This window comes from Rhinolophus sinicus, linkage group LG11 (assembly GCF_036562045.2).
Source record: "Rhinolophus sinicus isolate RSC01 linkage group LG11, ASM3656204v1, whole genome shotgun sequence".
In the NCBI taxonomy this organism is placed as follows: Eukaryota; Metazoa; Chordata; class Mammalia; order Chiroptera; family Rhinolophidae; genus Rhinolophus; species Rhinolophus sinicus.
The window spans coordinates 20,212,466-20,322,692 of NC_133760.1; the positions used below are offsets into that span (position 1 = coordinate 20,212,466).

At 48.6% G+C, this 110,227-nt stretch overlaps 1 protein-coding gene across 1 annotated transcript; it reads right to left on the bottom strand.

The window, feature by feature from the left end:
• Positions 1 to 44,024: 44,024 nt before the first annotated feature.
• Positions 44,025 to 106,078, bottom strand: CRISPLD2 (cysteine rich secretory protein LCCL domain containing 2). The gene is made up of 15 exons (XM_019747136.2): positions 105,938 to 106,078; positions 90,566 to 90,880; positions 84,938 to 85,056; positions 83,631 to 83,763; positions 83,063 to 83,178; positions 79,144 to 79,244; positions 73,738 to 73,881; positions 71,985 to 72,045; positions 69,090 to 69,156; positions 68,427 to 68,557; positions 66,671 to 66,714; positions 65,350 to 65,422; positions 62,846 to 62,921; positions 55,109 to 55,242; positions 44,025 to 46,529 (listed from the first exon to the last, which is right to left on the bottom strand). Exons 2-15 carry the CDS (start codon positions 90,803 to 90,805, stop codon positions 46,475 to 46,477), a joined length of 1,494 nt encoding a protein of 497 aa, XP_019602695.2. The 5' UTR covers positions 90,806 to 90,880; positions 105,938 to 106,078; the 3' UTR covers positions 44,025 to 46,474.
• Between the last annotated feature and the right edge of the window lie 4,149 nt (positions 106,079 to 110,227).

The following is a 110,227-nucleotide window of genomic DNA, read 5'->3' on the forward strand; positions in this document are numbered from 1 at the left end:
TTTGTGTGTTTGTTTTTCTCTGTCAAACTAAATAGCGTGAGGGTACTGATATAGGCAAAGTGAACCTGGCTTAGGACATATTCATGAGCATAGGAAAGGGTTTTACACTTCTATCCTCAAAGGGTCCTGTCTATCATACCACCCAGCTTAAATTCCTCAGGGCGTCCTCCTCAGTGCCGTCAAAGAGTGCTGAGCTCTTTCGCTAGCTCTGCACCTTTTACGGGGAGCATATGCTATGCCAACACTGAGGCAGATACGTAAAACCCACTGGCCGAACACCCAGCATCCTTTGACTTTGATTCATCCAGAAAGTCACTGTTCACAAGTGGACTAGTGTCGGATGCTGTTGCACCCAAGACCTACATTTGTTTTGGATTCCTACCGGGTGTACAAGGACAGCTATCATCTCATGAATTCGCCCAACAATTCTAGCATTCCCACTTTCCTGAGGAGGACACAGGGTGAAACCAGGGAGGGGATTTGGTCACGGTCACTCAGCGGATGAGTGACAGTGCTGGGATTTGAAGCTGGGTCTTCTGATTTGAAATCGTTCCAATTTACTGTGGCAACACTCATGCTCTACTGTGATGTTGTGATAGAATAAGAAATATCTATTTGGTCTTCATCCTGGGTTCCTGGCTCCTCAAACTTATAACTTTCTGATAGGGGTGAGAAGAGCGTTTGTGGTTATTCCTAGCAAGCCCCTTCCAACCACAGCTGAGCTTACGCTAATGAAGTGACTTGGTGGGTCAACAGCTAGCTGCAGCATGGGGACTGATTGCCAGAGGAACCAACCACGTGACGAGAGGGTTGGAACTCGCAGTCCCATCTCCAGCCTCCAGGTGGAAGGGGAGAGGGGCTGGCACGGCCGGTGATTCCATCAATCATATCTATGTGATGAAACATCCATAACAACCTTAAATGAAGGAGTTCAGAGAGCTTCTGGGTTGGTGGACCTATCCACCAAGAGGTGACTGTTATGCGGGGTCTCGAGTTCCGCTCCCCGCACAAGAACGCAGGACATGGTGAGGCCAAAAAGGAACACCCATGGAGCCATAGGTAGGGGAGTCAGACCACTATATTCTTGCTGGCGGCTGGGTTGGAAACACAAAGGCAAACACCTGCCAGTTCCACTACGTGAGGTCTTCCTGCACTCCCGTCTCGCTGGTGGCCGGGTGAGACACAGGAAGCAGGATCAACACAATCTGCAACGTGCCATCCCCGCTTGCTAACCGCACTCGCTAGCTGCAATCCGCCGTCTGCCTCTCTGCCAACAAACCAACCCTTACTAACTGCAACCCGCGCTTGCTAGCTCAGCCACGGCAGTTATACCAGTGGCCAATGTCTAACTGGTTCAGCTGATGGCCAAATAGTCACAGCCGGTGGCCATCTACTACCCGAGCCAGCACCTTTCCATGTGAGGCCGAGAGCCTGGAAAATGCTCTCTGGGGCTCTGGCACTGCAGTGACACACCCCAAACTCCACAGGGACAGCCATTTCTACACTCAGCACCCTTCTAGACCTCACCCTATGCCCCTCTTCATTTGGCTGTTCATTTGTATCCTTTATAATAAATCAGTAAATGTAAGGCAAGGGTTTCCCTGAGTTTTGTCAGCCGTTATAGCAAACGATCAAACCTAGGAGAGGATTGTGGGAACCCTTGATTTATAGCCAAATCAGATAGAAGTGGGGGTAACCTAGGAACCCTCTACCTGTGACTGGTTTCTGAACTGGGAGTCATCTTGTGGGACTGTGGGGTCTGTTCACCTTGCCTACATAATAGACCCTTAACTCGTGTGGTCTGTGCTAAATCTGGGGAGTTAGGGTCAGATTGAATAAAATTCTAAGACACCCAGTTGTGTTCAGAATATTGCTTGGTATGGAAAACTCACATATTTGGTGTCTGACATGTTGTGAGTAAAACACAGATCTTAGTTGTATCTATTTTTATTTGTGCATTAATTCATTCAATGTTTAGAAAGTTCATTAAGTCAACTTTGTACTGGTGGCAAAGTGATGGACAAGAAAGGCTCACTCCCTACCCTACCTGAAAGTACTAAGAAGCGAAGCCCAGTCCCACCCCCCAAACCCACTCCCCCCCCACACCCAACTAGGATCACTGTGGAACTCAAAAACAGCAGAGATTCTGATTGAATTGGTGTGGAGTGGGCCCATCACACTGGTCATTTTTTAAATTTATTTTTAATTTAGGTACGAAGTAGGCTGAATAATGGCCCCCAAAGATGTCAGGTCTAATCCCAAGAACCTATCACTGTCACCTTATATGGCAAAGACTCTGCAGATGTGACTAAGGATCTTGAGATGAGAAAACCATCCTGGATTATGGGGGGGGGGGGACGGGGAGGGACGGGGAATCTAAATACAATCACACGTGTCCTTATAAGGGAGGCAGGAGATTTGACGCACACAGAGAGGGCAATGTGATCACAGAAGCAGAGATAGGAATGATGTGGCCACAAGCCAAGGCTGGACGGCAACCACCAGAAACTGGAAGAGAGAAGGAACGATTCTCCCCTAGGGCCCTCAGAGGGAGCGTGGCCTTGCTGACACCTTGTTTTCACACTCTGGCTTCCAGAACTGTGAGAGAAATAATCTTTGTTCCTTTAAACTACCAAGTTTATTGTAAATTATGATAGCAGTCACAGGAAATGAATTAAGGAATAACTTTCATACAGTTATACACTTAACTCTTAAGAGCACAGCTTAATGAACTGTTATATATGCATACACCCATAGGCCACTCAGATCAAGATAGAAATTCCCAGCATCCCAGGTTTCTACTCAATACCCTCCCCAGAGATAACCTGTCTCTGGACCTCTATCACGATAGACTAGTTTTGCCTGTCCTAGAACTTAATAGACATGGAATCATACAGTATGTACTCTTGTGTGAGGCTTCATTTCCTCAATGAATATGAACGAGATTCATGCATGCTGTCGGTTTTTTCTTTCTTTATTGCTGAGTATTATTCCACTGTGTGATTATATAGTGATTTGTTCGTCTATTGCTGAGTATTATTCCACTATGTGAATGTATCGTAATTTGTTCATCTATTCTCCTGTTGACGCACATCCGAGCTGTTCCCAGTTATCAGCTACTATCAATGAAGCTGATGGGAACATCGTCCTTAGGCACATACCTAGGAGTGGACTTGCTGGGTCTGGATTGGTAATTTTCTGTAGCTTCCCAGGTGAAATGTGTAATCAGGAGTGAGAAGCACTGGTCTAGGACAATGGTTCTTAGCTGGGGGCGATTTTGCTGCCCCAAGGGACATTTGGCAAGGTTCGGAGCTGTTTTTGGTTGTCACAACTCAGAGTGGGGCATGCTAACAGCATCTAATGGATTGAGGTCTGGATGCTGTAGAACATCCTGCAGTACAGAGGGCAGCCCCCACCCCTCTACACATACAACAAGGAGTTCTCCAGCCCCAATGGTCAAAAGGATTAAGGTTGAAAAACCTGGTTATATGACAGTAACTCACAACCACACTCATGAATAACCCACCTGCGCATAAGCTCAGCTCACAGAGTCCAGCTCCTGCTTGGAGGGGTGGGATGGGTTGATGGTGCTGAGAGACAGAGGTCTGGCCACTCTGGGTGAACCCTGGAGAAAGAGGACAGGCTGCCCTGCTGAGACTGTGGACAGGCTTTCTTGGAGCTGACCTCAGTTGCAGGCCTTTAGCTGAAGCTCTGAGGCAACCTCCTGCTCCTCCACAGGTACACTGTGTGGGTTTCTGACAGCATCTCCCTGCTCAGTAGTTCTCTCTTCCTGAGTCTGTTGGCTGCACGGACACAGAAAGCTCCCAGAGGATGGGAGGCATGTCTTATCCATCACTGCAGATGTTTGCTAAATGAATGGATAAATGGGCTTCAAAGCCAGTCTTCCTGTTTCAGGTATAGGGCGTGCTGAAATGAGATAGGCTTTGCGGCCCACAGGACACAGGAACAAAGTTCCAATGGGCAGGTTTTCAACAAGCTCCATCTGCTGGGGGGTGTTTCATGGCGAAGCACAGGCAATCTCAAGAGGTCCGCCTGTGGGGAGATTGGCTGACTGTTCACTACACCCACTTCCTCTTCCTCCTAGGCACACAGCTGGACTACATTTCCCAGTATCCCTTGCAGTCAGGTGTGGTCATGTGACCGAATTCTGGCCAATGGAATCTGGGTGGAAGTCATGCACTTCTCTTAAAAACCTCCCACACTTGCTTCTCCCTGCTGTCCCTACCCACCAATGGGAAGCAAAGGGCTCCTGGCAGATGGCAGAGCCACAGACAGGAGGAAACTGGTCCCTAAATTACCCCTTGGAAAAGCCATCCATTTAACACCTGCTTTGCACTATTAAGTGGAAAACAAACTTCAGTATCGTTAAGTCGCTGACATGTGGAGATTTGCTTGTTACAGCAGCTAGCATGCCCTTGACTAGTACAACATGTTTCTGTAAACAGGGGAATCGGGTTTCAATTCCACTCCAGGTAAGAAGTGATTTCTCCCCCCAAAAAGGACTTAAAATACAGAATGAGGAAGAGGATGCTGAGTTTGCAGAAAAAGCACAGCTGCCAAAGAGACCACTGAAAAACGTAACTGTGGCATTGGCAGGCATTTCTCAACCAGCGCAGTGGGGTTGTCGAAATTTACACACAGTGACTCAGACGTGCAGAAATGACTGAATCATTCTATGCTATCATTTTTTAAAAATGTATATTTAATTTATTAAATTACACATACATATTTAAAATCACATTTCTTTAGAAATATGGCTGATTTCTACTTGCATGTTTCACAAAATCATTCTATTCAAACTGTTCTCTGGCTTTCACATCAGGACTTTGTCACCCTTAAAACCACGTTGTGTCCTGTCACCTGCATTACATTATTTGAGAGGTGGAACTCTTTGAATCCAGATATTATTTTGATCACTCCCAGCTTGGCTGTTCTGTGACCCTCGATCAGGGTCACTTTGCTCTCTATGGTGGTGACCCCCCTCCTCTGCCATGAGCTTGCCAACCTACCCCCTCAGCCACCTTCCACATTCCCCACTAGGGCATGGGAACTTTGCAAACCCCAGAGGCCATACCCGAGCCATGGGAAGCAAGGGTGTTCTCTCAGCTGCCAGGTCCCTTTGCCTGTAGATCCCCTCCTGGTCCTTCCCTTTCTCTGCATCATAGTTGGGGCGGTCCCCAACAGCTGCGTTTCCCAGGTGCCTGGGTCAGCCCAGTGAAACCAATGGGAAGCATGGGGTGAGGGTGGGGAGCCAAGTACTCCTTCCTTCCCTTCTGGTTATGTCCGGCTATGTGGCTGCTTGTCTCCTCCTGGGTCCCCCTTCCTCTGGTGAGGTCTCTGTGTTCTAGCTTCCATCTCTGTCCCTTCTGTTCCAGAACTGGAGGAAGCTTTCTGTGGTAGCTGAACTCGAGGTTATTTCACAGCTCTGTTTTGCTTCTCAGCCATTCTGTCACTGGCATAACCCATTCCCTGCTTTCAGTCCCTCGTAGAAATGCTCAGAGGGCTATTTCCTGGTCTGGACCTCGATTGCTACGTGGGGCCCATAGTGAGGTTCTCTGCTGTGGGCCCCTCTTTCAAAGCCCACTCGGGGGAGTGGGGACAGGCCACCTGGGTCTCCATCTCTCTACCTGGAGGGCTGCAGCCAGGCTCTCGTCTCTCCCCTTACCCCTCTCCCCTGCTCTTACTCTCCACGTGTTGTTCTCCCTCAGCTGTATCTTGTATCTTCCCCTCTCTGATTCACGCCGAGGTCAGTCTCCATGTGCACTCTTTGGGAGAAAACACCCAGCTCTGGGAATTCCGGGAGCATTTACTCACACTTGAAAGCCTGGCTTTTAAGACCACTGTCTCACTAAAGACTTTTTAAAAAACCTCAAAAAAGTTACTTCCATGCTCGAAACAGTGTTTATCCCTTTGTATCTGTTCTCTTCCTCCCTCCACACTAAACTGCATTTCATGGCCTGGTTGTGATAGCAGAAAGGGTGCTGTTGGGGGGCACCCCAAAAGAAAATTACTGAGCTATTTCATAATATTCTTCTCCTCTAGAAGTAAAGCCCGTACCCTGCAAGGAATGGCATATTCATGAGAGCAAAACTTTTGCAGAAAAAGAAGGTACTGGTAATTGGGAAGGAAAATGGGGTTTCTGGGGTGAGAGGAAGACTCAAGACCCTGACCGCCCCTGTGGCACTGTTATACTGGCCCATGTCTTACTTTCTGAAAATGAAGGGGGAAAAAACATCTCTTTCCAAAAAGTTCAGTTGGCTCAATTCATCCGATCTGAAATGAAGAAGACAATAAAGAAGAAAAACATCTGATAAAAGTCTCTCGTTTAAAAGCTGTACTTTGAGGAAGTACCCAAGCTGTGACTAATAACTCGAGGGCGATTTGTGATAAATATTTGCAGTTTCAAGGAGAAACAGGCCACAGGCATGTGAAGGAGGGTCCAAGCAGCCGCCACCAGATCCCCTTCTGCTGGCTGGTGGGGGTTTATCTGCCGTCAGTAATGCCGGGGATTTGAGTTGCTGTCATCTGCCTCCGCTCCTTGGCTGTTTGTCTGAACAACAGACCATGCACATCTAAGGGCTGAGAATAAAGGCCGCTCCAGGATGGTTAAGGCATTCAGGATCTCTCTCCTCCCTGTGCTCAAGGTCTGAAGTCAGACCCAAACCAGGTGCCCGTGGGAGAAACCCAGGCCAACCAGCCCTCTTCTGTCTGGGTCTGCTCCGTGCCGCTTTGGCCTGTGCTCTGCTATCGCCTGGAAAGCATGGCTTGGTGGCATGCCACCTGAGAGGCTGGGCCCTCAAAGCTGTGTCCTCCAGTACAAAGGGGCAGGCAGTCACAGAGGGACTGTATCTATAGGCACAGCAAGGAAGGCTTAGAACCAAGCCCAGGACCCCTCCTGGCCGCAGTTTCTGTAGTCCTGTGCGGCCCCTGAACATTGAGGGCGCCACTCCTCACACATCCACCAGAGGGCACTGTCCAACGCCCTTCTGAAAACCTTCCATGGCTCCCACTGGCTCTTAGGATAAAGGCCAGAGTCATAAACCCAGCTTACAAGGTCAGGAATGAGCTGACCTTTCCAGCTACGTCTCACTCGCCATGCTCTCTGCTCCAGCAATGATGGCTCTCTCACAGTTCCTGGAAAAGACAGCACTTCCTGTGGTCACGGGGCTTTTGCAATCACTGTCCATTTCTCAGAAGGCTAATCCACTCATCATTCATTCACCTAGAGAACGCCAGGTCATCCTTTAGGTTTTATCTTAAACGTCAGTCCAGTCCCAAAGGGAGGCTTTCCAAACATCCCCATGAAGTCACATCACCCTGTTTGGCACCCTGTACTCCCCCTTTGCAGCACTTGCCATGGCTGTGATTAAGTCATTAACTCTGTCATGGCTTGTCCACTGCCTGTTTCCCCATCTTGAGCATCAGTGCTATCTGAGCCTACCTTGTTCACTGCCGACGCCCAGGTCCACACAAGGCTCGTTCGGCATTGGCAGCTACTAGAAGCCAGCCGTAGTAGTCAGTCACCAACTATTTCTGGATCTCACTCTCTGGGCACCTGGTAGGATTACACGTTCTGCCCCCTTCTGGTGGGGATGGGGCATTCCTTCCCCTGCATACAGCCAGTCGAGAGCTGTGAGCCACTGCCCAGGCTAGAGCATTTAATTGCCAATGGACACTCTCCGGCAGGGTGCTGGGCAATAGTGGAGATGGCAGCTGCTCCTGTAGATGGGGTTTCTGAGTGTCTATGAATTGGCTTACAAAGTTTACGTCACTGTCTCACAGGTGGCAGTCATGACATAGTTCACATGGCTTGTGCTGTGCAAACCTCCAAAGCGCCAGCATCAGCACTCGTAGCATGGGTGCAAATGGCTGAGAGGAAAATCAAATGGTTGAGCAGAGGGGTTGAAGGAGGGGACGAATCAGATGTGGGAGTCAAAGGGAGCCTAGGCTACTTTCTCTCTTTTTCCATCAAGACTAAGAAGCCCTTCCGTCCCAAACTCCTCCCCATTTTAACATCTCTGACGGCAGCACGCATCTTACGTGCCATGGACTCTCATAGTTGATGAAATATGGTCATTGTGAAGGGGGTTTAAGAATCTATGGCTTTAGTCACCTGTGCTCTTGGTGGCACAGAGAAAACAGAGGCCTCAATTACAATGAGTCCCGAAGGGATTTGGAAGAGCTGGTCTCTGCAAGTGAAGACATTTAGAATATTCTGTAACTTGTTTGTTTCATTCATGTCTTCTGTTTTTAATGTATGCCCAAGAGTGTTATACAATAAGAACCTCTGTGGAAAGAACACTCTTTTGGTAACTGTCAAATAAAACGAAATGACAAGCCAACACCATGTCGTAGGGGTGATGGATTTGTGCTTTGATTCTCAGTGGTACAGGCTGACCAAGCACACGGCAATGGGGACAGACTACACTTGAGGATATACAGTAGTTCCCCTGTATCGAGGGTGCTGTCTGAATGCCAAAAGTGCAATAGCTCCATTTCTCGGGTGAGGAAATCAGGCTTCAGAAGATTCTTGAAAGTGCCCCAGGCCACTGTATTAGTGAAAAGCACAGTGGGGTTGGAATGTCCCCCAGTCCTCGCTCTTAACCCCCATCCCACACCCTCTTTGGATTCATGGATTCCCCACCTCCCCCAGGCTCTTCCCAAGTGGGGCTGCTCCTGGCAGCTGACGTTGTACAATGCTATTCTGGGGGGTGCTTTAGTGACAACTTACCGACTTGCCCCTAGCACTCTAACAGTCAGTTAGCTTTCAGGGTGAAGGCTGCTGTGAGCAGGGCTTATCCTGAAGCAGCTTGTCCTGGGGACAACCTGGGGACGTGGTCACCGTGTATTGGCCACCTGGTAGTGAAGAAAGTGGGTCAGGCCCACCGAGGCTGAGAACCCAGTCCTGCCACTGACAGCCTATGTGACCCTCCACCTGCTCCTCGTGCAGAACGATATCAAGCACACACGCGCACACGCACGCGGAGACACACACAGACACGCACACAGACACACGTGCGTGGACATTCCTCCCACCAGAACGGAGCTCGCAGTCAGTACTCAGTAAATATCGGATCAAATATCGGATCAAATATCAGTACTCAGTACATGAATAAATCATTAAATGAATAAGTCACTTAGTCACTAAATGCTGGAGGGAACCCCCCAAAACAGTGTCTTAGGTAAGAGCCCCTGAAAGCAGCCTGCAGGGGAGTATTCATGAGCATCACTATATGGCATTGTTCCTGGGGAGAGGGGACCTGGAATGGGGAGCACAGCAGGACGGGGTGAAGCTGGCAAGGGCGGGATTTCAGGCTCCATCCCAGCTTCAGCCTGATCCTGCGTTATCTGTAACACGCATGCGCACACATGATATGCACGTAAACGCTTTGGGAAGGAAAACCATCTTAACAAGTTTGTCCTGACTGTGGAAGGAGAAGGTAGAAGGAATTACCCGGCCGCCTCTGTTCATATCAGGCAGGAATCCTGGGAGCCTCAGTTTCTTCCATTATAAACGTGTGACCACCCAGCGGCCTCACCCGCTAGGCCTGCCATGAGCCTCAAGGGACGAGAGGGCACACACATCGTCAGCTGTTATCATCCATCCACGCCTGGCACCCGAGGCTGCCATGGTATGCAGCTTCTTTCTGGTTGGTTTGGGGGCCCGTCCACAGTGTTAAACTAACCACATCCCTTTCTGACCAAGATGAGGTGGAACTCAAGTACGACCGAGACAAAGTGCCAGCCTCTGGCCAAGCCCATCAGCTGCGCCCAGCTGTGCCGGTCCCACCCAGGATCTGCCCTGTAGTCTGGCCTCTTGTTAATGAGAGGTGAGGCAGGCTTCAGGCAGGAAATGCCTGACAGATGGCAGGTGGGCCAAAGGCAGCTAAAAATGGGCCGGAGCAGGGTGTCATTTAAACACTCCCGTAGGATGAAAAGCCAGAGCTGGCCCAGCCCAGGCCACAGCTGAGCAAGCATCAGGCAGGAAGCCTGCGCTGTGCTTTTGGGCTGGACAATGTCTTTTTAAGTGGAAATGTCAATGACTTTGAGAAGAAGACTCAGTCCTTGCACAGAAGCCAAGTTGTCCCCAGGCCAATAGCCTTGGGCTGTGCGTGAGCTGGCCCAAACTGGAGACTGTCTCCTACATGGGAGTAGGAGGTTGGGGGACCTTGAGGACCTCCAAATGGGACTGAAGAAACTTTGACCTCAGAGGAGGTGGGCTCTCCCTCCCTCCCTCCTTCTTTCCTTCCCTCCCTCCTTCCTCCCTTCTTTTCTTTCTTCCTTCCTTCTTTTCTTTCCCTCTCTCCTTCTCTTCCTGTTTTTTCTTTCTTTTGCCAAATATTTATTAAATGACTACTCTGTATGTCCCAGATGCTCTCCTAGGCACTGGGGATTCAGCAGTGAACAGAAAGAATGAAAAAAACCTGCCTTTGTAGAGCTTACATTTGAGTAGGGGAGATGGACAACAAACTAAGTAAGTTTCAAAAATGTGCAGAAGAGAACAAATAAGTAAGGAACGGGGGAGAGGCTGTAGAACTCATAGCGTAGGTCTCCAGGGAAGGAAGGTCTCACTGAGAAGGTGGCGAGGAAGTAAGATCACTGGGGAAGGGTATTCCAAGCAGAGGGCACAGCAGGTGCAAAGGGCCTGGGGTAGCACTGTGCCTGGTGTATTCATTGAGGAACATAAAGAAGACAAACTCACCCATTGCCATTCTCTGGACTGCTGCAGAAACCGCCTCTTTGTTCCACCTGCTTCCAGGTTCTCTCTCTCTGAACCAAGGCTACTCGATGCCAGATGGGTGCTGTGCTCCGTGCTGGGGGCTCGGGTGGGGAAACTGACACAGGGTGTGCCCTTATGGAGGTGACAGTCTAGTCCAGACATTGAAAATTGGTGGCTCATGGACTCACCTTGACCAAAATGCTTGTTTGGTTTAGCCAGCACTGAATATTTTGTCTTTTTCAAGTCAAGTTGTTGTCCTTTCAATCTTAGTTGTGGAGGGCTCAGCTCAGCTCCAGGTCCAGTTGCCGTTGCTAGTTGCAGGGGGCGCAGCCCACCATCCCTTGCGGGAGTTGAACCGGCAACCTTGTGGTTGAGAGGACATGCTCCAACCCACTGAGCCATCCAGGAGCTCAGCGGCAGCTCAGCTCAAGGTGCCGTGTTCAATCTTAGTGGCAGGGGGCAGAGCCCACCATCCCTTGCAGGATTCGAGGAGTTGAACCGGCAACCTTGTGGTTGAGAGCCCACTAGCCCATGTGGGAATCGAACCAGCAGCCTTTGGAGTTAGGAGCACGGAGCTCCAACCACCTGAGCCACCGGGCCAGCCCCTGAATATTTTGTTTTGATTGGAGACTTTTCATTTTGCTAGAATTTCAAACTCACAAAAAATTTGCAAGAATAGTACATGAAACTCCCATATATCCTTTATGTGAATTCACCAATTGTTTAGATTTGGCCCCATTCCTTCCATCATCCATGCTCTCTCTCTCCATGTAGATTTATATATGCAAGTGTCTTCTCTGCACCATGTGAGAGTGAGTCACAGCCATGAGACTTGTTTGGTGTGGTGGAAGCGACCTGAGTGTCCATGGGTGCATACATGGATAAAGAAAATGTGGTCTATCTAGACAATGGACTGTTATTCAGCTTTAAGAAGGGAGGAAGTAAAATACAAGAAAGAAAGAAGGAAATCCTGCCATTTGCAACATCACAGATGAACCTGGAGGATATTATGCTCAATGAAATAAGCCAGACCCAGAAGGACAAGTACTGTAGGATCCCTCTTCTACGATGAATCCCAGTCAAATGCATAGAAGCAGACAGTCGTCAAAGGACGCTCAGGTACTGCACAGCACAGAGCCTGCAGTTAATAATGGGTCATATGTACTTAATTTGCTAAGAGGATAAGTATTATGTTAGGTGTTCCGATCATAAACAAATAAAAGAAGGCAGGAGGAAATTTTTGGAGGTGATGGATATGCGGATGGCATAGATTGTGGTGATGGTTTCATGGGCTATGCTTATCTCCAAACTCATCAGGTTGCATACATGGAACTTGTACAGCTTTCTGAATGTCAACTGAGCCTCAATAAAGTGGTTTTAAAAATACCGTAGTGTGCAGGTCCTGAGAAGGAGGCTAGTCTCTCACATCTCCACAACGAGAAGATCAAACTCAGGAAAGTAACATCGACACAATCCTAGGCTCTACTCCATTCTAGTTCTAGTTCATAATCTAACCTCGTTTGTATGCAAATTTCATCACCTATCCCAGGAATGTGTTTTATAGCTGTATTTTCTTTTCCTGATCTAAAATCTGATCCAAGATCATGCATTCTGGATCCTATCTTTTTAGTCTCCTTTCATCGGAATAGCTACTTGACCTTTTTTTTTCTTCTTCTTCTTCTTCTTCCATGATGTTGACATTTTTGAGGTGTATGGGCCAGTTATTTTGTAGCCTTTCACTCCATTTGAGTGGGTCTCACAGTTAAACTGAGTTTCTGTGTTTGGGGTGGGAATAGCACAGCAGTGATGTTATGTCCTTCCATGTGCATCTTATCCAGAGGCACATGATGTGGGTTTGTTCCAATATGGATGATGTTAATGTTTTGTTTTGTTTTTTTAAATAAATGCAAAAGTTTATTAGCGCTAGGAAAAAAATGGATTCCTCAAAATCAATTCTTGTTAAGCTCCCTGTAACACAGTAAGTATACAGAAAATCTCTCTGATGAACAGAAAATCACTATGCTTTTGGTCCAAGATATGTTGGGGTTTTCCCTTCTTCTACAGATGACAGATGGATGTAGCTGCATCTATGAACAAGCATACTTGCCCCAAATGTGCAACATAAATACAGATGCAATGAGCAGAAGACTCACAACCAGTGCGACAACAGGCTCACCTTGAGCCCAGGTGAATCCCTTGTGTAGAATTGCCACGGGTCCCAGTGCTTGCCGAGGTTGTCATGCAGCCTGGGGCCCTTGTCCCACATTAGCAACTGTCCTCTTCCCCAGGGTGGGGAAGGCGCCTACTCTGCCCAAGTTGGTGCCACTGGGGGTTGGACCATGCGTGCTGGTGGGTGGCAGGGACTAGGAAGTCGCAGGTGCTGGTTTTGATCACTTGATAAGCCTGTTTTCTCCACTGAAAAGTTACTGTTTTCCCCCTTGTCAATAATAAATAATTTGTGGGGAAATACTATGAGACCATAAATATCCTGTTCCTCCAAAAATCATCACTCACTAGTTTTCAGCCTCCATTAATGATCTAACTCCATGATTCGTAACATAGTTGTTAGTTGGCAAATAGATTAGTTGGCAGATAGATAGTTGGCAAAGAGAAGCTTTCTTTCAAAGAGAGCTTTCTCTTCTCCCTCATTTATTTATTTACTTGTTCATTTATTTCTGTCAGCATGGTGTGGGTGTTTCATCCATGAAAGGATCATTCTAGCTGCTGTGGGGAGAGTGGATGGAGGTGGGTGGTGAGTGAATTAGTCAGTTATTGTTGTGTAACAAATCACCCCGACTCTTATTTGTAAACATGTATTATCTATTGTGGTCTCTGTGGACCAGGAATTTGGAGGTGGCTCAGTAGGGCAGTTCTGGTTTGGGGTTTCCTGGGGTCAAGATGCAGGCCTGAAAGCTTGGTTGCAGATAAAGGATCCACTCGCGAGGCTGCCACGCTGGTGCTGGCTGTTGGCGGGCAGCCTCTGTCCCACTCCACAGGCTGCCTGAGTGGCCGCATGTCACCTGGCAGCTGGCTTCCCCCAGAGCGCGTGAGAGCCAGGCTGAGGCTGTCCTTCCCAGGACCTGCCCGTAGAGGTGGTCCACCGTACTCTACAGGTTACAAGCAAGACGTAGTGAGCCCAGCCCACACTAAGAGGGAGAAGAAGTAGCCTCTGCTTTTTAAAGGGAGGAGATCAAAAAATATGCACGCATGGATGGATTCCTCGGAAAGTTAAACACAGAATCGCCTTATGACCCAGATATCCCCCTCCCAGGGATAAACCCGGAGAACTGAAGGCAGGGACTCAAACAAGCACTTGTACACGCCTGTTCATGGCAACACCTTCTAACCACAGCGAAAAGACAGAGCCAGCCCGAGTGTCCATCAAGCGATGAATGGATAACCCAAATGTGCTCTATCGATGCAACGGAATATTATTTGGTCATAAAAAGGAATGAAGCACTGACACACTCTACCACAGGGATGAACCCTGAAAATCTGTACTAACGGGAAAGTAGCCTAGACACAAAAGGTCACATATGATTGACTCCGTTTATATGAAATGCCCAGAATAGAAAAATCCATAGAGACAGAAAGTAGATTGGTGGTTGCCAGGGGCTGGGGGGTGATGGAAATAAGGAGTGACGTCTAATGGGAACAGGGTTTTACTTTGGGGTGATGGAAATGTTTGGGGTCTAGACAGAGGTGGTGGTTGTCCACCTCTGTGAAGGTACTGAATGTCACTCAACTGATGACTTCAAAATGGTTAATTTTATGTTATTAAATGATTTATGTCACCTTAATAAATCATTTAATAAAACAAAAACCACCACAGTGGGAAAGACTGAACTCCGAGAGACCAGTTAGAGCTGCCGTAGTTGATCAGAGGGGAAGGGATGCAGGCAGAAGGAAGAGGCTAGAGAGAACCTTAAGGTGTGCAGAGAGATTTCAGATGGGTGGCACCCCCTGAATGGTGGGGTCAGCGGGAGAGGAAAGGATAGAGACACCCCAGCTTCAGGATGTAAGGTGGGACTCATCAGAGTCTGGAGCACAAAGGCCCCCAGAAGTTTCTGGAAGAAGAGAGATAAGTTGTTTGTGTGTTGGGTTTGTGGTGCCAGGGGCCTCCTGGGGGATGCTCATGTGAACGTCTTCTAGCAAATGAGTCAGAGGGAGGGTATGTTAACATCTATCTGGAAAAACAAGCCATGTGTCCTGTCATCTGAAACCATCCCTCCCCACCACGTTCCAGGGGCTGCGCCCCTGTGTCAGAATGGCTGGCGCCTTAGCCTGGCCTGACCTCAGACTAGTGAATGTGTTTGTGGGGGATGCAGGGCCATGTGGGGTTGGGGGTTCTTGTGGGTAGTGGGGGGCTGTGCTCATGTCAAAGGCATGCCCCAGAATCTTCTGCACTTGCTCAAACTGAAGGGTAGCCTCCCTCAAGTTCGTTGGATTTGTCTCTGTCCATTTCTCATTGGGGGCTGGAATCTGGCCACTTGGGTGTTCGGCAGGGCCCATTTCTACTCCAGAAGATACCCAGGAGTTAGAGAGACCATTGGGGATCAGAGCAGATGACATTTTCATCGACACTGAGCTCCCGGGATGTTACTAGCCCAAGCAATATTCATTATTATGCGAACCCCTATTTAAGAAAGTGGGTGAGTGCACAAAGGTAACCACTGTGACCCATTTTGGGGTACATCACAGGGTTACAAACTTGGGCTCGGGTCAGATGGACTTGGAGTCATGGCTAGCTGTGCCACTCACTCGCACCAGCCCTCTCTGTGCCTCGACCTACCCTTCTGTAGAATGGGGCAATAGCGGTATCTGCCTGATAGTGCCGTGATAAGCCTGTGATGCACTGGGTACCGTGCACATGACAGCAGTGATTACCCAGGATCATCCTTACAATCGTGGAAGGTGCCTGGGGTGTTGGCCCCGCTTTGTCTAATCCCCCTTCCAACAACCGTCTGGGGTAACAACAAGTCTTCCCATTATATTAAGGGAAGAAAGAGAGGTTCAGTTCAGGCCTAATTAGGGATAGGTCACAGCTGCTTGATTTCAAAAATTCACGTGCTTTTCTTTAGTTCGTGAGCCTCTCACAACCTACGTACCTACCATTCAAAATACGTTTTAGAAAATTCCCTTCTTGAAATGGCGCCAGGGTTTGGGCACCTACAGAGCTAAGTCTCAGCTGTGAGCACAACCTGCCACACGAGCTCTGGGTGGAACCAGGGCAGCCACAGAATCAGGCTTCTCTGTTTGCTCCAGAACCTTCTCAGGGTCACGAGAAAGCCACGTATCAGGAAAGGGGACCAGGCAGAGCAGGCCCATGGGCACGTCGCATCACAGTAACTGAGGGGGACGTGAGTAGTCATCTTTGTGCCCAGGTGTGGGCAGGGAATGCGGGTGGGGCAGGCCACTCCCTGGGCCGGTAAGGGCAGTGGTCAGTGGGCACCAGGGCCCGGAGGCAGCTGTGCCCTACAGCGGGGCCCCAGGATGCAGAGGGGGAAGGGTGGACTTATACGAGTGGCAGCAGCCGTCAAACAAACCCCACATCCTCCAAGTCCAGCATGCGCAGGCCAGGAAGGGCCCACATCAGGAGCCCCAGGGGCTGCCGTATGGACAGCAGGTGAGGCTGGCTGATCTCACGAAGGGGCGGTGGGGAACCTTATCCTGCTGTTTGTAAACCTCCGAAAGCCAAACAACCAGTCCCTCTTGGAAGCCAGGCCTGGATTGACCGTGGACATCTGGAAAACATTACCCCATTTCCCAATCTCTGATGACTGCTCTCGGGGCTGTGGGAATGCTGCCCTGGGCTGACAGGGATGGGCCGAGCTTGTGGAGGGGCGGCCTTCTCTACAGGCCTAGCCAACAGGGCCCAGAGCACCTGAGGAATGTCACATTGGATGGCCAGATGGACCACTGAGAGGCAGAACTCACTTGGGTCTTGTTCGACGTAAGGCCACACATGGAGAGGAATGGGCGAGTGTTAGGGAACCTTCCGTATGGAGCACAGGGCCTCATCTTAGGCCTTCTCACCATACCCTGGGTTCAGTTCATTCCTAATACACGCCAAGCCCCTTTCCACTGTGGGGCCTTCCCTGCACTGCTGCCTTTGTCTGAAACACTCACCCAGCCCCCTTTCCTCCCCACGGCCCCCTCCCCCCTCTGATCTCATGGAAACATTCCCATCATCCTAAACTGGGTCTGAGCCACTGTGGGCTCTTGGAGCCCCCGATTAAATAATTCATCTCACTGTCTGTCTCCCCAGCTGTCAGCCCAGGGTGGGCGGGGGTGTCTGTCTGGCTCACGTCTGTGTCCATGCCATTTCACATGGTAGAAACGCAGCACAGAATATGTTGAGTAAATGGATGGACCACTGGAAAGTGGTGATCAAGGGAGTTTCTCAACTCCCAACTGTTTCTCCTGTTACAAATGTGTTAGAAACACATGGATGACAGAATTCCTAACTTTCCTGAGATGCATTTTTGATGTTTTGAAGGGAAAGGAAGTAGAAACCAGCAAAAGCTAGTTAGTTGAAGCAACTGTGACAGTGATAGTGGGACATTCTTCATAGCTCATCAGCCCGTCTTAAACCTTCATAGGTTTGCACCCTGGGGTAGGCATTACTGCCCATTGGGCTGAGCCAGGCTGGGCTGGGGGTTTGCTACCATCCTGCATCGTTCTAAAGAACTCTTTCCTCAGGTGAACGAATTTAAGCCGGGGCCTCAGGTTCCTCCTGGTGTTCTAGGAACGGTGGTACAGGATTCTGTCTACCTAGGTTTCCTTCAAGAAAGCAGGGGGCCGACAATTCAAACATGCATCCAAATGTTGATTCCTGGGCCGTGCTGATTTTGGAGGACTAGGTTGGGACCCCCGACAGGGAGAGACTTAGAGGAGCTCAGGATGATGGAATGGCCTGTGGCCTCTCTATGGGAGGGTCTCCAAATCTGGAGTCCTAGGGTGGGGAACCCCAATGAACTACCACACATTTAGATATCCCAGCCCCCACTTTGGTGACTTTGCCTGAATAAAGATAACTGGGGAGTGGGGTGGCCCTTATTAGCAGTTAGATAAACAGAATGGTTTGACTCATAAACCGCCTCTCAGAAAGCCAGGTCTGGAAACTTTGTGCAAGAAAAAAAAAAAAGTTGAAACAAACAAATATGAAAAAGAGGGGAAATGTTTTTAAAAGACTGGAACCAATTTGGGGGTTAAACCCAGTTGCCCACACAGATTCATTTCAGCTTCTCCAGCGTTATTCTATATGATTTATTTCCTGCTAAAGCATTTGACAACTATTGTGTAAATGGTTTCCATTTATTCTGGAAAGGCATCTTCTGCTCTGGGGAGGTCCGACTAAGACCCAACTAAATCAAAAACAACAACCGGGTTTGATTTGGAAAAACAAAATGTACAAGAAGACAGAAGAGTGAAATAAATGCTGATTCCAGAGGAATCTTCAAACACTACGGAATGAGTCACCCAGGGTACCTGGCCCTCTGAGAGACCTAGGTTTGAGTCCTGCTGTGTGTCCTTGGGCAAACTACTTAACCTTTCTGAGCCCCTGTTTCTTCATTTATGAAACGGTGACAGTAGTTGGACCACCTCACAGGGAGGTTGTGAGCATTAACTGAGATTGGGCCTGGCATATTGGAAACACTAAAAAAATGGTAGCAGTTAGTATTCTCATAAAACAGAAACATTTTGAAGCACAAAGGACATTGCCTCACTTTGCTTAATACATCATTTCATACTACAAGGGGGCTGATAACACCTGGATCTGAGTTTTGGACATGGAAGTGACCTATTAGAACACAAGTGAGGTATAAGAATGGATAAGGGATCTGTTTGTTCAAGGGCTCACAGTCCAGTAAAGTTATCTTTTCAATCTGAAAGAATCTTTTCATCTGAAAGAAAAGGGGACTGTCCTGTAGAAAAAAAAGTGGTTTACAAACCTCACAATCAAGTCATTATTTTATGGCCGTAACAGAATTTTTTTTTTTTTTAATTTAGCCAAGTCTGTGAAGCTAGTTGGAGAAAAAGAGAACTTTCCATGAGCTGATATTGAGGTAGGATGAAATTCAGCTGTTGGGGAAGGGGTTTCTGGAAAGCTCGTCAGTGTGAGAAAAGACCAAGTTTTCTTGCAGTGTGTGCCCGGGAATGGGACAGTTGGAAAAAGCTTTGGATTTTGCCATGAGCGGGGAGGGGGCCTCAGGAGGGCAGGGCTGCTTGCCACTTGCACATCTCCAGGTGGCTCACGGATGCCCTGTTCAGTGGAGCTGGGCTCCAGTGGTCACCATTTCTGTGGGATGTGATGCAGCTAGGGCCACCAGCCTGGCCTGAGAAGCCCACAGTGGCCCAAGTCTGCCAGCTTGGCCAAGGCCCCTGCAGGTCAGAGCACAGGGAAGGGTGGCTGCTGCCCTGGTAAGTTCATCAGCACATCTGGGTACCCCGTGGTAATAGGAAGAGAGAGGCCAGGGGCTGGAGGCCAAGAAAGCGATTTGAGGTCAGCATGGGCAGAGCCAAGTGAAGGCGAGAGGCAGCAAGTGCAGGCCAGGCCAGGAGGCCAATGTCAGCCCCTGGGCTCCAAACCAAGCCACGGCCAAGTAGGCAGGCCAGAGTCAGCACAGGGATGCTGACGGGCCTCGGCGAGCCTAGCAGTGGGCAGGGAGTTGCCTCTTAGCCCAGGGGTTCCCAGCAGTGACACAGGCTGCTTTCTGAGGACACAGACCGCTCACTCTTGGCTATGACCTTGGCTGCCTCCTGTTGGGGAAGGGCAGATGAAGGGTTAGAGCAGCTGGGATGACCTAAGTGTCGGGGGGAGGCACCCTGTGGCTCCAACTTCTTAGCTCTGATGTGTGCTCTGACTCAAGGCCAGACTTAGCACAGGCCTGGAGGGGCCTCAGGATAGGGACAACCCCCAAATTCCAAGAGCCTTCCCAGCAAGTCAGGGGCAGCTCAGAGGGGTGGCTTAGACCCCTACACGCCTCCCCTCCCTCCCCACACACACTATTCAATAGTTTTTCTGCCTGTGTTTTAGGTTGGGTCCTCCAGACACAGAGCCTGAGGCAAGGATTTGGTTGAAATAATTTATGGAGGAGGTGCTCTCAGGAAGCACAGGTAAGGACTTGTGGAAGGGAGGCGGGCAGGGGAAAGACAATAAAGGAGCAGTCCTGAGTGGGAGGCCTGCTGGGGACTCCAGGGGAGGACTTGGAGCATGCCTCAGAGTTGCCCCACATGGGGGGCAGGACCTGGCGCTTATACACCCACACTTGTCCTTCCTTGCTTGAGGACTGCTCCCGGCTGTTACTCCTCCATAGGGAGTAACACTACCCGTCTGCCTGGGACTAAGGGGTTTTCGGGGCTCTGGGACTTTCAATGCTAAAGCCAGGAACAAATGGACACAAGTTGGTCAACCTACTCTCTGGTCTTCCTGGGGGCCCCCAACACATGCTGAGCTTGCTCCTGTGGCCAGAGAATGCCTCAGTCAGGGCACTGCCAGTAAGAATATGTTGGCATGAACCACATGGGCAAGGGGCACCCAGCAGCATCTGTAACACCACACCAGCCACCCCCACAAACCTCCTACTGTCTCACCTCCCAGCATCCTTCCTGCTGCCTCCTCTTATTCAGCAGCCACGATGTCCCGCAAACACTCCTAGCCGGCACCTCTGACCTCAGGGCCTTTGTACTGGCTGTTCCCTTTGCCTGGAAATCTCTTCCCTAGACACGCCCATCGTAAAATGTAACCTTTGCGAGGGAAGTTTGTTGGGCATGATCAGTGGTGTTCCCAATGCATAGAACAGTCTCACACATAAAACACCCACTAAAGGAATGAATTGATCTAAAAACCACACCACCTAGAAATAATGGTCTCAAATCCACCTGGAGACGAGACCCCAGGCGTTTCCATCCATGGAGAGTGCTCCCTCCAAAGGAAACTGGAGAACTGTCCAATGTGGATACCTGCGAGAGAGCTGGGGTTTCTGACTCGTCTCTGGCAGCCGCCTCTGCTGCTTCGTGCCCTAGGAGCCTCCAGCAACCCCCGAAGCTGTCGTTAGAGGAGGCATGGCCTAAGACCAGGACTTGCAGACTTCACTTTACACATTAATCTCTGCACAACCCCATCAAATAAAACAAAAAATGTGGTTTTGCCTTCATTAAAGCAGGGTTGGGGAGGCTAGACCTACCTGTTCCAGTTTGCCTCATGGGGGGCCCAAAGGACAACCTAGGAATTTGGGGGCAGCTTAGCATGGGGATGGGTACAAAGCACTGAAGATCTCAGACCAGAGCTTCTCAAACAGCGACATGTGCACTCAGCAGCTGAGGGGCTTGTTAAACGCAGTTTGGTGCAGGAGGTTTGGACGGGGGCCAGAGTTTCTGCGTGTCTAACAAGTTCCTGGTAATGCCAATGATCTGTGGCCAGGGCTCTGAGCATGCACATTTGGGAAAGTCTCTCCTCTCTGCCTGAGTCAGGAAGAATTTGATAACTTTGTCTGCAGTTTCCACCGGCTCAGTATTGGTGAGGTGTGGAAGAGAGGCAGCAGAGGTCCTTGGGGTCACTGGCAGTGTGAGGAACGAGGCAACCTCTCAGATACATGGGTCTCTGTGTCTGAGTTGGGGTACTGTATATGCTGCTATGACAAAGAGGTTCCCCTAATATCCTGGCTTAAACAAGATAGACATTGATTTCTCTCATAGTCCAGACGGAGGTGACTACTAGTAAGACGGCTTTGCTAGCTTCAACACATGGCTTTTATCCCTGGATCCAAAGTAGTTGCTGCAGCTCCTGCCATCATGGTCTACATCCCACATAGTGGGAAGGAGAAAAAAGCAAAGGGAGTTCACGCCCATTTTTTTAAGAGCATAATCTGGCAGTGGCCAGACCACAGCCATGCGGTCATTTCAGGCTGCAAAGAAGGCTGGGAAATCAGCAGTCTTGTGCCCAATGAAATCTGAGGCATTCTGTCATGAAAGGAAGAAAGGGGGATGGATATTAGGTGGACAACTGCAGGAAGAGAACTTATTATAGTGACACTCTAACATTGAATTCATATGAATATTCCAACAATTTCATTAGACAGGGCTACGTGTTCCAACGATGCAGGTGTAAAATATGTGGTAGGTGGAATAATGGCCCCCACAGGTGGCCATGTTTCAAACCCTAGAATTTGTAAATATGTTACCCTACATGACAAAAGGGACTTTGCAGACGTGATTCAGTTAAGGACCCTGAGAGAGGGGAGATTATTCTGGATTATATGGATGGGCCCAATGTGCTTATAAGAGTTCTTATAAGAAGGAGGCAGGAGGGTCAGAGTCAGAGACGGAGATGTGATGACAGAAGCAGAGGTTGGAGTGATGTGCACTGAAGACAGAGGAAGGGGCCAAGAGCCAAGGAAAGCAGATGGCCTCTAGAACTTGGAAAAGGCAAGGAAACAGATTCTCCCCTGGAGCCTCCAGAAGGAACGCAGCCCTGTCAACACCTTGACTTGAGCCTGGAAGACTCATTTTGGAATTTTGGCCTCCATGACTGTAAGAGAATACACTTATGTTCTTTTAAACTGGTAAGTTTGTGACCATTGGCTGCCGCAGCCAGGGGAAACTAACACCCTGCGCTCCAGAATAAACACCCTGTTTAGCATAGCTGCGTCCTTCTCATTTGAAAGCATCTTCTCAATGCTCTGGGCTCCTTATTAGCCACACAGGTCCTGCTCTCAGTGGGGGTGGGGATGAGCCCTGACTCCCACCAGACCTTCTGTCATCTTAAACGACCCCTATTTGGAACCACCCTCCGCCAAGCATAGATTTGGCCTTTTCTACGTTCAGCTAATGACAGTAATATGTAACCCAGATAAATGCTGGGCCCCACGGGGCTCAGTCCTCAAATAAAGAGTCTTCGCCTCACAACTACCAAGAAATTTTGAATGGACATGGAAGTGGACCCAATCATCGGTCATTGCAATAGTGTGACACCCCCTCTTCTCTCTCCTGTTCTCTAACAGGATAGTCTCAGCTGTGTCAAAGCTGCTCGCTCTCACTAACACCCTCCAACCCCCAAAACCTGTCTCACTGTCCTGATGCCAGGTCCATCCCCTGATCCAGCAGCACCCAGCTCTGTCCACAGCAACTTTTCTCCTCCCAGAGGAATTCTCAATCCTCCCAGACTCTGAAAATGCACTTTTCTCTCATGCTGCCTCGAAGATTTCTGATGAATTTTACAAACCAGCCAACTTTTTACAAATAAGCCCTGGATTTATTTGGACTTATGTCAGGCACTCTGCTCAACACTTCCCAACATACGTGACCTTTTGTCTCCATGACCATCCTTCAGAATAGGGATGTAATATGCACCCCTGGGCCCTGTGTTAAGTAGGAAATGGGTGGAGAGGTTCAGTACTACCCCAAGGTCACCTTGCTGGGAAACAGAGTTGAGAGGGCTTCACCCAGGTCTGGCGCCCCAGTCTCTGGACTGCTCCATTGCCTGCATCTGGATGGTTGTAGGAACTGGCTGCAAAGAACGAAATCCACTTGACAGCCTGAACAGCTTGTCCATATTTGCCTTCCAGAAGGATGACCCTCAGGGTCTCCCTTTTCCTAATGGGTAAGAGAAATGGAGCTGGAGCTGGGGGTCTGAGGCTGGGCCAGAGGTTCCTCCCTCCCGGGAGGGCCACCCAGCGCTGGGCCAGGGCTGATGAATCAGCAAGTGCATGGCAAGAGCCTGGGGGACAGGCTCTTCTCAGCCAAAAGAAATGTGACCTCTCGCTCTGGCCAGGTCCAAAAATTTTGTTTAAATGGCATCCTTTCCAGGAGCTGTGCCGGTCACTGAAGGGCTGTGGACTGCACCACGTTTCACCCTCAGCCAGTGGGCCTCCTCCACCATCTTGGAAACCCCAGGAAGCTGAAGAGGAGGAGGCTGGCCTTGAGTCCTGTCCTCTGAGTCTCAGTTTCTCACCTACAAAATGGAATAATCGCCTCCAGGTGCCAGTGAGGACCAAATGAGATAACGGAAGAGAATGTATTTTGGAAACTGACTCACTCCATTAAACACTGTGGTCGAGAGCCTGCCAACAGCCAGGCTGGGCAAGCAGAAGGGATAGCAATGCCAGCCTGGCCCTCCAGGAGTTTTGGTGTGGTCAAAAAGCAAACAGGCCACTAGACCATTATAGCCCAGGAGCCCTGAAGTGCCTGGCCATTCTGGAAGGTTCTGGAGGGAGGGCAGGTGGGGAGCTACAGCTGGAAGGATGAGTGGGCAGTTAGCAGGCCAAGTCTAGAGAAGGAGCAATCTGGATATGGGAGCCAATGGAAATACTGACGCACCCCTGAGAGGGGATTCTGGGTTGGGGGTGCTTTATCTCATGGATATTCACAAACAGCCCCAGGGGGCTCCTAAACTACAAATGGGGATTCCAGGCCCTGGAGGGAGTGACTTGACCAAAGGCATGCAGCCAGGACCTGGTGGAACCTTCTGATGACAGCCTGTGCAAAGGCCCAGGGGTGCAAGGGAGCTAGAAGTGGCAGGGTTGGCAATGAGTCTGAATAGGCGGTCAGGGGTCAGCCTGTGGGACCTGAGGACCCCACTCCCCAACCCCTAGCCTGAAGCCATGTGAGGGTGATGGGAAGATGTGGGAAGGTCTGAGCTGGGGAGGAGGCAGAGGACGCAGAATCCTTCAGCCCCTCAGGAAGCCCATTCTTCCATCCATTCCCTAGGTGACTTCTACCAAGGAGGGAGAGTGACTTTCCCTTTGGTTGGGGCTGCTTCACCCCCGGGAACTCTGCCTGGGTCCTCTTCTTCTGGAACAACATTTGGAGCAGGGTGGGGACACTTCCTCCTGGAGATAAGGCCTGCAGGCCTCCCTGGCTGCTGCCTTCAAGGACAGCTGTGGATTCGGAGCCTGCTTCTCTGGGCACAGAAATGCTGGAATTTTTCTGACAATAAGTTAGCCCCAAGTTCCTGAAGATCCTAGGGGCTTAACCTATCTCAAAGTCTGTACGGCATTTACCAGCAATATTCAGCTGGAAAGTCTGCAGCCTTTAAAAAAAAAAAAAAAAAAAAAAAAAAGACTCCCCACAGTTTGATGGGCTGCTTTATTTTGCTGCGTTACAAAGGCCTGGCCTTGAACAAGCAGCCCTGCGATAGAGCCTCTAACGTGGAGATGGACTTGAACTCAGTTATGTTTTCTAATCAATTTTAGAAAAATGTATATATTCATAAGTCATCCCCCCCATTAACAATAAAAATAACATTTTATCTTATGGGAAAACGTCTTTTTTTTTTTAAGAGCTCTTTTGAGATCCAATTCACACACCACACAATTTACCTGTTGAAAGTACACAATTCAATAGCTTTTCTTGAGCATATTCAGAGTCATGCAGCCATTGATCCAAACCATTTCAGAACATTTCATCACCCCCCCAAAGAAACCCTGTACCTTAGTCATCAGCCAGTCTCCCCACCCTCTGCCCTGCCCCAGCAATCACTAATCTGCTTTCTGTCGTTATGGATTTACTATTCTGGATATTTCATATCCATGGAATCCTACACGATAAGATCTTGGTGACTGGCTTATTTCCCTCAGCATAGTATTCTCTAAAGGTTCACCAAGAAGCCTGCATTATTGGGTCCATAGGACCCTTCCTTGAATAACATGTAAATTGCTTCAGTTTCTACTTGGGCAAAACTGCTTGTAAGAAATGATTCCCGCTTCACCTGGGACCTTTTAGGACCTCCAGCTAGAGTTCTATGTAGGATGCATGATGGAGCACGCATTCAACTGGAAGGAAGAAGAGGGGCTGCTAGAAAGGGTGGGGAGGGGGGTGGGGGGAGAGTTTTACAACTTCAAGGTATAAATTCAGACCCCTCAATTTATATTTAAAAATTGATCCCCGGTGCTCTGCTGCCCCCTAGTGGTGGGCAATTCTGCACCACCTCCTTTGGGAGGCTCCCCTCATTGCTGACCCAAGCTAGGGGTATGATACTCCAGACCCCAAGGCCAGACTCCTCATACTTACTCTATCTTGGGAACTGGTCTGCTATCAGTCCATTGAACCTTACTTAGCAAGAGTAAGTTCTAGTCCTTGAGTCTCTTCTCCAGGGGAGATTTTCACTTAAATCCCAAAGCTCATCACTGAAGGACTGAAAGAGTTTGCCCTTGGCTTTAAGTTTTATGCACCAGAAAAGGAAGAGAGGGGTGTCCTTCAGAGAACCTTGGAGAGGAAGTGTCTCCTCTGACCTGGAATGTGGGAAACCTGGCTGAGGCCCTGCTTCCAGCCCTGGATGCCCTACCAGGAGGGGCGGGGTGTACAGTTTGCATCTGCCTTGTCAGACACTAACCTCTGACTCTGAGCATTTACCCTGGGCTAAGCCTCAGTGCTGTAGCTTCCTGTGTGTTTATACAGCCCTCCAGGGTCAGTTACCATTATCCTCGTCTTACAGATAAGGCGATTGGTTCAGACAGGCTAAGGGCTTGCTACCTTCACAACCAGTAAGCTGAAGTGACCGGGAGATAGCAAGAGGAGAGGCCGAGGACCAGTTGGCCCCAGGAACCTGGAACTCAGAAGAGGCAAGAGCTGAAGACGGGGGTGGGGTTACCGCACATCGATGCACTTAAAGCCAAGGATGGGGTGAGCTCTCCTCGGGAGTGGGGGTCCAGTGAGGAGGAAAGAGGCCCAGGGTCAGCTGTCAGAGGGGACAGGAAAGGAGCCAGGAGATGAGGCCAGGAGGGAGGGAGATGAGGGATGCAGATTGTACGTGTTGACAGGCAGACGCCAACGGGAAGTGTGTGGTCTCTAAGAAAAATCCATTTGATCAACTGCTTTACTGGCTGTAGAGCAAAGTAAATTTTGTCCATTTTGAAGAGGGGCCCAGAAACACAGCCCGAGGCTCCAACCCTGGGGTGGAATTGAACTCAGGTACTTTCCCTGGCCTTTAGTTTGAAGGCCAATTTGCAAGAGAATGTGTGTGTGTGTGTGTGTGTAATATGTAGTGGGGTGAATGGTGGTGGCCTGTAAAAAGATCTGGCCACTTCCAACCCCCGGAATCTGTGAATGTGGGTCTTTGCAGATGTAATTGTTAAGGATTTCCAGATAAGATCTTCCCGGGTGCTAAATTAGATGGGTGCTAAATTCAAGGACAGGTGTGCTTATAAGAGAAAGATGAGAAGACACAGACACAGAGGAGTGGCCATGTGACAATGGAGGTGGAGATTCGAGTGATGCGGCCACGAGCCAAGGAGCACGTGGGGCCACCAGGACCTGGGAGAGGCAGGAAGGATCCTCCCTGGAGCCTTCAGACTTTGGGAGATTATACCTACGTTGTTTTAAGCCACCCAGGTTGTAGTAATTTGTTGCAGCCCTAGGAAACTCATAGTTTACATATCAATATGTCTATCTACATAAAGATATCTGTACATATAAATGTAGTTACAAAATAGACATCCTCCTTGTGGACATATCCTATAAAATGAGAATATGCAATCTCAGTGTTTCTCAAAATGTAGTCAAAGGAACCTCTGCATCAAAGCTGTCTGGGGACCTTTTCAAAAATAAAGATCCATGAGCCTTCTCTCGGACCTATGGGATTTGACACTCTGGTGAGGCCCCCAAATGGGCATTTTAAAGTAGCTTTCCAGGTCATTCTGATGGACTTGGAGGTCTGGAACCCTGGTGGTCCCGGGACATGACCATGAGAATGACTTGAGAGCAGGTGGGAAAGACTCATCACAAGGCTGGCAGACTCTTCTGGCTGAGGGGAGGTCACTAGTGTGCCTTCCTTGAGACTCGTTTGTGCTGTGGGCCAGATGTTTGGGGTCACGGGGACCCAGCTCTGCCTCAAGCGCAGCTGCTCTGCGGAAGAGCCAGGAGCACACAAGGCCTGTTGTTGGGCTGACGTTTGTACTCGCATGCTTGGCTTTCCAGCCGTTTCCACAGCTGCTACGTATTGGGCTGCTCCAGGAATTCCGGGGCCCAGAAACGTGGCTGGGGCTGACATCCCAGGAACAGCTGGTGGGGTGGGCCACAGGGCCATCTGAAAGTTTCCAGGCCTCAAGGAACACTTATGTAACTGTTTCAGAAGGGAAGTTTGGAAGATGGATTTGCTCAGGGCCAAGGACAAATTGAGTATTTCACACATTGGGCTGGTGGCGGGGCTGGGGTGGCACTTCCAGGCCAGTCCCGGCAACATGGACCTTCTCTTATTCCTCCAGCCTCCCCAATTGCCCAAAGTGCTCCATGTTGTCAAGGCCAGAAGAGCAGAGGAGGGGAACATAAGCTCTACGAGGGCAGGGCCGTCTGTTTGCTTTGTCACCCACAGTGCTCAGACGAGGGCCTAACACATAGTAGGTGCTCAGTAGATGTTTGTTGAATGAATGTTTGCATGAACAGGGTTCCTGCCAGGAAGAAGGGTCTCTACAGAGCCAGGGGCTCAATGTGGGGCTCCCTGCACCAGCAGCATTAGCATCGCCTGGGAACTTCGCAGAAGTGCAGCTGCTCAGACAGTGTGGGGTGGGTGGTGAACTGTACCAACCCTTCAGGCTTCTGATGCCCCTCAAGTGCGAGGAGCTTTAGCCCTGGTTGTGTGTTAGAATCACCCTCAGAGTCCCGAGGACAAAACCAAAGCAAACCAAACCCGTACCTACTTCAGACTGATTAGAACCGAGTCCCTGCAGGTGGGCCGGTGGTTAGGTGTTCCTGGCAATTCTCTTGGGCGGCTGGGTGGAGAACCCCTGGTTTCGATAAAGGGGCACACTGGGCATGTGAAGTGACACGGGTTTGGGTTCAAATCCTGGACCTGCCTCTTAATAGCTGGGTGACTTTCGGCCAGTCACTTAAAGCCCTGTTTCTCAGTTTCTTCATCTGCAAACCAAGGATAGTAATAACACTACCTGCTTCATAGATGTGGTGGGAATTCATGTGTTCCTTTCTGTAAAGGGTTTATGACAGTGTTTGGGACACAGTGAATAATAAGTGAAAGCTGATGCTAGTGGTAGTAGTAATGTTGCTATTACTATTAGTATCATTCCTACCGTGGTTAACGTTACTACTCTGGTTATTACTACCACCAGCATTATTACTATTGTTACCATAATTACTACTGCAATTACTATTACTATATTACTACTGCTATTAATACTTTTTCGATTACTGCTATGATCACTATTGCTGCTATTATTATTATTATTAGTGCTATTATTTATTTATTTATTTTTGCAAGCAGGGTTTATTAGAGAGGGGGGGAGAGAGAGAGAAGCCTAGGCCCCTGGTAAGAGAACAGGCCTAACAGGCCTAGCTAAGGTCGGGGAGTGAGAGAGAGGGAGCGAAGGAGAGAGGGAGAGGGAGGGGGGGAGGGAGAGAGGGAGAGAGGGAGGGAGGGGGAGAGGGAGAGAGAGGGAGAGAAGCCTAGGTCCCCAGTATTAGTGATACATTCTCAGGGAAGAGAATGGGCCTAGCGGAAGTGGGGGAGAGGGAGAGAGTGGAGAAGAAAGAGAAATGGGGAGAGAAAGAGCAAAAGAGCAAGGACGAGAGTGCCAGAGCTATTAGTGCTACTATTAATGCTACTACCATTATTACTATGATTACTACACTACGAGTACTAGTACTATTATTATCACCATTAATACTGTCACCATTCTTACTGTGATTACTACTGCTATTACTATTATTACTTCTACCGTCGTTACTACTATTGTTAATGCTATTACCATGGTCACTGCTATTACTACTATATTGCTATTTCTACAATTTCTGTTAATATTGCTATTATTATTAGTTACTACTACCATTATTATTACCGTTACTACTATTTTGTCAAGGCAGAGAACTTTGTTTTCCAAGTTTCTTCAAGGAGGGACAATTACTTCTCATACCTCCTGACTGAATTCTGGGCTATTGGAGCAGGAACGCAACTAAAATCCTACACTTTGTAGAATCATGACCCCACAGGGGTCAGAGAGTTCCCCGCCTCAGATGCTACAGAACCTACTCAATCGCTGACTGAAGCCTTTTAGAAGTCACTGGATGGAAGCTGCAGAGGCCAGGCCACCACCCCGCCACTCCCCAACATTTGGGAGCAGCCCGGTTTATCTGCCCTGGAATGCAGCTGTGTTCCTCCCCAGAGGGTTCCAGAATGTCAGGGTTCCACGATGCCATGTCCAGGCTCTCAGGCTCACGTTTTAAAAGGATCTCAGCCAAACTTTTGTCCTTCCCAGGCAAACAGACAGGATTTATGATGGAGGTTTCTTCAAAGTAGTTCTCTCCCCAAATCCTATCTTCTAGGGGCCAGAAATGAAACAAAACAGAGTGTCTCTCCCAGCCTTTGAAGCCAGGGAACGGAACACCTCTTATTTTTTTAAAGGCCTAAGTGCTGAAGGAAAATGTCAACCACATCAAACTGTGGTTTGATTTGCACGTTTCTTTAGGAGAAAATATAATATGGAACTTTTAAAAAGAAATTTATAATGAACTTCTAGAATTCAAAACATAGTGCGCAAACCTGGACTTAATAAATGGAGCAAAAATCTCCTTCAGAGAGGCTTCCAATGGGGAGGGCTGAGCCTGGCTTGCAAATCCTAGTGGAAATGGGCGGCGGGGGTTAAACCAAAGGCCATTGAGTCCCAGTGCTGGGAATTCCCTCTCCCTGCTCTGACCAGCCAGAGTTACTCTCTGAAAAACATTGAAAAATTACCTCCATAAGAAACTCAGATTTGATCAAACATATTTGTTTTTCTAAGTGTAGTTTTCCCTAACTGTAGTATTAGTACATGGTCATTAATGAACAGTTGGGAAATGGAAAAACGTAGAAAGAGGAAAATCCCATGTTCAGAGAGAATTTCTTTTACCCTTTAGTGAATTTCCTTTCAGTCTTTTTTCTGTACATTTTAAAACACAGAGACTATCATACTGTAAATTACATTTTGCATTTTTTAACTTACTATGACAAAGATTTTTCTTTCTCCCTCTCTCCCTTATCTAGAGTTACCTGAACTGACAGACAACACCTGGTCCAGTTTCACTAAACCAGACACCTTGGAGGCGACTGTGACCCTGCCTTCTCCCTCTCCCCAAAGCCCGTGAACCCACAATACTGTCAATGGTGCCGCCTCAGTACCTCTCCATCCACTCACTTCTCTCCATGCCCATAGCCACCACCCTAAGCTGCTGACCTGCCCAGAGACAGAGGGAAGTGCTTTAGAAATAATTGGCTTCAGGCCTCTCACTGGGTTGGGCCGTGATGGCCTGGTTTCCAGCTTCCACTCTGGACCCCTCAATCCACTTTTCACACTGTTGCTGGAACACATGTTCAAAATGCAAGTCCTATCACATCACATGAAGACCAGATTCCTCCTCCAGGAAGCCTCCCTGACCACGCCCATGAATGCCCTACTTCATGCCACCACCTGCTGTTCTTGCAAGTGTTTGTGGGCCCACTACCTGCCCTATGCTGAATCATGGTGTCTCTGGGAACCCTCTACCCAGGACTCAACCGAGAGATGCACTCTGAAACCGCTTTTGTGGCTGTAATGAATGGAAAAGCTCTCACCGCACAACCATCAGGACCACGTTAGGGCTGCCTTATAATCCACACTGTGGAGCCATCACTGTTCTCTTAATCCTCGTCTTTTTGGTGGAATTTAGGATTTGCAATCACCCAGCACCATGCATATCTAGACACCCACAACATTTCGGCATCCACCGTCCTAATGTTGACGAGGGCAAGATTTTGTTGGCAAGGACACAGATCTAGTTCTTCATCTACAGAATTTTGGGGAAAATAGCTTAGGAAAAAGTGGAGATTAAAGACAGCATTTCCCTGAAAATCCTGTTGGGTTATCTGGACTCCTGGACTCCTGGGAGTGGGAGACCCAATTCTGAATGTCCTCTCCCCTTGCTCCCTGGAGTTTGGGGATGCAGTCGTCACATAACTATGCTCATCACGGCCTGCCATGATCAATGAGTGAGCCTCCTGGGGAAATTTGGAAAGACAGCTGCATGGTAAGCTGAGGCCACAGATGCAGCCCAAACAAAGAAACTGTTGGAATCGTCTAGGTGCCAGCCTCTACGCTCACTCTCCTGGACTGTATTTTAGGGTTAGGTCACTGAGCCCCTGGGGCCAATGCAGCAATGATACAGGAAGAGGTCATTGTGGGATGAACTGTGAAGAATCTGAGGTCACCCCGAGGTGGAACCCATGGCTGCTGATACCTCAGGGTTTTCCTACTACAAGCAGCGTCCTTTCCGTTAAAATAATAATTCTCTTATTAAGTGGCAGGTGGTGGGGTTTGTTCCTCCTGCTTTTGGCAAAGCAACAAGAGGAGAAACAAACCCACACAGTCTGGAAGGAAAGGAGTTGGCCAAATAATGAGATTTGGACCCAGTGCTTAGCAGCTGGGCCACGATTGGAAAGAATGACGAAATGTGGTAGCCTCGAAATGATGGTCATTCTGATCAGCATCACCACCGTCATTATAAAGTTTGTCCAGCACGGAGCCAATGCTTTGGGTGCCATTAGTACTTATATTTAGAGACAAGAATATCTAGGTTAAGACTGAAGATCCCAGGGTTCCTGAGCGGCAGAGCTGGGCCTGACCCACACTCAGGTTCCTTACCTGCATGCTGGCGCCTGCAATGCTCCCCTGCTCTCCGGACAGCCGGGCTGCTCCAGCAGGCAGAAGACTGAGAAGTGGATTATACTTGTGAAGTCTCAGTTTTCCCATCTATAAAATGGGCTCATACTACCTAACTCACAGATCTGTGGAAACCATTTTGTCCCTTTTCCTTTTCCTCTAGCTTTTCTCCTCTTCCTTTGAGCCTTGGTGTAAACTATTTCCACCTGGATGCCTTCCCACCTCCTACCTGGCCGCAGACCAGGTGGGTTCAGACCCGCCTCACCTTTCTAATTCCTATCCTGTGTCAGTGGGTTCCCTGAGGGCAGGGGTGGGTCTGTGTCTCATTGACCATTGAGCCACCAGGGTCAACTCCAGTGCCTGGTACACAGTAGGTGCTTTTGTCATCACTGGAGCTGAGAGGAGGAGGTGAGGATGTCCAGGACACCTATCTATGGCCTCTCAGACAATCCGAGTAATGGGCTGCCCACCTGAGTGTGATAATTGCCAGCAGCCACGGGGGAGATTGAGAAGGCTCAGGTGTTTCATTGTTGAGGAATGGTGGTAATCTGAAAGAGAGGGGCCAGGCTGCAGATTCAGTGCTACTTTTGTTTGTTATTATTTTTTGTAACTTTTTATTTTCATATAATTTCAAGCTTACAAAAAAAGTTGCAAGAATAATATAAGAAATTCTCGTGTAACTTTCACCATATTCATTCAACAGTCATTTACATTTTGCCCCATTTGCTTTATCATTCTTTCTCTATATAGGTTTTCAAATATATATTATATTCATATTACACATACTATATGTATGTAAATTGCAGGAATCAGTCCCTTTTACAAAACCCTTAGTATTTCAGCATTTATTTCCTGTGAAAAGCACTTTCTCTTATCTTAATTACGGTAAAATGATCTGAATCAAGAACGATTACAATTTACATCGTAGATTTTACTATAGTATAATATACTTCAATACTATTAGCTAACTCACTTTCCATACCAAGTTTTCTCAGTCATCCCAGTATGTGCTCCAGGGCTGTTTTTGTTTTCCTGGGTCCAGGATCAGTTGTGTGTATTTATCACGTTCCTTTCGTCTCCTCTAATTTGGAACATTTCCTCAGCCTTCTTTGTCTTTCTCAACTTGTTTTTGAAGAGTCTGCCTCTTGTTTTGATCCACAAGTCGGGAACTATGAAAGCCCTTCTGGGCTAAGTTTAGAGAATTACACGGTTTACGAGAAGGATGCCCCCACTTGTGATCACGTCCTGGCATGTGGCCCCAAAGCGTGACTGTGACCTACACTTGCTTTTGGAGGTTAGGGAATCCCTCTGAGGGTCGTGTAGCCTAGTGGTTAGGAGCATGCAGTCTGACCTGACTGCTCAGGCTCAAATCCTGGCTCTGTTCCTTCCATCCTGTGTGAACTTGGTTCAGTCACTTACTCTTTCTGTGCCTGTTTCCTCATCTTGAAATGGGAATAATAACAGTACCTACCTGATGGGGTTGTTATGAGGATTAATAAGTGAATTTTATAAACAGCTGAGAACAGTGCCTGGCGCATGCAAAACGGAGCATTTTTGGAGTACGGTGGCCGTCTGGTTTCAATCACACAATCTTAAAGATGCAGCTTGCGTCACACTGATTCTGGGCACAGTGGCTCAGTCACATGAAACATATTCTTGCTTCTCCCCACCTACCCCCCATTCCTTTCCCTTGGGCTCTCCCTTTACACACACACACACACACACACACACACACACACACACACGAGGAAACACAAGAGTTCATTTTCTCTGCTGGTTTCCGAAGCCCAGAATGCTAGCTAAGGGACTGTGCAACTGCCCTCTGAGACCCGACCCCAAAGGGATTGGTCACCATGCCTCAGACAACTCACCAGGAGAAATGATCCCCACTGACTTTCTTCTCTATGTTAGCCCCCATCATTGAACAAGGGGGGGGGCACAGTGAAAACTGGGAAGGGGGGAGTCGCAGAAATATAATCCTCTTCTTGCAGGGCTGAGAAAGTGGACTAGGACGCTGTCTGTTGCTCAGGCTCTCGGATTTCCTGCAGGAAATCACACTTCACTCCTTTCCATCCATGTGGGCCTGGGTTTACAACCACACACATCCTGACCTGCAACCCGGAGCTCCTGACACTGGGAAACAGGACCAGGCTTCCGCACGTGTGTTTCCAGGGTTAGTCTGGTCAATCTTCTGTTCATTCACTCAGTCGTTCATTCATCAAAGTGTTACTGGTACACGTACTCTTTGTTGCTCAGTTGTTTTTATCACAGTTCGCCTATTATTGTAATACTAGCGAACACATTTGCAGTTCTTTCTTTGTTATAGTATTAATCAGTTTTTAAAAAGCAGTCCAGGTGCTGTTTTAAGCACTTTACACACACTAGCTCATTGACTTCTCATAACCACTCTACGAGATAGGTACTATTATTGCCCCCCTTGTAAAGATAAGGAAAGGGAGGCACAGAGAGGTTAAGGCTCTTGCCTAAGATCACACAGCTAGAAGGGACCACACAGGCGCTCTAACCTGTGGGATCCTTGGGGATGATGTTGGGGAGGAAAAGGAATCCAGAGTGGGGCTGACAACAAAAGCTTAAGTACCTGGGGTATTACAGCCTTGGAAAGCAGAAGTGCAGAGATCTGTGAGACCATGAAGGGTTTATCAGAGAGGTCATGCTGTCTGGGAGTGAAGCCCCACGCAGGCACCTATCAGCCGAGTGACAAGTCTTTGAGACAGGTAGGTCTCCCACTAGAGCTTAGGGAGGGAACTCAATGACTCACTACACTCAGCAACTCAGGGTGGAGCTGGGCTACAGCACAGGTCTTCCGGTTCTTGCTTTGCACCTGGGTGCCGTATAAGCTGCGCTGTGTCCTCAGCATAGCTGCCCAGTTCACAAAGGGCAGCTGGGTCTATGGGAAGCCTGGGCCAGGATTTGTTTCGGCTTCTTGTCTGCATTACCTTGGCCAAGTGATTTAACTCAAGCTGCAGTTTCCTCATGTGACAAATGGGCACAATGATTGTTGTTATGTCATGGGGTTGTTGTGAAGAGAAGATACTTTGTTTTAGCAGACTCACCTCAATCAGGAGTAGCAAACGGGCGCTTCGTTTTGACCTTGCACATTGTGTGTTACCTTCCAGAAGTGAGCCGGGAGAGGCCCCAGGAAAGAACGGAGGGAAAGAGGATGGCAGTATGGTTTGAATTAAGCTGTTTATATGTGTCCTCATCTAGTCACAAACGCGTGCAGTGACGGAGAAGCGTGGTTCCAATTTTCCATTTGTGATCAGCCATCTCCTGGCTCTGGCAGCCTCCTCCGGAAGTGGGCATGTCATCCCAGTGGCCTTGGGAGCTGGGGAAGGTAGTTTTTGACCATCACGCCCCCTCCAACCTGCTCGGGCCACTAGGCCAGCCAGGGAAGGAAGAGAGTCCTTACCGACCCGGCCTGAGGCCTCTCTGGGACATTCAAACTGTCCTTGAACATTTGTGCCCACACACATGTGGCCTATGTGACAAGGCCGTCTTATTTTTTGGGGCAAAACCGATTAGCACATGTCCACACCCATCAGCACATACGTCCATCTCAATTGACCCATTTGGCTAGAGTGGGCCATCCAGGCCATCCCCAACAGGGAGGGTGGGGCGGTACCAGCAGATGGAAGGGCAGGCTGGGCTTTTGGTAATTTCTGTCTTGATTTTCAAAGTCCCACAGAATGCAAGGGCAAGCCAGAGCTGACTCGAGCTGGAAGGAGGCTTGACTATGAAGGCACTCCACAGCGATGGCAGATCTCGGAGTCAGCTCATGGTCAAGACAGGCTGGGGGACCTGGGCAAGGTGCTTAGCCTCACTGGGCCTCAGTTTCCCCATTTATAAATGGACATATGAGCACCAGCCTGGTGGACTGGTGGTGAGAATTAAATAAGAGGATGCATGTAAGGCACTGTGAATTTTCAAGCCTCAAAGTTGGGTATGCAAGAAAAGGTGCATCTTTATTTTTCTATAATGAATGTTGACCTTTAACTCTCGAGTCCTGTCACATCCCCCGTCGCTAATGAACTTGGCAGAATAAAACTGGTCATTCAGAAAAAAAGCATCCTGGTTTTTCTTGTTTCAAGTGTAAGCCCGTTAATTCAGTAGGTTCTCCATCACCCTCTCCCCTTGAGATGGCATTCCTTTAAAAATGGAAGTCAGACCCCATCTCTCCTCGGCTCAGAACCTTCCCATGGCTCCCCCACTCACTGGACTCAACACCTGAGTCCTTCCCGCAGCCTGATGGCGCCCCTGACCTGCCCACCAGCTCTCTGCCCTCGGGTCTCATCTCTCCCTCTGCTTCCTCTCCTTCCGCACAGAACTCCTGGATCCCTTGGGCCACTCACACTCCCTTTTCAGCACCTGCAAGCTTGCTGCTTCCTCCACCTGGAACTCTCTTCCCTCTGATACCCCCCCAGCTCCTCTCTCACCTCTGACTCCTCTATGTCAAGCATCACCTTCTCAGTGACCCGCACCTCACCTTCCCTGACACCTGATTTAAAATACCAACCCCCACCCCAGGACCTCCCTCCCTTTTCTGGTTTCTTTTTTTCAATAGCACTGCTTCCCATCTAATAATATGTGTAACTTGTTCGTTTGCTTACTGCCTGCCTCCCCACACAAATGTGAGCTTCACTTGGAAGCAGACATATTTGTGTCTTTTTTCAGTAGGTGCTCAATAAATGTCAGATGGATAAATGAATGGAGGATGGGTAAATGGAGAATGGGTGGATGGATGAATGATGCATGGATGGATGGCTTCAGTCTTGGGAATTCTGCAAGTTCTGGCAGGAAGTAGAAGAATAATTCCCTTCTACTCTTCAGTTTTCCAAAACGGATCTGGGGCTCCCTCCCTTTGTGACCACCTGACTTCACTATGACGAGAAGACACAGGCGGCCCTTCCCAGCACCCTGCACTCATTGAAACAGAAAAGGTACTTGTTACAAGAAACTGAATATCCCACAGAATCTCAGGGAGGGCTGGAGGACCAGGCGAGAAGTTTCTGCAGTTAGAAACAATGCCCAAAGTCACACCACAGAATGGTCTAGTGGGACCCACCTGTTGGGTGACTGAGCCCTGGGCAATGCCGTTTGTGCTGTGGAGCTCCCTGGGCTGGGACTCTGGACTCTCCTGTTAGTCTCACACCTAGGGTTGCCAGATAAAACTCAGGAGACCCAGGTCAATTTGAATTGTAGATAAACAATGAATAATGTTCTAGTTAAAGTATGTTCTACACAATGTTTTATTATTATTCTTTTATTTTGTCTAAATCTCGCATTCCTACTTGCTAACCCTGAAGCCCCCACTGTTCCTCTGAGAGAAGTCTCTAGACACCAGTTTCCTTGTATCAGGGGCTCCCAATTCAACATCATAGAAACATGTCACATGCATGCATTCTAGCTGCAAGGGAGTCTGGGAAAGTGAGTGTCAGGTACGCTAAGCTGTTCCAGTAAGAGGGGGACCCACCTCATGAAACTGAGGTGCCCCTCAGACCATTGACAGCATCTGGTTTTAGGCTCTGCTGTCCTATTGTCCAGAAAATCTGGGCAGGGTAAAGAATCAGACTCTTCCAAACTCTGCTATCTGTTCCGTGAAACTTGGTTTTTGAGATATGGGCATCCCTTCCCTCACCCTATTTTCTCTGCCAGATAGTTTTATGTCTATTTAGAAACAATTTCCACTAAAAGGAACGAGGGCTCCTTGGAGAAATGGCTGATTACAAGCCTGGGACAAGGAAAGTACAAGATGAGCCGGGAACATCTTGTTGTGCCAGAAAGTTGTGCCAAAACTGACGGGGCTGCGTCAAAAACACACAGAACACAGCTGGAAGGAGCTCTCACTATTCAAATCGGGGATGGAGTGAGCATCCAATGAAAAAATGATAGTAAAGCATTGTAATACACTGTAAGCAACAAGAATTAACGAACTCATAGCAATATGTGTGTAGATACATAGGTAGGTGCATATATATGTATAAATATAATATGTATATAATATAGAAGTCACATATAATACATAAAGTATATATAATATATATTTATAAAACATACAGTAGAATATGTGTATGTGTGAATACATAAATGAATAGGGGAGAAGAGAAGACTTTTCCTTATAGGACAGTAACTAAAAAATGTGGAGGCATAGTGGAATTAGAAAAGTCACCACTTGGCAGCCATGATAAAATCCTTGTTTAGGCAAGAATCATCAATAGATGCTAAAACTTGTGAGTGAAGATTTTATGGGGTGTGGGATATTTGCATAGTCTCCATATATCTCTCCATGAGATAATTATTGATTACAAGAAATATAGAAACTTCACAGTGGAGAAACCTGGCAGACACCACCTTAAGCCGTGGTGAAAATCGAAATCAACAGCAACAAGGCAAATAGACCTGTGCCTCTTTCTAGGGTGCGCTGAGAGGGACACGGCCTCACTTCTGTGAGGTTCCTGCCCAAAACGTGTAACCTGAATCTTATGATGAAGAAACACTGGACAAACTCAATTGCAGCGACATTCTACAAAATAGTTGATCGGTAATCTTTTCAAAATATCAACAGCATACAAGTAAGGAGTTTATCCAAATTCAAGGACACTAAAGAGACATGAAAAGTGAGTGCGATTCATGACCTGAGATTTTTCTTTTGCCCTAATAGACATTGCTAAGACAATCAGTGAAATCTGAATAAGGGATGCATATATCATTTAATGCATCCATGTTAATTTCCTGATTTAGATCATTATACCAAGTTATGCAAGAAATTGTCTCCTTCTTAGTAAGAGAATGGCCTTTAGAGCTAAAGGGGGTTTCAGTCCTGCAACTTCCTCTTAAATAATTTAGAAAAGAGAAAAGTGAAAGAAAACGATCCAGTAAAGGCAGGAAATGTAATGCCTGGGAATCTGAATGAAGGCTATACGGGAATTCTTTATACTATTCTTGCAACTTTCTGCAAGTCTAAAATTATGTCAAAACAAAACGTTAAAAAACAAACAAAAAGTCTGTTTAGAAACTCAAAAGCTAGCATTGACCCTTTGTTCTTACTGTTCCCTTCCCGGAGAAAGAGAGAAGCTAGAACAGCTGGGGTTGCTGCTGAGGATCCAGACCAGGATTTTAGAGGGAAAAAAACCTGGGGACACGCAACACGTTTGTTAAAATAACAGTATTAGTAGCTGTAACAACTACCACGTATATAGCATTTATTATGTGCTAGGCTTCCAAATGCTTTTCAGAAACTATATTTACTTGTTTGAGCCTCATAACAACCCTACCAAGAAGCTGCTATTATTACGCCCACTTTATATATGAGGAAACTGAGTCACAGAAAGGTTGAGTAACCTGTCCAAGGTCTCCAAGATCATAAGTGGTAGAGCTACGATTTGAACCCAGACCCACAGGCTCCAGGTTTCTCTCCTGTCCCTCAGAAGTGTCATGTGGGGAAGATTTCAAAGGTTCAAACCATCCATGAGGGACTGAAAAGGAAAAATAGGATAAGGTACAAAGGGGTTCTGGACCCAATTCCAATGTGGGGATGGGAGGAAGCTTGGTGATTCCTGCTCAAGAGAAAAGACAATCACCCATGATGGACTCCGTGATGACCCAGACATGGGAATTAGCTGGTAGACATCTGTGCAGACGTCATAAAAGAAAATATCTTCAAAATCAATGAGAAAGCGAGAAACTTTGCAGAGAATTAGAAAACTAGAAGAAGAACCAAATGGACATTCTAGAATTGAAAAATACAATTATCTGAAATAAAAGGACCAGTATCAGCTGTCGTATTGTTTTTGCCCTTCACCATTGTTCCTCTTCTTTTCCAGAACGCCTCTGACAGGCTGGTAGGGAAGCAGTCATATTTCAACCTGAGGACACATGCCGTGTGGAGGATAGCAGAGCAGGAAGTGGGAAAGAACCTGGTCACTGGGGACTTCCCAAGCACTGTCCCCTGGACCTCCTACCTTCTACTGTTTTTGGGTCGCTGTTGCATGCAGCCAAATACATTGCTAACTGACATTTTGACAAAATCAGATAGTACCTGAATTATATTGGACAAATATAATTGAATTAGCAAGTCCTTGAAAGAGATGTGTGCTTATTAAATGAGATAGCATATGCTTGGTGCCCAACCTGGCACATAGTAGGCACTTGGCACAGGTGAATTTTTTTGCCACCTTCCTGTGTCAGGTCGGGAGGGGACAGTGGGCCTAGAATGGTGACAGTGGGATGGAGAGGAAACATCCTTGGGACCACAGCCACGATTGGTGAAACAAGGTGAAAGCAGGTGAGCTGGGAGACTGCTTGCTGACAAGCCAGCCCACTCCTGTCCAGTGTGGTGGCAGCCAGGGCACACAGGGAGGCCTTCTGCCCACCTCGGAGCCAGGCCAGGCGCTGACAGAGGGAATTGGTTTAAGGGCCCGTCTCCCTGGTTCTTGGCTGAAGGCTGCTACCAGTTCAGCTGGCCAAGATGAAAGAGTAAAAGGAATGTCATGAGGTTTTCAAAACCTGTGCCTTCGGCACCAAATTTATTTTTCTAAGGGTCTAAAAGATTTTTTAAGCCCCAGTGGCAGTCTTGGACAGGTTTTGGCTTGGTGTGAAAAATTGGAAGGAAGGTGGATAAACGAACAAACAAAAATCAACCCAATAAAACAGAGCTGTTTCAGGACCACCTACGTAGCTGCAGGGGTTATTATTTTTTCTTTTTTAGAAGAAAGTTGCCATGGCTTGAGGACCCAGGCTTCAATAGCTCCGTGTCACCCCTTCCCTAGGGTCCTAGGCCCCTCTGGGAAGGGCTGATGAGGGAAAGCCTTACAGTCAATCTAGTCTAAGATTCTTCCATCTTCTGCTTGTATTCTTCCAGAGATGGGGAACTCACTCCCTCTTCACATTGACCATTTCATCTTTGGATAGTTCTTCGAGTTAGAATGTCCTTTATTGTGTTTGGTAGAAATCTGTCTTCCTGTGACATGCTCCCATTGGCATTAGTTTTACACTGCAAAACAATGAGAGTAACCATTTGTGGCAGCTGTGTGCACATACCAAGTGCTAAGCATGTCTCAAGTTTGACCTCATTTAGTCCGCATAACCACCCTGTGGAGTAGACACTGTTATTATCGCCCTTTTGTGGAGGAGGCCACTGGTGCTCAGAGAGGTTCAGTAACTAGCCCAGTGCCACACAGCTGGTAAAGAGCTGAGCTGGAATTCAAACTCAGGCATGCCTGAGTCCCGGCTCTTAACTCTTACATCATGCCGCCTCCTACAACAGCAAATCTTTTTGTATTTAAAGACAGCTCTCATGGCCTCCTGGTCTTCCCCTGGCCACGCCAAACCTTCCTGTTTTATCAACAATCGCTTGTGGTTGATCTGAGAATGGACATATGGCTCGTCTATGATGAAAGGGACTTAAAAACAGGCCCGCTGGGTGACAGCAGGAAAGATTGTCCTCCCTGATGCAAGCGAGAAAGAACACGGTGGGAAGAAGTTTCTTTCACTCCATCCTTCTTCCTGTCTCAAACTCAGTGTGTGGGGACAGCTTGTGACGTGGCGCCGTTGTGACCACAGAGGACAGGGGTGAGGTTTGGAGACATGTCCTGACGTCCCTGAGCTGATGCCCCTGAATCATCTCCCTCCTGGTTTCTTCCCTGAGATATCTGAATATCTTTAGAGTGATGATTTTCCCACTGGAACAAGCACCCAAATCCCCCAGATACCTGTTAACACACAGGTTGCCGGGCGACCCCAGGGGTTCTGAGTCCATGGGTCTGGGCTGGGGCCTGAGAATCTGCATTTCTAATAAGTCCTGGTGCCATTAGATGGGGGTTTCTGTTATCTGCAGCCCAAAAGCATTCCAACTGGTGCAAATAGTTCCTATTACCTGAGCCCTCCGCTGGAAAACGTTTTCTTATCTACAGCTCAGCTGACTTGATCGTCACACGCTGATGAGGTAGCTGTGATACATTTCTATTTGATAGATGAGCAGTCTGAGGCCCAAAGAGGCCAAGTGACTTGTCCGAGGGCCTGCAGCTGGTAGGAGGACTCCCAGGTCCCTGCCGTCTGTTCCTGTGTTTCCTTGAGTTGGAGCAACCTCTGTGAGTACGTCCCTGAGCTGTGTGGCCTCCCTACAGCATTTAACCTGAAGTTACACAAGTCTCGCAGATCTTTGCCTCATCTCAGACGAATTCTGCAAAAAGGAAGCACCAGCCCCTCTCCTCCGCACCCCCTCCTCCCGCAGCGGCCACAACTTTTACATGCTGGAGGCTTGGGGACAGGGAGCTAGGGCACAGGGTGGTGGCATCCTGGGCTATCAAAACATGGGAAGGCAGGCCAAGAAAGCTGCAGATTGGCTGCATATTCGAGGGAGGGGTGTTGGGAAGGGAGGCTCCCCCACGCTCTGGGGGAGCTGCCAAGGGTGCGGCCTTTCTATGGAGTTGACAATGCTTTTGTCAGAAACCAGTGTTTCCCACCTCAGCCATTACTCTCCAACCTCCGTGATTCTGGCAATCCATCTGCCCAATTGCTTACTTAATATTTTAAAATTACCATCTAAAAAGCCCGAGCCATATGTATTAGAGAGGAAAGCTATTGCACCATCAATGGAAAAGAGCAGCACTTGTCATACATAGGGGCACTGTGAACGCAGAGGCAGAAGCATGGATGGCGAGATGAAAAAGGCCAGCCAGGTGCCCGTGAAATCGCTTGGTCATGGCCGCACACAGATGGGCCACGTGGGCAAAGGGGAGGACAAAGATGAATCTCTGGAATCCCTGCTGAACTCTAAATAAACCAGCACAGCTGCACCTAGAACCAGCCTGCTCGTGGCAGGACGCTAGCAAGGACGCAGGGTATGGTGCATTGGGGCACATGGGGACATGTGACTGCACTCAGATGAAAAGAAGTCGATGCCTTTTCAAGAAGAGGATGACTGTTAGACACTGAATGGCGTCCCCCTTCTCTAAATTGTTATGTTGAAGCCCTAACCCTCAATGGGACTGTATTTGCAAATGGGGTCTTTGAGGAGGTAATGAAGTTTCAATGGGATCCTAAGGGTGGGGCTCTGATTCAGGAGGGCTGGTGTCCTTATAGGAAGAGACACTAGGGATGCATGCAGAGGAAGGGCACACACAGTGAGAAGGTGGCCGTCTATAGCCAAGGACAGAGGCCTCAGGAAAAACCCGCCCTGCTGGCACCTTGATCTTGGACTTCCAACCTCCAAAACTGGGAGAAATCAAATTCTGTGGTTTAAGACGCCGATTCTGTGGTATTTTGGTATGGCAGCCCAAGCAACGACAGTGACAGAATGAAGTTGAGCCTGTCGCTACTCACCACTCAGAGAATGATGCAAGGACCAGCAGTGTCAGCCACGGGGAGCTCCTGAGAAATGCAGAGTCTCAGGCCCCACCCACCCCAGACCTGCTGGACCTGCATTTTGACAAATGCTCCCCCGCCACACACACACACACACACACACACACACACACGTGATGACATGTGTGACATCGCATACTTTAAGTGACATCTCTTGCCATTTAGCAGGTGGAGGTTTCCTCAAGGCTCCGGAAATACTGCAGTAATTAGCATCTCTGGCCCATGTGCAACATTCCTTCCTGGTACAAGTGGTGTAAACAAAAGAGCTAACAGCCTGTAAGGAGATTTTAGATGGTTTATTTCACAGACTGTTCAGATTTGTCCATAAAAGATATGGCCCAGAAAAGTTTTAGAAATCAAACCAGTTTTATTGAAACAACAGCAATGTGGTCCCTGTTTATGCAAAGCACAATTTTTTTTTTTTTACAATAAACGTTTGTACATAGGAAGTAGTAAAATACATCATTTTTCATAGAAAAAAGCACACACATAAGCTGCGGGCTGAGTAAAGCCTACAGACAATATGAAATTTCAGAACACGATGGGACAAAAATCTAAAAGGCACCGAAACTTTTCATTTTGGGGGCAGGGGACCCAGAAACACGGTTGGTCTGATTTACCATCTCTTTGTGGGTTAAGTGCTGATGGTGCAATAGACACTGTTAAACACAAAATTAGAGGTGGTCCCTGATTACAAGGGCTGATCATTTGTAATCTTAGTTTCCATTTTCAGAAGAAAAATAGTTCCAGTTTGAAAATGTTCGTGAGGATTAAAAAGACACAAGATCTGGCTCTGGGTGAGAACTTTCTATGTTATTCGATGGGTCTGCCTAATGAGGCATTCAGGAACCCGGGAACTTAATTGAAAATGATGGAGTCGACTCTGAAAGTTTCAGATTCTGCCTCCAGCATGAGGCTTCAAAAGCAAACCCACTGAAATTCCCCTGGATGTCACTAATTCTAAACACCCAGCCTTGCAGGCTCGACATAACCACAGCCACAGCCACAAAGGGCTTGATGACAAGCAGAAGTCCAGTAGCACCAACACATAATATCCAGAAATTTCCTAGTACTCAGATCTTTGGTGGTAACCAGACACAGTATCTGACAGGCTGACCAAATGCTTTCACTCTGACATTTGAGGTGAACAGTCAGAACCGATGAATGACTACAAGCCCACAGTACACATAACAAAAACAGTCCCACGAATTTCAGCTCTGAGGAGCTCAGAGCTTTATTGCTTATACAAACTCTCTAAAGTGGGGACTGGAGAAGCTTTCTACTGTCAGTTTTTGCATTAATTAGCAATGCACTCAACAACACACCATTTTTTCTTTTTCTGCGGATGCTTTTGCCTTTGAAATATTTTGATGGAGAGTGAAATCAAATTTGAAACTGGCACTCACCAAAGTGTTCTATTGGCCAGGCTGGTGCTGGAGGGTGGAATTTTACCTTCCGTAAAGAAACGCTATTTACAAAAGTGGATTTGATTTCACTGTGGGTTTTGGTCTGGGCTTATGAAGAACGTTTATAAAGTGATGGAAGCCAGAGAGCACCACACTCCTCGGAGCCTCAGGAACATTTGGCAAGAGCTGTTCCACAAAAACAGGAAGAGAAATCCTTCTAGAGTGTTACCCTTTCTTGTTGTTATTACACCGCAGGATGGTTTCATAACCACAGACCGTTCCTCTCCCCGAAGCTGCTCACTTCGGCAAGGAAGGTACTAAGGAATCCATTCCCCCTACTCCTAAAAAATAGGTCATCGGATGGAAGCAGAATCTGCACGTTTGTCATTTTTTTAAAAGCAGCAACCAAACAGCCCTTCTTTGGCTGTCCTGAGACATCTCCGTGGAACCAATAGAGGCGAGGAGTTTAAAATAAAAAAGTGGGGCTTCAAACAGAATCGCTTGCAAAGGAAAGACCCCAGTGTGACACAGGACACGTAAACTAATCTGGGCAAGTGCGGGAGCCACAATGGGGAGGGGGTAAAAAAAAAGGATCCTGGTTCATTAGTCCTCAACGAGACCAAAAGTCACGGCAGCAAACAGATGGACCACGTGGGTGAAGGGAAAGACAAAGACAAGATAAATCTTTGGAGTTACTGCTGAACTCTAAATAAACCAGCACTGCTGTATATAGAACCAGCCTGCTCATGGCAGGACGCTAGCAAGGATGGGTGCCAGGATAGAGCCTGAGTCTTACTTCCCTGGCCCCCTGTTCCGGCCCATTTGTCTGACCAGCAAACATTAAACCCATTTTTCTCCACTGGTAGGGACGGACTGTGGTTTGTAATTTTTTAAATAGCTACCTTCTATCCCATTCCTGAAACTACCCACCGCGCGTGCTCAGTATGCCTCTTCCCACGCACCTGAACACCTCACCCTGTGAGCTCCAAAGCCGGCGCCCTCTCTGCAGGTTTGGAATCCTCTCTTCCCCCCCGCAAAAGTACACACAGGAAGGACTTTCTCAGGTGACTGTCTGTGCAGAGAGGGCAGCCAGATGGAGACCCCCAGGCCTCAGCAGGACCGGTCACCAGTTGTCCAGCCAGGCGCCCAAGGACACTGTTTCTCCAACGGTGCGGAAATGAGACAAAAGCATGAAGGATGGGACATTGAACACCACTCAAAGGAACTTTCCATATCCCCAGCCCACCCCCAAAGGATAAAATAAAAATAAAAAGCAAAACCCCGAAGCCTTCCAGAAGATCCCCCTTCTCCCCAGCACTGGAAGTTCACTGCCTGACAGCAAAGATCCGGAAGGCCTTTCCGTCTTGAGGAGTCCTCAAGCTGAAAAAGAAGGGAGAGGGAATGTTATCTACAGAAGGAGAACTTCCTAGAGGGACTCTGGCTGGAAAGGGAGAGGTGGGTGCCCCTCATGTCCCGGCGGTGGAAGAACCATGACTGAGGGATATTTCCCAACAGCTGCTGGAAAGAGAGTCTGCCCCAGCCAGGAACAGCTGGCAAATTCCATTCTCTTTGCAAATGGACCTGGGCCTGAATCTAGGTCAGGGTTGTTAAGTTATTTTCTTTTAGCTCTGGGACTTATTGGCCCCAGTCTGTCTGAATTGAACTCACCCTCCAAGACTTCTGCCTGGTTTTCACTACCACCTGTCAACCAAAATAGTAGCCATCTGGTTGACCGATTAATAGGAGTGATTAATATAACAATAATGCTTGTGCTGCTGTTATTAAAACGGCATTCCGACTGTGCTCAGATTTTGGGCTGAGCATCCGGCCAAGTACTGTGTATCCTCCCTTTTGCCTTCTTTCCCAGGTAGGTGTCATTAGTGTCCCTACCCTGTTTCCCTGAAAATAAGACCTAGCCGGACAATCAGCTCTAATGCATCTTTTGGAGCAAAAATTAATATAAGACCCAATATCATATCATATATCATATCATATCATATCATATCATATCATATCATATCATATCAGACCTGGTCTTATATTATAGTAAAATAAGACCGGGTCTTATATTAATTTTTGTTCCAAAAGACTCATTAGAGCTGATTGTCTGGCTAGGTCTTATTTTCGGGGAAACACTGTATTTTGCGAGTGAGGAAATAGAAGCAAGGAGAAATTAAGCAACTTACCCGAGGTCACACAGCTAATAAAAACTACTCTCTTAAGATAGGAATTAAATCCTTCAGCTAACCGAAAGCTTTTTTTAACAGCTTTACTGAAGTAGAACATGCCATGAAATTCACCCTTTTTAAATGTACAATTGAATAATTTTTAGTGAATTTATAGAGTTGTGCAATCATCTCCACAATCCAGTTTTAGATCATTATAGTCACCCCAAAAAGTTCTTTTGTGACCGTTTATAATCAATTTTCCCTCCCCGCAGGCCCTGGCAACTTCTGCCTCTATGGATTTGTCAATTCTGGACATTTCATATATGGAATCACACAATGTATGTGGCCTTTTGTGACTGGCTTCTTTCACTGAGCATGTTTTTAAGGTTCATCCATGTTGTAGCATAAATCAGTATTTCATTTCTTTTTATTGCAAAATAATATTCCATTATATGGGTATACCACGTTTTACTTAGCCATTCCTCAGTTGATGGACATCTACATTCTTTCCACCTTTGGCTATTATACATAAAGTTGCTATGAACATTTGTGTACAAGTGCTTGTGTAGACATATGTTTTCAGTTTTGGGGGGTGGATACCTAGGAGCAGAATTGCTGGGTTGTATGTTAATTGCAGGTTCAACTTTTAAAAAAAACTGTTTTCCACAGTGGCTGCACCATTTTATATTTCCATCAGCAATGCATGAGGGAGGGGTTCCAGTGTCTCCATGCCATTCATTGCCAACATTTGTTATTGTCTTGTTATAGCTATTAGTAGTGGCTTTCTAAACAGAGAGAGCTTTCTTGTCCCTTTTATTCAACTGCATAGTATTCTATTGTATTAAAGTATAATAATACAGACCACTGGGTCCTTTTTAATGGATATTTAGTTGTTTCTAATCCTTTGCTTTTGCAAACAATGCTACAGAGAACAACCTTGTCCCGGACTTTTTGCATATCTATGAAGAGTACCTGTAGCCGAGCTCCTGGAGTGGGGGGAACTGCAGCAACAAAGGATGTGTGCATTTGTAATTTAGACAGCTCACCAAGCTGCCCTCTATAAAGGTTGTGCCAATTGACAGCTTCCATCGACTTTGCATGAGGCACCCCTGTTTTACCTGCATGCTTTCCAGCACAGCGTGTCATCTAGCTTTCTGTTCTCAGCCAGTCTAAACTAGGGAATGGCATCCATCTGTATTACAGTTTTAACTTGCATCTCACTCATTATGAATAAGTTTGAGCGTTAAGATGAACAGCCCAGCCATGATTTAAGCCTGATCTCCTTAGAGTGCCCCCTCCAGATGAGAGGGACCCAGATTGGACTAGGTAGGGGGCCCTTGCCCTCTCAGACTACTTGGCAAGATCAGCCATCTGCACAGAACAAGCTGCTGGGAATCCCTGCTTCCCCTCTTTCCCCATGGCAGCTTCATGCTTTTGGTTACCCTGGGATAGAGCTTTTGAAATATGGATCACATAGGAGCCCTTGGTGAGATGGAGCTGTGGGGAAAAGCCAAGAGCCTGGACAGAGCAGAATGCTTGGCCGAGGTGCCCTCCGTGCCAGCCATCCACACTGGATCATGCAGAGATAGAGAGCGTCCTCCATGCAGGGGCTGGCATTACCCCAGCTGCCCTGCTGGTTTCTGGAAAGCTCAGATTCTAGGGCCCTCCTCAGACTTCTGGGTTGCAAGATTTCCTTGGATTCTCTGCCCAAATGAATAGTCTGGGAGAACCACCCAGAGCCATAAGGCACTTGGCTCTTCCACATGGTGGGCAAGCCACGCTGGGGAAAATTACCAGGGTCTGTGTCTTTTGACTTACTACTGGAAATTGAAGCAGGGGGTTCTCCCATTTCCAGGGCTCCAAACAACCCAGGTACAAGGGGGCTATTCAGGCTATCATCCATATAGGTACCCCAAGGTACCTGGATGTTTTCCTGGACCTACCAAGCATCCCCACTGAACACCTCGTCTACCTTGGAGGCAAGAGCAGGCCCACTGAACTGGGTGTGTATTTCTTAACACATCAGACAATGTGCCGATGACGTGAGGGTGTTGATGTGATAACACCTGATGTTTGTCTCATGCACAGCCTCAGGCAAAGAATTCCCCAGCTCTGGGTTGGTCAAAAAACCTGCAGTGGGTCCCCATTTGTTCATGTTTCACTTACTAAGCACAATTTCTGCTAGGTAAGCAGACAGTTGTGCTTGTTTGATGAAAAACTGGTATGATTTGATAAATTATAAAATAACCAATTTTTCAAAATCTTGGTTTCTGATTCTGTTGTTGGGTTACCTTGTAACTCCCTTACATAAACAAAGGGAGCGTAAATTGGCACAGCATTTCTGAGCAATTTTCATAAAAGGCATTGAACATTTTAATAAAGGTACTAAATAATTTTCAAAAGGGTATTAGAAATCCCTCAACCAGTTCTAAACAAATTGCTGAACTCAGCAATCAGTCTGTCATTCAATCCCTGTTTACTGAGCACCTACTATGTGCCGGGCCCTGGATTGGATATTGGGGACGTGGGGTTAACAAAACTGATGGGGTTCTTGCCTTCATGGAGCTTACGGTCTGGGGGGTAGAAGATAAACAGCTAAATATGTGTAAGTAATAATTTCAGACAGTGGTGGGTACTGGGAGGAAAATAAAATCCAGGGCAATGGGATCAGATCAGATCAGGGAGGGTGACCATAGACTCAATAGAAGAAGATGCTTCCTCAGAGAAGTGGCATTTGTGTGTAGATCCAAATGACAAGGGGGACCCAGCCAGAGGAATCTATAGGAGGTGGAAGGGTTCAGGGTTGGATAAAGTATGTGCAAAGGTCCTGAGGGGAGAATGATCTTGGCATATTTGCAGAACAGCGAGAATGCTGATGAGGTGAAGTGCTGAATGAAGACGAGCAATGCACCAGGAGAGGGTGGAGAAGTGGGCAGGGTTGGCATCAGGTGTGACCTTGTGCGGTAAGGGGAGGAGATTTGATTCTTATCGAAATGGAAAGCCATTTGGGGCAGGGTTTAAACAGGAAAGAGACATGCTGTGCAATACATAAAGAGGTCAATTTGGCAGCTGTGACTACGCTACTAAGAGGAAGTTACCAAAAGAAAGTGTCAGGAAAGCATATGAGCTTGTGCAAAGATGTTCTTTGTAGTGTTGTTTATTACAGTAAAAGAAAAAAGGAAACAACACAGATGTCCATCAACCGGGTAAAGAAATGACAGTCTGGGGGCAGCCAGTTAGCACAGTTGGTTAGAGCACGGTGCTCTTAACACCAGGGTTGCTGGTTCAATCCCCACCATAGGCCACTGTGAGCTGCACCCTCCACAACTAGGTTGAAACAACTACTTGACTTGGAGCTGATGGGTCCTAGAAAAACACACTTAAAATAAATAAAAGTTTAAGAAAAGAAAAAGAAGTTGACAGTCTGTCCACACAAGGGAATAGTGTATAGCCACTGAAACAGACGGCGTGACTACATCAGACATGACTTGGACAGACATTTACAATCTGTTGCTGACTGAAAAAAGCAACAGAATGATACAGATAATATGATCCCATTTTTATATTAAAAAACAACAACACTAAAAATAAGGTGTTTGTGTGTAAACAGAAAAAAATCTGGAAGGAAACATACTAGAATAGGTATAGTGGTTCTTTCTAGGGGTGGGATTTTCAGTGATAGCAATTTCTTAAAATTATTTTCACTATTTCTTAAAGTTTCTCTAATCTTATTTTAAAAAGAAAGAAAAATGGATGGGAGGAAGGAAGTGAGGGAGGAAGGAAGGAAGAAAGGAAAAAGCAACCCAAAAATTCCCTTGTAGAACTTGGGAAGAACCTGGATGGTCAGAGAAGATTCTGGGAAGTTCCCTTCAGCTGACTCAGTTAACAAGGAAACACTGATCGACTTGATGAGTGGTGACAAATGTGCTCTGAGAAATTACGTGTCGGTAGCCTCAGGTGGTGTCACCATCTCAGCCCTGGCTAACGATTTCCAGCCTTCTGAGGGCCATTCACCCTGCCCTGGGGCTGACACTCACCTGTCTGTGCCAGCAGCTCTGTCCAGCACACACACATACTACACAACTGATGCTGCCTCAATCCTTTAAGAGGCCATCTTACCCTTCCATTCTTTGCAGTAACCCCACGAGATCTCTCAGGTTCTTCCCACTTATAGACAGGAACCAAGGCTCTGAGAGATGACACAACTTGCCCCAAATGGAACACCTGTTCCAGGTGCAGCTGGAATATGAGTCCAGATCTGTCAACGCTCTGGGACCCCCTTTCTAACCATTACCCTAAGTGGACAGACTGTGGCCATACCAGCCCTGAAGATGGCATTGGCTGACCCAAAATCGCAATGGAGGGCTCAGATGCTACGAGCCCGTTGGGAGGCAGGGGCCTACAGGTCCCTGAGGAGCTGCAAACATAAGGCTGTGTCCTGGAGGGTCAACCCTGCTGGTGAAAATTACTTAGGGTGGAACTGACCATCAGTTGGCACCACACAGCACTGACTGGATTAAAGAGAAAGGACAGCTGGCAGTTCTGGGAGCAGGGTGACCTGCCCTGGGAGGGACCGAGAAGCTGTCCATGTCATTGTTGGTGTATTTCCCAATCTCCTTGTGAAATATGTCTTAAAAAATAGTGCTGACCTAAGAAAAAGTCCTGAGCTGATATTCAACCAGATGCCTAGCTTCTTCCTGAGAATATTCGGACAAACCCCAGTCCCAACATCAAAAGCCCTTTCTGACACCTTCCTCTGCTATCCATCATGGGCATGTGTGTGAGACAGAGAAGGTGCCTGCCCGCTTATGTTGTCCGAATTCTACACGGTGACCTTTCAAGACTTTTAGGAAATCCTCTTCTAGAAAAAGGTCATTGCTAAACCAATGCCACTTTGACGCAGAACCGACTTTTGGCCCGTGTGCTGAGAACTTTGTTCAGGAGGGTTTTGTTGGTGTGTTGATTGACTGAAGGATGCCCTGAATTTAGAAAGCAGTTTGCTGTGAACGTTTTGCAGTACGGGACCAACATCTCCCTCGGGACCAACTGTGACCACTCTAGGGTCCCAGCAGATGTTGGGGACAATGCCATCCTCTGGCCCCTGGTGGGTTCCCACAGTTCCTCATGGGACCAGGTACTAGGGAAATTTCTCAGCCACGGGCTCTGTGTAGAGGGTTGCTGAGGTCCCATCTAAACAAGGGGAGGATAGAACACGGCCATGCCAGAGATGGCCACATATCTGCTGGAGCCATGTCACCAGGAGGCGCTTCTGGACAGTAAGATGGGGAGCCCTGCTCGATGTGCTCAGCTCCCTGCACTCCCCCCCCCACCCCGTGACATGGACCACCTGTGCTCTGCTACTAAAGTCATTGTTTCTGCACCGTCTGTCCCCCACTATATGGTAAGTCCCACAAGGGCAGATGGCAGGCTGTGCGTTCCCTGCTGGGTCCCAGTGCCTGGCACATGGCAAGAGCTCCCCAAGTGCAAGACGCCTGATGGGTGAGCGCACCTCAGAACGATGGATGCAAGGAGGAAAGACGGACTCACTGGAAGAGGCTTTTCCCCTTGTCCTTGGAAGATAATCCACGTAGGCTATTTCTTACAACATTGTGATCCTACGTGAAAAGAGCCATAGCGTCCTGAGGTTTGACCTTAGAAGTTATGTCATACCAATGAGGGCCACAGGATTTTGGGGACACTTACTATGAGCCACCAATAAGCATTCCTACACACCGCCCCATTTCATCCTCATAGCAACCATTTGACAGAGAAGGGACCGAAAATCAGGGAGACTGCCTACCCAAGGACAAACAGTGCAGCAGGCTCCCAAATGCCATCGGACCCTTTGTGCCCTCCTGGCCTAGCGTCTTCCCTCTGTATGTGCAGGGTGCCGTGGATCCCAGCAGGTCTCGGCACACAGTGAGTATGTAGCACAGGAATGACGCTTACTGGCAAAATATCAGAATCACGTACAGTGCTGGATGCGTGTGCCAGAGACACGGTGACCTTCCATCATCCTTACAGGGCACCTGTCATCCTCCAGTGTGCATTAGGACCCTGAAGGGCATGTCACACAGCCTGCAGAGCCTACCCCCCGTTTCTGATTCAGCAGGTCTGAGGTGGGCCCGAGAAGCTACTTTTCTAGTAAAGTCCTGGGTGATTTGGATGCTGCTGGCCTAGGAGCCCACTTTGAGGTCCCCCCACACTCCCCACAACACACACACCTTACCACCACTTGGGGGGTAGGAGCTAGCTGCTGAATAGTGTGGTGGGTGTCAGCCACTCTGGGCCTGGGAAAAGCTACCTGAAAGATACTCATAATGACAGTGGCCATTCAGGTGGGTCCCTTGGAACAATGGGTCTCCCTGGAGTGGTGGGTGTGACAGTGAGAAAGAAGCCAATTCCTGGGACCCCATCTTGGTTCCCTGCCCTCCCCAGATACCCACTTGTGGGGGCCACACGATAAGCTCTTGTTGTAGCCCTGGGGAGCTGCTGTGATGTCCTCAAGGGTAAATACAGGCAGAGAACAAAGGCCAACCTACCCCCGCCTCAGAACAACTGCTTCTCTTCAAGTGCACAAAAAGCACAATAGATTGGTGTTCTGGGCTTGCTTTCTAGCCTGGCCAGGAAATTCCACCTCATCAGCGGCTTCATTTCCCTCCCATTAAATCAATGGAATTTCCCTTCGTTAAGCCTTTCCCAAACAAAGGTTGCAAACGTTGAGGGAGAAATGGCAGAAGCTGTTAATTCTAGCTCTTGGGGGCAGAGGGCAGTGACTGTGCAGAAGCCCCTGGGAAGAAATGCCTGTGGTTTGCATCGCTTGATTCCACAGTGTGTTCATATACGGCACCGTCCTGCGGCTCAAAAGCGCCCCAGGAAGATGATGGGAGGGTGGGGACAGGTGCCACGCTCCATGGAGCCATGAAAGCTCAAGCTTCGAGTGGCCTTAGCACATATTATGTTCTCGATGTCATATTCCTTCTCTAAAGAGGGCCCCCCAAATATAAAGTCTTCAGCATTCCTCTCTGTATGGGCTGAATTGTGTGACCCAAATTCACACATTGAAGTCCCAACCCCAGTAGTCTCAGAATGTGAGTGTACTTGGAGATCGGGCCTCTAAGGGGTAATTAAATTAAAATGAGGTCATTAGGGTGGGCCCTGCTCCAATATGACTGTTATCCTTATGAGAAGAGCTGGGTGCCATCTCAATTAATCCTCCCAACAACCCTATGAAGTAGAGACTACTGGTATCCCCATATGACAGGTGAGAAAACTGAGGCTCAGAGAAATCAGGTGGCTTGTTCAAGGTCACAAGCTGGTAAGAAGCAGACCCCAGGTCTGTGGAATTCCAGACTCTGCTCTTATGTAATGATATGTAACTATATTATCATGTAGCCATATGTAACCACTATGAAACTATAATTTGATTTCATTGTTTTATGGGGGCAAAAATGCTTGCCCACACATAGAAAACAGGCCAGAGGGATATGCACCAAAAATGTAACAGTAACTCCCCCAGTTGACAAATTATGGATGACTGTCTCTCTATGGGCTTATCTGATGTTTCTAAATTTCCTACAGAATCATGCACTGGTAATAGAAAGAAAAAAGTTCTTATTTTGAAAAAAGAAAGGAAGAGAAGAGAACAGGCTTGTCCTGGGTGTTCTGGTGAAGCATTAATGCAAGCCTGCTCAAGTTTCATTTTAATGGGCACTGTCTGGGGCCCTCTTGCCAGGACCCCCAAGGGCCACCCGTTAGCCTTGGATGTTGTGAGAGAGAACGCAGCCCTACCTTTCAGACTGGACCCCATTCCTGAGCGAGCCCACGTACGTCTTCTTTTTATCGACAGGCATCACGTCCACGTAGCCCCCACTCTCATTCCTGATGACTCCTGCGTGCACGGCAGTCTTACAGATGCTTGACGTCTGAAAATGCAGGAAGAGTACTGATCAGTGTCAAGGAGATCGGGTTCCTGGCTGCAGCCCTGCTGGGGGCCAACTGTCACTTGGCAGCCCGGTTGGTGAGGTTTTGGCCATGTCTCCCATGAGGAAATGACTATCACCACTTTGATTCCTCCGCGGTCTCTCCGGAGAGACCTGGCATCATTCATTCATTCATTAATGTGTTCATTTGTTTGAAAAATATTTTCCAAGCACCTATTATTTATTATGTGCCAGGAACTATCCTAGATACAGGGGGATTCTAAAAAAATAAAATAAAGACCCTGCTTTCATAGAATGGAGGGAAACAGACAAGTAAACAAATACACAAACAAGTAACTCAAGCTATGAAGACAATAAAGCCACATCATGAGACAAAATGGGTGGAGGGAGCAATTCTAGATGAGTTAATCAGGGAAGACTGCTCTTGATGTGACATTTGAGTTTAAATCTGAGTGACCAAAAGGAACTGGCCACCGTCATGGCACTATCTCTGAGCACAGCACAGGGAGCAGCTTGTGCAAAGGCCCTGAGGTCCTGTCCAAGGAACAGAAAGAGGGCTCAGGTGGCTGGAATAGAGTGAGTCAGGCAAAATGGGACAGGAGAGGTGGGAGAGGTGAGGAGGGGGCAGTCACGGGGGGCTGTGAGGCTCACAGTGGGAGTCTGGGTTTATTCTAGGTGCACAGGGAGCCACTGGGCTTCAAGCAGTGTGGTAGGGTATGCTGTTTTCTAAAGTCATCACATAGTCCAATTCCTGCGTAACAAAACCCTCATTTTAAAACTTTCCTTAGGGCCTTAACTGATCCAATAGAAAAATGGTCCTCAGATCGGGTTGTCTGAGAGTAACGAATCAACAGTTCTCAAAGCTAGGGAAATTCATTCAGGGTGGGGTGGCTGGTACTTGTTAAAGATGCAGGCTCCTGGGGCCTCACCCCCACGTACAGACTGAGAATCTCCCCAAACGAAGGCTATGTGGTTCTGATACACACTCAAGGTTAAGAACCAGGCAAGGCACACCCCCCTGCCTCTTCTATGACCCTTTCATCTGGCCTGTGCTAAAATCTGACACTGGCCTTGGCAGTGGGTCTCAGTCTTCACAGCACCTCAGAGCCATCTGCAGCATCTTTGCTCGATGCCAGTGCCCAGATCCCCCAACCCCTCCCACCCCCACCAGATTCACTTGCTCTGGGGTGAAGCCCAAGACTGAGTATTTTAAACACTTGTCAGGAGATTGTCAGCTGCAGCCAGAGCGGCATAGACGGGCTGAGCTGTGGGGTGACATTTGTGCGGTGACAGCCTCCTTCACTGTAAGCAGAGCTGACACGCACACTGAGCATGTTAAATACCAGACGGCCTTTGGCTTGTCGTCTCATTTAATCTGCCAGTGAGATGGGTAACCACTGTTATTCCCATTTGACTGGTCGCAAAGCATGAGGTTAGCAAGATTCAACAATTTTGCCAAAGCCATAAAGACAGTTAACGGCTTAGTAGAGATTCTAACTGAGGTCGGGCTACGTGTAAAGTCTATGCTTCTATGGTCAGCAGAATAATGGCCCCAAAGAGGTCCATGTCCTCACCCCGAGAACCTCTGACTATGTGACCTCACATGGCAAAAGAACTTTGCAGTTGTGTTAAGTCTAGGAAACCTTGAGATGGGAGAGTATCCTGGATCGTCCAGGTGGCCCCAGCAGAGTCACAAGCGTCCTTATAAGAGGGAGACAGGGGGATCAGAGGCAGAGAGAAGCAGGATGAGAAAGACCCGCCTGCCAGTGCTGGCTTTGCAGATGGAGGAAGGGGCCACAGGTCAAGGAATGGGTGAAGCTCTAGAAGCCGGAAATTACAAGACAGTGGATTATCCTTTGGAGCCTCCAGAGGGAAGCTCTGCTGACCCCTTGCTGTGAGGCCAGTGAGGCCTGTGTCCGACTTCTGAACTCCAGAACCATCAGAGAAGCAATTTGTGCTGTTTAGGCCACTAAGTTTGTGGTCATCTATGACAGCAGCAATAAGAAACTGATACAGCTTCTAATCACTGTCTTATCACAGAAATATCCCATTTATTAGACCGCTTGCGTCTGACGACTTCCAGTTACAGGTTTACCCCACTATCTGAAAGTAGAGTGTTCTGTGAAAACTTCTGTAGCTGAAATGGCATCAAGTGAAGAGTATCTCCTGTTTTCTAAAAGTTCACATCACGTGAACTTTGGGAAAGTGGGAGCTACCTGTATATAAAACAATAGAGCCACCCAAAGAATGGCCCCAGTGACATCTGAAGATATGGAGTCAGCTGCTCAGGCCAGCTCAGCAACTTGCCAACTTAATGATAAAAAATTCAACCCGATATCTACAAGGCAGGAAGACGAACTGCAGCCCTGCCTTCACTCACGACCTAGTCACCTGTGGCCATGGCCATGACAGGCAGCTTAGCGTGTCGACTCCATGCATAGTGTCCCCAACTCCGGACGGGGCCAGGCTGTGCTTTAGGCCGCCCCTGTGCGGTGCAGGGAGTGGAGACAGGCCTCTGCTGACTAGGTCCTGAGTTGGAAAACTTCAGTGCTGCCAAGGCAATGAGTCACTCAGCGGGAGGGTGGGTCTGCGTTTGGTTGCCTCTCCATGCCACCCTTCTGCAGTGCCTGGGACCCACTCATCCCCTGTCTCCACAGATGACTAAGGTCCCAACCGCAGGTTAACCAAGCCAGCACCTCCTTCACGAAGAGCACAAGAGAGGGAAGAAGACAAATGCTGTATGATTCTACTTCCACGAGGTATTCAAAGGAGTCAGCTTCACAGAAACGGAAAACAGAATGTTGGTTACCGGGGCCAGGGGGCGGGGGCTGAGGAATTGCTGTCCAATGAGTACAGAGTTTCAGATTTGTAGGATGAAAAACTGGAGATCTGTTACTCAACAATGAGGATATACTCAACGTGTCTGAATATGCTCCAGAGCGAAATCCTTGTCATGCATATTTTACCACAATAAGAGAAAGAGAGGGAGAGAGAACGCTACACCGTAGCCTAGAGGAGAATAATTTGTACAGGTCATCAGTGCAGTCCGGGAGTGGTTGGCCCAGCCTCTGTCCCCGGCACAGCACTCTGACTTCCTCTGTCCCCTGTCCTCACCCCTGTCCCTGGCCCATCTGTGTTTGGAAGATGTGCCCTGAACTGCCTTTCGAATGGGACAAGCAACCCACCCAGCAGGTCCCTAACTCCAGACATGAGAGAATGGATTAAAGTGAGCTCTTTGAAAATTTGAAATGTCACTGGAGCAGGTGCTTATTAACTAACTACTCAGAACCTGCAGCCCTTTCAGAAACTGCAAACTCTCCCTCGCAAGGGATCAGCGACTGCCTTCTCCTTGAAAACCCAGGTCATTCCACAGACGCTCCTGGTTTCACATAAGAAGAAAAAGGCTTCACAGCGGAAGACCCCTCTCTGCCTGTTCCCTGGGAAGCTCATGTTGCGGTTAAAAAGGTAGAGAGACTCAGAGCCAACACACATATTCATTCTAAAGACTGGAGAATTGGATTTCTTGCTTTCAATGACTGATTTTCCTGGTAACTGAAGGCCAGAGTTCTGTTTTGTTTTGTTTGTTTTTAACCCTGCACTAACTCATCTTGTCTCCCTCAATAAATAAACGAATGAGGACAGGGTTCCTTGGCCCCAAGCGGCCTCCAAGGAATCTGTGAGGCTCCGGAGGTGCAGGCAGAACTCTGAACCAATAAGGTCAGCAAGAACTTTCCTGGTTTAGCGCTGAGCACAGGACGCGATGGGCGCGGACTTCTCAGTCCCAGGCCAACAGGGGAGGTTGTCACCCTCTCTGCACAAGGGAGCCCCCCCTTTTTTTGCCTGGAGAAAGGATCCACAGCTTTCCAGTTCTCAAAAGGGTTTTCCCCCACCTCAAAGATGATAAAATAATCAATTTGCAGCCATCTCAAAGAGAAGTGCAGAGATGTTAGAAGGGAAATGATCATTTTAGAATTTCGCTACATTCGCTGTCAGTGAGGTGAGCGTTGTCAGTGAACACAAGCATCCTTATTGTTCTTCCTGGCAGGCACAACTGGCATTTTTTTTTTCTGTCTCTCCGGGTATTGCTCACTCTGCTAACCGAGTTCCCAGAAGGGAGGCCCCGAGGCTGTTTCCAGCTGGAGACCAGAGGGACTAATCCTTCTAGTGTCCCAAGCTCGCCCTCCTGGGACCCAGACCAGGGAGGCGCACCGTTTTGACTAAAAGTTGCCAACAGGCAGTGTCCTTTGGTTCTGCACCCTCTGTGACAGTCCTTTGCCTCCCATCCCCGGAGGATTTCTGGGTACCAGTGGCACAGAAGTTTTCTGTGATAACATCAAGCCATGGGCCATGAGTATGCAAACCTCACACCCACGGCCAGATCCTTCTCACATGATAGCATCGACCATTAGCGATAACTCACATCTTCAACCCCTGATGTTGGGCAAATACTTTTTTCCCTTTTCTTCTCTCCTTCCTCCCACACCTCTCCTTTCATTGAACTTCTGGAATGGTACAGGTTGTCTACTTTCTCTTCTCAGGTCCCTACATGACACGAATATCTGAATGTTTAGTAACAACTTATCTGCAGAGACCTGGTCTCAGTGAGGCTGGCAGCCAATCCTACATCTGTCACTTGTTGCCTGTGTGGCCTTGGATGACTATTTTAACCCCTGGAGCCTCTCATTTCTCCATGTAAAGTGGGGATCATCATAGCTAACATTTTTCAGCATCCCCGAGGCAGGCTCTGTTCTTAGTGTTTTAGATGCGTTGATATAGTAATTTCCCAATAACCCTGCAACGTAGGTATTATTATTGTTATTCCCTCTTAACAGAAGGGCAAACTGAGGTTCAGGGAGGTTAAACGGCCTGCCCAAAATCACGCAGCTGGTAAACAGCAGAGCCCTGACTGCCACCCAGAGCCAGCAAGCTGTCCACTGTTCTACAGGGACAGTAATAACCTAAAAGGGCTATCGTGAAGATTAAGAAAGACCAAGGGCTGAAGGCAGGCTTGCACACAGTATGTGCTCAATAGATGTTAGTTAATAAGATAAATACCACCACTGATCACCCTTGTCACTCTCACCATTACTGACAGTTCTCAGGGACTGTTGTCTCTAACTCAGTAATCCTCGAAGTGCGGTCCCAGGTCAGCAGCATGAGCGTCACTGGGGAACTTTTCCGAAATGCAGATTCTCTGGCTCCATCATAGACCCACTGAGCCAGAAATGCAGGAGATGGGCCAGAAATCTGTTTGAACATGCCCTCTGGGGGATCTGATGCACGCACAATGTGAGAACTCCACCGCCAAGGGAGAAAGAGAGGACAGATAAGACAGCTGAGGTTCAGAGGGGGCAGGGAGGCTTGCCCGCCATCCCACAACTGGTAAATGTCACAGGTGGGGCTGTAACGTGCGTCTTCTGACCCAGACTCTGCTCTTGGGGCTACACCCTGATACTTCTGCCTGCAGCTCACCACAAAGTGAGGGGTCTGCCAAGTAATGCACTCTGGATGAGCAGGCAGGAACTGCAGCAGTATTAGGCCCTTCGAAGATCTGGAGACAACGCTCCCAAAATAAATCTCTTAGCTAAACAGACATTTTCCAAAAGGCATCATCATTTCCCAGAATACAGAGTGACCTAGAAACCAAGGCCAGAAAAGAACCTCTGAAACGGAGGTAGCTTTCTTCCTCCCCTCTCTGTCTCCTCCTCTCTGTTTCTTTTTCTTTCTCCTTCCCTTTCTTCCTTTCCTTCCTTCCTTCCTTCCTCCTTCCTTCTTTCTTTTACTTTCTGAAGAGCTGTTTAAGCATTGACTACTGTATTATCTTTATTTATTTATTCCTTCAACAAATGTTAATCAAACACTTATTATGTGCCAAGCCATCATGAGCACTGTGGTTCCAAAAGCTCAAAACCCGAGAGAACAAGTTAGTTAAAGACGGAAGACGGGTTTTCATCCAAATGCCCGTTCACATCTGTGTACTGACGAGTGCAGGTACGTTCAAGCAAGGCACCCAGAGTCAGGAAAGAACAGAGCCTAAGGCAAGACACACCCTCGTGGCATCTCACCTTTGCCACGTACTAGCCTGCGTGATTTGGGCAGCTTATTCGGAGCCTCACTTTCCTTCTCTGTAAGATGGGGATAACAAAACCTAGAGGTTTTTTTTTTAAAGAACCTAAAATATAGTAAAAGGCAGCTTTATGTTACTACTAAATTTTCATCAAATTCTCCTTGCACTTCTAACTTATTTTATTTATTTATTTTTTTTTTGGTTTTGGTTTATGTTTAGCTGCTATGTTGTTTGGTGCATATAGATTTGATTTTCATATCTCCATAAATTGTACTTTTGGTGTCACTGCATAATTAATTGCATTGTCCCATTCAGTATGCTTAACTTTAAATTCCACTTTGTCAGATAGCAATATTGCCCCTGCTATTTGTTTGTTTCTTTGTATTTGGCTGGAATCACTTGGCCCATCCCTTTATTTTAAAATCAAAGTCTCTGCATTTTAATAGAAAACTTTGGTTCAAATATTTAGTATAACAATTGATATACGTTATTTTACTCCTTCATTAAACTTTTAAAACTCAATTTTGGCTGAACAGCTTTTGAAAAGAACAAAGACTCACTTAAAGAAAAAAGAAAGGTAACAAAGGTTAGCCATGAAGCTGCTTTGACCTTACAGAACACAGTGTCCCCATATTTATGGTAATCTGGAACAAATGAAGGCAGATGGAGGCAAAGATGGTAGTGGTGGATGAGAGAGAACCGTAAAAATGAAGATCAGAAAAGGTTGAGTAAAAATGCTAGCAGGAGATGAGTGATGCTGATCTAATCATGGAAATTTAGATCTAGAAGATTCCCTGAACTAGAAAATCCCAGCTGGCTCATTCAACAGTGAGGTAAACAATTTGACAAGAAGATCACACAGGCTGTTGGGTAGAGCAGTGGCCATAGTCACATCTTCTGGGTCACCCTGTCCCTAAAGCTTGGGCAGCTGGAGGGAGCAGACTATGTTCTGGATGATTCACTTAAAAAAAAAAGATTTAAAAATCAGGCTAAAGCTTCCTTGCTAAAATTAGGAGGGAAATACAGAAGAACAGGCTCTAACATAATAAGAGTGGTTATTAACAAGAAGTAAATTAGTATAATTTGTATTTTCTTCTGTGTGCTTTTAGCTAAGTGTATACATAGCCAAAAAGAAATGCAGCGAGTAGAGTGGGCCAATATCTACAAGCGCATCAGGAAAGCTGGAAAGATTTCTAAATATTTAGGGAAATAAAGAATGTGGTTCATGAAAGCCTTCACATTGAAAATGTATGTCAGCGGGGAAGCAGGATTCAGTTTACCAAACTATGAAAACGTTTGTGTGAGATGAGGTACAGCTGCTTCTGTATGCATGAGCGTACATAGGTGGAAGTACTATAAATAGGAAACTAGGGTAATGGTTGCAGAAATGTGTGGTCTAAATTTAGCTAGCGGCACAGCAATGAGATCTCAGTTTTCTGGAATCCAGACCTTGGAACGTGGTTTCTGAGGTCTTAACAAGCTTTGAGAGGTGGTCACTGAGAATGCCAGCATACTCACATCTGCATAGATGTTGGTTCCAAACACGGGAGCCCAGTAGGATGGCTCGTCTTTGCAGTGCGCTGGACAATGAACTCTGGAAAACAGGAAACATTTCTGTGATTGCAATGATCAGCAGAAAACAATACTTCTTGAGAAGCCGCTGGCCTCTTTATTTGAATTTCAAGATTTAGGTTCTTCGAGGAAAGGAAACTACCATACCGTTCACGTTTTAAGAAAAAATATATATATACCTCTCCCACCCTAGCAGTGGTGAAGATATTTCTCCTCTTCTTAAACAGTTCATGTAGATTTTTAAAATCCCATCCCAAGAGACACACACAAACAACAAAGGGAATAAATATCTAAGAGAGGTGAGTATGGGATTGTAAGAGGTTGTACCTCCTACTCTCTTGGGCGTTGGCCAGTTCATACTGTGGGTACATTATGGAGATTATAATCAATAGACTTTTTAAACGCCACTTCCCAGTATGGGGGAGGAAAGGGTGGAGGGCCCTCACCTCAATGAGTCACAGAATATTCCAGGGAGGGGGCACTGATAACCTGAGGCGGAAAGGGGTTAGATCACTGCTGTTTCAGTTACCACATCCCAGCCATCCTCATACGGGGTGAGGTGAGTGCCTCCAACTAGCAATGGGTGGACCCTACGTGGTTTGAGAGACTCGAACCAGGAAAAAGCATGAACTGTACTTAAGAAAAGGTCTTTTGTCTTTTTCTGGAACAGTACACCATAAGCTGGAGCTCAGCGTCCAAGAAACCAAAATGGTGCCCGGAAGCCATCTGGCCCTAAGACAGGCAGGATTCTGGGAAGGAAGAAAGCCAGGCAAAGGGATGGAGAAGTTGAAATGGTCCTATGGGGGGAGGGGGCAGAGGTGGCAGGAGAGAAAGAAGGTGTGTGTGTGTGTGTGTGTGTGTTTGACACACAGATTTTTAAAAAGAAACAAGAATGTAGGTAAGAATGTTCTTTCCTAGATCTTCTAGAATGGCAGGTCAGAAACCTGTACTTTGGATACTTGTGCTATATCCAGTTTTTCTTTTTGCTTGTTTGTTTTTGCTGAAATTATTTCCTTCTGCTTCTCTTTAATCTTTGGGGAAATTACTAAAAGGTTGTTATCCCTCCTTGAACATTTAAGAGGGGGTCAGCGTGGTAGTGGCACTGACAGTGGGAGCCAATGAGAAAACCTACAGGTGAAGGTGAGAAATAAAAGGGAGAAGTCAGGGACCCCATCCCATCTTCCCATCTTCTCTGTCACCATCCCATCTCTTCTGTCACTGGCACCCTCTCAGGTCTCTTCTCTGCTCACATCTCAGGGGTCTCCACCTTTCAGTGTTAAGGTCAGTCTTTCCCTTCTAGAATCTACAAACTTTCAGGCCCAGGATAAGGGTTCACAGGATGCTACATCACCCAGCTTCTGAGAGGACCTAATGGGTACCTCAGAGATACATGCTAGGAGGACACTCTTATGTTATGATGCCACATCCTCCAAAACTCAGCCAATTAAGGTTTTGGCAGACTCATGTGAAACCTACTCCTTAGGCAAACAAATTGTGGTACATCCACAGAATAGACCATCACATGACAACATGAAAGCATAAACCAGGTATGTTCAACAACATGACTGAATCTCAAAAGTATTATGCAGATGGAAAGGAGCCCAACATAAAAGTCTACACAATGTGATGGCTCCATGTATCTGTAATTGCAGAAAAGGCAAAATTAGAATGTCAGAAAGTAGATCAGTGCTTGGCGGGGATATGGGGAGGAGGTGGAGGGAAAGGGACAGACCACAAGGGGACTTTCTTGGGTGATGAAAACGCTCTCTATCTTGATTGTGCTGGTGGCTGCATGACTGCACACATCTGTCAGAACGCATCAAGTTGTACACTTCTAACAGGTGAATTTGATTGTGTGCAAATTATACCTCAGAAAGCTGAGTTTTAGTAAGCTATTTCTAAAGTGATCCATAGAAAATATCACAGATCAAGTAGAATCATCATCAGTGAGCTGATTTAAAGGGCACAAGCAGCTCCCAGCTTCCAGAGTTCTAGACTGACCTACGAGACTAAGAATGACAAATCTCGAGGTCTGTCTGAGGGGGCTTGGGAAGAGCTGTGCAGCAAATGAAGTCATTTCTACAAGTGAAGTGAGTGGGGAATAGCACCAGGTGGAGCAGAGTCATTTTCTCAGTTAAGTTCCCTAGCTGCCCAGAGGGGTCTCCCAGAAGCTTCTAAAGAGGCTGGTGCCCCGCTGGGCAGAGGCCCTGGGAATGTGTGCCCCTCGGCCTACTCCAATGTGCAGCCAGGGTTGAGAACGAGCAGTCTCAGGGAAGGTCTCGTGGGCCCTTGACTTTGAGCACAAATTGACTGATTTCCTGGGTATGCATATCCAAGGGCCACATTGGAACTCTGCTGTGCTTCACGGCCAGGAGATGACCCCCAACCCAGCACGGCACCTTCTTCTCTTAGCCCCCGTGTTTACAAAAACAGATGCCAGTGAGCCTTACCTTGGGCAGTGGGTCCCAGGCTTCTCAAATGGACAGAGCTGACTGACGGTGGTGTAGCAATCCAGGTCCTGCACTGTGAACAGGAAGTGTCGGGAAGGGTCAGGCCACCGGCAAACCTGGGCCTCAGGCTACCGGCCCATGAAATGGGCTGCTAGACAACTGGATCCTAGGGCTTTGTTGTGCCCTCAAATAGAGCTGGGGTGAGAACCCAGCAGGTGTCAAGTCCCAGGGCTTCTGGCACTCCACTTAAGGCCATTCAAGGGATGAAACAAAACCCATGGCCTGAGTGTGTTTCTTGGTCAAGGGTGTTACTACCCGCAATAACTTCTCTGTGGATGGAGAATACTTTTCATTTGTATAGTGCTTTTCGATTTTGAAACTTTCCCTTACGTTACCACATTGGATCCTCATGGCAGGTGTTATTGTAATTACATAGACGAGGAAACCGAGGCTGAGAAAAGCTGAGACCTCACAGGACCTGAATGAGAACCCAGGTTTCCAATTCCAAGCCTAGAGCTCTTTCCAAGGGGGCTGGTGACTCTTTTCTTCTAAGTTGTATGTTGTCTTTAAACAGCAGATGTTAAGAAAGTGGTGGTTCTCAGACTCACCACCTGTGGTCTCTGGCAGCATGTCCTCATCTAGTCCAGGGCTGGGCAAACTCTTTCTTAAAGGGCCAGAGGACAAATACTTCCAGCTTTGTGGGCCCTATGGTCTATGCTGCAAATACTTAAAGGCTTTTGATGCAGAAACCAGCCATAGCTGATGCATACATGCATGGGCATGGCTGTGTGCCAATAAAATTTTATTTACAAAAATAGCCTCAGGCAGAATTTGGCCTGAGGAGGGAGTGACTACAGCGTGCTCTCCCATGGATGCATCCCACCCTTGCCAAATTAACATACACCATGTTTCCCTCTCTTGTCCATGGCAGACATTACTAATCTACTAAGCTCTTTTTTCTGCTGAGCCCAGAATGAGCCCTCAGAATCCTTCTCAAGCCGTAGAAATTGACACGTCCTATGCCACCTCTTTGCTACTCTAGACGCAGGCATTGAAGTGTCTGTGACTTTCAGCTGGAACCCTAGGCCTATGTTTCTGGTTTGGCAATCTGTGGCCAATGCCAAGTTCAGATAGGTTGAGAAACAAGTTAAAGAAAAATTCCTCAGGAACCTCTTCAGAAAGCCTTTACATTGCTGAGAACCACAATGTTAAGATGTATCAGAAACACTAAGTCAACAACTAAGGAAAATGAAATTTCCAGGGAAACCCAAATAACCCGTGCATTATGGTCACATGAGAAAAAAAAAGACCACCCGCTTACCTTTTACTTTTGACACCATGAATGAGCTGGAAGCCTTGTATTTGCTGTAAAAGAAAATATTAGGTAAATGCAAACAGAACGGCTTCTATATGCGCATGCTTGCTCCTGTACTTATTTTATTTACAGCCTCAACGTGACATTTCCTACTTGTTTTCCATTAGTCTGAAAGCCCTTAGAACATTCTAGAGCAGGATCTAGAACAAGAACTTTCTAGAACGTGATTCGCTAATGTCTTTGTGCCAAGGACCCCTCTGGCGACTTGATGAAGACTATGGACCCCTTCTCAGAGTAACAATTTTAAAACGCATGTGATATATTTAAAAGATTAATGGGAAATCAATTATTATTAAAATCATTAAGAAAGTATGAAAACAAATTTGCATTAAGGTAATAGCTGGGCTTCTTTATTAATGCATTAAAAACAGAATCTAGAGGCGGGTCTTCTAACTACTGTCATTTTAGGGTAACAACGGCAGAGACAGTGTTTCGCGATGTCTGCAGCAAGTGGATTTCTACCAATAAGAGAGGCACCAGCCCTGCTTCACACTACTCTGGTTTGGGGGCCAACGTTCATAATGGAAGGAAATGCTACATTTCAACTAGAAGGTAGTGAAAAGAAAGCTTTCATTTACTTTGCCGTGATGTTCACAGACTCCCTGAATTCTAAAATGTGAAGAACCCACACTAGATGCAAAGCTGGGCATTGGAAAGGACCGGAAGTGGCTCCAGGACAAGCGTGCCAGGCAAGGAAGGACCCGAACCTGGCCAAGCCCACAGCTGAGCTTTGTCATGGCCAGTGCTGATGTCACCCAAATGACATTTCCGCAAGGATCTTCTTTGCTTTTGTTTAGACTTCCTTGCTCTTTTTTTATTTACATAACCCCCAAGTCCCTAGCGAAGACAGAAGGGGAAATACTCCAACTTCCCCAAAGAGAGCCAGATCGTTCAAAGGGGAATGACTCATGTCGTTTTTGAAATGTTCTGCGTGGCCTTGTAACATTGAGGGAGCATTTTGCTCAGTGCTTTCCTTGCTGCGGACCCTGGAATGATCACTGACATGGAGAATCCCTGACCTGCTGTCCTGTTGTGGATTAGCTGGGTGTCAGCCCTGGGTCCTACTATGGTCCTCATTTATAAATGAGGGTGCTGCCACCCAGGAGGGATGAAGAAACCGGCCCAAGGTCATGCACAAGAAAGAGTCAGAACCAGGTCTGTTTGACCCCATGATCTCTGTTGGGCTCCACACTCCTGGGTCACTTTAGCATCTGATTCCATGGACAGACCAAGACATGGTCTCCGGCTGCTCTACATGAACTCCCCACTGCTCCTCAAACAGGTCTGACCCATCAAGCATCCACATAACTTATGTGAAAAACACTATCTTGCCAAGAAAAGTAAGTATATTTAAAATATGAAAAGCCTCAGTCTTACGAAGTAAGGAAACTGCTAAACCAGAATTAGTTTACAAGCTCAAAGATGCCATCAACCGTTAGTGATGACATGTCTGAAGAGTTCTCGGGAATTAGGAAGGGAGAAAAAGCAGGAGTTGAAACTCAACCAAATTAAAGAGAGAGAGAGAGAGATCCACTGGAACGAAATATGCTCAATTGCCTATGGGGCGATTTCTGAGTTATGGTACTAAGGTAGGCTCTATTTTTGTCCTGCTTCTTTATATTGTTCAGTACTTTTCCAAGTTTCAACAACACTTTTATAACCAGAAAAAAGTTTTAAGGAACGCTGATCATGGAATAGTTACCTCAAAGACTCCACAGCATTTCTCTGAGACTTGACGAAGAAAGGGACCTTCCCGTTCCTGGTGACGTCGACCAGGCCGCCCCTGTCGTCTAGGATCCCATAGTGAATGGCAGCCCGGCATATGCTGGACGACTGGGGACAAGGGAAAGACTGTAAGGACATCTGAAGTCATCTTTGTCAGAAATACCCAAGAAGAAATTTGTCTTCAACCCACAAAGAGCCAAAATGGCGGGCCAAAGCTCACCCTACCTCTGACTCTTGCCTCTCTCTAGAACACGTCTTTTTCCTGGGGTAGCTTATCTTAGACAACTCATCCAAGGTGCTTTGCAAACTAAAAACGGTGACAAACAGCCCTTTCGCTCCATGCAGTGGAGCATATTAACGCTCTGTCTAAAATGGAGACTGATCTTCATGACGGTTGACCCCGTTGCCCAAAAGTGACTTCACAAATGTGTGAGCCCATAAAGACGCACGTATCAGCGGGTCAGCTCCACAAACTTTAAGGTTGGCTGAAGGAGGGGAAAGAAAATCTTTTCATGTGAAAACTACCAACCATGGGCTCGCTTCGGCAGCACATATACTAAAATGAAAACCACCAACCTCCTTTAAAAACACACGACAGCATTTCACACAAGCCATTTAAAGAAATACTGGCCACACTTACACTTTCATAAAAAAGAGTTCCAAAAATCTTCGCCTTGTTGTTCAGGCAGCCGGCTGGGCACTGGTACCTGAGGGAGATGAAAGAAAATGATTTTCAGAGGTAAACGTGTTGATGAAAGTTCACCTGTCATTAAAGCTCACTTTTTTTTTTTTTCCTTCAGCAGCTCTATTATTACATGTAGAAAAGCTTCGGTGACGTAGAACCCATCGTTTTTCAAGCAAGTCACAATTTACTCAGGCTGAAGTTTCTGGTCACATAAACATAATTGCAGACTCTATTTGACCTTCTTAAGGACTAGTTTCATGTGCTTAATTAAGATTTGTATTTAAGGCAGACTTGTGAATACTTGGACAATTCACAGAAGAAAGGTAACTGGCAGCAAAAGCACAAAAGAAAAATCCTCAAACATCAGTCCTCTAAGAGGTGCAAATTGAAAGGAGATGCCATTTCTAGGCGTCAGATTGCAAGAGTTTTTTACTAGAATAAAACTCAATGATGAAAAAAAAAACACCCTCAATGATGGTGTTCATGTTCATGAAAAAGTACACATTACTCTTTCCAGAAAGACTGAAATTCGTTGATTCTGGAACTTGCCTTGCAAGTTATATCCCGAGAAGAAAGTCAGAAAGTCAGACCACATGTTATTACAACTGTTTATGATTGTGAAAAACTGGAAATAAGCTAGCAGGTATCAAAGCGATGGCTGAACATTTTTGTGTAGCTGTATGTCAAAGTGTTACACAGCCACTGGAAATGAAGGTTTTGAGGAATACTTAGGGACTCCAGGAAATCTTAAGTGAAAACTAACACACAAGATCATATCATCAGTATTGGCCAATTAGTGCACGGAAAAAAGATTGGGAGGAACTACAGCAAATTGCAACCGATCTTGAGGAGATTCCAGGCATTTTTTTTTTTCTTTATACTTTTCTGTTGTTGTTTTCCTCAATTACAATGAACAAGAATACCTTCTAAAGTCAGAAAAGAAGCCCAGCAAATACTATTTTTGTAAAAGAACCAGAAAGATGAAATGCCAGGTGGTGGGACAGCTTCTAGGCAAGAGACTATGGACGGTCTCATGTTTACAGATTGGGGTGAGTTACATTTCTTGACAGGAGGCCTCTAATAGTTTTTATGTGAACAGACCCCTGCGTTCTCCCCGCCTGGGGAGAGTCCCATCTGCCCCTGACTCTGGAACTCTTTCGATGCTGTCTGACAAGGGATTTTTTTCTCCAGACACTGTAATTTTTTTCCATTGAGTACTCAGGCGTGATGCTCTCATAATGAGCTTACAGGACAGAGTCACATCATCGCAAAAAAGGGACAACAAAGGAGCGTTCCCAAAACCCTAGACCCATGCGTTTGCGGAGTGGATACCCCTTCCTAACGTCGTCTGCTTTCCGCCCAATGCAGCCAGCACACACACAGATGAAAACATCCCCAACACTGTACACAGGGCCAGTTATTGCATCAGGCATCGTTGCCACATCTTACTCATCTCACCAACAAATTGACCGTTTACTTTTGCAGTACTTGCTGGCCTATCGCCAGCTGCTCACGGGACACCATAGGAACCTCTTGAACGACCTCACCCTGGGTTGCTCAATGTTTATTTCATAACACTCCTGCCGGAGTCTGAGCCAGGCATTCTGGCACACCAAATTCCAAATCCCCCTCGTACACTGCTGCCTACTCTTTTTAGCATGCTTTAAACGATGTGATTCAGCTTCAGATGGAGGCGTGCCAGAGTCCACAGGAAGATGAGTAGGACCCCTCTACCCATGACATGGTTTTCCTACCGTGACCTGAGGTTGTGCATGAGGCCACTGCACCTGTTGGCTGTTCACTGCCAGAGAGAGCAGCCCAGCAGCGGCACTGCCAAAACCAAACTTGTCCTTCTTGGCAGACGTTCTCCGACACCCAAATGGACAATACTCAGTGACTCCATTAGCTAGATGAATTCATTCAACTACCCGAGGCTACACTGGCAGCTCTTCCTCTGGGGGGTGGGGATGGGGGGGCACGAGGAAGCAGGCTTACTCAGATGCTGCAGCAGGCCTGCTGGATTTGTCAACGGTAGGGTGCCGCCAACTCACAAGTGCCCTCACACTGCCCCAGCCCTAATCCTCCCTGCACAGAACTCTGGGCCACCCTGCGACCCTGTCACACACAGAGGTGGAAGGGAGCGCCTGATCGCACAAAAACATTGGTCAAGATCATCATGTCTATAGCACATCTGCTACGTGCACATCTGGCATTGCTCCAGTTTGGGAATTCCTTTTGAACCAATAACCCAGAGCATCTGTCATTTGGACACCTCCTCCCCACTAGGGATGAAATACTTAACTGGAATATATGTCCAGACAGGAGGAGACCAGAGCTTGGGACAACCCTCCCGGTCAAAGATTACCCACTAGAGGAGATCTTACCCCTCAGGGGACACTGGCCATTTCTGGAGACATTTCTCAGGATCACAACCAGGGAGGTGCTTCTGGCATGTGGTGGGTCCAGGGGTACTGCTCAACATCCTACACTGCACAGAACAGCCCCCCCACAAAGGATTTCTGGCCCTCAACATCAGTAGTGCCAACGCTGAGAAACTCTGGTCTAGGTTACCAGCAATGGATCAGCTTTGTGTGCCAAGCTCTGAATAAATGGTGGCGTCAGAGAGAGCACTGGGACGTTGTGATCACTCTAATGTATGACACGAAGCAAACGGAGTTATGTCCCGCTCAACCTGACACACCTTTGGTGCTAAAAGTAGAGAGTGACATTTTTCTCTAAGTTTCCACCCAGCTTGGTTTGGGTGGCCATCATAATGGGACCCATCACCCACAGCAGGTGCTTCAAAGGGCTGTAGGGATCGGTGAGAAAATGATCCAGCCCAGACCTTACCTGTTGCATGTGGACCCTTTGCACTTGTCCTTCATCTTGGTGTCACACCTGACAACTTGGGCTAAGAGAGAAATGCAGAAATATATATCACATTGAGAGGATGGGTCTGAGTTAGAAGACCCCAGCCCCCCACACTGAGGAATTTTCTGGAACATTCTGGAATCTATGCCATCATGAGAGCAGGATTGCCCAATGGCTGCAGGCTTCAGTGGTGAGGTTCAAATCCCAGATCCACTTTATAGTAGTCACGTGACCTTGGACACATTACTTCCCCTCTCTGAGCTTCAATTTCTGCACGTAAGTAATGGAGATAAGAATAGTGGATACTGTATTGAATGTGCATTAAATGAGAAAGTAAGTGTGGCCTTCGAAGAGAGCCTGGCACACACTAAGTGCCTTGTAGCCCCTCAGGGTTCTGGAGGACGGGACTTTCAAGTTTTATTCAGCCCAAGAGGGAGGGAGCCAGCCATTCCCACCTGTGTCATCGCCCCGCCCCCGCCCCCAAACAAGACGACTTTGCCACACTTTCCTTTTTGTTTATTTTATAGGGACAGATCAGAATCTTGGAGTAGAGTTATCGTTGGACAAAAGAACATATATTATTTTGTAGTTTTACATTATTTTTAAAAACACAGTGGGACCGTTTTGAACTTTTACACAGACGAGATCCTCAGCCTATTTCTTGGTCAGAGAAGCTACAGGATGGTTCAACAGGCAGAAAGTCCAGGGAAGAGACACCTGAAGGCCCAAGAGGACAGAGAGGCTGGCAGGTGGGGGCAGGAGAGAGAACAGTTGAGAAATAGGGGAGGGTTTCTGAGAAAGATGGGCACGAGGGGGGCCCTATGCAGGGCTAAGTCCAGTTTCATGCCGTTTAAGGCTCAAAATCAGAGGAATCGGAGTGCACTGCAGGCAGACAGCCCGTGCCTGTTGCTGTGTCTTAAGAAAGTGCCCCTCCAGGGCCCCCACCTCCAATAAAGGAGACACCTGCACAGGTGCCCAACAGCAGCATTGGGGGAGGTTGGAACACTGAGTTCTAGCCCACGAAGACAGGGCAGAAAGAAGGAACACCTTGAGAAGTGAGGTACACTGGGAACCAGGGGAGGGGAAAGCGTGACAGAGGTGAGCGTCAGAGCGCTCTGGGGACTTCCAGAAGTCTTGGGGGAAACATTCAACTTTCCACCCAAGGGAAGTACTGGAGGCAACTTGATGACCTCAAGTACAGGGTCCCCCACTGACACTGGGGACCCACATTACCGCAAATAATCCTCACAGCAACTCACGGGCATTATTGCCCCATTGTATAGATGAGCAAATCAAGTCTCAGAGTCTAGTGGAGGTCCGAGTCACAGAACCAGTACCTGGTGGAAAGGGCCGGAGCCTGCCAGAGCTGGCCTCCGCCCTGCAGGCTCTGTGCGCTCCCTTAGGGAGACCAAAGCTTGCAAGAGGAACCCAATTTCAATCCAGGTTCCTTGAAAGGACAAGGTCTAACCTTAAAATACTTGCCTGGGGGAAAAGGGCCACTCAAACGCAGCTCCTATAAAGCTTACCTTTGAAATAACTTAAAAATATCATTTTTTTTAGGAACGTCTTAGGGTTGTGCTTTGCAAGCTGCTCCCCACCCTGCTTCTGCTGTTTGTGGACTTGGAGACCTTTTAACACACCAGCTACCCATCTCCATCCACCCCAAAGAAAACTGCCCCCTTTCAGAAATGGCTTGCTGGGTGACAGAGGGTAGAGAGGGAGCCTGACTCACTCATATACTTCACGGCAGACGTTTTCTTGGGCTTGGCAGGTCTGACCACCCTCGGCTGGACCCAGATGTGTTTCTCTTCAGGAATGGGAACCGTCTCCACCTCATTCATCTCGTCCGTTTCAGGTTTTTGGTTATAAGTCTCTTCTGCATAGTGGAGATGGATGAAAAAAATAAATGCTGGGATTCAACAAAAATGCACTTTGGGAAAAAAAAAATTGGAAACTAAACTTGTTTGAGGTTTAGTTTGACAAAGAGTCATTTCAGTGGCAAAGAGAAAGTTACATTTCAGAACACACCTGGCCAGGTGGAATTCTACCAGCCAAGATGAGATGGATAGGCTCTGCTCACTGCTTTGGACCCAAGAGCTGCTAGGCAGACCAGAGGTGAGAAGGCCCACACCTGGGTTATCATAATGGTTTCTTGTCCCACCTCCTCCTGCACCATCATTTGCCCAAGGAAGTACATCTTCTGACTCCAAACTGTAGCTGCCTCCCCTGAGGTCCCTCTGGCCCTAAGTTTCCACTGGGAGAGGGGTCGTCCTCACTTACAAGCACACCACGGTGCAGGAAGACCCCCGTCAATGGTCAAGGGCCCCACTGCCCCTCAGCCATGGCCCATCCTGCTCCCTTCTCCACCCCTGTGAGTCAAGGTCACTTAACCACACTCAACTCCTTTTGCTGCCCAGTAACATTGGATCCATCATATAGAACCAGCCAGAAACCCAACTCCTGGTTAAAAAAAAAAAATTAGTTCGTTGGGTCCTAATCTTTTCCCCAAATAGTATTTCTCCAACCATGATCATGACCCCCGTTGTTTTAAGATTATTTTAATTAACCGAACAAATTGCATTTATTATAAGCATCAGTTTATTTATCTTCCAGTTTTCATCACAAAAGACAACTATTCACTGCTGACCAGCATCTGGAATCAGGCCACCAGAATACCAAGCTGCAAATTTCAGCCAAAGCAAAGCAAAGAATTGCTATTTTCATTTGCTTGAGTGGCCTTCTCAAAGATGAACGGATGCACATCTCTACCAGGGGACCCCTTTGCACCTTTATAACTTGCACCTCCATCCCCCTCGGGTGTCTGTGGACCAGAGTTGGAAACCCCTGCCTTCTGAGTTCCCCCAGTAAAAGAGATGATAGATGTATTTGGGTAAGAACAATTTCAAGGAGGAAGAATGAAGAAGCACTCTCATGGGCCTCTTTGGGTCACGGGGTTAAAACTCAAGTCCCATCCAGTGACCAAGTGTTCATCAGGACCCCAGCCTTATTCCCACTTCTCCTTAAGAGAAATGACCTCTTTTCCACAAAGGGCAGACCAAGTGTTTCATGTCTATACAAGACAAACATTCAAAGGAAGGGCAGATGAGTGGTTCTCTGATGCTTTTTGAGGCTGGAATATTCTGCATCTGTTTCACTGACTAATTCTTTACCACACAACCACCACCCCAGGTGAACCCATTCCCGGGAGCAGAAAGGTCAGGATTTAAGCCGGGAGGTGAATGGTAATCTTGAGTCTCAAGTCCATTCTCTGAGAGCTCATGGACCACCAGTGCTGCTCCTGGGCAGGTAGCTCATAGCTGTGATTTCATCGCCACCTGCCTTTCCCGCCCTCTGTAAATTCCCTGAGGCCAGGAACCAGCCTGTTTCACAGCCCACTGGACACCCAGCTCCCAGCACATAGTAGCTGCTCAACAAAATTCGCTGAATGAAAGATAATCAAAACCCCAAAGAATCCTATCTTTCAATTCTTTTGGAAAAAAAAAATATATATATATATTCCCAGTGAAGTTTAAAGACATTCAGGAAGGGAATTCTAAAAGCATCATTTGTAGCCAAACGCTATTAGGTGAAATCTTTACGAAGACATTGGGTTTGCAATGCCGTTTGGCACAATCGGTCGCCTCCCGTCTGCCTTCCCGTCAATGTGGCTACTCAGGTTTGCCCTTCACTGAAAGCCAGAGCTGTCTCTGGAATAAGCTGGGTTTTCTTCCACTGGCCTTTAGGATTTTTATACCTCATAATCGTGGCTTTATTTAGCCAAATATAGTTTGGTGAAGCAGTCTACAGCATTTGAGGGCTCACTATTTAAGAAAATGGGCAGACAGTCCTCGCCCTCAGACACACACATGAAAAGTGGAATGCTTGCCCAGAGGACAGGCTGTATTTGAGCACATCCTAATTAAGCTCCCCTGTGTGGATCGGTGCAGGCCTGGGGAAATTCCATGCCTGAGTTCACGGCAAGGCTACTGTATGCACCGTCCAGCTCCGGACCAGGGGTCTCGGGGCACACAGCATTGCTTACGGCATTCTGCAGGTCCACACCTGGTTCTGTAAGTGCTGACAAAGCGCACCCCTAATGGTTACTAAATGTGACCAAATGACTGCCCACCACCCAGCCCTTCCCCTGCATGCTCTCGTGACATCCTCTCATTGCCCTAGGAAGCATGATAAGCTCCATTTCACAGACAAGGAAACCAAAGCTCAGAGAGGCTAAGCGACCTGCCCAAGCTCACACAGCAGAGAGTAAAACCGCCTTTACCCAAAGCCCGCACCCTTTATCACCCCACCTGGCAAGGCTGGAGGGACAGAAACCTCTCTTATAGTCTATCCTTATCCCTGCTCCATCTCCATTATAGGTCAAGGCCCTGCCAGGCAACCTCATTAAACACTGATTAAGGAGCTTATGCAGATAAACCATTTGACAGGAGACTTTCTGCATGGTTAGCTAAGAAAATTGGGATGCCTGCCAAGTGATGTTGGATATTTTCCACCAAAAATAAAGAAACAAGTACAAAGGCTTCACTGGATGGGTAAGCTGGCATCTAAAGGATCTTTGTGTGTATTTGGTCTTAGAAAATGACCCTGTATGTATTTTGGGGGATATGTGTATTCGGATGACCTGCAAAACACACTTGTTCCATGCCCCCGGAGGCCCTGGAGTGAACCAACAGTTGTAACTACAGGTGAGTCAAGGTTCAAGGAGAGTCTGGGGGCAGTAAGAACAGGGAAGCATGTGCACTGCCTATCTGGGCAGTCAGGGAAGACTCCCTGGAGGAGGTGTGACACCAGACCTGTGTGCCAGGTTCCAGAGATGGATGGGACACTCAAGCTGGGAGAGGGCCAACATTTCCCACCAGGTGATAAAGGACCTCATGCAGGCAGCCACACCTTCCATTTCTCCAAGGAGCTAACCAGCTGCATTCACAAAGCACTGGCTATATGCGAGTTGTTTTGTTTGCAACTCACATCCTTTTCACTGCATCCTCCCAGCAAATCTCCATGGAAGGACTAGGTTATTACTGTTACAGATGGGGAACGTGAGGCTCAAGAAGGCAAGCCGTATGCCCATGTACAGAACCAGGAATGGTAGAGATGACCCTATTGCATCTACCCTTGATCTGGAAAGCTCTGGCCCATCACACACACACACACACACACACACACACACACACACACACAGAGCCCTCTGTGTGAGGGGAGATGGAGGAGGAACCCCAAGGGGCGTCCTTCCCTCACGGTCCCCAAGTCTGAAGGGGACTTGACCCCTCTGGATGACTGGACAGCAGCCACAGGACCTGGGCCTGAATAGGAGCAAGGGGATGGAAGCTGACATGCCTGAGTGTTGACCTCGACCTGCGTCCTTCTCTTAGACCTCCCACACTCCCAGGGGTTGACACAATTACCCTATTTTCAGATGGCAATACTGAGGCTTGGAGAGATGAAGTGACCTGACAGGGTCCCACTGCTGAAATGTGGCAGGGTTGATATTCTTAAAGCAGGTATGCTGGCCTCGAAAACCCATGCTTGTCTCACAAATCCAGGAATCAGAAGGGGGGTGTCAGGGAATAGTTCGCTAAAGACAGGCGCATGTAGAGCCCATCCAGAAGACGGGAAATGGGGAAGAGGGAGAAATTCCATTGAACAAACACTTACGGAGGCCGTGCTCCATGGTAGGCACAGCTGGGATCAGGGCTGCCATTCTTCCTCTCCTGACTATGCTGCCTCATGCCTCCAGGCCTTTGCACATGCTGTTCCCCCTGCCAGAAATACCTTTCCCTTCTCTCATTACTAGGCTATGTCTCCCTCCTTAAGGGCATTTGCTTGGGGAGGGCCTCCCTCACCTGCTCTAACTTCTGCAGCATCAGTAACTGCCCTTGAAGGATGTCCATCACACCTTGTGTCCATAACCCTGGGGGACCTCAGTTTCATGAGGGCATCCCCAGAACTGTAAGATCCCCACAGTTATCCCCACTGAGAGCAGCCAGCAACGTCCGGGCACACAGCAGGTGCTCGATACATTCCCAGCAAAAGCATGGACTCTCATTTGAGCCTGTGGTACGTTATGAAAGACTGGTGTGATCACACCTATTTTGCTGATGGGTAGAATGATCGAGGGGTTTGCATGCCAGCCTCCAAACCTGGTTTGTCAGACATCCAGAGCCTCACTTGTCCTGTCCCATCCCTGCCTTCCAGGCCGAAGCAGCGGTGAACAGCTGGCCAGCACAACAGAGCACCCAGGCCCCTGAGCGGGACCCCGGCCTTAGCCCAACGGGTTCTTTACCCCAGAGGCCACGGGACTGAACCCATGTCCCCTCCGACAGGGAAGGCCTGACACAGAGAGTTGCTCTCCCCCATGCGTGTGCCCCGCCCTCTGCGACATCACAAGGCCTGCGGATGGAACCTTGAGAGAAAACCCATCTAAACCACAAAAACACGGTCATCCCTTTTGGCCTGGCTATGCCCCCTTCTGGGACGGAGCCCAGAATGTGAGAAAGGCTTTCCGCACGAAAAACGTGCGTTATTTATAGTAGCGGGGCGAGTGGAAACATTCTGAGTGGCAACAATAGACAAACGGTAGAAGAGCTGGAAATGACACAGCCTTTGCAAACTTCAGTTTTGCCTGAGATGTGGGAGGAAGGAAAACATAAACGTTTGTGACAAATTAGGTGAAGGATGGGCAAGATGGGAATGTGCGTGGGGGAACAAGGATGGGAAGGACAACCCCCCCAGAGGGACAACCCTGCACAGTGTGGAGCTCGCCTGAAACACCAGTCTCGTCATTTGTTTTTAATTCCTTGTTTGTTGTGTTTCATACCAAACTGTGAGCACCAACAAACAAGGTCAGGGACGTGTCTGTGTGGATGCTGCATTCAGAGTCTGGCTATGGCACGTGCTTCCTGGGGGGATACCCCAGGGCAGCCACAGGCCCCCAGGGAACTGGGGACTGAACCCCAAATCTTCACATGCACAAGGCAGAGGGAGGGAGGGGAGACGAGGGGAGTACTGAGGGCAACTGACACGCGGCTGGCAGGGGAGGGGGTGCCTTGAACTCTACTGTCCACTTTTCCCATTTTACGTAAGCTGTTCTGTGAGTCACAGTTTTGAGGTCATTTCCTACCTCGGTAACACAAGTTGTTCTTGCAGCTGCCTCCGTAGCTGGGCGGGCACTCAGAGCAGGGCCGGCCGCTTCTGTACGGGGCCTCTCCAATCCAGTTTCCCCTGAAGACAGACCAGAAACACCATCAGGAGGGACGACGGACGGCTCCTTTCTCCTTTCCTGGGGCCACTTGGAGTGCGGGGAGCAAACACACTCGGGAAGGGAGGAAGCTGTGCGCCATGGAAAGGGAAACAGAAGCCGCCCCGGGTCTCTCCTGAGCACAGAGAGTCTAGAGAATCCTAAGAAAACCGAGTGCAGAGCTACGACACCTTGCGTTGGTGTGTGTGCCAACACGGCACCGGCTCCATACCTACTCCTGTTGCTTCCCTTACACAACCTGAACACTGTCAGCCCCCCACGAAGCCCCAATGCCTTTGCACTGGAAAGCTGCCAGGATCCCCCTTATAAGCCATTTCTTAAACAAGCGAAAGTCAGCACGATCAGGGAGTAGCTTGTGATTACCGAGTTCTTACCACATACTAACCCAGGTCATGCCATCCTTCCAACACCCCAGGAGGGATGTGCCAGAATTCAATCCTTTTGCACAGGAGGCAACTAAGACTCAGAGAGGTTCAGCGACTTGCTTGAGGTCACAGGGTGATATTTGAACCCAGGCTGTGGGGCTCAGGGCCTCTGACCATATTCTGCTCTCAGAGCTAGGACTAAGATCCCTCTGAGTGTCCCGGGTACTAGCTACCTCCCTCTGAAGTCCCCAGGGCAGGAAAACTGGAGGCCACTCAGTAGGATGCCTCCAGGGACAGGCAGCAGGTAGTGAGTGGAATTCCCAAGCCCTTCTCACAGTGCGTGGGTCTTTGGCAACACAAACTGGAGCCATGAAGGACTGGGGACCAGTCTCGGGGATTTGTTCTAGAAACTTCCTTTGTGGTTGTCCAGTCATCCATTTGTTCACTCAGGAAAGGGATTCAGGCCGGCCGCTAGGCCATGCTTGGCCCCTGCCTCCTCCAGCAAAGCAGTAAAGAGCAGATATCCTGGGTTGGACCCCATCCCTGCCAGCTGTATGATCCCCAACTTTCCCAGCCCTGAACCCGTCTCCTTCTCTGTAATGGAGGTAACAGCAGGAGGCTGTCATGAGTATGAAGCAAGTGACGATGTGGACACCCTCCAACTAGGGCCCGGCTAAGGTGAAGGCCACGGCTCTGTGAGTGCTTCCTAAACCAACACGCTCATCGGGTGGTGTTTCTGACGGCTTTCCAGGGAGGCCAGGGAGGGGCCCTGCTAGTGTTGGCTGAAAGACAAACTGCAGCAAACACGCTCTCTGTTTAACCTCCGACAGCTCAAAATAGTGGGATGGCATCACCCGGGGCCATGTGGGCTTCAGGACTGGGGATGGAGGGCAGGAGATCCATTATAATATGCTCACCACTTCAAGTCCTATATATCCCGGATGGCAAATGACAGCGTCCTACCCCAGGCCACAGGCCCCACTCAGCTGACCACCTCTGCTCAGACATGCAGGCCGGCAAGGGACTCACGGGGGACTTAGGGATGATGCCCCTAAATGGACCATCACCGGGCAGAACAAAAGGGCCTCAGAGCCTGTTCTGTCACTGGGTAAGGCTCAGTAGCTTTCTTCAGACTACCAGGGGCCCCAGATGGGTTCATCCCTCTCCCCCAGCTGAGATCACCAGCCTGTCTAGGGTTCCATATTTCCTCAAAGACAAACCACACCTCTGATGCTCTAGAAGTAAATAACCCTCAGGTCAGTGGTAATGGAGAACTGGCTGGGCATCAGACTCTGCACCAATGTCCTATAGATGGACATTCTCCCGCTCTCCCAATAGCCCTGTGCAGTAAGTGTCCTCCCCTCATGCACAAGACCCCCCACCTAAAGGGATCTGAGCCCAGACACCACCCCAGGGCCCACCCTCTCAGCCATTGCCCACTGCAAGGCCAGGGGCTTGGACTCTTGAAGAAGAGGCTGAGGACAGCGTGGAATACCAGGCAGCAATCTAAAAGAGAGGCCCATTGGACACACAACCCTACGGACGAATTTCACAGACGTGGTGTTGACAGGAAGGAGTTAGGCCTAAGAGGGCATATCAGGTCCATTCACATGAGTGGCCAAACCACACGGACGGGCCAATGGGGAGAGACGTCAGAACGGTAGCTATTCTGGGGGGCATCCTGGGGCGCTGGGAATATTCTCTATCTTGACTGGAGTGGTAGTTACATGGGTATATAGGTCCCGTGTGCACTGAATTGTGTGTGTCCCCCCCCCAAAATTCATCTGCTGAAGCCCTAACCACCCCCCAACCCCGTGTGGTTGTATGTGGAAATGGGACCTCAAAGGACATAATTAAGTTTACATGTGGTCATAAGTGTGGGACCCTGGATGGGATTCGTGTCCTTCTAAGAAGCGATGCTAGGAAAGGCCATGCGAGGACACAAGGAAAAGGCGGCCATCTACAAGGCAGGAAGAGAGTCCTCGCCAGAAACTGACCCTCTGGACCATGGCCTGGGATTTCCAGCCTCCAGAACTATAAGAAATCAATGTCCGTTGTCTAAGCGCCCAAGTTCTGGTATTTTGTTATCAATACAGGTATATATGTGTGAAAATGTATCAAGTTGCACACCTAAGACTAGTGTATTTTACTGTCATAGTTGATTTCTTTTTCAAGAAAAGAAGTGGGGGGAGGGTAAAGAATGGAAAAATTATATGTCCAATGGGGTCTTCGAGTATATTTTTTTATATAGTCAAATCAAATTATTCCTCACTCCTCACCTGCCACTCCACCAAGAAATCCACCACCGTGGACCAGTCTGTTGTTCTTTCAGGGGCCTGTGTCCCTTCCCACTGATGACATAACCACCCCGGCCCTTATCCCTTGGGCTGTGGAGACACTGCCATCACAGGCATGCCAGATGGTTGGTGGCGAGTTTTCCTCCCAACCTCAGCAATTCCCTGTTCACCCCACCTTCTCACAGCCACTCCTGACCCAAACCAAATAAATGAGGTCATTCCCGTTTCATTCAGTCCCTGAGAAAATCGGCCTCCCATGCCCCCTGTGTACAGGGCACGGTGCTAGGATGGCGGCCAGCTCAGCAGCCCACGTGCAAACCGCAGACCGTAAACTGGGTGAGCAGTTCTCTGAGAATCAGCACATATTTGTCTGATGAACGATGGAGGTGAATGAATAAAGGGATAAATCACACGCTGGTAACATCAGGATATGTAGAGAGAAAGAGGGGTTAGGCTATAAAGACCTGATGTGGTCCCTTCTGGGAGGGGAAATCTAAAGATGCAAAAAACTAGGCCTAGCCTGAAGAGCTGTTTTCTAGAGTGTGAACTGCTGCATATTTTTCAGAGAAATCAGAGTGATGTTGAGTAACACTGCTATGGCAGACCCAATGTGTTGCTCAGCCAAAAGCTATTCCTGCTTCTGACTTGTTCCCTGGAGGAGACGTGCAAAGTCAATTGGGGCAGTTTCATTGGTTGAAACCAATTGGCACAAGCTAATTGGTCAAAGCCAATGGGGGTGATCGTGTTCCCCATTGTCTGAGAGGGGTCTAGTTCTGGCCGATGACATAAGGAGGAAGTGGGTGAGAAAGACCTAATAAGAGAACCCTTGTCTACGCTGCTCCTCCCTTCTGCTTGGGAAGACATGATGCCCGGTGCTTTGCAGCCATCTTGGGTCCATGAGGAGAGGACAATATAGCAAGAAGACAGAAGGAGCCTGCGTCCTGGTTGACACTGCTGAGCTATGAAGCTAACCCTCTTCTTGAATATGGTGTCCACAACCTCGAAACACCTTGTTATGTGGAATAATGAAGAGACGGCACTGTCGAAGCTAACTGTAGCCACGTCCTGCACGTCAGGCCAACGCGTGCCAACCCGTAGACCATGTCAACTTGTTCTTACTTTGGCGAGTAATTGCAGACGAGGTAGACCGCATTCTCCCACACATCTCCCCAGACGTTCATCCTCCGGCAGGTGTTCACGGCACAGCCAACCTTATTGGTGGTGGCCCAGACTATCTGAAATGACGACACCACGTATCAGAATCTAAGGGGCAAGGCACACCAGGATGACATCATCTGGTCTAGATCTACAGGGTGCTGGTGCTAACGGGGTCTATGGTGAAAGGGTGAAGCCTCGGGTTTGTCCCCTGACCCACTGAAGATCTATGTGAGTACATTCATTTAAAAATAAACAAAAACCAACCAAACAAACCACATACGAGGAAAATACCCCAGCCTGTAAAAGGGCCATAGAAATGTCTAGTGCTTGCTCTGTTTCTGTACTTGTGAACGGATCACAAGCTGTTCAGTCCCCCAGCTATGCTTTGAGTAGCACTGAATTAAAGAAAACCAATAAGGCAATGAGAGCGGAGGTTTTCTAGTTGGGCAACAATCCTGCAGGACCAGGTGAGTGACTAGTGAGCTTTGGGGTGCTGAGCTGAGGTCACGGCCTGTTCCTCCCGTGTTACCTGTGTGTAGTGGGTGCACATGGCCCCAGAGCACCTCTCTGGACACCAGGGGTTGCACTCGTGGGGATAGGGGTAGGTGTAATCCTTCACCTCGTCATACCAGGACTGCACGTGGAACCCAGGGGATCGATACCTGCAAGGAGAGATCAGCTGGTTTCATCCCGGCCACTCTGCGCTCAGTGACCGAGACTGCAGCTGGCAGCACGGCCACCCAGGGGGCCGGCTGGAGGAGGGGCTCCTTCAGGGCCAACAATAGCCCCACATCCCACCCAGCACCTGCTAGTCCTTAAGACCCAAATCGGCAAGGAGGTCACCTGGACACCCTCTGGGTTTCAAGAGTGTCCCTCAGGTGGCCCGCATGCCATCTGTGTGTGCAGGAAACTTGTACTGGGCCCCCCAGTGAGTCACTGTTTAGGTTAACAATGGTGTATTTATGTTCATGTACATTTGGGAAAATATATGCAGCCCATGAACCCCATATCTCACAGATATTACTGCTAAGGTAAAACTTGATGTAAGACATGAATCCATTTAAAGTCAGTGTAGAGAAAAATGTTGAGTAATGCAATACTGAACAGGTAATGCACAGATGGGACACCTACCATGGCAGGGGGAGGGGCCTGGAATTGGGGAAGTAGCTGGCTATGGGGAACCCAGAGGACAGGCCCCCCTCACCCACCAATGGATCGATCGCCGTGACCAGCTTTGTTCCTCAGCTGCCGGAGGCCCCCAGGACTCCAAAACAAGGCAGAAAACTCATTCAGGGCACAGAAACCTGCAGGTATGCAGTCAGGTATGCAAACCCTTTTGGAAACTTCCTATTTAGGCTTTCTTACTGAGCCTGTATTGCCTCAGGAATGAGGAGGGCCTGAAATCATCATCGTTGGTGGTCACTGCGCCTTGCTTCAGCGCCATCCACTAGGCTGGCACCGGTTATTTTTCACCAGGAAAGAAAATAAACTGGATGGAAATCCCAGGTTGCCATCACCAGCAAGTGCAAACAAAGTGGTTTCAATAAAGAGAAAGGAAGTGAGGGGGATTGGCCATTTCTGAGTGTTGTGGTGAGATGGGCAGTTAGCGGTCTTGTAACAATTGCTGGCACTGAGCCTCTGTTTCCCAAGACGTAAATGACATGGGTGGTTTCTTTCTCTTAGTGGGTGACCGTGACGGCTAAATGCGATAACAGACAGCAGGCACCAGGATTGTGTCGTCCTGGTGACACAACAACTTGCCCAGCCCGGCACATAGTAGGTGCTCAGCAGTGGTGGCCAGTTCTCAAGTAAAGGGGGGACCATGGTGGCTCATACCTGCCCCAGTGGACGGCCAGGTTCTGCCCAATGGACACCAGCAGATCAGTGGGCCCGTGCTCCCAGATGCACTCATGGGCCCACGCCGCCGCCGACTTCGCCAGCTCTTCATCCCAGGTCTGCAGGGGGAGGAGAAATGGGCATCTTCAGAGTCAGGGATGGGTGTAAGAACCAAAAGTGCTGCGACACCCACAGCTGCGGCTCCAGGTAAACCCACTGGCCAGTTTCAGCTTCTGTAACACTAGGTCCCGTGCCACACTAGGTTCAGTTAGGTTCCTAACTCAGCCAGTGGGAAGTGGCAGGTCGGCAAAGAACTCAGAGGAGCCTGGATCCAAAGCTGTCTTCAGAGTTCGTACTCTGCCTCTCACTTGCCAGTGACCTTGAGTAAGTCCCTTCTCTCAGCCTCAGTCTCCTCATCTGTGAAATGGGAAAATGAATAAATCCTGGACATGATGGATGGTGGTGATGGTTGCACGACAATGCGAATGTACTTACTGTTACTGAACTGTACACTTATAAATGGTTAAGATGGTAAATTTTATGTTATGTATATTTTACTGTTATTAAAAGAAAAGTAGCAAGAAATGCCTTCAACTTGCCCAGTCCTGGTCCACCTCCAGCATGGCCCACCCTGAATCAGGGGGGCTTGGGCAGGGGTCTGGGCCAAGGAATCTGAAGACAGGCTTTACAGCTGGGCCTGCCTCCCAGCTGGCCCAGGGAACACACATAACTTCTCAGGAAAGAACACGGCAAATGAACAAGTGGGGTCATAGCTCTTCTGCAGAGGAACAGACGCCAAGCGGCCCCCAGGGCTGACTGCAAGCCAGCTGCTGCGTGCCTCCTCCCAGAGTTCTCCAGCAGATGCTCCAGCTCACGGGCAGGGAGGGGCTGTCCCCTGCTCTGGGGAGCCCCAGCTCCTGGCACACTGTAGGTGCTCACTGAAAGACTGTCCAGGAAGAACCCTGGGATGTGTCCAGGAATGGTTTACCCCACTGCGGGACCCCAGGATGGAGTGTCATGAGGTTACTCGCTTCCCTTTCCTGCTGTCTTGCAGTCTCTTTCCTGCCAAGATAACCGAGACTCGTCCACGTCCAGGAGCAGGTCCTGCCCTAGGGCAGTTGTCTCTGGGGAATCTGGGGCACAACCCTGATCCACATGCTATTCCAGCTGCAGAGGACGTTCCAGGTATGCTCAGACTCCTCTCAGGCTGACAGCGCCCCAGCTTCAGGCCTACCACACCCTGAGCCGCTTCTGCCTGGGATCTTTCTCCAGTGTCCAAGCAAAGCCTGACAGGGGCGGTGAACACTCCCAGGGGCCACCCTCAGCCAATGGGGACAGGCACCAGCCTCCCACCTTCAGGAGGCAAGCCGCCTGCTGCTCCCTTTGCTCAGTAGATCCTGGCAGATTCCACTCCCACCATGAGACCCCCATAGTGCACCCTGAAGTTGGACTTCCTCCTTCCTGTCTTCTGGATTCATGGATCACCCCCCAAATAGACCACCTGCCCCAAGTCGGTGAATTCCTCTCCGAGCAGCGGGGAGAGAGGTGGGCAGCAGGGTCGGGGGCAGCTTGCACATACACCGAGATCCCTCTGGAAGTGGCCAGCTAAGGCCCTTCCCAGCACCCAAGGAGGCAAGGCAGAGATTGGGCAGGCGCCAACCCCACCCTACGGGTTGCTGGCTCCCTGTTTATTCTGTGCTGTGGATCAAGAGCAATGTGAACCTTGCTTGCCTCTGGTCTGTGTCCATAAGATTTCCTACAGCTCAAAGGGGAGGGGAGCAGGAGGGCGAAGGTTGGCTTACGGAAAGAAAGACATGCCCAGCAGGGTCTCTGGGGGTTAAAGGCTTTTGAAATCATGGCTGGAGATGTGCAGACTTGATGTCTAGTCTGCAACAGGACATGGCCAAAGGAGAACCTGCTCTCCCCTCCCTCCATTTGAGGCTGAGTAGCCCTATCTTGGCCCATCCTCACCTCCCACCCTCCTCTTGGCTCCAGCCATGCTTGCCACATAGCAGGACTTCAAAACAATGTTCCCCAAACAAAGGGGCACAGGGCTGGCACTCACAGGTCACACACTCTGTTGATCAGAGTCCTTTCCACAGCAGTGTTACATGTCTTGACTGCCATCCAGAATAACGCATGCGTGCATGAATGAATGAATGCATGCAAGATGAAGCCCAGATCCCCAGCTCACGCCAGCCCTCACTGACCTCCCCCAGTCCCCATCTGCCCCTTCTCTTCCTGCTCAACTCTAATACTGAAATATCATGAAGCAAGCATGGCAAGCTCATTATGGGCTGTCCAGGCAACCTGACCTGGCCTGTGCTTTTCCAGCTAAAGATCTGCCCTCCAACTAGTCCATGTGCCTCTGAAGGAAAGGCACAGGGGACATTCTTTATCCCTCAAAGGGATGATGAGAGGAAGGAGAAGGGAAAGAACCGGGCACGAGGAACAGTGGTGAGAGCATTTGTTAGGTGGACCTGGGTAGGATGCCAGGTTCTGCCGCTTGCTGGCTGTGTGACTTTGGGCAAGGGGCTTCACCGCTCTGTGCCTCTGTGACCCTATCTCTAAATGAGCTAATGGTGCCTGCTGGAATAGGTTCTGGGGAAAAGCTGAATGAGAGCAGGCATCAAGCTTCAAGGTGAGGTGCCAATTAGTCCCCCGTAAACACAAATATTAATTTTCTCAAGCACCTACTATGTGCCAGGGGCAATGCTGGGCCCTGTACCTCTGGAGGGCCATCATCTGAGCACCTGCCACTTACCAGAGAATATTAGCACCATTTTTTAAATTTAACCCCCACAACAAGCCCTTGAGGTACATTTTACTTTTCCATTGTTGAAGACAAAAAAAAAACCAAAAAACAAACAAACAGTGAGGCTAAGGGAGGTTAAGTAACTAGCCTAAGATCACACAGCCAAAAAATTAGAACTTTAACAACCCAGCCTTATCTGGCTTCCACAGGTATCATCCTGTCTGCATGCTGTCACCACGTGGTGGTCCCACTCCACTAAAACAATAATAACAACAGTATAGCTAACATTTCTTTAGTACTCATCATGCATTATCTCATTGGCTCCTCCAAATTACCCTATAGAAAGGTACTTTTATTGTCACTATTGTGCCAATGAGGAAACACAAACACAGAGAGGCTAAGCAATCTGTCCAAAGTCACACAGCTATAAGTGGCCGCTACCTAAACCCAGGTAGGCTGGCTCCAGAGCCTGTCCACTTATAAATATTCAAAATGGGGTGTGTTAACTCTTTAGAGTTTTAAAATCCACCTTTTAGTGCTGAGGCTATTTCAAAGGACTGTGGCTAGAAGCCCCAGCAGGCATGGCTGAGCCAGAAGCTACCTTTTCAAGACACTCTCAAATCAATGCCACTTGTTTGGGTAGAAACGGAGCAGAGGGGCAGCACTGGGCCTCAGATGCTGGGGTGAAGGGGCTGGGCCCTGACTGCCTTCCCTGCTCCATGGCCCCTGCCTGGGGGTGTCCCCTGAAGACGCAGTTTCCCTGACAGGCAGGCTGTTTAGACCTAAGAACCCAGATCTCAACTCTAATCCTGAAATATCATGAAGCAAGCATGGCAAGCTCATTATGGGCTGTCCAGGCAACCTGACCTGGCCTGCTGCATACTAAGCTCCTTTCACTTGCCCCGAATCTTCCATACAAACACTAGACAAGCGCAGTACTGCCAGGAAAAGACCAGCAGAAACCCGGCCTGTTCCAACGCAGGCAGGAGGCAGCAGGCAGCTGGAATCCCGGGGGTTGTGGTTCAGTAACCTTCAGGCCAAGGAAAATACCGGCTCCCTGGTGGGAAACATGCAGGCCTTTGGGGTAGGAAGGGCACAGAATGCAGGGTGACCTGTGTAGAGAGAGGTGCAGAGCGTCCTTTCCCCATGGGGACTGAGGCCAAATGACCCGGTCCTGAGAAGGGTGGGGGAGGAGTCCACACTGAAAGCCCTGAAGAAATCTCCCCTAATTTCCTACATCTTTAACGCAACAAAGGTCTGCACAAGCTGTGCCATGCATTTTGAAAGGGTACCCACTCTTCCTTCTAAAATTAGCACAGTCCCTTTGGAATAAATGCCCGGACGATTTTCTTGAGGGAAAAAAGAAATGTTTCATAACAAGTTCCCGACAGACAGCCTTGCTCAGGGGGCCCTGTCCAGATGGGCAACCCATTCATCTGCCCGACATCTGGTGACAGGCCACCTCGTGTGGGCACAGACAGGGACAGTGAGGGGCTTGCAGGCATGCAGGATGGCCCCTGATCACGATGAGCACTACCAAGGTCAGGGCACGAGGCAACATGAAGAGTGACAGCTGAGTCTAGAAGAAGGAGAGCAGTGTGGCCAGGGGGGCGGGCTACAAAGAAGTTAACTAAGGAGGGTGATGCCGGGAAAGTGCTCCCGGTGGCTGCCGCACACACATCATCTTCAGAGGACACCCAGCAGACTTCTCTGGCTGAAGGGGAGGGAGGGAAGACAGTCATCAGGACAGACAGGGCTCCTGATAGAAACCTTGCATGTCAGGCAAGAAGTATCTGGGCTCTGGCCTGGGCACGGAGGCCCTTAGAGGCTCCTGAGCTGGAGAAAGGATGGAAGAAAGGGAAGATTCAGGAAGCGTGACATGATGGCAGGGCTCAGGATGGGCTAGAAGAGGGCAAGAGGGGAGGTGAAACCACCCCAGGGCAGAGACTGTCCTACTAATCAAGGTGAGACTGGAACAGGATGGGAAGAGAAGGTGGAAAACGCTGGAGGAAGAGTCACAGTAGCTGGGGGTGGGGGCTATTTAAATAGAGTACAGAGTGCGAGCTGAAATCACGGTCCTGGAATCGGCGGGACTCAGGCTTGAATCTGGCTCTGCCACTACCATCTATGTGACCTTGGGCCTCAGTTTCCTAATCTATAAAACAGAGAAATAACTGCACCTACTTTCTAGGGCTGGGGGATGGGAAATGGTACAGACAGCAATGGACGAGTGGGAGTGACGGCAGGGCAGGAGGTCTGGACGTGGGAGACCTGGTCGCCCCTTCTGATCCTAAGTGTGGGATTTCTCCAGAGGGGACCCCCCAACACTATGCTTTCTCTCCCTTTTCCTTTCAACAGACACCTCATCTCACAGCCTCGGCCACAGTCGCTTCTCAGACAGAGAAGATGCATCTAAAGAGCTGGATGAAGACCGAGTTGGCACAATAGCAACAGCAATACCATAGCCCCACGTGTGAGGTCTGCGCTAAGTTGTCACAGCAAGTATAAGATGGGATTCTCAAAGTGGAAACTGAGGCTCAGCTGGCTGATGCCCAGGGCACACAGCTAAGAGGTGGCAAAGCTGGGACTGAAGCTGCCAGCGCCCAGCCCTGAGACCATCTCCACTCCACTTTCCGGAGGGCTGGGTGGGAAGAGTCAGGGCAGGTACGTGGGCCGAGCTCCCGAAAGGTGGCACAAGGAGCTGGCAACGAGGCAGCCTCTGCTGAGGAACTCAGGGTACTGTTCTGGTGGGGTGTCAAGAACAGAAGCAGGGGACCGTCTTCCACCTGGCGACTTCAAGCCTGCCACACACTCAGGGGCACCACAGACCGTGCCAAGGCCCCCCGACCCCAGGAGGGAGTGCCAGCACTCACCATGTACTCCATGTTGGAGGCTGCGGGGTACACCTGGCCCCGCAGTTTATTATGAAGCATGAGGATCTCTTCCTTGTCCGACCTGGGGATGGCCCTCCGGACCCGGGAGTGGGGCTCGTCCTGCTGGTATTTGCTGAGCAGCTTCTCTAAGTGTGTGACGTTGGGCAGGAAAAAGCCGTGGGTTCCGCAGACCAGCAGCACCATCCCCAAGGGGATGATGCCATTCAGGATGCAGCTCATGGCTTCTCTCCAGCAGCAAGAACTGGGGTGACAGGCGGTCTGGGCTCCTGAGGAAGAGCTGGGCACTTGAAAGCTCTGAAAGGAAGCAGAGGGCAGCGGGAGAAAAAGTCAGTCATTATTAAACCAATACGGGGTTGACTTGAGCAGTGAACAGAGAAGGCAGTACTCTCCCCACTTTGCAGATGTGTAAACTGAGGCTCACAAGAACTAAATGACTAAGATCCCACAGACAGGAAGTGGTAGAGCTGGGATTCAAGCGAAGGGATTCCAGCAAAGTAAGCAGCCCGGACTCCACGTAGGACATCCTGGCACAATCTCTCCTGGACTCAAGTTCTCTTGTCACCATCTTTTCTAATTTCTAGTCAGCATTTCTCCTCATTCAGCACTCAGGTGGGTTTATGGCCTGAGGTAAGCTCTGTCTCCTGCTCCCCAAAGAGATTGATAAAGTCATTTCACATCACCAAAGAATTTACTTTGAACCAATGTTAGTAGCCAACTCCCTGGTCCCTGTGAAGTAAGACTCAGCTTACCAAAAGTGGTTGGCAGGCATCCCCAGACCCACAAGTCTTGCACAAGACTCCCGTATCAGGGCCCTTCCACCAGCACCACACACTCCGTCGTCACACATTCTGACAGTCACCCAGCCCCAGCCAGGGGCCCAGATGTGTGCTCTGCCAAGAAACAAGTCACCTGTCGATTTGATCCTTGGAGGAAATAACAGAGGAAAGTGGGAGGACCTCCAAGGGGGGTCTGTGTACTCTACTCTCATCCCCCAAACCTGCCTGGCAAACACACTCAACAACCAAGCATGTGGCCTCCCTCAGCCGGCTGCTGTCTGACAATGAGCCTGCTAGAGACACTGGGTGTTGTCCTTTGTCTGCTAAGTTAGTGATTCACATGGGTAGTTAATACCCAACCAACGCATCAGGATAGGTCCCTATTGTTGGTTGACAAAACCAACAGCAGTGCTGAGGGGACAGAAGAAGACGGCGACCAGGACTCCTGGTCCTTTGTGGCCCCATCTTGGAGCTGCGTTTCCTAGAGAGAGTTCCTGGAACCTTAACTCTGACACATGTGGGGCGGTGGGGCCACATCAGTTGGGGTTCACCCCTGTCAGAAATTTGTGGTGCCAACTGCAGTAAAGAAAGCTCCCTCACTCTTATTACCTGTGAAGGTAATAAGAGTGACCATCTCAATGGTCCTTCCTTGCCTTTTGGGCTAAAAACCCTTTTCCCAAATAATCCTCTTACTAACTTTTCTTCCCTTGATCGCATCTTAGGAAGAACTGTCTTCGTCTTAGAACACACTAACTTTAAAATTCCAAGGTCCAATTTTATTAGATGAATTTCTGCTGTGCCTTTTGTTCAGAAAATCTTTCCTGAGCATCTGTGCGAGCTGGTCACTTCATTCACATCATTTTTCAGTCCCAGGACAACCTACCCCTATTTTACAGATGAGGAAGCTGAGGCCTAGGGTGGTGATACGACAAGCCCCAGGCCATCCTGCTGGAAAGTGGAGACACTGAGACTCGAACTCAGGTGTGATGACTCCGAGGGTCCAGGATTTTCCATCATGCTACCCTGGCTCCTCTCTCCCTGGAAGCCAGGGGTATCACTTTCACTAAAGGACCACAAACGGTGGTCCTCCTCTGGGCTGTCGCCTGGCCTAAGACGAAACAGGGCTTGAGTGACAGTGTTCCTTTACATCTCTAATCTCTGCTTTACTCTCAAAGGAGAGCCAGTCAGCCACCTAATGACCTTTACTTGGCGCCTATTTTGTGCTGGACCCTGGGACATGAAGATGAAGAGGACACTGTCCCTGGCCTTAAGGAGCTACCAGTTGGGCTGGGGAGACAGTTGAGGAAAGCCCCAGCCCCAGCCAGCAGGACAGGGCTGACATAAGACAGCAGAGGGGGCTGGAGGAGGGGCTCCTGGGTGAGGAGGGCGGCAGCCGCAGCTGGATGCTGACCCATCTGGAGCCCTGAGAGGCTGGGTCCTTTCCACGAGGCTCCTCTGGTCTCCACCCACATTAGCAATGACCAGGTGTTTCCTACCGTTTCCCCGAAAATAAGACCTAGCCAGATGATCAGCTCTAATGCATCTTTTAGAGCAAAAATTATATAAGACTCAGTCTTATTTTAATATAATGTAAGACCTGGTCTTGTATAATAATATATAATAATATAATATAAAATATAATATAATATAATATAATATAATATAATACCGGGTCTTATATTAATTTTTGCCCCAAAAGATGCATTAGAGCTGATGGTCCAACTAGGTCTTATTTTCAGGAAAACACAGTAGTCGAGCTGGGACTGAAAGGTGGCAGCAGAGGAGGGCATCCAGGGGTAAGAGGCAGAGTGGGCAGGGAGGGGACAAGCCAGGACGGGCACAGCCGGGAATCTCAGGAGGCAGGGCGGAGCTGAGGAGCTATGGGAACGCGGCAATTCCCATCTCCAACTCTGGAAACTCTCCAGAGTCCTGACCAAGCCTGTGCTTCAGATAAAAATAACCACCATCCAGAAGGGAGGCCTGGCTCTCTTTGGCGTGGGCCACACGTGGCCTCCCTCCTAAGGAGTTCCCTTTGGGGCACAGCCCCAGGGACAGTGGAGAGGACTTCTGCGTGCTCACTTGCCCTACTGGGAATCAAACCAGGAATGCAAAACCTCTCTGGGTCCCTGATTGCTCGCTCAGGTTACTCACACCACCATATATGAACATTTCCCAGCTGCAGAAGGCCAGGCTGAAAGCGATGCCAGAACACACTGACGCTGGATGAAGATTTGAGAGGAAATGAGAATGGGATTGACATCATGGAGCATCTACCCTGCTGTCATGACCACACGCAATTTGCTTTCCTCTACAGTAAAATAACTTGAGGGGCAGGGCACCTCCAAAGGTACAGAATGTGAATTGCTTATATGACTCAACTATGACTCCACTTGACTAAAACCTGAGTTTGGCTGAAACTTCCAGGGGGCACAACTCAAATGGCTATCAGTAGACTGTGGACTCGTCATGGGGGGAATATTATGTAGCAGGTAAAAGGAGTGAACTGGAGCTTTGTGGTGTCAGCATAAATAAAACTCAAATACCGTGTTGTGTTAAAAAAGCAAGCTGTAGAATAGTATGTAATTGTACTATTTATGCAAATTTCAAAACATCTAAATCATTTTTGCATATTTTGCATCTGTACATATATACATCTATGTGTGTATATTATATATACGTATATGCACTTATATTCACATACATCTAGACATGTCTGTATGTTTGTGTGTTTGTATACATCTATGTATATGAGGGGGTGCGTGTATGTGTGCACGTGTTTACATGGTAAAACTAGGACTGAATCAGACCAAGTTCATGGTAGTAGCTGACTCCCGGGTGAGGGCAACGGAACTGGGAAGAAGAATGTGAGGATTTCATCTTTATCTTGACTATGTTATTTCTATTTTAAAACCTCAAGCAAATATGGAGGGGTCCATTTCTGCTCACTTTAAGTAGACGGGCCAAGCGGGCAGGAACTTCGGTGGTGACCAAAGGACGCGTCTGTAGCCCTTGCTCACGGCAGCCCCAGCAAACTGATATGTGCATCAGAGAAGTGCATGAACAGGATCATGTTCTGAATACCCCACCGGCCGCTGTGTGCACAGGGACAGGAGGGACACAGAGACAAATTAGGAGGCCAAGGCAAGATTCCAGCTGGAGCCTGGCAGGGACCTCAGGGCTGTCTGTCAAATCAACAAGCTCACCAGCTGAGGCCTCTTCACAGGCAATGGCAGCTCCCTTGGCCAATGCTGACCATTCAGCCTCCGCTGCCCAAACAGTGCAATTAGAACTTAGGGCCAACGCACTTCAGTCCCTTTTCCATTTTTCAATTAAAAAAAGAACTTTCCCCAAATGAGACATACACACCGTCCAAAACTGCATGGAGCCTTCCAACGACAAGTACATGCTCCCCCAAGGGAGGCTGGCGGGGGGTTTGTACTAAGGGACACCTACGGTACACCAGTTGCTGCATTTCTCAGTTCACCTCCTAATGACCCAGAGGTTTGGGTTCCACTATCCCTGAGGCCTCTGGGATTTACAAGGTCATACAACTGGCTAGCAGAAAACCCGGGGTTGGAATGCAGCTCCATTTGACCTCAGAGCCCTTTCTTCCTGGCACCTTGCTATCCCCAAGAGTGGACTTCCTTCCAGAAGTCCTGTGACCACCCATGCAATGGAGGGGCCCCCACCAACAACCCCATCTCCCTCTGCAATCCTCTCGCCTTTCTCTGCCTCCTAGGCAGACTGCTGGGTTCCGTGGAGCCAAGGCACTGGCAACCGATGTCAGACAGTGGCTCTGTTGAGAAGGCACCAACCAATGTGTCACCACAGGGGAGAGAAACCTTTACATCCTGGTGACCTTTTACCAAAACACACCCCTTTCATGGGGCTTGGCCCCCCTCCAGCCTCCATCTGCTGATGCCCCTTTGACTCAAATGGGACCAGCTGACCTCTGACCATTGGCATGAATGGGTGCTCTCTGCAGAGTGCTCTCCACCTACTGGGGTCCTCGCTGTTTTCCTAATGTCCTGGAGGAGCTCACAGTTGTGTACCTGGAGAATGAGGCCCATACTCTTTAGCTCTCCACTTTTGACCCCCAGTTCTCCTATGGTTGCCAGTGGCTCAAGGAACAGGCACCCCCAAAGGCATTTTCTAGAGAAGTCTGCTCAGCGCCCTGTCACCCCTGGCCTTGTACCAACAGCTTGAAACATCCACCATAGATGGCTCTACGATACGGCAGAAATGCTTTCTGGAAAATGTTCCTCCCCTTTGCAAATCCAAACCCATAAGACCACAAATAAGGTAAAGATGCCGAGGTCTCATGGGAACCGACCAGACATCAGGCCACAGCAGAGATATGAAGGGACCAACAAGGCTTTCAAATCCCAGGGTCAATGGGGAAACCCAAGCCTGACGAATGAAAGTCACAGGAGTGAAATTCCTGTAGCACAGCCCAGAGCTTTCAAAGGCATTTGGAGTCTGCCAGGGTGGTCGCTGCTTTCAGCCCCATTTTACAGAAAATAAAACTGAGTCCAGGAGACACTGCCTGGGATTTGTGAGGCTGTGCTGCTAGTGGGACCAAGACTTGAAATCAAGCTTTTAGAAAGTTTGGGGGAATTTTCAACATGCCGTTGCTGTAATATCAGCTCTACAACAGCCCCCCCCCCCACCCTGGCCAAGGCTCTAAGTGTACGTAGGGGATCAGTAGGTCCTCGTGTTCCCAGTCTAGCAAGGGGTCTCCTGGGCTATGCCGTGACCAAATTCAACGCTCAGGAACAAGTGAAAGAAAGGGAACGTGGTTTGAGTTCGATGCGTCATCTCGCCCGGCCTCCTTTGCCAGTGTTTAGGAAAGTCTGCCAAAAAGATGAATCTTAGAACTGAGCCTGTCAGCCGTCGGCTCCGAAGCTGTGCCAAGCTCTCTGCTTTTGCACATGCTGTTCCCACAGCTCATCCCATGACCCCAACCCACCCCCTCCCCTGGCCCAGGCTGGGCAGATTAATTCCTGCTCCTTGCTTAAGACTCAACTGCAGGGTCACTGCTTAATCACGCTCACAGACCTGTCGGGCTCATTCATGGCTGAATTGCCAATGTCGGCCAAGTCGGTGTTCAATAAATATTTATGGAATGAGTGTGTGGCTCTCCTCTTCCTCCTGAGATCAGAAGAACCATATAAGGACCATGCATATACATTTACATGAAGTTGGCTTCTTCGTTACTGCCTGCAGCTCGGGTTCTCAGGGACCTGAGCCTGAGTTCAATTCCTGACACTGCCCCTCACTCGCTGTGTGACCTTGGACATGGCGTGTTGCTTTTCTGGGCCCCAGTGTCCGCATCTGTAAGGTAGCGGGGAATGATAGGTCTTGTCAGACATGGGCAATTCAGTGATGAACAAGACCAGTGGGTCTGTGGGAGTGATTAAGTTCCAGGAGACAGTGACTCTTTAGCTGAGTCTTCCCTGAGGAGCAGGGATTCATCTGCCAGCCTGTGCGGGAAGAGGGGCAGGTTGAGCTGTGGGGTCCGGAATGAAGGAGAGAATGAACGTGAGCATTGTCACATGACCGTGTCAGCTATGTAGTGTACAGCCACTAATGTTAGCTACTCTAATACTGCGGCTGCTCCTCAGTGACCCACAGATGCATTATTTGAAGGGATTCTTAGAAGGCTGGCATGAATAATGGTGGATGCAGTGAAGAACTCTCCATTCTTTACCACGTTATTTCAAAGCCCCATCTCCGGCTTGAGACAAAGTCTAATTTTTAACAATCTCATTAAATGTCTAACGCTTGTGGGGTGGCGGGGAGGAGGGAGCACACTTTAAATTTGAAACACACTGTACTCAGCATGTGCTTTGAGCCATGGCCACTTTTTCCCACCTTCTGGGGAAGCAGGTACCAAGTATGAATCAGGCCTGGCGCATTAATGCTGACCATCTGGCCGGGAACCATGCACAAAGGGACATGTACAAAGGTACGTGGTAACTCACACTGATGGCAATGACCGACTGCTGCCATGACTGCCACGGAGCTGTCTCCTTTAGGGGTTCGGTCTTAGCTGAGTGAACTGGTCCCGGGCGTCCTAGAACTCAGCACCCTGCATGGCGTCTGTTCATACTATTTGCACTCCAGCTAGACAGTGCGTTTTTTGAGGGCTGGAATCAGTGGTGTGCTGTTAAATGTTTAACAACCAACGCTCAAAAAACAAACAAACAACCAAACTCACCCTGATTTCTAGTGTTTGCCAATTGCCCTGGTATAAACACTCCCACCATGGCCAACTTCAAGCAACCAACACGAGGTATTGAACATGGAATTTCTGGAAAGAGACTCGTGCGAGCACACCATTATGTAGTCTTTCCATCACATGCATACAACAGACACCAATAACCTCAAGAGCAGAGATAATAGTAAAGCGCAGTCAGAAATGAAGACATGATAAGTCTTGAGTGTTTATTACCTTCGTTTTAAATGACTTATTTCATTGTAAGCTTATATGATTTGACTTTTAATGATGGCTCACAACCTTTCTCAAACTTAACTACTGGCTCTCACAAACCAGTAAAAGCCGTCCGCACCACGCTACCGGCTGGCACTGAGTCTTGTTCAACTTCAAACCCCAGCGTGGATTCACTGCTCAACAATCATCACCAATGAACTGGCCAATGTGCGGTGAGTGTGGACAAAGCAGCAGACCCTGTGCTGGGGTTTTATTCCCAGCATCTCATATTTATCGTCTCCACAGACTGAGGGGGTCGCTGCGATTAGCTTGACTGTACAGATGAAGACACTGAGGCTCAAGACAGATAAACACCTGGCCCACGGTCACACAGAATGCCTGTGGACGGTGCCGATGCCTCCATCACACGCCAACTGCTTACTCATTTGGGCTCATCTAGGTGGTAGTGCCCCAAAATGTCTGGGCGGTTCTGACTTCCAGCCCCATGTCAGCCGGACTCATTCAGTGAAACACGCCGCCCACAGGACAGCAGCCGGGGTGCCCCAGGTTCTGCTCTTCCTCAGAAGCACAAAGGAGAACTCGACATGTGAGCAAGGCCAAGCACTGATCAGACTCATACCCACAAACCACCCAGAAATTCCAGGAATGAAGTGGTGGCTGGGAGGCGGGAGGAGGACACCCCAGCAGGCATGTCTCGGGCAGATCCCAGGCCTGGGCAGAACCTCTCGGGAAGAACGTCTGGATCAATACCAGACACCTGGGTTGCAGGTGACAAGGGATCTCATCTGTTGTCCTTAAACCCTTCTCCACAGGATTACGGCTGGATAGGGAGGACACAGGCACCCTGGGTTCCCCACAAATGAGGATGGAGGGCCAGCAGTCCACCCAGCCGAAGAGAAACACCCACCCATGGCCTCTTCTTCCCTCCTGCCCCTTGGCAAAAGATACATCCTTGGCGATGATATGTCTGGGTGCTGAAGTGAACGAGTACAATGTACAAAACGTATTTGATTTTTTAAACACTACACAGAATACCCAAAATTCTGGACCAAACTCATTCATCAAACACTTCAATCTACTTAGTGGGGGGGGAAAGATCAAAACTGAAAACCAGGTGCATTCAATGCAAGCCAAGAGAATATATAAAAGAAGCCACTCTAAAGTGACTGAACAAATACATTAATAAAACATAACTCCCAGGGCCCCTTTCTCTTTTCGTGCAGATGTGTGGATGTTTTCTTGGGGACAACGCTCTCAGCAAAGCTTTACATAAACAGCAGGAAACCCCAGCTCCAAAGGACAAGACATCGAGCACTGCCAGAAGGCAGTGTGGAAAAGCGTGGACGTTGGGTCAGAACCGAGTTCGAATCCTGATTCGACCACCTAGAGCGCCCAGGTCCCTCAATGTCTCAGTGTCTCTAATTCCTCATGGGCACAAAGAAGCCCTGAACTTCTCCCAGGATTAGAGGAGGGAAGGTGCGAAGATTACAAAAATAGTGGTTCTAAAGAGCCCAGCAGCAGAGTCCTGGGACCTAGCGGTTTTTAATGACTCTTTCCCTTGTCCTCCTGGGGGAATTCAGGCATCCCAGACCCTCTCTGCTCCAGGCTTCAGGGCTGGCAGGACCTGAACCAGCCTCCTGCCTGCAATGCATGATTTACTGGTACTGGGTGGCATCTACCAGGATGAGTCATAGCTGCTGGTTTTGAACCAAACTCAAAGACACAAATTCTATAGCACCAGGCTATGGACTCTCCACACTGCTTTGCAGATGAAAATCGCCAGGGCAAACCCTCCGTGGCCACAGACTCCTTGGGACATGCAAAGGGACAAGACAGTCCACCCTTGGGAAGGGGAGGAGACACAGCAGCAACTAGATAAAGACAAAAGGCGTGAGGAAAGCAGTCCCAGGAATCGAGAAGTTGAGCAGAGGTTGGGGCAGAGACCACTCTGGTGGGATAGAGAATGGGGTCTTGCTGAGATATCAAGGAAAGGGATTTCCATGCAGCAGGAACAGTACCCATGGTGGGGCGTAGGAGGGACCCCATGGAGGCTGGTCAGGCCATACAGCTTGATCTGGGGCCCGGGCACACATGTGCATTTTGTGAAAATTCATCTGCAGTACACGAACGAGTGTGCAGTCCTCTCTAGTATGGTAAACTTTAATAAAAATGTTTTATCACCGCTTGGAAATTGCTCTAGCTTCTGTTTGAAGAAAGGACCAAGACAAGCATGAGTGGCTGCAGGGGGAAGGAACATCTCTGTCTAAGAGAAAACTCTCAAGGGCTCGCCCCAGGACTCTCAGAGCTGAGACAAGTCTGGAGCCTGGTCTCTGACAACCCTTGAAAGTGAACTTACATGTTGGAGCCCAGATAAAGCCCGGCGAATAGCTAGGGCCTCCCACTTGGACCAGATACCAACTCTCCCAGACAGGGCCCAGTTCATCCCACGTCTGAGAGGGCACTTTGTCCAGAGATGCCAAAGCTGAAAATATCTCCACTCCCAGTGAAGCCCGGGCCTTGAAGGTTCCCGGGAATAAACAGTGTTTTCAGCAGGCGGGTGCTTCTCCCCACAAGAACAGACTGGCTGTGTTGGGAGCTGGTTTTGGGCAGGAGAGAGGGGATAACAGCAGATAATATACATACATACTGACTTATTTGCAATGTTGTTGTGGAAACAACTCATTCTTTCAGAGGGGGCACTTTGGGGTGACAAATAGATGTGCTTTGCAAGCTCCTGGGCATACTAGGGTACGACACGAGTGTACTCATATATGCTCTAAAGGAAGATGCTGGAATCCTCAGGACACTTGCTCAGGCCCCAGAGCAATGAGTGCCAACAAGCTGAGCAGCCTTCCGGAAGCAAGGCTTATGGACACGCGAACAACTTGTTCTCAAGGGGCCTCTTGCCTCTGGACAAAGGCAGTCATTTTAGCTCCCAAGCTACTCACTCCATTCTTGCCACGAGACTGACTACTTTCTGGTCCTCCCAGGTCGTGTACACAGAACCTTGCACAGTTTCACATATATCCCCACTACCCAGTACCCTCCCACCCCATCTTTGTGCCAGGCCCCAGGACAAGTCTTCATCAGCTTTCTAGGGCAGTGGGCTTCTTATTTGAGCCTGCCCCAGAAAGTGCTGGAAGCCTCTTTTAAACCCAGATTGCTGGCCAAACCCTGTAACTTTTGATTCAGGAAGTCTGGGGCAGGGCCTGAGAATGTGCATTTCTAACAAGTTCCCAGGTGCTGCTGTGCCCCCCCCTCCAACTTTGTGTGGGACCCCACTTTGAGAACCACTGCTCCAGATTAAACAACCTCTCGAATCTTCTCACACCCCACCTTAATCCAGCGTTTTCTAAACACCAACCCTTGGCACACCCCTTCCCAAGCTTGTCTACCTGTACTAGTACATATTTTGTATTTTTAATTCAAGTTGGCCAGCTTTGAGGGTACAAAGAATTTTACTTAGAAAAGGTAACTTTCTATCACCACCGTCTTGCAGAGAACCTGATCGATTCTTCCCTGAACGGACGGAAGCGGGAGTACATTTAAACACAAGGAAAACAGAACAAAGTGAGGACCTCCCAGCTGGGCGCCGATACCAGCCAGAAGCTTTGTCATAGAGCATGCTTTCTTTGTTGTAAAGGGACAGGGAGGGTGGGGCATTAGGGACCGATGACACCACCTGAGACGTTCACCTTGCCATCAGCAGAAGGATTACACAGTTATAAGAACAGGTTGACAGGTTTTGCTGCCGGGTCTGAACACACGCTCAGTCACCTTGAGGACAAGCAGAGATGGGCTCCCCATACTTCGGGGGACACTGCTCACTCCATAATGATCTGTTCTCAAGTGAAAATGCCACCCTGTTACACTCCTATCCCCTGTAGCCCATAGCAGGGAATCCAAACACTATACAGCTCATCCCATCTGCAGGGAAGACTCTAGTTACCCTGAATCTGACACTTTAACTCCAGGAGCATGGAACTTCCTGCCTTTCTCCAAGGGTTCCAGGCCCCTCCCGACCTCCCGGCCTCTGCACACACATGGTCCCTCCACTTGGTGCACCCTGACCAACTCCCTACACACCATCTTTTCCTGCCAGAGAATGCTGCTTCTTTGCTTTAGAAGGATTTCTCAGGCTCTTATCAAGTCATTCTCAGCAGATGTCAGCTGGATGCCAGCTCCCATTCCTAGAGAGATCCAGGTGAGTTTTTTCCAATCCGAAAGAACTTTGGGACAGGGCCAAGTCCAGGACCACTTGCCTATAAGTGAAATGAAAGCTCAATTCCTTTTCCAGCTGGGATAGTGCCATTCTGCACTCACAATCGGACACATTCCAGAAATTTGGATTGAAAATGTGGGATTTTTTTATAATTTATATTTTTTAAATGATGGTCCAGAAGTTGCATAATCCTCTTTTCCCCCTAAATCTGTGGTTTCTGTCTAAGCTGACGCAGCACTTGAGATAATCAGAGGAGCTAAATCTCCCTTGGGCTGGGTCATGAAAAACTATCTGTCCTGACAGCCTTGAAAAGGGGGTGTCTGTCTGCGAGTGCCCACAATTGCACAGCCTGGGGTACAAAGCAGCACGCTCCCATGGCAACATCTCAAGACAGGACTCTCTGCCAGTTGCTACTGTGACCCCCCCCCCCCCGTGCAATGTCAACACCCAGATGCCAGATTTCCCTACACCCACGGCAGAGGGCCTTGGCCCATTCTAGAATGAGATGACATGACTTGATGCTTCTTTAAGAAGGAAGTCAAGAGAGGAGAACACGGTTTCTCAATAAGTTAAATATTATAAAGTTACCATGTGACCCAACAATTCCACTCCTGGGTGTAAACCCAAAACAATGGAGAACAGGTGTTTCAACAAAAACATGTATATGAATGTTAATAGCAGCATTATTCACAAGAGCCAAAATGTGGAAACATCTCAAACTTCCATCAATGGAAGAATGGATGAGCCAAATGTGCCCTGTCCATACAGTGGAATATTACTCGGCCATGAAAAGGAAACACTGACACGTGCTAGAACATGGATGAACTTTGAACTCACCATGCTCAGTGCAAGAAGCCAGACTCAAAAGGCCACATATTATGTGACTCCATTTATATGAAACATCCAAAATAGTAAATCCAGAGACAGAAGGTGGAGTAGTAATTGCCAGAGGCTGGGGAGGAGAGAAAGGGGAGTGACTGCTAATAAGGGCTATGGGTCTCCCACCGCCATTTGGGGTATTAAAAATGCTCTGGAATTAGATAGTAGTCATGGTGGCACAACCCTGTGAATGTACTAAGTGCCACTGAACTACATACTTTAAAACGGTTAAAATGGTAAATTTTATATTTATGCATATTTTCCCACAATAAAAAACCTTATTTTTCTTTTAAGGAAGGAAAAAAAGCATGGCTGGCTCTATGAACCACCACCACTCAGATCTGCCCGACGTCCCTGTTCCAGAACAGAGCATGCTCCGTTTAGAACTTTACAAGGGGCTCCAGATCCCCATCCCATGAAGGCCTGAGACTCTATTCCGCTCAAGGAACTGAAGATGAAATGAAATGATGCTTGTGTTGTAGTTTCCTTTCTTGACAAGCCATCAGCCCCTTTGAGTGATGCTGGGTTTGCACATCTGGGATTGATCAAAAACCAGTGAGTTTGCAAAAAAAAAATCCTCCTAGGTCGGGAGCAAGCAGACACAGAGGCACCTCCCATACGTAGTAAATTACGCTGGTGACAGAGGAAAGAAATGTTTCAGTTCCCTCAAGGCCAAAGAGGTCAGCATTGCCGGTCCTGCCTCTAAGAGCCAGTTTTCAAATGCAACTGACTAAAGCCCAGATGGCCAATGTGAGGTCTTTCTTTGAGGGAGGGGTGAAACCTAGGGGCTCTCAGAGGCCTTGTGTTTGTCTGTGGAGGCTCCCGGCCCTCCCCCAGCCGGCCAGCCAGCCAGTTCTCCTCACTAGTCCAGAAGCAGGACTTTGGGGGCCAGTGTTGATCTAGGTCCCGGGGCAGGGCTCTCTGCATTGACACTGGTACCTGTTGGCAAAGGGAGCCCAAGCCACCATGTCAGCACATCCCCTCTCCAGGCCCACCCCTCCCTAACCCAGCCTGGGGACCTAGATGCCAGGTGGCATGGAAGTCCTGACTGACAGCAAGCTCTGCTGTGACAGTCACATGGCTCATCATTGGACGAGCACCTTCTTCCAGACTCTGGAGCAGAGCCCAGTCAGGATGGCAGCTCTCCCTGACCCTGGCTATGTCATGCTGTGTACATGCCTTAATCACTCCAAGCCTCAATTTCCTCTTTGTAAAAAGGAGAACGGGCCAGTGCCCACCTCATAAAGAAGTCAGTGAGATCATCCATGTAAAACTCTGGGTACCGCTGTCCTGTAGTAAGTGCCAAGTAAATATCAGAGGCTGGTATTATAAATGCTTTTATTACTATTCCCATTCCTATATCTTAAGAGACTGTAAAAATCAAAATGACCCTCTTCATTCTCCTCCTATGGTACATCGTCGGGGACTTGGGGCTTGAGCTTAACTCTGCTCACAGCTGTTTCACCTGGAGCCCCTCTCAGATAAAACAAAATCTTGTGTCAAGTTCAGGCCCAGAGGCGGAATTAGTGGCTGGGCTGAGAATTGTCTTAAAAGGAGACAGGACCCAGCGGTTAAGAATGTAGGGTGTACAGCCAGACAGGCCTGGGGGTGACAGCATGACACATCAGCTAGGGAACCTTGGGTATGCACTTTACCTCGGTTTTCTCATCTGTGAAATAGGGATCAAGAGGCCTGCTGCCCAGGTGTGTTGCCGGGATGATAATGCAGGTAAAGTGCATAGCACAGGGCCTCATAACTGCCATACCTTCTGGCCCTCCCTTGTGTGGAAACACCTAGATCAGAGGCAGCAGAAAATCAGGTGCACAAAAGAGCCCTGGGAGGTCCTCTCTCAGTCTATTTGAGGAAGGGGACCTGCCCTTCATCTTGTTCTACCTGACTCTGGTCTCTCACTTGTCAGACTCTAGACTCTAGATGCTTTGACCCAGATGGGAAAGGTAGGCTCATCTTATTCCGTCAGAACAAGGGACCCCAATGCTCAAGGTGGAAACTCACAAATCCACTCTTGGTCGCAAGGCAAGCTGGGCATTTGCACAGGTCCCTGGCTGCTTCTCTCCACCAAGGCAGCACCTCACCTTTTGGCTAAAAAATGCCCAATTCAAGTTAGACTTCAATGACTAGGCATCAGCTGAGTCCTTTCTGGCTTGTCCAGCAGCCCAACCCTTGGCAAGGGAGGCTCTGGGTCTGAACCGCATGAGGGGCTGGCCCTGGTTCTCTCATCTAGGGCAGCTCATCTCCCCAGGACTGCGAAACCAAGTCTGCAGCTTCCAGCACAATTCTCCCCACACAAGGAGTTTATGCAGATGCCCACTCTGGCTGAAGATACCCAGGACCAAGTTCCTCAACCTATAGGAACGCTGACGCGCAGCACACCTGTACACATCCGCGGCCATCTGGGGCTTCAGGAGCAGGTCTGGGTTCCAGCCCTGGCTCTGCCTGGACAACTCACTTCACTTCTCTAACCCCCACTGTGTTCATCGGAAATATGGGAAGGAGAAGTCTACCCTGCAGGTTTGCTGCAAATGAAATATAAAGGGGTGTGGCCCTGTAAACTGTGGAGCAGAAGGCACAGCCGTTAGTATCACCCCTGCCATCCACATGTGGGTAGACACAAACTCCTGCCACATCCACACCGTCAGCTTTCCATTTATTGACGCCCACTGCGAACACAGGAACGCGACGGACGGATGCGAGCGAATTGCACAAGGAAGGCAGGAGTACACAGCCTCCAGGAGCACGGTTCTGCTGTCAGACCCGCTTCGAGTCCCGGCTCCCCCCCTTCCTGCCTTGAGCAACTGACTTGCCCTCGCTGAGCCTCAGTTTCCCCACCTGTGAAACCGCATGCCGCTGAGCCTGGTTCGGAGATGCAATTGGCGTCCCGCTTAGTGCTTGCACACAGTGAGCCCTAAGAGCTGGCATCTGCTCTGGTTACTTCAGCTCCTCGGAGATTAAGGGAGGGGATTGCAGCTCAAGGAGAGGAAAGGAATCTAAAGCACACTTACTTCCGCAGGGCTTTAAACACCAGCTCGTCGGCGTCTCCCGCGGCGGCGAAGTCGTAGTATGGGCACAGCAAGATGGTCGAGGGACAAGGGAACCCGTGGGCCACGGAGCGAAGCAGTGGAGACGGGGGCCCAACGCGCGGGCTCTTGTATGCCGTCTGCTAGCCCGGAGGCCACGCCCCCGTCGGCCCACGGTGCTGATAGGGCCGCGCAGTGCAGCCCCGTCTCCCCCTGCCCTCAGGCCCCGCCCCTCCCGAGCTCACCCCTCCCCCGGCCCGGCCCCGCCCCGCCCCTTGACAGGGGTAGGTGCTGGAGCCTCGGGTCTGGGGGCGGTGCGAGGAGAGCCAGGACGACCCGCGCGTCCTAATAACTTGGTTTGAGAAGAGGACTTGCTCAGTTTCCTCACAGTGACCATAAAAATACCAGTTCCACTGAGCGCTTACTATGCGCCCAGCGCGGTGCCAAGCACTTTCCACCACGGGTTTGCAAGTTTACCGAACCCCGTCTCTCTGTGGCTCAACTGGAAAATACGAATACGGAGGAGGCAACCTCCCGGGATTGTAGCAAATAAAATCGGGAAGGACATGGACTCCGTAAACTGTGGCGCAGAATACACACTTGTTAAATATATTTCCATCTTCTACACACGGGTAGAAAATTTCACTCATGCCACCTTGACACACACACACACACACACACACACACACACACACACACTATTCCCAATGTACAGATGAAGAAATGAAGACTAGATACTGGATGAGGACAGTAAAACCGTGGTCCAGGCTAAGTGCCTTTACTTTTATTATCCCAAACATGTCCACAGGAGTCCAGTGAGGTGGAAATGATCCCATTTCACAGACTGGGCAATTGAGGCCTGGAGGAGAATGTCGGGAGTCCAATAGCTAGTGAGAAGCAGCACAGGTTCAAACCTTGATCTTACAACATTTTGCCCGCAGGCATTTAGCATCTTTAACCTGTGCAGGTAAACACACAAATCAATTTAGAGCCAGAAGAAATCACCCTTGGCCCTTGTTGGCAGGTGAAGAAACCAAGCTGTAGAACCAAAAGAGACTCCCTGGGCTCCCCATTCAGTCACATAGTTGGACCCACTGTTTGCCAGCATGCCCATGAAGCGCCTGTCCTCACGCTGCATGAAGACACTGAAATCAGCTTATGCATCACTCCACTTCCACCTCACATCACTTCCACACGCTCCCATCGAGTCACTCTGAACCAGCCTCTGTCGATACAGCAGTGAGCAGGCACAGACAAGCCCCCTCTGGGACCTCAGGGGCGCCTAGATGGGTCAGAGTATATGGGGGAGAGTCAGTGGATCAACAATGAGGGAGGAAGACCCCTCCATGACTGGTGGGGCCTGTGTGACATGGATTCAGAAAGCTGGAAACGCTTGCCCAAGATTCGGTTGCAGCTCAGTTGCAGATAAAGTATAATGTAGACGTCCTTTGTTATCTTTTTTCATTTCTTTTACTTTTCTTCTCTCAGTTTTTGAAGCATCATTCTCAGCTCAACAGTCATTCATTCAATACTTATTAAGCACCTACTATGTGCCAGGCTCTGTTCCAAGCATTAGAGTATGCAGCGGTGAACCAACTTATTCCAGAACAAATCCTCACCTTGACAAAGGGCAAACCCAAAGGGAGAAAAGACTTGCATTATTAACAGAAGACTCTCAGGTACCCAGCCTCACACATATTAGTTTGTCTACCCCAGCAACACTGTGGGGCTGGTGCTGTGATCATCAGGAAACTGGACACAGAGAGTGTAAGTAGCTTTCCCTAGGCCACACAGCTTCCGAGTGGAGGAACTGGGATTTGAACTCATGCATTGCCCACTCATCTGCCACCACCTTGTGTACCATGAAACCTTGGGTACAGGGGAGTGGAATACTCTGACTCCTGGCCCCAGCAGAGCGGAAGGGAAGCTACGCAGGGTTAGATTTCTCATGAACCCAGCATGTGGGTGGGTGTGGAAGTGGTTAATACTGAGATGTTCACAATTCTACTAACTCGGACATCCACTTCCTTCCTGATGCTTTTTATGGCAACTCCGTGGGCTCCCTGCTGGTCCAGGATGGCTCTGAGGACACCCTCTCCAGCCCAGGCATTCCAGGGGTACCATTAGCATAGCTTCAACCTGAAGGCACCTCAACAATGACGTTCCCCGCCCGGGCTCCCAACTCCTGTCTGGCCTGGCAGCCACTGCCCTAGCATGCTGCACAACACAGAAACTTCCAAAGACTCACCCTTCCTCTTCCTCAGTTTCTCCTTTCCTCTCCCTCTGCAGTCTTCTCCTCATCTGCCCTCCTGCTTTTTGTCTGCCCTGCTAAGCCTCCCTGGCCTGGCATCTGACTGTGCCACCCCTCCCCGCTGATTTCCAACAAGAACTTACACATCGCCCTGTGAACCTCTCCCAACTGAATGAGAAGAGGGGGCTATTGTCGGCTTTGTTTTATAGAAGGGGAAACTGAGGCTCCAGTAGGTGAAGGCATTTGCCCACGGTCACTTGGCTATCGCGTGATAGGGCTGGGACTCCAACTCACGCAGTTCAGAACCAGAGAGCATGACCTTGGCCTCTAAACCAGGTGACCTAAAGGGATTAGGGAGTTTGGGTTTGCTGCAATGTGAACCCATTGGGCATTTCTGAGTGATTTCATTTCTCTTTAATAGCCCAGTTGGGCTAACACTTATCAAATGGGATGCTATAGTTACTACTGCTACGTAATAAATGGTAGTGGCTTCAAACAACCATTCTATTTTGCTCATAATTTTGTAGGTCAGGAATCTAGGACAGACCTAGCTGGATAGTTCTTCCTTGGGGGGGTCTTTCATATGGTTGCAGTCAGATGTTGGCTGGGGCTGCAGACTCAACGGGGCTGGACATCCAAGCTGGTTCACTCATGTGGGAGGAGCTCAGCTGAAGCTGTTGCCTGAAGTGCCTCCATGTGGCCTTTCCAGGAAGGCAGTCTCAGAGCAGCCAGACTTCTTACTTCCTCCAGAGCAAGCCTGCCAAGAAAACCAGGTGGAAGGTGCATGACCTTTATGACCTGGCATTGGAAGCCATAGAGCATCACTCTGCCATACTTTTGGTTGAATCATGGAATCTGCCTAAGGTCAAGGAGAGAGAACATACAGCATTCTGGACATGTGGAGATGAAAGAATTGGCAGACAAGATATATGAAAACACATAGTTCAGTGCCTGGCACCAAGCACTCAATAAGACAATCCATCCTTCATAGGGGGCTAAGTTATTCCAGTGGAATGAGCACCATCTTTGCATCTTTGAGACAGATGAGATTGAATCCTGACTCTACCAGGCACCAGCTGTGTGTCTTTGTTCAAGTGACCCAACCTCTCTGAGCTCTAAGTGCCTCCCAAGCTGGATCACCCTAGGGGCAGACTGAGTGCACTGTCTTTGGTGCCATTGTCTGGAACCATTTGGGCTGGGTTCCAATCCTGGCTCCTCCACTTCCAAGCTGTTGGCCTTGTGTTCAGCTCCCCATCTGTAAAATGGGGGTGATGGTAATGGCATCTTTCTCCCTCAGGGTTGTCATTAGAATATTAAAGGGTTAATAGATGGAAAATAATTAGAACAGGGTCTGGCACATAGCAAGCATTAGTTAACATTGTTAATAGAGCCAATAAAGTAAAAAGAGAGACAGAAAAGTTTAATTTTCATCAACTTTTCCATCATTGTGTAATCTTAGATTTCCAAAAACTTTCCAAAACTTCACTTTGACTTTGAATCAGATGGTGTGTTATGGGCAATGTGTGCTCCTGGGTGGTCCTGGATGGGGAAAGACCAAATGCACCCAAGAGTCTTCCTGGGAAGGGACTGGCCACTGATATCCTTGGAAATCCCAGCAAAAGATCCCATTTGCGATCCAGGAAGGAGTTAAGTCATGGAGCATTTGAGACAAAGGAGAAGGTCCTCCGGAAGAACCGCAATGAAGCCCAACCTAGAAAAAGGAACACGCAGACCTGATCAGGGCATCCTGGAGAGGTTCCGCCCCTCTGCCCACTCGCTCGCTCAGAACCAAGGTGGGCTGATGGGAGGACCACACGTGTGAGTGCAGAATGGTGGGCTTGCACTTTTTTTCCTATCTTGACAATGTTGCCATAGGACGGATGTGTCTTGAACTCACACCAACATCTTCTTCACCAGTTGTTTTCATTGGAGTCTCTTGAGCTGGACATCAAGAGCCAAGGCCAGGAAGTTCCAGCTTCTCATTCGTTCCGGCCACACCCGTTCAGCAGCTGTAGAATGTCACA

Coding starts and splice junctions, on each gene's coding strand:
- CRISPLD2 (XM_019747136.2), bottom strand. CDS start 90,805: ATGAGCTGCATCCTGAATGGCATCATCCCCTTGGGGATGGTGCTGCTG. Junction 73,882..79,143: donor GAACAACTTGTGTTACCGAG/GTAGGAAATGAC, acceptor TCCACTATGCAG/AAGAGACTTATAACCAAAAA. Junction 72,046..73,737: donor GTCTGCCGTGAAGTATATGA/GTGAGTCAGGCT, acceptor TTTCTCTCTTAG/CCCAAGTTGTCAGGTGTGAC.